Here is a 144,179-nt window from a genome sequence, read left to right as displayed (position 1 = left end):
CAGCCGTATTTTACGGGCTGAGAAAATCACAGCATGCTGCGCTTGTCAGCGTATTGCGCAAAACATCCGCCAATGAAAGTCTATGGGAGCGAGAAAAACACGGATTACACACGGACCATCAGTGTGACTTGCGAGAAATACGCAGCAGTGTTCTATAGAAAAGCCGATAACTCAGCCAGGTGTACAGTAAAATCACACTGACAGGTCAGAATAGAATAAATGTCTACACATAGTATAGGTAGGTGTGTGAGTGTGTAATATATATCTCTATCAGTGAGACATATCTATATTTCATACAGCGCTAGATAGCTTAAAAGCCGGTAATTCAATTGCCGTCTTTTGCTATCTCCTTATCAAACCCGACATGATGAGACATGGTTACATACAGTAAACCATCTCATATCCCTTTTTCTTTTTTTTTACATATTCCTCACTACTATTGTTAGAAGTGTCTGTGTGCAAAATTTGGTGGCTGTTAAAATAAAGGGTTAACTCACGGAAAAAACTGGCGTGGGCTCCCGCGCAATTTTCTCCGCCAGAGTGGTAAAGCCAGTGACTGTGGGCAGATATTAATAGCCTAGAGAGGGATCATGGTTATTGCCCCCCCCCCCCTAAAAACATCTGCCCCCAGACACCCCAGAAAAGCACATCTGGAAGATTCGCCTATTCCGGCACTTAGCCTCTCTTCCCATTCCTGTGTAGCGGTGGGATATGGGGTAATAAAGGGTTAATGTCACCTTGCTATTGTAAGGTGACATTAAGCCTGGTTAATAATTGAGAGATGTCAATTAATCTAATAGTAGTAAAGGGTTAATAATACACACATTATGAATAAATTATTTTAATTAAATACACACATGGGGTTTTAAAATATTGTACGCTCAATCCACCTGAAGACCCTCGTTCTGTAAAAAAAATAAAAAAGCAATATCCCATACCTCTCTGGCATAGTCATGTCCCACACTGTAAATCCATCTGAAGGGGTTAAATACATTTACAACCATGAGCCTGCTAATGCAGCTGTTGCTCCTGGTTGTAAAAACTGGGGAATGAATGGAATGCAGGGGAACGTAGCATTGTTGCGGTGATGCGCCCCCTGGTGGCATAAACTCGTATGAACTCTAAAGTGGGAAAATATTCAGAAAAATTCCCACGCTAGAGTTAACATGAGGTTCTGCCACCAGGGGGCGCATCACCGCAAGACTACTGTAACGTGCCTCACACGTGCACAGGGAAAACAGTGTACACTGTCCTCTGTGTGCACGGACGGCCGCCGGGGAAGCAGCCCCTACTGTCAGCGCTGTTCCCCTGCGTGTGGTGCTGAACGCAGCTGTAAACTACTGGGGAATTAATGAAAAGCACCGAGCACAGACTCAGTGACGTCACCGCTAGTTACTGAGCCTGCGCCCGCAGCGTCTTGTTCCCCAGGAGTTTACAGCCAGGGGCAGTCACATTAGCACCACTCCCGGTTGTAAACTGTACATTCCCCTAGATATGGATTACTGCGTGGGACTGACTGCACACCAGACAGCTATGGGTATATTGTTGGTTTATTATTTTGACTTTTTTTTTTTTATACAGGAGATCAGGGGCTTCACTTGGAATGGCAGACTAATAAAGATGGGAAACTTTGTGTGTATGATTTCATTAAAACACGTTATTCTTACTGTGTGGTGTTTTATTAACTCTTTAAAGGGAACCTGTCACCCCGTTTTTTGAGATTGAGCTATAAATACTGTTAAATAGGGCCTGCGCTGTGTGTTCCTATAGTGTATGTAGTGTACCCCGATTCCCCATGTATGCTGAGAAATAACTTACCAAAGTCGCCGTTTTCGCCTGTCAATCAGGCTGGTCAGGTCGGGAGGGCGTGGTGACATCGCTGGTTCTTCCTCAGCTTTACGTTGGTGGCGTAGTGGCGTAGTGGTGAACAAGCAGCGCGCGATCTGCGCTGTCATCCCTTTCGTCGGTGGGGGCGGCCATCTTCCTGGGGCCGCGCGTGCGCAGATCGAGTGCTCTGCTGCACGGGGCTTCAGGAAAATGGCCGCGAGATGCCGCGCGTGCGCATTAGAGATCGCGGCGGCCATTTTCCCAAAGCCGAGTTTGCATCTTGGCTTTGGGAAAATGGCCGCCGCGATCTCTAATGCGCATGCGCGGCATCCCGCGGCCATTTTCCTGAAGCCCCGTGCAGCAGAGCACTCGATCTGCGCACGCGCGGCCCCAGGAAGATGGCCGCCCCCACCGACGAAAGGGATGACAGCGCAGATCGCGCGCTGCTTGTTCACCACTACGCCACCAACGTAAAGCTGAGGAAGAACCAGCGATGTCACCACGCCCTCCCGACCTGACCAGCCTGATTGACAGGCGAAAACGGCGACTTTGGTAAGTTATTTCTCAGCATACATGGGGAATCGGGGTACACTACATATACTATAGGAACACACAGCGCAGGCCCTATTTAACAGTATTTATAGCTCAATCTCAAAAAACGGGGTGACAGGTTCCCTTTAACAACTATAGGATTAGCAATGGAGAGGTCTCTTATTGACGCCTCTCTATTACTAAGCTGGGCTTAATGTCACCTTGCAATAGGAAGGTGACATTAACCTCTCATTACCCCACTTGCCACCTCTACAGGGCAAGTGGGAAGAACTAGGCAAACCTCCAGAATTGGCGCATCTTTTTCTGGGCAGCTGCGGGCTGCTGTTTTTAAGCTGGGGGGCCTTACCAGACTGAGAATAGCAGCCCACCCCAGTGAGTTTTGCTGGGTTGATTGAAAAACGGGGGACCCCACGTCAGGTTTTTCTTTCATTCATTCTCCCATGCTCATGCTGCTGCCGGCAGAGCAGGGGAGAACGACAGCTGCGCACAACACCACTCGCAGGGGAACAGCACTTACTGGAGCACTGATTCCCCGGCGGCCGTCCGTGTGATACTGATGCGGCACACGGTTGCCACACGTGTCCTGCACAAGGTATACACACGGACACGGATATCTCCTGTACGGGGTTTTCCAGTACTGGAAATATCAGGATGTGTGTAACCAGCCTAAGATCTAGCCTGCTCATCTTCCTCTGCTTACTGTGTCTGAATGCAACGGACTCCTGAGGATGAACTGACAAGCAAGAAAATCACTGATAAAACACAACTGGTGCTCCGTGCTGGAAAAAGTCTCCGCTCTATGTTCACACTTTGCAGATTCCACTGCGGATCTTTCCGCAGCAGAATTCCAAAATCCGCAGTGAAAACCCGTCGCGGTTTTTACTGCGGATTTATCGCGGTTTTTACTGCGGTTTCTTCTGCGGATTTTCATCTGCAGTTTTCTATTGGAGCAGGTGAAAATCCGCAGAAAAGAAGTGACATGCTGCAGAATGTAATCCGCAGCGTTTCCGCGCGTTTTTTTCCGCAGCATGTGCACAGCGTTTTTTGTTTCCCATAGATTTACATTGTAATGTAAACTCATGGGAAACTGCTGCAGATCCGCAGCGGTCAAATCCGCTGCGGATCCGCAGCAAAATCCGCAAAGTGTGAATATAGCCTAAGTCCATTTGTCCTTTAGTAAGCAGCCATATCCTCACACTCCTCCCCCACTTTTTTTTAGTACGGACACGAATGTAAAGAATGTCGCCTTCATGAGAACAAAATTTTGCATCATCCAGTTTCCTCAAGGCATATTCTATGTCGTTCTTGCGAATAAACTCCACAGTTCCCATTCCACCCTGCTGTACATCGGCATAGCATACAGGACACGTCTCCTTCCTGAACGGTATGATGGCTGCGTGCTCAATGGTGATTAGTACATCCTACTAGTGGATGTACCAAACTAATGGAGGTGCACAATTTCCTTCCACCATCTTGGCACTTTTACTCCTCATTTGATGTTAATCAGCCTAGAAGCTTCTAAAGTCGCAACATCATTCACTGAAATTTTCAAAGTTATTTAAAAGGTTTTTATTATAGGCCTTAGCTCTAATAGGCAAGACTTTGCTTATTCTACTCGGCGCCTGCTTAGAGCTGTCACTCATCGTTCCTGCTGACACTTCAGCTGCTTCACATCGACAGAGCAGCTCTCTTTCCTCCGCTCTGCTGTGTCGATGGGGCGTGACAACATCATGATCATTGACAGCCAGTTTACTGCAGGCAGGAAGCCGACTGTCAATCAGCATGACGTCAGGTCTCCGGGTGGAGCAGTCTGTGACCACTTGGTGCCAGCAGAGATCAGTGCTGGGCACAACAGGCACATAGGAGGCAAGTAAAAAGAAATACCTTTAATGGTACAGTCACTTCGGGGTGGGAGTGGGGTGAAATCTTCTGGCCACTGGGATTCGGAGAGTGAATTATACATAATGTGGTTGGGTTCTGGACATTTGTCATGTCGTGGATGAATTACCGTATATACTCGTGTATAAGCTAAGTTTTTCAGCACTTTTTTTTTTTTTTTTGCTAAAAAAGACCCCTCTCGGCTTATACACGAGTCACAGTCCCACTTAAGCTACGTTCACACTAGCGTTGTGCGCCGCTGCGTCGGCGACGCGACGCACAACGCACCAAAAAACGCGTGCAAACGCACGCAAAAACGCTGCGTTTTTCGACGCGTGCGTCGTTTTTTGACGAAAATCGGACGCAAGAAAAATGCAACTTGTTGCGTTTTCTTGGTCCGACGCTAGCGTCAAAAAAGACGCACGTGTCGGAAAACGCAACAAGCAAAAACGCATGCGTCCCCCATGTTAAACATAGGGGCGCATGACGCGTGCGTCGCCGCTGCGTCGCCCGACGCTAGCGCGACGCACACTAGCCGGACGCTAGTGTGAACGTAGCCTTACCTGTTCTCTGATGTAGTGCGGAGGTCCCCGGATCGGCAAACTCCCCTGCAGCCTCGGTAAGTAATCCGGTGGCTGCTGACAGGGCCGGCGTTGGCACCAGGACAAATGCCGCGGTCCTGAGCTGGTGGGGACACCATAGCGCTATGAAGGCCAGGTGCCAGTGCTGCCACTTACTCAGGCCCCTGGCACTTGTGATATTCACCTGTCCCCGTTCCACCGCCGCACTGTGTCGTCTGGCTGTGATACTCAGGTCAGAGGTCACGATGACATGAGTAGTGTGCTCCCTCTGCCTGAACAGTCACTGCAGAGCCAGTGACAAGAGGCGAGTATGTCTTTTTTTTTTTTTTTTTTAATTGCAACAGCAGCAATATACCATATATGATCAGCATAAAATGCATTATACACTGTGTGCAGAATTATTGGGCAAGTTGTATTTTGATCACATGATACTTTTTATACATGTTGTCCTACTCCAAGCTGTTCAGGCTGAGAGCCAACTACCAATTCAGTAAATCTGGTGATGGCATCTCTGTAATGAGCGGTGTTGTCTAATGACATCAGAACCCTATAGAAGGTGCTTAATTATTAGCAACTTCCTTTCCTTTGGCAAAATGGGTCAGAAGAGAGATTTGACAAGGTCTGAAAAGTCCAGCTGTCTTGCAGAGGGATGCCGAGCGTGCGCAGATGGAGATCTCGGCGGCCATTTTCCTGAAGCCCCGGGAAGCCGAGAAGTACCATCTGCGCACGCGCGGCCTCACAAAGATGGCCGCGCCCACCGATAAACCGTGGAATAGCGCAGATCGCGCTCTTTTCCTTCACCTGCGCACTGGATTTGCCTGTTGGGCATGCGCACACCACTACGCCACCAATGGAGATCTGGGGGAGAAACAGCGCTGTCACCACACCCATATGACCAGACCAGCGTGAGTGACAGCCCAAAACGGCAACTTTACAAAGGTATTTCGGCAGCATAGGTGGGGAATAAAGGCTCCAAAATACACTAATGTAAAGCACAGCTCTGCCCCTATTTAGCGCTATTTTTATTTCATCTTGAAAAAACGGGGTGACAGGTTCCCTTTAACCCCTTCAAGTAGCGGCCCTTTTTCTTTTTTTCGTTTTTCACTCCCCTCCTTTCCAGAGCCATAACTGTTTTATTTTCCCGTCAATAGGGCCATGTGAGGGCTTATTTTTTGCAGGACAAGTTGTACTTTTGAACAACACCATTGGTTTTACCATGTCTTTTACTAGAAAACGGGAAAAAAATTCCAAGTGCGGTGAAATTGCAAAAAAAGTGCAATCCCACACTTTGTATTTTGCTAGGTTCACTAAATGATAAAACTGACCTGCCATTATGATTCTCCAGGTCATTACAAGTTCATAGACACCAAACATGTCCAGTTTATTTGTTATCCAAGTGGTGAAAGAAAATTCCAAACTTTGCTTAAAAAAAAAAAGTGCTATTTTCCGATACCCGTAGCGTCTCCATTTTTCGTGATCTGGGGTCGGGTGAGGGCTTATTTTTTGCGTGCCGAGCTGATGTTTTTAATGATACCATTTTTGTGCAGATACGTTCTTTTGATCGCCCGTTATTGCATTTTAATGCAATGTCGCGGCGACCAAAAAAAACCTAATTCTGGCGTTTCGGATTTTTTTCTTGCTACGCCGTTTAGCGATCAGGTTAATGCTTTTTTTAAATTGATAGATCAGGCGATTCTGAACGCAGCGATACCAAATATGTGTATGTTTGATTTTTTTTTTATTGTTTTATTTAGGATGGGGCGAAAGGGGGGTGATTTAAACTTTGATTTTTTTCATATTTTTAAAAACTTTTTTTTTTTTTTACTTTTGCCATGCTTCAATAGCCTCCATGGGAGGCTAGAAGCTGGCATAGCCTGATCGGCTCTGCTACATAGCAGCGATCATCAGATCGCTGCTATGTAGCAGAAATGCAGGTGTGCTGTGAGCACCGACCACAGGGGGGCGCTCACAGCAGGCCTGCATCAGTAACCATAGAGGTCTCAAGGACCTCTATGGTTACCTTCCTAATGCATCGCCGACCCCCGATCATGTGACGGGCATCGCCGACCCCCGATCATGTGACGGGCATCGCCGACCCCCAATCATGTGACGGGCATCGCCGACCGCCGATCATGTGACGGGCATCGCCGACCCCCGATCATGTGACGGGCATCGCCGACCCCCGATCATGTGACGGGCATCGCCGACCCCCGATCATGTGACGGGCATCGCCGACCCCCGATCATGTGACGGGCATCGCCGACCCCCGATCATGTGACGGGCATCGCTGACCCCCGATCATGTGACGAGGGTCGGCGATGACGTCATTTCCGGCTGCCCGGCCGGATGCGGTAGTTAAATGCCGCTGTCTGTGTTTGACAGCGGCATTTAACAGGTTAATAGCGGCGGGTGAATAGCGATTTCACCCGCCGCTATTGCGCGCACATGTCAGCTGTACAAAACAGCTGACATGTCGCGACTTTGATGCGGGCTCACCGCCGGATCCCACATCAAAGGGGGATTCACGGCATGCGCAGTAGATGTACGGCGCATGTCGTGAAAGGGTTAAGCTTTGATATCTATGAGTCTTTTGGGTTGATTGAGAACATAGTTGTTGATCAATAATAAAAATAATAATATATATATAATAAAAATAATCCTCTAAAATACACCTTGCCTAATAATTCTGCACGCAGTGTATGAGCATCTTATGGGGCAATCATCAACTTTATGGAGTATTATATGGGTTGTAATTTGTATGGAGCCATCATCAACTTTATGGGGTGTATTCTGTATGTAGCATCTTATGGGGCCCATGTCTCAATTAATTTTATTTTTTTGGTATCTTTTTATTTTTTAAATTTACGAGTAGCTGCTGCATTTCCCAACCTAGGCTTATACTCGAGTCATTAAGTTTTCACAGTTTTTTGTGGTAAAATTAGGGGCCTCTGCTTATACTCGAGTATATACCGTAGATATTGGAAACATGGAGTCTGTGGAGGGAAACACCAGCGTGAGCTACTTCATCCGTGAAGGTAACGTGCACCATGTTGAGGTTCATAGAGAGTATCACATACGATGCTGGGGTCGGTCGTCTGCCTTAAGGCCCCTCAGTGAGGAGCAGGAGATGGCTAAGGTTAATTTCACATTAGCATTTCAGTCTACAGCGTGGTGGGCATCCGCATACAACGCATGTCCCTGCATACACAATGTTAAAGATAGGTACGCAGGACTCGTGCAGAAGTAGGCGGAGCTTAATGAAAAGTCTGCAGCACCATGCTGAGGACTGAAACGCTAATGTGAACCCGGCCTAAGAATGTAATGATCTCTGCATAGTCCCATCATTTCACATATCTGTACAGGAGCACTGTGCGCACTCTGCATGCATCGGGGAGTACTATTTACACAAGGCATTTACTGGGCGACACTCCACGATGCAGTGTTCTGTGTGGATGTAGAGAAAGCACTGTAGCAGCCGAGTAATGGTCGTCACCCTCCGGGGTCATTACGTGTTTAAAGGGTACCTGTCACCCCCCCCTGGCGTTTTTAACTAAAAGAGCCACCATGTGCAGCCCTAATGCTGCATTCTGTGACGGTGGCTTTTATTTGGGGTTCCTTGAAACGCTGAAATATTCATTTTTTCTAATTTACCCGCCATAGTCTGTCCGAGGGGGGTATGTCTTTTCCCCCAGGACACAAACGCCTCCCAGCCATCACTCAGGGCCTCCGTGTGCCGGGCGCCGCTTCCACTTCCTTCATTAACGTCCCTGCGCTGTAAGTTCCCATCATGCGATGGGAGTCGAAGGGCAGCGTAAACTAGGCATGCCTGAAAAAAAAAAAAACTTACAGCGCAGGCGCCGGGGATGTAAATGAGTGCAGAGGAGGCAGCGCCCAGAGGAAATAAGTGATGGCTGGGAGGCGTTTGCATCCACGGGGAAAAGGTGTGCCCCCTGGACAGACTACAGGCAAGGTGGGCTAATTATAAAAACGAGTATTTCTGAGTTGGAAGGGACCCCAAATAAGAGCCACCTTGACAGAATGCAGCATTAGTGCTGCACAAGGTGGCTCTTTTATTTAAAAATGCCGGGCGGGGGCGACAGGTTCCCTTTAAAAAATCCTTTTGAGGTGCTGAGTAGTCTCCCCAAAGATTGGGTGGTTGTGCCATCAGCAGTGGTCTCCTCACCAGCAGTGATGTCTTTAAATAACATTATAAGATTGGCAGTGAGGGGCCCAGACCCTGGACACAATGCGGACCACAACTGACCCTGTTAGGTGCTGTAATTGATCACCCAGGGGGGCTCTTGGGCCCCCACGTCCAGCAGCCTATGTGGACTCACTGCTGGCATATGCACAGCTTCTGCACTCATCTCACCCTCTGTTATCGCCCTAAACTCCAAAACCTGTCAATGCTCAGTCTTGGAATCCAGGTCAGTGGTAAAGAGCTTAGGGCCGGAGCTCCTTACAGGAGGACCTCACTCACCTCAAAGCTCTTAAGGAGTTTAAATTCTCAGTTAACCCTCAGCTGGCTGTGCTACGACTTCTGCAGAACATTACACTGACTGAAGGCAGAGATCTAGAGGGGTTCTGCCACACGGTCTCACACACAAGCCCCTAATGAGGAGGCCAACCTGAGGCTTCTGTGCAGCAGGATGGCCCCGGAGCTGCTGGGCTCAGGGCTAGTGATGCTCCACATGTAACGTAGAACTCGCCTCACCCACAACCCGGCGTAACACGACCATCACTGCAGTGTGCTGAGACCTGTGTAACATGCAGGTGATATTAGAGCAGTGTGGGGATACAGCTGTGCTCAGAAGTTTACATACCCCGGCAGAATTTTTGCTTTCTTGGCCTTTTTTTCAAAGAATATGAATAACACCAAAACTTCTCCTTCACTCATGGTCTGTGGTTGGGTGAAGCCATTTATTGTCAGACTACTGTGTTTTCTCTCTTTAAATCATAATGACAACCCAAAACATCCAAGTGACCCTGATCAAAAGTTCACATACCCCATGTCTTAATACTGTGTATTGCCCCCTCTAACATCAATGATAGCCTGAAGTCTTTTGTGGTGGTTGTGGACGAGGTTGTTTTCAGATGGTAAAGCTGCCCGCTGTTCTTTGCAAAAAGCCTCCAGTTCCTGTAAATTCCTGGGCTGTCTGGCATGAACTGCGCGCTTGAGATCTCTCCAGAGTGGCTCAATGATATTGGGGTCAGGAGACTGAGATGGCCACTCCAGAACCTTCACTTTGTTCTGCTGTAGCCAATGACAAGTCGGCTTGGCCTTGTGTTTTGGATCGTTGTCTTGTTGGAATTTCCAAGTACATCCCATGCGCAGCTTCCGGGCTGATGAGTGCAAATTTGCCTCCAGTATTTGCTGATAACATGCTGCATTCATCTTTCCTTCAACTCTGACCAAGTTTCCTGTGACTTTGTAGCTCTCACATCCTCAAAACATCAGTGATCCACCTCTGTGCTTTACAGTAGGAATGGTGTTCCTTTCATCATAGGCTTTGTTGACCTCTCTACAAATGTAATGTTTATTGACTGTGGCCAAAAAGTCCAATATTGCTCTCATCACTCCAAATTACCTTGTTCCAGAAGTTTTGAGGCTTGTCTCTGCGCTGTTTTTTGTATTGTAGGCGAGATACCATATTTTTCGCTTTGTAAGACGCTCCGGATTATAAGACACACCCCAAATTTTGAGGAAAAAAAATAGGAAATTTTTTAAAATAAATTGGTGGTGCTTCTTATAATCCATGCGTCTTATTGCTTCCCGGGGGTGGTGGCTGCGATGAAGACCAAGATCTCGAGAGATGAGATCTCAACGATGAAATTTCAACTCCCGAGTTCTTGGCGCTGAGAACTCTATCTGCGCATGCGCTGCCTCCCTGCGGCCATTTTCCCGAAGTCCGTTGCACAGGAAAGCATAGATGAACTGCCGGGGGGCTCTGGTCTTTCACAAAATATCGGCAGAGCCCCCCGCAGCACCGGAGACGCAAGCACTACCATGGGTGGTGGCGGACACTCCCTCATCCCAGCCTGCAACGGTACCGGTAAGCGGTATATCCGCTTTGTAAGATGCACCCCTATTTCCCCTTCAAATTTGGGTAAAATAAAGTGCGTCTTACAAAGCAAAAAATACGATACTTTGTGGCATTTGTGCAGTAATGGCTTTCTTCTGGTGATTTGACCATGCAGCCCATTTTTCTTCAAGTGCCTCCTTATTGTTCATCTTGAAACAGCCACATCGCTAGTTTTCAGAGAGTCCTGTATTTCATCTGACGTTATTTGTGGGGTTTTCTTTGCATCCTGAACAATTTTCCTGGCAGTTGTGGATGACATTTTTGTTGGTCTACCCGATCGTGGTTTTGTTTTTACAGAGCCCCGGATTTTCCATTTGATAATCACAGTTTGAATGCTGCTGACTGGCATTATCAACTCCTTGGATATCTTTTTGTATCCCTTTCCTGTTTTATACATTTCAGCTACCTTTTTCCATAGATCCGTTGACAGTTCTTTTGCTTTCCCCATAACTCACAATGCAGAAACATCAGTGGCTGGATGAAAGATGCAAGAGTCTGTCTGGATCCCAGAAACTCACTCAGCTTTTATGCACACACTGATTACAAGCAAATAAGTCACAGGTGAGGATGTTACCTTTAGCAGCCATTCACACCCATTTGTGTCAACTTCTGTGCATGTTATCAGGCCAAAATCACCAGGGTATGTGAACTTTACATCAGGGTCATTATGATTTAAAAAGAGAAAACACAGTAGTTTGACAAAAAATGGCGGCAAAAATTCTGTCGGGGTATGTAAACTTTTGAGCACAACTGTACGTCTGCAGCGCGGTGAGATATAAACAGTGTGGGGATACACGTGTGGTCAAAATTGTTGGTCCCCCTTGTTTAATGACAGAAAAACCCACAATGGTCACAGAAATAACTTGAATCTGACAAAAGTAATAATAAATATAAGATCTATGAAAATGAACAGATGAAAGTCAGACATTGCTTTCAGCCATGATTCCACAGAATTTACAAAAAATAAAACTGATGAAATCGGCCTGGACAGAAATGATGGGACCCCTGAAAATGTGATAAGAGGGACATGTTACATCGCGGTGTGTCCACTAACTATCATCACAGGTGTCTACAATCCTGGAGTCAGTGCGTGGCCGGTATATAGGGTTACAGATATCACCGTGCTGTGTGGTGACATGTTAGATCGCGGTGTGTCCCGTCATCACAGGGGTCTACAATCCTGGAGTCAGTGCGTGGCCGGTATATAGGGTTACAGATATCACCGTGCTGTGTGGTGACATGTTAGATCGCGGTGTGTCCCCTCATCACAGGGGTCTACAATCCTGGAGTCAGTGCGTGGCCGGTATATAGGGCTACAGATATCACTGTGCTGTGTGGTGACATGTTAGATCGCGGTGTGTCCCCTCATCACAGGGGTCTACAATCCTGGAGTCAGTGCGTGGCCGGTATATAGGGTTACAGATATCACTGTGCTGTGTGGTGACATGTTAGATCACGGTGTGTCCACTCATCACAGGGGTCTACAATCCTGGAGTCAGTGCGTGGCCGGTATATAGGACTACAGATATCACTGTGCTGTGTGGTGACATGTTAGATCGCGGTGTGTCACTCATCACAGGGGTCTACAATCCTGGAGTCAGTGAGGGGCCGGTATATAGGGCTACAGATATCACTGTGCTGTGTGGTGACATGTTAGATCGCGGTGTGTCCCCTCATCACAGGGGTCTACAATCCTGGAGTCAGTGAGGGGCCGGTATATAGGGCTACAGATATCACTGTGCTGTGTGGTGACATGTTAGATCACGGTGTGTCCACTCATCACAGGGGTCTACAATCCTGGAGTCAGTGCGTGGCCGGTATATAGGGCTACAGATATCACTGTGCTGTGTGGTGACATGTTAGATCGCGGTGTGTCCCCTCATCACAGGGGTCTACAATCCTGGAGTCAGTGCGTGGCCGGTATATAGGGCTACAGATATCACTGTGCTGTGTGGTGACATGTTAGATCGCGGTGTGTCCCCTCATCACAGGGGTCTACAATCCTGGAGTCAGTGCGTGGCCGGTATATAGGGTTACAGATATCACCGTGCTGTGTGGTGACATGTTAGATCGCGGTGTGTCCCGTCATCACAGGGGTCTACAATCCTGGAGTCAGTGCGTGGCCGGTATATAGGGCTACAGATATCACTGTGCTGTGTGGTGACATGTTAGATCACGGTGTGTCCCCTCATCACAGGGGTCTACAATCCTGGAGTCAGTGCGTGGCCGGTATATAGGGCTACAGATATCACCGTGCTGTGTGGTGACATGTTAGATCGCGGTGTGTCCACTCATCACAGGTGTCTACAATCCTGGAGTCAGTGCGTGGCCGGTATATAGGGCTACAGATATCACTGTGCTGTGTGGTGACATGTTAGATCGCGGTGTGTCCACTCATCACAGGGGTCTACAATCCTGGAGTCAGTGTGTGGCCGGTATATAGGGCTACAGATATCACCGTGCTGTGTGGTGACATGTTAGATCGCGGTGTGTCCCCTCATCACAGGGGTCTACAATCCTGGAGTCAGTGCGTGGCCGGTATATAGGGCTACAGATATCACTGTGCTGTGTGGTGACATGGTTGTATCACACTCAATATGGACCAGACGAAGCAAAAGAGTTGTCTCAGGAGATTTGTAAGAACATAATAGACAAATATGTTACAGGTAAAGGTTATAAGACATCTCCAAGCAGCTTGATGTTCCTGTGACTACAGCTGCACATATTATCCAGAAATGTAAGATCCATGGACTGTAGCCGACCTCCCTGGACGTGGCCGCAGGAGGAACATTGATGACATCAAAGAGACGGATAATACGAATGGTAACAAAAGAGCCAGAAAAACTTCTACACAGAATAAAGGTGAACTTCAAGCTCAAGGAACATCAGCATCAGATTGCACCATCCGTCGTTGTATGAGCCAAAGTGGACTTCATGGGAGACGACCAAGGAGGACATCATTGTTGGAGAAAAAAAAATCATAAAAAAGACTGACTGGAATTTGCCAAACTACATGTTGAAAAGCCACAAAGCTTCTGGGAGAATGTCCTATGGACAGATGAGACAAAAGTGGAGCTTTTTAGCAAAACACATCAGCTTTATGTTCACAGATGGAAAAATGAAGCATATCAGGAAGAGAACACTGTCCCTACTGTGAAACATGGAGGAGGCTCTGTTATGTTCTGGGGCTGCTTTGCTCTGGCACAGGGGGTCTAGAATCTGTGCAGGGTACAATGAAATCTCAACACTATCAGGGGATTCTAGAGAGAAATGTGCTGCCCAGTGTCAGAAAGCTTGGTCTCAGGCACAGGTCATGGGTCTTGCAACAGGATAATGACCTAAAACACACAGCTAAAAACACCCAAGAATGGCTAAGAGAAAAACACTGGACTATTCTAAAGTGGCCTTCCATGAACCCTGACCTAAATCCTATTGAGCATCTTTGGAAATAGCTGAAACATTCCATCTGGAGAAGGCGACCTTCACACACGAGACAACTGGAGCAGTTTGCTCTTGAGGAGCGGCCAAAATACCTGTCGAGAGGAGCAGAAGTCTCATTGACAGGTACAGGAATCGTGTGATTGCCTCTAAGGTTGTGCAACAAAATATTAAATTACGGGTCCCATCATTTCTGTCCAGGCCGATTTCATGAGGTTTATTTATTATTTTTTTTATTCTGTGGAATCATGGCTGAAGGCAATGTCTGACTTTCATCTGTTCATTTTCATAGATCTTCTGTTTATTATTACTTTTGTCAGATTCAAGTTATTTCTGTGACCATTGTGGGTTCTTCTGTCATTAAACGAGGGGGACCAACAATTCTGCCACGAGCAGTGCGGTGAGATACAAAGTGCAGGGATACGTGTACAGTGCTTAGATACGTGCGCAGTGTGGTGAGATACAAAGTGCAGGGATACGTGTACAGTGCTTAGATACGTGCGCAGTGCGGTGAGATACAAAGTGCAGGGATACGTGTACAGTGCTTAGATACGTGCGCAGTGTGGTGAGATACAAAGTGCAGGGATACGTGTACAGTGCTTAGATACGTGCGCAGTGCGGTGAGATACAAAGTGCAGGGATACGTGTACAGTGCTTAGATACGTGCGCAGTGTGGTGAGATACAAAGTGCAGGGATACGTGTACAGTGCTTAGATACGTGCGCAGTGTGGTGAGATATAAACAGTGCGGTGAGATACAAAGTGCAGGGATACGTGTACAGTGCTTAGATACGTGCGCAGTGCGGTGAGATACAAAGTGCAGGGATACGTGTACAGTGCTTAGATACGTGCGCAGTGTGGTGAGATACAAAGTGCAGGGATACGTGTACAGTGCTTAGATACGTGCGCAGTGCGGTGAGATACAAAGTGCAGGGATACGTGTACAGTGCTGGGAGATACAAGTACAGTGCTGGGAGATGCTATAAACTGGAGATACAAGTACAGTGCTTAGATACGTGCGGAGATATGTGTACAGTGGGGAGATACATGCGCAGTGCGGTGAGATATAAACAGTGCGGCGATACAAGTACAGTGCTTAGATACGTGCGCAGGGTGGAGATACAAGTACAGTGCTTAGATACGTGCGGAGATATGTGTACAGTGGGGAGATACATGCGCAGTGCGGTGAGATATAAACAGTGCGGAGATACAAGTACAGTGCTTAGATGCGTGCGCAGGGTGGAGATATGTACAGTGCTGGGAGATACAAGTACAGTGCTTAGATACGTGCGGAGATACATGGGCACTGGACTACACATAGACCCGAGCACCTGTCACTGGCAGCTGACGGGCAGCACTGCATCACAGACTTTGGTCCCTTCCACATCTGAACACCCACCGTGTGTGTAGATGTTGCCCAGCTCGTTGTGCAGGTAGAAGAGGCTCCGCACACACTCCGCTCCGCTGGCCACAGGCCGGTAGCCCGTCAGTACAAACTTATTAAACTGCAGGTGAGGGGGAGATCCGGCCCAGTCCAGCAGCCGGGGGCCGCTCAGGAACGCCATCAGATCACAGCAGCACGCCGTCTGCTCATAGACTCCGAGAGAGGATCAGCTGCAGCGGGACATCTCCGGCCGTCAGGGCAGCAGGCTCCCCACACACAGCGTCTCTAGGGCAGGCTGCGGGGGTCTCTCTGGCCCATACAGTGGGGGTCTCTCTGGCCCATGCAGCAGGCAGTGAGGAGTCTGCTCAGATGCAGCAGGTGACACCTTCACATGAGGGAGGGTCCAGCGTCTAATCCCAGGCGTCAGGCTGGAGGCAGCGTCCACGGGGCGAACCGTCCTGACATTCGGCAGCCGCCTGTCACCTCCCCCGACCACCGAGCAGCAACCGGCTACGTTCTGACATCACAGGAATACACAGCTGCCACCAGGGAGGGCGGCCCCCCAACAGTCAGCCGGAACGTAGACCCTCTGCCCATGTCAGGAGGCACACCGCCACATCCTGCTGGCGGGGTCTGTCACCAACTCTCCAGGGGGGTCTCTCCCTGTCTATGTCGGTACGGGCCGGGGGTCTCTCCCCGATGATGCCAGGGGCCGGGGGTCTCTCCCCGATGATATCGGTAGGGGCCGGGGGTCTCTCCCCGATGATGCCAGGGGCCGGGGGTCTCTCCCCGATGATGTCGGTAGGGGCCGGGGGTCTCTCCCTGATGATATCGGTAGGGGCCGGGGGTCTCTCCCTGATGATGCCAGGGGCCGGGGGTCTCTCCCTGATGATGCCAGGGGCCGGGGGTCTCTCCCCGATGATATCGGTAGGGGACGGGGGTCTCTCCCAGGTGATGTCGGTAGGGGCCGGGGGTCTCTCCCTGATGATGTCGGTAGGGGCCGGGGGTCTCTCCCTGATGATGTCGGTAGGGGCCGGGGGTCTCTCCCCGATGATATCGGTAGGGGCCGGGGGTCTCTCCCTGTCTATGTCGGTACGGGCCGGGGGTCTCTCCCTGGTGATGTCGGTAGGGGCCGGGGGTCTCTCCCTGATGATGTCGGTAGGGGCCGGGGGTCTCTCCCTGTCTATGTCGGTACGGGCCGGGGGTCTCTCCCTGGTGATGTCGGTAGGGGCCGGGGGTCTCTCCCTGGTGATGTCGGTAGGGGCCGGGGGTCTCTCCCTGATGATGTCGGTAGGGGCCGGGGGTCTCTCCCTGATGATGTCGGTAGGGGCCGGGGGTCTCTCCCCGATGATATCGGTAGGGGCCGGGGGTCTCTCCCCGATGATATCGGTAGGGGCCGGGGGTCTCTCCCCGATGATATCGGTAGGGGCCGGGGGTCTCTCCCTGTCTATGTCGGTACGGGCCGGGGGTCTCTCCCTGTCTATGTCGGTACGGGCCGGGGGTCTCTCCCTGATGATGTCGGTAGGGGCCGGGGGTCTCTCCCTGATGATGTCGGTAGGGGCCGGGGGTCTGTCCCTGATGATGTCGGTAGGGGCCGGGGGTCTCTCCCTGATGATGTCGGTAGGGGCCGGGGGTCTCTCCCCGATGATATCGGTAGGGGCCGGGGGTCTCTCCCTGTCTATGTCGGTACGGGCCGGGGGTCTCTCCCTGATGATGTCGGTAGGGGCCGGGGGTCTCTCCCCGATGATATCGGTAGGGGCCGGGGGTCTCTCCCTGTCTATGTCGGTACGGGCCGGGGGTCTCTCCCTGATGATGTCGGTAGGGGCCGGGGGTCTCTCCCCGGTGATGTCGGTAGGGGCCGGGGGTCTCTCCCCGATGATGTCGGTAGGGGCCGGGGGTCTCTCCCCGGTGATGTCGGTACGGGCCGGGGGTCTCTCCCTGTCTATGTCGGTAGGGGCCGGGGGTCTCTCCCCGGTGATGTCGGTAGGGGCCGGGGGTCTCTCCCCGATGATGTCGGTACCGGCCAGGGGTCTCACCATCTGTCGGGGGTCTCCGTCAGGGTGATGGCTGCAGGCGCTGCGCCGCAGGATGTGACGGTGCCGGTGTCCGGCTTCCTCCCTCCGGCACCGGCTCCCGCTGACCTCGGCCGCTGCAGGCTCCGCCCCCCTCACCACATTGGCTGCTTCTCATTGATGCTTTCCCGCCCACTGCGCGCTCCGCACTGACACCGTTCTTCCACGCCACAGCTTGAATGAAGCGGTCTCTAGGCAACCAGAGACCACGCCTCTGAGGTGGAGCCAAACCGGGAGCTCTGAGGAAAGAAGCGCGGGCTGCGGGGCGGAGCTTAGTACAGATGAGGGAGGACGGGGCGGAGCTTAGTACAGATGAGGGAGGACGGGGCGGAGCTTAGTACAGATGAGGGAGGACGGGGCGGAGCTTAGTACAGATGAGGGAGGACGGGGCGGAGCTTAGTACAGATGAGGGAGGACGGGGCGGAGCTTAGTACAGATGAGGAGGACGGGGCGGAGCTTAGTACAGATGAGGGAGGACGGGTCGGGGGCTCGGTACAGAGGAGGGAGGACGGGTCGGGGCTCGGTACAGAGGAGGGAGGACGGGTCGGGGGCTCGGTACAGAGGAGGGAGGACGGGTCGGGGGCTCGGTACAGAGGAGGGAGGACGGGTCGGGGCTCGGTACAGATGAGGGAGGACGGGTCGGGGCTCGGTACAGAGGAGGGAGGACGGGTCGGGGGCTCGGTACAGAGGAGGGAGGACGGGTCGGGGGCTCGGTACAGAGGAGGGAGGACGGGTCGGGGGCTCGGTACAGAGGAGGGAGGACGGGTCGGGGGCTCGGTACAGAGGAGGGAGGACGGGGCGGAGCTTAGTACAGATGAGGGAGGACGGGGCGGGGGCTCGGTACAGATGAGGGAGGACGGGTCGGGGGCTCGGTACAGAGGAGGGAGGACGGGTCGGGGGCTCGGTACAGAGGAGGGAGGACGGGTCGGGGCTCGGTACAGAGGAGGGAGGACGGGTCGGGGGCTCGGTACAGAGGAGGGAGGACGGGTCGGGGGCTCGGTACAGAGGAGGGAGGACGGGTCGGGGCTCGGTACAGATGAGGGAGGACGGGTCGGGGGCTCGGTACAGAGGAGGGAGGACGGGTCGGGGGCTCGGTACAGAGGAGGGAGGACGGGTCGGGGCTCGGTACAGAGGAGGGAGGACGGGTCGGGGGCTCGGTACAGAGGAGGGAGGACGGGTCGGGGGCTCGGTACAGAGGAGGGAGGACGGGTCGGGGCTCGGTACAGATGAGGGAGGACGGGTCGGGGCTCGGTACAGAGGAGGGAGGACGGGTCGGGGGCTCGGTACAGAGGAGGGAGGACGGGTCGGGGGCTCGGTACAGAGGAGGGAGGACGGGTCGGGGGCTCGGTACAGAGGAGGGAGGACGGGGCGGGGCTCGGTACAGAGGAGGGAGGACGGGTCGGGGGCTCGGTACAGAGGAGGGAGGACGGGTCGGGGGCTCGGTACAGAGGAGGGAGGACGGGGCGGAGCTTAGTACAGAGGAGGGAGGACGGGGCGGAGCTTAGTACAGAGGAGGGAGGACGGGGCGGAGCTTAGTACAGAGGAGGGAGGACGGGGCGGAGCTTGGTACAGAGGAGGGAGGACGGGGCGGGGCTCGGTACAGAGGAGGGAGGACGGGTCGGGGCTCGGTACAGAGGAGGGAGGACGGGTCGGGGCTCGGTACAGAGGAGGGAGGACGGGTCGGGGCTCGGTACAGATGAGGGAGGACGGGTCGGGGCTCGGTACAGAGGAGGGAGGACTGGTCGGGGGCTCCGTACAGATGAGGGAGGACGGGTCGGGGCTCGGTACAGAGGAGGGAGGACGGGTCGGGGGCTCGGTACAGATGAGGGAGGACGGGGCGGAGCTTAGTACAGAGGAGGGAGGACGGGTCGGGGCTCGGTACAGAGGAGGGAGGACGGGTCGGGGCTCGGTACAGATGAGGAGGACGGGTCGGGGCTCGGTACAGATGAGGAGGACGGGTCGGGGCTCGGTACAGATGAGGGAGGACGGGTCGGGGGCCCGGTACAGAGGAGGGAGGACGGGTCGGGGCTCGGTACAGAGGAGGGAGGACGGGTCGGGGCTCGGTACAGAGGAGGGAGGACGGGTCGGAGGCTCGGTACAGAGGAGGGAGGACGGGGCCCGGTACAGAGGAGGGAGGACGGGTCGGGGCTCGGTACAGAGGAGGGAGGACGGGTCGGGGCTCGGTACAGAGGAGGGAGGACGGGTCGGGGGCTCGGTACAGAGGAGGGAGGACGGGTCGGGGCTCGGTACAGATGAGGGAGGACGGGTCGGGGGCTCGGTACAGAGGAGGGAGGACGGGGCCCGGTACAGATGAGGGAGGACGGGTCGGGGGCTCGGTACAGAGGAGGGAGGACGGGTCGGGGGCTCGGTACAGAGGAGGGAGGACGGGTCGGGGGCTCGGTACAGAGGAGGGAGGACGGGTCGGGGCTCGGTACAGAGGAGGGAGGACGGGTCGGGGCTCGGTACAGAGGAGGGAGGACGGGTCGGGGGCTCGGTACAGAGGAGGGAGGACGGGTCGGGGGCTCGGTACAGAGGAGGGAGGACGGGTCGGGGGCTCGGTACAGAGGAGGGAGGACGGGTCGGGGGCGCGGTACAGAGGAGGGAGGACGGGTCGGGGGCTCGGTACAGAGGAGGGAGGACGGGTCGGGGGCTCGGTACAGAGGAGGGAGGACGGGGCCCGGTACAGATGAGGGAGGACGGGTCGGGGGCTCGGTACAGAGGAGGGAGGACGGGGCCCGGTACAGATGAGGGAGGACGGGTCGGGGGCTCGGTACAGAGGAGGGAGAACGGGTCGGGGCTCGGTACAGATGAGGAGGACGGGTCGGGGCTCGGTACAGAGGAGGGAGGACGGGTCGGGGCTCGGTACAGATGAGGGAGGACGGGTCGGGGCTCGGTACAGATGAGGGAGGACGGGTCGGGGCTCGGTACAGAGGAGGGAGGACGGGTCGGGGGCTCGGTACAGATGAGGGAGGACGGGTCGGGGGCTCGGTACAGAGGAGGGAGGACGGGGCCCGGTACAGAGGAGGGAGGACGGGTCGGGGCTCGGTACAGAGGAGGGAGGACGGGTCGGGGCTCGGTACAGATGAGGGAGGACGGGTCGGGGGCCCGGTACAGAGGAGGGAGGACGGGTCGGGGCTCGGTACAGAGGAGGGAGGACGGGTCGGGGCTCGGTACAGAGGAGGGAGGACGGGGCCCGGTACAGATGAGGGAGGACGGGTCGGGGGCTCGGTACAGAGGAGGGAGGACGGGGCCCGGTACAGATGAGGGAGGACGGGTCGGGGGCTCGGTACAGAGGAGGGAGGACGGGTCGGGGCTCGGTACAGATGAGGGAGGACGGGTCGGGGGCTCGGTACAGAGGAGGGAGGACGGGTCGGGGGCACGGTACAGAGGAGGGAGGACGGGTCGGGGGCTCGGTACAGAGGAGGGAGGACGGGGCCCGGTACAGATGAGGGAGGACGGGTCGGGGGCTCGGTACAGAGGAGGGAGGACGGGGCCCGGTACAGAGGAGGGAGGACGGGTCGGGGGCGCGGTACAGATGAGGGAGGACGGGTCGGGGCTCGGTACAGAGGAGGGAGGACGGGTCGGGGGCTCGGTACAGATGAGGGAGGACGGGTCGGGGCTCGGTACAGAGGAGGGAGGACGGGTCGGGGGCTCGGTACAGATGAGGGAGGACGGGTCGGGGCTCGGTACAGAGGAGGGAGGACGGGTCGGGGCTCTGTACAGATGAGGGAGGACGGGTCGGGGCTCTGTACAGAGGAGGGAGGACGGGTCGGGGCTCGGTACAGAGGAGGGAGGACGGGTCGGGGCTCGGTACAGAGGAGGGAGGACGGGTCGGGGGCTCCGTACAGATGAGGGAGGACGGGTCGGGGCTCGGTACAGAGGAGGGAGGACGGGTCGGGGGCTCCGTACAGAGGAGGGAGGACGGGGCCCGGTACAGATGAGGGAGGACGGGTCGGGGGCTCAGTACAGAGGAGGGAGGACGGGTCGGGGCTCGGTACAGAGGAGGGAGGACGGGTCGGGGCTCGGTACAGAGGAGGGAGGACGGGTCGGGGCTCGGTACAGAGGAGGGAGGACGGGTCGGGGCTCGGTACAGAGGAGGGAGGACGGGTCGGGGCTCGGTACAGAGGAGGGAGGACGGGTCGGGGCTCGGTACAGAGAAGGGAGGACGGGTCGGGGCTCGGTACAGATGAGTGAGGACGGGTCGGGGGCTCGGTACAGAGGAGGGAGGACGCGTCGGGGATCGGTACAGAGGAGGGAGGACGGGTCGGGGCTCGGTACAGATGAGGGAGGACAGGTCGGGGCTCGGTACAGATGAGGGAGGACGGGTCGGGGCTCGGTACAGATGAGGGAGGACGGGTCGGGGGCTCGGTACAGAGGAGGGAGGACGGGTCGGGGATCGGTACAGATGAGGGAGGACGGGTCGGGGCTCGGTACAGAGGAGGGAGGACGGGTCGGGGGCTCGGTACAGAGGAGGGAGGACGGGTCGGGGGCGCGGTACAGAGGAGGGAGGACGGGTCGGGGCTCGGTACAGATGAGGGAGGACGGGTCGGGGGCTCGGTACAGATGAGGGAGGACGGGTCGGGGGCGCGGTACAGAGGAGGGAGGACGGGTCGGGGGCTCGGTACAGAGGAGGGAGGACGGGTCGGGGGCTCGGTACAGAGGAGGGAGGACGGGGCCCGGTACAGATGAGGGAGGACGGGTCGGGGGCTCGGTACAGAGGAGGGAGAACGGGGCCCGGTACAGATGAGGGAGGACGGGTCGGGGGCTCGGTACAGAGGAGGGAGGACGGGTCGGGGCTCGGTACAGATGAGGGAGGACGGGTCGGGGGCTCGGTACAGAGGAGGGAGGACGGGTCGGGGGCACGGTACAGAGGAGGGAGGACGGGTCGGGGGCTCGGTACAGAGGAGGGAGGACGGGGCCCGGTACAGATGAGGGAGGACGGGTCGGGGGCTCGGTACAGAGGAGGGAGGACGGGGCCCGGTACAGAGGAGGGAGGACGGGTCGGGGGCGCGGTACAGATGAGGGAGGACGGGTCGGGGCTCGGTACAGAGGAGGGAGGACGGGTCGGGGGCTCGGTACAGATGAGGGAGGACGGGTCGGGGCTCGGTACAGAGGAGGGAGGACGGTTCGGGGGCTCGGTACAGATGAGGGAGGACGGGTCGGGGCTCGGTACAGATGAGGGAGGACGGGTCGGGGCTCGGTACAGAGGAGGGAGGACGGGTCGGGGCTCTGTACAGATGAGGGAGGACGGGTCGGGGCTCGGTACAGAGGAGGGAGGACGGGTCGGGGCTCGGTACAGATGAGGGAGGACGGGTCGGGGGCTCCGTACAGATGAGGGAGGACGGGTCGGGGCTCGGTACAGATGAGGGAGGACGGGTCGGGGCTCGGTACAGAGGAGGGAGGACGGGTCGGGGCTCGGTACAGATGAGGGAGGACGGGTCGGGGCTCGGTACAGATGAGGGAGGACGGGTCGGGGCTCGGTACAGATGAGGGAGGACGGGTCGAGGGCTCGGTACAGATGAGGGAGGACGGGTCGGGGCTCGGTACAGATGATGGAGGACGGGTCGTGAGCTCTGTACAGATGAGGGAGGACGGGTCGGGGCTCGGTACAGAGGAGGGAGGACGGGTCGGGGGCTCGGTACAGATGAGGGAGGACGGGTCGGGGCTCGGTACAGAGGAGGGAGGACGGGTCGGGGCTCGGTACAGAGGAGGGAGGACGGGTCGGGGCTCGGTACAGAGGAGGGAGGACGGGTCGGGGCTCGGTACAGATGAGGGAGGACGGGTCGGGGCTCGGTACAGAGGAGGGAGGACGGGTCGGGGCTCGGTACAGAGGAGGGAGGACGGGTCGGGGCTCGGTACAGATGAGGGAGGACGGGTCGGGGGCTCGGTACAGAGGAGGGAGGACGCGTTGGGGATCGGTACAGAGGAGGGAGGACGGGTCGGGGCTCGGTACAGATGAGGGAGGACGGGTCGGGGCTCGGTACAGATGAGGGAGGACGGGTCGGGGCTCGGTACAGATGAGGGAGGACGGGTCGGGGCTCGGTACAGATGAGGGAGGACGGGTCGGGGCTCGGTACAGAGGAGGGAGGACGGGTCGGGGCTCGGTACAGATGAGGGAGGACGGGTCGGGGCTCGGTACAGATGAGGGAGGACGGGTCGGGGCTCGGTACAGAGGAGGGAGGACGGGTCGGGGCTCGGTACAGAGGAGGGAGGACGGGTCGGGGCTCGGTACAGAGGAGGGAGGACGGGTCGGGGGCTCGGTACAGATGAGAGAGGACGGGTCGGGGCTCCGTACAGATGAGGGAGGACGGGTCGGGGGCTCGGTACAGATGAGAGAGGACGGGTCGGGGGCTCGGTACAGATGAGGGAGGGCGGGTCGGGGCTCGGTACAGATGAGGGAGGACGGGTCGGGGGCTCGGTACAGATGAGAGAGGACGGGTCGGGGCTCGGTACAGAGGAGGGAGGACGGGTCGGGGCTCGGTACAGATGAGGGAGGACGGGTCGGGGGCTCGGTACAGAGGAGGGAGGACGGGTCGGGGCTCGGTACAGATGAGGGAGGACGGGTCGGGGCTCGGTACAGATGAGGGAGGACGGGTCGGGGCTCGGTACAGAGGAGGGAGGACGGGTCGGGGCTCGGTACAGAGGAGGGAGGACGGGTCGGGGCTCGGTACAGAGGAGGGAGGACGGGTCGGGGGCTCGGTACAGATGAGAGAGGACGGGTCGGGGCTCCGTACAGATGAGGGAGGACGGGTCGGGGGCTCGGTACAGATGAGAGAGGACGGGTCGGGGGCTCGGTACAGATGAGGGAGGGCGGGTCGGGGCTCGGTACAGATGAGGGAGGACGGGTCGGGGGCTCGGTACAGATGAGAGAGGACGGGTCGGGGCTCGGTACAGAGGAGGGAGGACGGGTCGGGGCTCGGTACAGATGAGGGAGGACGGGTCGGGGGCTCGGTACAGATGAGGGAGGACGGGTCGGGGCTCGGTACAGATGAGGGAGGACGGGTCGGGGGCTCGGTACAGATGAGGGAGGACGGGTCGGGGGCTCGGTACAGAGGAGGGAGGACGGGTCGGGGCTCGGTACAGAGGAGGGAGGACGAGTCGGGGCTCGGTACAGATGAGGGAGGACGGGTCGGGGCTCGGTACAGATGAGGGAGGACGGGTCGGGGCTCGGTACAGATGAGGGAGGACGGGTCGGGGGCTCGGTACAGATGAGGGAGGACGGGTCGGGGCTCGGTACAGATGATGGAGGACGGGTCGTGAGCTCTGTACAGATGAGGGAGGACGGGTCGGGGCTCGGTACAGAGGAGGGAGGACGGGTCGGGGGCTCGGTACAGATGAGGGAGGACGGGTCGGGGCTCGGTACAGATGAGAGAGGACGGGTCGGGGCTCGGTACAGAGGAGGGAGGACGGGTCGTGAGCTCGGTACAGAGGAGGGAGGACGGGTCGGGGCTCGGTACAGATGAGGGAGGACGGGTCGGGGCTCGGTACAGATGAGGGAGGACGGGTCGGGGCTCGGTACAGATGAGGGAGGACGGGTCGGGGCTCGGTACAGATGAGGGAGGACGGGTCGGGGCTCGGTACAGATGAGGGAGGACGGGTCGGGGCTCGGTACAGATGAGGGAGGACGGGTCGGGGGCTCGGTACAGATGAGGGAGGACGGGTCGGGGGCTCGGTACAGATGAGGGAGGACGGGTCAGGGGCTCGGTACAGATGAGGGAGGACGGGTCGGGGGTCGGTACAGAGGAGGGAGGACGGGTCGGGGCTCGGTACAGATGAGGAATGACGGGTCGGGGCTCTGTACAGATGAGGGAGGACGGGTCGGGGCTCGGTACAGATGAGGGAGGACGGGTCGGGGGCTCGGTACAGAGGAGGGAGGACGGGTCGGGGGCTCGGTACAGAGGAGGGAGGACGGGTCGGGGCTCGGTACAGATGAGGGAGGACGGGTCGGGGCTCGGTACAGATGAGGGAGGACGGGTCGGGGCTCGGTACAGATGGGGGAGGACGGGTCGGGGGCTCGGTACAGAGGAGGGAGGACGGGTCGGGGGCTCGGTACAGAGGAGGGAGGACGGGTCGGGGCTCGGTACAGATGAGGGAGGACGGGTCGGGGCTCGGTACAGAAGACGAAGGACGAGTCGGGGCTCGGTACAGATGAGGGAGGACGGGTCGTGAGCTCGTTACAGATGAGGGAGGACTGTTCGGGGGCTTGGTACAGATGATGGAGGACGGGTCGGGGCTCGGTACAGATGAGGGAGGATGGGTTGGGGCTCGGTACAGATGAGGGAGGTCGGGTCGGAGGTTTTTTGCTTGTTCACATATTGAACAGTGTGGTATCTCCGTCAGAAGCCTGATCTATCTGTGGTCTACAAATTGTGGCATTTCAGAACTCCGTTCACCTTTTTTTGCTGTGTCTTACCCTAGTTCAATAGACTACTTTGGGGTAAAAAATTTCAAACTACAGGCCACGTGTTGAACACTGTATCTCCGTCAAACGCCAGACCTATCTGTGTGCTACAAATTTGGGCATTTCAGGCCTCTATTCCACTCTTTGCTGTCTGTTACGGTCGATCTATTCAGTATTTTGGGGTAAAAAATACAGGCCACATATTGAGCATTGTGGTTTCTCTGTCAGACGCCAGATTTATCTGTGGGCAACAAATTTGGGCATTTCAGGCCTACATACCTTTTTTCTTGCATTGTTTTACCTTAGTTCTATACAGTATTGTCACGATAATGTATGAAATGAAATATGATTTTGTAGCTTTGCTTGTTAGCACCCGTGCTGTGGGCTTAAACCCCCCCTTCTCTCTGTGTTTCTGCTTGCTAAAATGTGTGTGTAGAAGAGGTTTTATTGCTTTTAGCTGCAAATTCCAGGTTCTGGGCAACTTTACTCATTCCCGCCAAAATAATTTTTACGACCGCTGTACCTGCAATAGACAATTGTACCAGCTAAAACTGGTCTGATATCTCTCTCAAGACATGCAGTTCTGTGTTCTGTTATAGTAAGATATTGGGCCACCAATTTGGGCTAGGAAAATAATAAGTGCATATTGCTAACTTCCATCAGTAGATCTGCCAAACACTCTAAGCGCGAGCCTCTAATCCCAACAGGTACAAAGTACAGATTTCTCCAAAACTGTGTGTGCCATCTAGCCCAAATTTGGTACCAATAGAAAGCCAATTGTAAAAGAAGATGAATGAGGGGTGTGCTGTGATTCTGACATGTTCTGGAGCGAAGATATGACAGTTATAAGAATTGGAGAAAACTGTACAGCTGAGGAGAGGGAGGGCGATGTTAAATCAACCCCTTTAGTGATGTCATCAGGCTGCAGGTATAAGTGACTCCACTTAACCCAGCCTTCAGTCTTACATGAGGAGCTCTTACTGCCAGCCCTGATGAACTGGGATATTTGGAGCTCCGCCCACTAGCCTGGTTTTGCCTGAAATGATCTGAGCACATGTAAATGTTAACTTCTCATTTAATCCGTTATTTTATAATTACCTGTGTACATACTTTCAAGTGTCTCTTATTGTAACATCCTTGTGATATTTTTATAAACACTGCCTAATCTTTCGGAGTAAACTATAAAACTAATAGTTTCATTGTTCTTGCTCTAAAACGTACCCTACGCCTTCTGAAGGGAATTACACTACTGTTTTGGGTTGGCTTCGGACCCGTTTAATCGAAGCTGGTGGTGGCATACCTTGTTCTGGGTATTTGGGAGTCATTGTAGCGACGGCGGCGTTGATAATTATTCCTGCCTGAGTGGGAGTAGTTATATCGCCCTCGCCGCAGCATGCCCAATAGCCAGTGCATAGCGGGCAGCCTTTCTGGCGACTAATTACCCCATGTGCAGTACCTAGTCTGACCTGAGGGTAAGGGGGGCGCCAGGGAGCTGCAAGTTCTCAAGCGGAACTGTACAGCAGGATATACATAAATCCCTGCAGTTCGTGTTATATTGCAGAGCAGTGGGATAACTAAAATATGCCCCTGCTGTAAACTGATATGCCAATAACCTTGTGTGTGTTTTCATCACATTGTAGCAGTGGAGGGATAACTAAGATAAGCCCCCTGCACATGTGATACCTGTCTGTTGGCCTAAAGTCACCCTGATCCGTGACGTAGGGGTGACAGTCACTGTGTGAATAGTGACAAATATTTTTCTGTTTTAGTTAAAATATGCATGCCACATATTGAACAGTGTGGTATCCCTGTCAAACGCCTCTATCTGTGAGCTAAAAATTGTGGGATTTGAGGGCTTCTTTGAACTGATTTTGCTGTGTCTTACCCTAATTATTAACATTTAAAAAAAATGCCTACAGTCCAGATAATTAAAACTGTGGTTGTTACGCACACTTGTCACATATAAGTTTGGTCCAAATTCAGCCATTTGTAGTGAACATTGAAAATATTTTAGTAGTCCATTTAAAATGGGTAAGGCACGTGGCAAGGGATGAGGAAGTGATGGTGCATGCATAGGCCAAGCTGAAATTGTGCAATAACAAACACCCACATCTTCTCGCTCAACTTTCCTGTCCCAATTACTAGGGGACCGCGGCAGCACACCACAATTGAACCCAGAGCAGTGTCAAAAGGTTGACTGGAAGGATTATCCGCTATCCAACCAACACTTTGCCACCACCACCACGTCTTCCACACGGTCAAGTCGCCATGAGTCTGGACCGCATATTACCCTGATCCTCCTTCCTCTCACTATGCTGAGTGCCCTGAGACAACTGATCCCACACTTGGACACTCCAAAGAGCTGTTCACTTTTCCATTTATAGATTCGGGACTCTCGGCCAGTCCACTTGAACTGGGACAAGAAGAGATCGCATGTAGCGATGCCCAAATATTTGAGCAGCCACTGTCACACGAAGGCGACGGTGGGAAAGTGTCTCAAGAGGTGGACGATGATGAGACACAATTGCCAGAAAGGAGGAGGACCAAGGTGCGGATGTGGAAGACGAAGTGGTGGATGATGTAGTAACTGACCCAACCTGGCAGGAGGACATGCAGAGTTACCTAAAAACACCAACATGATGGAAGTTGCCATTCCAACTTTTAGGTCTTCCCGAGTCTGGTTGTTTTTTAAAGACTGCCGATAACCCTAACAGGCCATTTGCACCACTTGCCTAGCCCTCATCAGCAGGGGTAACAAAAGTACCAGCCTGACCACCATCAGCATGATCAGGCACATGGTAGCAAATCACCCGACTTTGTGGGCCGAACTAAGCTAGTCTGCATAGGTGACAAACCGCACAATGCTGAAGAGTTGTGAACAGCTCTGAAAGAAGGCAGATCTGTGGCTGACACCGCTGAACCTACAGCCAGGCATGGTTTTGAGTGACAATGGCTGGAATCTGGTGGCAGCTCTGAGGCAAGCTCACACATGTACCTTGCCAGGCCCATATGCTTAACCTCGTCGTTCAACAGTTTTTCAAAAGCTGCCGGATCTGCTTGTGAAAGTATGCTGCCTGTGTGCCTATTTTAGAAAGTCAGCTACAGCAGGGGTCCCCAACTCCAGTCCTCAAGGCCCACCAACAGGTCATGTTTTCAGGATTTCCTTTGCATTGCACAAGTGATGCAATTATTACCTGGGCAAGACTAAGGAAATCCTGAAAACATGACATGTTGGTGGGCCTTGAGGACTGGAGTTGGGGACCCCTGAGCTACAGCTTCAGCCGCCCTTGCTGTGCTTCAGCTGCGTTTGCAGCTTCCGGCTCACCGACTGGTGCGTGATGTCCCCACACGTTGTAACTCTGCACTGCATATGTTTGTGAGCAGAAGAGGGCAGTTGTTGACTTCCAGCATCAACAAGGCCGTCGTTATTCAGTTCAGACTCCACACATAAGACCTCAGGAGTGGACATGGATGTCAGACATATGTACCATCCTACAAAACTTTGAGGACTCCACCAAGATGGTAAGCAGCGATGATGCCATAATTAGCATCACCATCCCGCTTCTCAGCATTCTGAAAAGCTCTGCTCACAATGAAAGAGGATGCATTGCAGGCAGAGCATGAGGACATGGAGCAAGGAACCATACAGGGTAATTACACACAGCCCAGCCTCATGTCGTCCCATCACGGATTTGTAGACAATGAGGAAGAGGAGGAAGAACAGGAGCTACTTTCATGCACTATAGATGGTACTACAACTGTCATACTGTCTCTTCAGTGTGGATGGCCTGAGGAGGAGGACAGCATGGTCAGTCGTCCTGTTGGTGAGGACACTGAAGTCTTGCCCGTTAAAGTCAGCCATGCATGCCAGACTGCTATGTTACACTGCCTTTCCCGTGACCCTCACATTATGAAAATTTTGGGTGACAGTCATTACTGGTTGGTGACACTTCTTGACCCTTGCTACAAGGAGAACTTTCAATCTCTTCTTCCAGAGGCTGACAGGTCTACTAAAATGTTGCAGGAGGGCCCTTGTGGAATTACTAAAAAATTCCCATCTGAGAATGCTGGCGGCAGACGTCATAGTTTGTTGGTCAACCAAGGAGTACAGTCGGGAGAGACACAACTCCAATCCAGCAGAGGCAGGGGGACACTGGCAAAGTTCTGGGAGTTTTCTCAGACCCTCCCATCACCTTGGCCCAGAGGCAAGGGGGACTGTCACAAGAAGTGCAATTTTTGGGAAGATGCTGAGGGAGTACCTTGCTGGCTGTACCAACGTCCTCCGTGATTCCTCTGTGCCTTTTAATTATTGGGTATTCAAGTTTGACACGTGGCAATAACTAGCTCTCTACGCCTTGGAGGTCCTGCCCTGCCGCTAGCGTTTTGTCAGAGCAGGTTTTAGTGCCACTGGTGGAATTATAACGGATAAGCGCATCCGCCTGTCAACTGAAAATTCTGACTCTTATAAAAATGAACAAGGTCTGGATTGGGCCAGACTTCTGTACATCACTGAAACATAACCTCCAATGCAGTGCCTTTTTTGAGGAAGTGTATTCCCATGCACCTCTTCACACCTACACATGGGTATATCCTTCCTATTTGGTGTTATGCTCATTATCATCCACCACCACTAGATCAATCTGTTCCGTGATGCTACAGCCACTCTATTTTTTTGCAAGGGTGTTTATAATGCCCGTAAATGGTTAAAAAAAAAAGTGTGCCCCCCAGGGTAAAATGTTTGTCAGCCCATACATTTAGTGTAGCCTGTATGGGCATTCCAAATATAGGAGACCCGCTCCTTTAAATTGGGAATACATTCATAGGAGGACATCCTCCACATCTCTTCAGACACAACCACTAGAACAGCAGGATGAACGTATTCCGTGACGCAACAGTCACTATTTTTTTGGCAAGGGTGTTTATGATGCCCGTAAAAAAAAATTTGAAAAAAAAGGGGAACCCCCATGGGGAAATGTTTGTCAGCACTTACACTTAGTGTATGGGCTTTCCTAGTATAGGAAACCTGCCCCCTTTATTAGGAAAAAAATTTTATGAGGACCTCATCCACATCTCTTTCAAGGGACATTGGAGTGCCTAATTTTTTGCAGGCCTTGCATTCACTGCATAGGCAAACATGGGAGACCCACTTCCTAATAATGGGAAAATTGTTTTCAGGAGGCCCACCTCTACATCTCTTCCAAGGCTTATTGTGGTGCGTGTAACTTTGGAACAGGGCAGGCCTTGAATTCAATGCATAAACAATCAGTTTGGCAGTACCAAATGAATAATGTGAACTTGGTTTTCCTGTGGCCATCCAGTATGTGGGCTCAAAGGCTTATTGGGGTGCGTGTTACTTTAGGGCAGGGCAGGCCTTGCATTCAATGCATAGGCAAACACTATGGGAGACCTACTTTCTTATAATGGGAGCATTTTTTCAGGAGGCCCTCCTGTACGTCTCGTGAAAGAGGTATTGGGGTTCCTCCTAATTTTTGGCAGCCCAGCCAATCACTGCATAGGCAATAACAGTATAGAAGACCCATTGTATAGTACTGGCCCTTTAAGAATATTAATGCCGCCTGATACCACTATAAAAATAGGCTTTGTGATTTTAAGAGTCGCTCCTTCGTACATGAAACAATATGTGTCTCCTTATGTGTCACACACCACATGGCCAGCTAGGGGTGTTACATGTTACAATGACATTTCCCAGTGAATGCATTTGCCTTGGTTGAAAGCCAAGTAAAAGTTGAAAAACGCATAAACGCTACGTGTGAACATAGCCCAAGTGGGGGAGGAATATTTTTAGGGGGTGGTCTTTATTTTGTCTTACATGCAAATTATTACACTGGAAAGCATGTTCCTTAACATTTCACAAGAAAATCCATTTTGGTTTTGTTTTTGTAGGTTTTAGTGTGCACCTGTAAAAATGGCGTAAGACTGACAGCATTGCTCAAAGCTATGACCTGGGAGTCAGAAATGCTTCCATGGGTCTTGCCCATGATGCTCCCATGTCATTTGAGCACTGTTCTCATCGATTTCTGACGTTTTAGACCCTAAAAGGACCCCCGGGAGATCGCGTCAAAAATGCTCGGGTCTCCCATAGACTTACATTGGGCTCGTTGCTCAGGTCGAGTACCCGAGTATTCCAATTTGCTCGACACGAGCAACGAGCACCCGAGCATTTTAGTGCTTGCCCATCACTAGGGAGGATGGGTCGGAGATCGGTACAGATGAGGGAGGGCAGGTCGGGGGCTCCGTACAGATGAGGGACGACGGGTCGGGGCCCTGTACAGATGAGGGAGAATGAGTCTGAGGCTCGGTACAGATGAGGAAGGATGGATCGACGGTTTGGTACTTATGAGGGAGGACGGGTCGGGGGCTTGAACCAATGAGGGAGGACGGGTCGGGGGCTCGATACAGATGAGAGGACGGGTTGCGGGCTCGGTACAGATGAGGGAGGATGGGTCGAGGCTCAGTACAGATGAGGGAGGACTCATATGGGTCGGGGGCTCGGTACAGATGAGGAAGCAAGTGAACGGGTCATAGTAACAGCAAGGCCGGAAAAAAAGCCATTTGTCCATCCAGTTCAGCCTATATTCCTTCAGAATAAATCCTTCTAAAGAACCTAATAACTGTAAGATACAATATTGTTACACTCCAGGAAGACATCCAGGCCTCCCTTGAACCCCTTGACTGAGTTCACCATCACCACCTCCTCAGGCAAGGAATTCCAGATTCTCACTGCCCTAACAGTAAAGAATCCTCTTCAATGTTGGTGGAAAAACCTCCAGATGCAGAGAATACCCCCTTGTGACCGTCACATTCCTTGGTATACACAGATCCTTGGAGAGATATTTGTATTGTCCCCTTATATACTTATACATGGTTATTAGATCACCCCTCCGTCGTTTTTTTTTCTAGACTAAATAATCCTAATTTTGCTAATCTCTTTGGGTATTGTAGTTCCCCCAATCCCTTTATTAATTTTGTTGACCTCCTTTGTACTCGCTCTAGTTCCATTATATCCTTCCTGAGCATCGGTGCGCAAAACTGTACACAGTACTCCATGTGCGGTCTAACCAGGGATTTGTACAGAGGCAGTATAATGCTCTCATCATGTGTATCCAGACCTCTTTTAATGCACCTCATGATCCTGTTTACCTTGGAAGCCGCTGCCTGGCACTGGCTGCTCCATTTAAGTTTATCATTAACTCCATGTCTGATTTACCCAATGGTTTCCCGTTCAGTGTGTAATGGTGATATTGATTCCTTCTTCCCATGTGTATAACCTTACATTTATCATTGTTAAACCTCATCTGCCACCTTTCAGCCCAAGTTTCCAACTTATCCAGATCCATCTGTAGCAGAATACTATCTTCTCTTGTATTAACTGCTTTACATAGTTTTGTATCATCTGCAAATATCGATATTTTACTGTGTGAACCTTCTACCAGATCATTAATGAATATGTTGAAGAGAACAGGTCCCAATACTGACCCCTGCGGTACCCCACTGGTCACAGCGACCCAGTTAGAGACTATACCATTTATAAGCACCCTCTGCTTTCTATCACTAAGCCAGTTACTAACCCATTTACACACATTTTCCCCCAGACCAAGCATTCTCATTTTGTGTACCAACCTCTTGTGCGGCACGGTATCAAACGCTTTGGAAAAATCGAGATCTACCACGTCCAATGACTCACCGTGGTCCAGCCTATAGCTTACCTCTTCATAAAAACTGATTAGATTGGTTTGACAGGAGCGATTTCTCATAAACCCATGCTGATATGGAGTTAAACAGTTATTCTCATTGAGATAATCCAGAATAACATCCCTCAGAAACCCTTCAAATATTTTACCAACAATAGAGGTTAGACTTACTGGCCTATAATTTCCAGGTTCACTTTTAGAGCCCTTTTTGAATATTGGCACCACATTTGCTATGCGCCAGTCCTGCGGAACAGACCCCGTCGCTATAGAGTCCCTAAAAATAAGAAATAATGGTTTATCTATTACATTACTTAGTTCTCTTAGTACTCGTGGGTGTATGCCATCCGGACCCGGAGATTTATCTATTTTAATCTTATTTAGCCGGTTTCGCACCTCTTCTTGGGTTAGATTGGTGACCCTTAATATAGGGTTTTCATTGTTTCTTGGGATTTCACCTAGCATTTCATTTTCCACCGTGAATACCGTGGAGAAGAAGGTGTTTAATATGTTAGCTTTTTCCTCGTCATCTACAACAATTCTTTCTTCACAATTTAAGGGGCCTACACTTTCATTTATGATTATTTTACTATTGATATTGTTGAAGAACAATTTGGGATTAGTTTTACTCTCCTTAGCAATGTGCTTCTCTGTTTCCTTTTTGGCAGCTTTAGTTAGTTTTTTAGATAAAGTATTTTTTTTGTCCCCATAGTTTTTTAGAGCTTCAATGGTGCCATCCTGCTTTAGTAGTGCAAATGCTTTCTTTTTACTGATAATTGCCACTCTAAGGGTATGTGCACACGTAGATGGAACCTCTGCGGATTTTTCTGCTCCGATTTTGAGAAATCCACAGGTAAAAAGCATTGTGATTTTGTGCGGATTTTGTGCGGATTCCACCTGCGGGTTCCTAAAATGGAGCAGGTGTAAATCGCTGCAGAATCCGCACAAAGAATGAACATGCTGCGGAATAAACAATGCAGCATCCTCCGCATTGTGTAGGGAACTTATGTCTGTGAGAGGGAGGAGAGATTCAGAGAGTGAATGTAGATCAAGGTATTTAAGATTTCTGCGAGCGTGAGCAAGTTTGTGGGGTGGGGATTGTAGACAAGGAGTGGAGAGGGGACAGAATGTGAGTAGATTGTGGTCAGAGAGAGGAAGAGGTGAGTTAGAGAGGTTAGATAGGGAGCAGAGGCGGGTGAAGATGAGGTCCAGCGTGTGACCATCTTTGTGAGTGGCTGCAGAAGACCATTGAGTGAGGCCGAAGGAGGAAGTGAGAGATAGAAGCTTAGTGGCAGCTGAGAGGGAAGTGTCAATGGGGATGCTGAAGTCGCCCATGATGATAGTGGGGATGTCCGCAGAAAGGAAATGAAGTAGCCAGGGGGTGAAATGGTCAAAGAAGGTGGTGGCTGGCCCTGGGGGGCAGTAAATTGCGCATCTACTCCCCCTCCAACTGGCTGTACAGAGTGAACCACAAAGGAAGGGAGGGTAACAGAGGGTGGCATTGGGATGTAGGTGAAGGAGCAGTTATCTGACAGGAGAAACCAACTCCTCCACCATGCTTGCTGCTGGGGCAGGGTGTGTGAGAAAGGTGGAAGCCACCGTAAGAGAGTGCAGCAGGGGAGGCTGTGTCAGAAGGGGTGAACCCGGTTTCGGTGATGGCGAGGAAGGAAAGTTTGTTAGTAATAAAAAGATCATGGATGTAGGAAAGATTGTTGCAGACAGAGCGAGCGTTCCACAGGGCTCCTGTTAGTGGGACTGGGGAAGTGGGGACCGGGCAAATGGGTATAAGGTTAGAGAGATTACGAAAAATAGAATTATTCTTACCGTTAATTCGGTTTCTAGGAACCTTCCACGACGGCATATGGAGGTTGTCTCTTTGCCCTAATGGGGAACAGGAAACACAGAGAGGATTAAAAGGACCTCCCACCTCCCACCTGCCAGTGACTTACAACTGAAACCATAGCACCGGTTTACCTTCTGAATCCCAGAACTAGTCCAGGAATATGTATCTGGTGGGAAATTAGTGCCGTCGTGGAAGGTTCCTAGAAACCGAATTAACGGTAAGAATAATTCTATTTTCTCTAGTCACCTTCCACGACGGCATATGGAGGAATACCAACTAATTTGGCACTAGGGAGGGACAACGGCCTGCAGAACTTTACGGCCGAAGACCAAGTCTTTATTGGACAATACATCTAATCTGTAATGTTTAGAGAAAGTATGAAGTGAAGACCACGTTGCTGCCCTGCAGATCTGCTCTGGGGATGCACCTGCTCTTTCTGCCCAGGAGACTGACGTAGATCTTGTTGAATGGGCCTTGATCCCTACTGGAGGTATTTTGTTTTGAGCAAGGTAGGCTTCCGTTATAGCCTTTTTGATCCATGTAGCAATGGTACTTTTAGCTACTTTTTTACCCTTATTTTGCCCAGAGGGATGGACAAAGAGGTTATGATCGATTCTGAAAGCACGGGTCTGATCTAAGTATTGCAGCACAATACGTCGGACGTCCAGAGTGTTGAATCTTCTTTCTTCCGAATTTGCAGGATTATGGCAAAAGGTTGGTAGAACAATCTCTTGGGAACGATGAAAATCAGAGACTACCTTCGGAAGAAAAGAAGGATCTAGACGAAGTACTATTGAGTCATCTCTCACTAGAAGATACGGCTCTCTTATAGATAAGGCTTGTAGTTCACCCACTCTTCTAGCCGAAGTTATGGCTACCAAAAACACAGTTTTATAGGCAAGATTTTGAAGAGAGCAGGAGGACAAAGGTTCAAAAGGCGGGCCTGTAAGACCTTGAAGCACCACATTAAGATCCCATGGGGGAACTATTATCTGTTTTCTAGGATTCATCCTAGTTGCTGATGTTAAGAATCTTTTGATCCAGCGATGACCTGCTAGATCTTGATCAAAAAAGGAGCTAAGTGCCGAGACCTGGACTTTGAGAGTACTGGGCCTAAGACCCATTTCTAAGCCTTTTTGTAAAAAATCTAAGATGTTAGGTATATTAGGCTTGAGAGGGTCTGGAAGGTTAGGTAAACAAAAAGACGAAAACTTTTTCCATATTTTGTTGTATATGGCGTTGGTTACTGGCTTTCTCGACTTTTGGAGAGTAGCTATGACGGGGTCCGATAGACCTTTTGCTTTCAACACGTGGGCTTCAGTAACCACGCTGCTAAGTTCCATTTCTGAGGGTCTGCGTGGAGAATAGGACCCTGAGAGAGGAGATTGTTCTTTTGAGGTAATATTACCGGTCCATCCACTTGTAGTTGGATGACCAAGTTGAACCAACTTCTCTTGGGCCAAAAAGGAGCTATCAAGATAGTCGGAGTCCCTTCTGATCGTATCTTCCTTAGAACCTTTGCCAGGATTGGGATTGGCGGAAATGCGTAGGCAAGCTGGAAGTGCCAATCTTGGACTAGGGCATCCAGACCTCTGGGATTGCCTCTTGGGTTCAAGGAAAAGAAGGTTTTGACTTTTGCGTTCTGGTGAGAGGCAAAGAGGTCGACCTCTGGAAGACCCCACTTTTGAACTAGCATATTGAACGTCTGAAGATCCAGGCTCCATTCGCCAGGATGAATGTCCTGGCGACTCAGGTAATCTGCTTGAATATTTGCAGTCCCTTTTAGGTGAATTGCCGTCAGGGACAGCAAGTGTTTTTCGTCCCAATAAAAAATTCGAGCGGAGATCTTTTTCAGACTGAGGATTTTTGTACTGCCCTGGTGCTTGATATGAGCCACCGTGGTCATATTGTCTGAATAGATCTGGACATGTTGACCAGAAATCTGACGGCTTGCTGCCAACAGGGCCTCTTCCACAGCTTTGAGTTCTCTGAAATTTGACGATTTGTTGCTGATTGACTGGTTCCAAAGACCTTGGTAAGGAACATGATTTATTATGGCTCCCCAGCCCCTCCTGCTGGCATCTGTCTTGATTGTGACTAGCGGAAGCTGAATCCAACTTACACCTTTCAGGAGGTTTGTGGAATTCATCCACCATGTTAAGGATGCTTTCACTCGACCGGGTGTGTGAATCCTTTTTATTAGAGTGCCAGGACGACCATCCCATCTGTCTAGAATGTGGGTTTGAAGAATTCTCGAGTGAGCTTGAGCCCAAGCCACTGATTGTATGCAGGCTGTCATGGAGCCTAAGAGAGACATTCCCTCCCGAAGAGTAGGAAATCTCGTCTCCTTGAATCTTCTGACTTTTGCTACTAATGGTAGCCTGTGATCGTCTGGGAGAAAGGACATCTGTTTTGCTGAGTCCAGAACCACACCCAAGAACTTTCTGGTTTTTGAGGGTTGAAGCTGTGATTTCTTCATATTTGGAATCCAACCCAGAGACTTCAATATCTCCAAGGTGGTTGACACATGGGACATCAGGGTCATCTCGGTGGGGGCTACTATCAGGAGATCGTCCAGGTAGGGCACTATGCAGACACCTTGACTCCGGATAAATGACACTGCTTCTGCCATGATTTTGGAGAATACTCTTGGTGCTGAGGAAATGCCAAAGGGAAGGACTCCAAACTGATAGTGCTCCACACGATGACTCCCCTGTATCGCAAACCTGAGGTATTTTCTGTGTCTCGGGTGGATAGGGATGTGAAAATATGCATCCTTTAGGTCGATGGTTGCCATAAAGGAGTGATGTCCTATCAGAGGAATTGCAGATCTTACAGACTCCATCTTGAACTTGCGATATTTCACATGTTGGTTTAGACCTTTTAGGTTTATAATAATTCTTACATCCCCTGAGGGTTTGGGTACTAAGAACAGCCGGGAATAATGTCCTTTTCCCTGTTCCAAAAGTGGAACTGGGGAGATCACATTTGATTTCATAAGATCCCTGAGACCTAACGTCAATAAACTGTGATCTCTTGAAGTCGGAAGGGTAGTAATTTTTAGACCCTGAGGGGGGGAAGAAATTAACTCTATTAATAGGCCCTCCTTGATGACATTGAGGACCCAGTGGGAACTGGTGATATTTTCCCACTGACCCACATATTTCGAGAGTCTCCCCCCTACCGGGTCGGAGTCATTGCTTGTCCTGTTGGGACTGTTGCTGCTGCTGCTGGGGGACAAAAATATTTTTCCCTCTACCTTTTGCGTAACTCCACCTGCCGGTTTTGCCTTTCCCTCTTTGAGGGGGCTGAGACTGTGGGGCACGAAAAAACCGTTTTCTCGGTTGTTTTTGCTCCGGGAGTGCCTTTTTCTTGTCAGTAGCCTTGTCAAGAATATCGTCTAAGGCCGGACTGAAAACATAATCTCCCTTAAAGGGTATAGCACACAACTTGGCCTTTGAGGTGATATCACCGCTCCATATTTTAAGCCAGAGGGCTCTTCTAGCAGAGTTGGAGAGTACGAGAGATCTGGCAGCCACTCTAACAGATTCTAGAGAAGCGTCAGCCAGAAACCCAGAGGCTCTATGCAGGATGGGAAGTGAATCTAATAATTCACCTCTCGGGGTACCCTGAGATATATGAGACTCTAATTTCTCCAACCAGCAGGAGAGGGCCCTGGCAACACAAGTGGAAGCGACATTGGCCTTAAGGATAGACGTAGAAGTTTCCCAAGATTTCTTTAGGAGACTTTCAATCTTTCTGTCCATAGGATCCTTTAATTGTGAAGAATCCTCAAAAGGGAGTGCTGTTCTTTTGGCGACTCTAGCCACCTGCACATCAACCTTTGGAATGTCCAATTTGATTACTTCACCCTCTAGAGGAAATCTATGCTTCATTTCTGCAGGGGTAGTGAGGCGTTTCTCAGGCTGTTCCCATTCCTGATTAATCATACTAACGATGTTAGCGTGCACCGGGAACCCCACTCTCTTCTCCGATCTGAGTCCGCCAAACATCTGATCCTGTACGGACTGTGGTTCATATTCCTCTTCTAGGCCCATAGTATTATGGACAGCAGATACTAGATCCTCAATGTAATCTGAGGAAAAGAGGTATTTCCTGACCTCAGCTTTAGGTGATACAGGATCTTCCCAGCCCACATAGTAACATAGTAACATAGTTAGTAAGGCCGAAAAAAGACATTTGTCCATCCAGTTCAGCCTATATTCCATCATAATAAATACCCAGATCTACGTCCTTCTACAGAACCTAATAATTGTATGATACAATATTGTTCTGCTCCAGGAAGACATCCAGACCTCTCTTGAACCCCTCGACTGAGTTCGCCATCACCACCTCCTCAGGCAAGCAATTCCAGATTCTCACTGCCCTAACAGTAAAGAATCCTCTTCTATGTTGGTGGAAAAACCTTCTCTCCTCCAGACGCAAAGAATGCCCCCTTGTGCCCGTCACCTTCCTTGGTATAAACAGATCCTCAGCGAGATATTTGTATTGTCCCCTTATATACTTATACATGGTTATTAGATCGCCCCTCAGTCGTCTTTTTTCTAGACTAAATAATCCTAATTTCGCTAATCTATCTGGGTATTGTAGTTCTCCCATCCCCTTTATTAATTTTGTTGCCCTCCTTTGTACTCTCTCTAGTTCCATTATATCCTTCCTGAGCACCGGTGCCCAAAACTGGACACAGTACTCCATGTGCGGTCTAACTAGGGATTTGTACAGAGGCAGTATAATGCTCTCATCATGTGTATCCAGACCTCTTTTAATGCACCCCATGATCCTGTTTGCCTTGGCAGCTGCTGCCTGGCACTGGCTGCTCCAGGTAAGTTTATCATTAACTAGGATCCCCAAGTCCTTCTCCCTGTCAGATTTACCCAGTGGTTTCCCGTTCAGTGTGTAATGGTGATATTGATTCCCTCTTCCCATGTGTATAACCTTACATTTATCATTGTTAAACCTCATCTGCCACCTTTCAGCCCAAGTTTCCAACTTATCCAGATCCATCTGTAGCAGAATACTATCTTCTCTTGTATTAACTGCTTTACATAGTTTTGTATCATCTGCAAATATCGATATTTTACTGTGTAAACCTTCTACCAGATCATTAATGAATATGTTGAAGAGAACAGGTCCCAATACCGACCCCTGCGGTACCCCACTGGTCACAGCGACCCAGTTAGAGACTATACCATTTATAACCACCCTCTGCTTTCTATCACTAAGCCAGTTACTAACCCATTTACACACATTTTCCCCCAGACCAAGCATTCTCATTTTGTGTACCAACCTCTTGTGCGGCACAGTATCAAACGCTTTGGAAAAATCGAGATATACCACGTCCAATGACTCACCGTGGTCCAGCCTATAGCTTACCTCTTCATAAAAACTGATTAGATTGGTTTGACAGGAGCGATTTCTCATAAACCCATGCTGATATGGAGTTAAACAGTTATTCTCATTGAGATAATCCAGAATAACATCCCTCAGAAACCCTTCAAATATTTTACCAACAATAGAGGTTAGACTTACTGGCCTATAATTTCCAGGTTCACTTTTAGAGCCCTTTTTGAATATTGGCACCACATTTGCTATGCGCCAGTCCTGCGGAACAGACCCTGTCGCTATAGAGTCACTAAAAATAAGAAATAATGGTTTATCTATTACATTACTTAGTTCTCTTAGTACTCGTGGGTGTATGCCATCCGGACCCGGAGATTTATCTATTTTAATCTGATTTAGCCGGTTTCGCACCTCTTCTTGGGTTAGATTGGTGACCCTTAATATAGGGTTTTCATTGTTTCTTGGGATTTCACCTAGCATTTCATTTTCCACCGTGAATACCGTGGAGAAGAAGGTGTTTAATATGTTAGCTTTTTCCTCGTCATCTACAACCATTCTTTCCTCACTATTTTTTAAGGGGCCTACATTTTCAGTTTTTATTCTTTTACCACAGATGAAGTATGGGAGAGGTCTGAATCAGAGTCCGATTCGACCACCTGAATTTTTCTCTTTTTAGCTGGGGAATGTGGTGGCGGAGGTGGAGGAGTAGTAAAAGCTGCTAACGAAGATTGCACCTCCTGTTTTACTAAGGAGCGAATTTCATCCAGCAGAGATGGTTGCTCAGCTTTTACAATCTTGTCAGTACATGGCTGGCAGAGTCTTTTGTCCCAGTTAAGAGGGAATTTAGTAGAACAGACTGGGCACTTCTTTTTAATAGCGGCTTTAGGGGCAGACTTCTCTCCCTGAAATGACAAGGGAGAGGGGAGTGAGGACATTAAACCCCCTATAGGTACTACCTCCCGGATCCTATCCCTGCAAAACACTTACTGTAGCAGGGGTAGCGCTGGGCTCCGCAGATGCAGGGCACAAGGAACCATCCATACTGGGAAAAATAGTCTTACCTCAGTGGTGGTTCAGCAGGGTTTAAGAACGCTGTCCGCACCTGCCTCCAGCAATCAACAGTTCCCCCTCCCCCTCCGGGATCCATGTGAGGGGACGCCATCAGTCCGACAAGCCGGCCGGCGAACCCGGAAGAAGCGGCCTCCAGGAGAACGAAGGACCGGAAGTGACGTGCGGGACCGCCGACGTCACATCCGGAACGCCGAGCCGGCAATGGAGGGGGAGAACGCCGAGCAGCTCATGGAGGAGCCCGGCGAGGGATCCCAGGCCTGCTTTGCCCTCGTGGGGGCGCGGGAAGGCCGGGAGGGGGTCCCTGAGGCACCTGCATAGCAGGACGACGGGAGCAGCAGGGGAGGAGGCGGAGCGCGACCATCAGCTGCCCGGCTACAACAGGCAGAGCCTGCACAAAGGTACCGCAGTCGCCGGCAACAACAGCACCTGGAGACCTCTCCCTGTCCCATGGGGAACAGGAAAGACACTGGCAGGTGGGAGGTGGGAGGTCCTTTTAAACCTCTCTGTTTCCTGTTCCCCATTAGGGCAAAGAGACAACCTCCATATGCCGTCGTGGAAGGTGACTAGAGAAATTTGTGATAGAGCGTGGATGGGAGGTAGAACTGACTGTGGGAATTTGGTGAGGAGGACCAGGATTTGGAGAGATATCACCAGCAGTGAGAAGGAGCAGAGAAAGTGTTAGCAGGTGGGAGCAGGAGAGGGTGTGAGGGGGCTGTCTGTGCTTTGAGACAGAGGATTGTATGTTGAGGAACAGTTCTGAGGAGGAGGTGAGATGGATGGGGAGGATTGAAGAGGAGATGAACAGTTCCTTACTAGGTGTAGGAATTAGGGGAGTTAGCAGAAAGTGAAGGATTATAGGGGTGAAAGTGAAAATAAACAAACATTGTTTACAGTGACTGTATCCAGTTACCTTCAGTTCCCTTCTGGTTCAATTCTGGTTTTAATTCTACATTAATCTTCACACTTCTAGGAATCACACTGTAGACTAAAGTCTTTGTATACTTATGCTATGCAAGTCTGCAAAGCCAGCACACTGCATACCATTGAATATGAAAGAATCATAAGTAAATTTTCACTGTTAATCCATGTTTATTTGTAATTGTAGAATACACATGACTCATCTCATTTATCTTTTTAATATTTTTGTAAATACTGCCTATCTTTTATGGAGTAAAATATATAATTTTACTAAGCTTGTCTCTTCTGTTCTATACAAACTGTGTGTCCTCTGAAATGAATTGCGCTACTGATTTGGGTTGGCTTCGGACCCATTTAATCGGAGCTGGTGACAGCATACCTTGTTCTGTGCGATTGGGAATCTTTGCAGCGACGGTGGCGTTGATAATTATTTTTCTCGCCTGTGTGGGAGTACTTATATAGCCCTCGCTGCAGTGTGCCCAATAGCCAGTAAATAGCAAGCAGCCTTTCTGGCAACTAATTACCCTAGGTGCAGTACCTAATATGACCTGAGGGTAAGGGGGCGCCAGAGAGCTGCAAGTTCCAAACCGGAAGTGGGATATAGATAAATCCCCTTCAGAAGGAACCAGGGGCAACCCAAACAACCCCGGTTCGTGACAAATTGGTGTGAGTAGTGGGGATGATAAAGGTATCCTCCCCAGGATCCCTGACAGTGTTGGCACAGTGTGAATCGTCTGAACAGACGCTAAGTCCTCCGGCCCTTTTCGGTTTTGTTTCTGTCACGGATCCTACCATGATGCCACCAATTTTTCACGTACCCACTTCTCAGCACACGACTTGGGGTTGTGATTGCAAGAGTTAATCTATCTCCCCTCTCAGTCCAGCATTCAACCTCTATCCTCTCCTGTAATGGAAGCATAAATCACACCGACCCAGGCCACACACACGCTCATACACGCTGCCACCACTCACCGAACACATGGGCGATGAGTCCTGGAAATATTACTACTACTTTCTGCCAATCGTAAGGCTCACACAGTTTAAGGCTATGAATTCTGTAGAACATACAAGGTTCAACTTGTTAAAGTTTTATGTTTTAATACAAAAAGGTACAATGCTTATAATATAAAAAAGGTATAAAAATATTGTAATAAAGAGTCATACAAATATGCAAAAGAGTAATAAAAATAAACAGAAGAAAACTTACAGAAACGTAACTTTGTAGTCTGCTTTCTGCTCCCTGAGGGTGGCATGAATATGGACTGGAACACATCAGCTCGGCTGCCCCCAAATATGTGAACACGATTCTATGTATACAGGCCTGATTTATAGAGTCACCCTGGAGGTCAGATTTCTAGAACAGCCTCTCAGGTTAATATTATAATTGCTTGTTTTTTTTTTTTCATTGGCCCATGGCCACTCCACTAATGAATATATTATTTCCTCTGAGATTCTTTGCCAAAAGTTTCTCACAGATAGATAGTGTCATGCTGTAATTGACATCTCTCTTCAAAAGAGCTAGAAGGTGTGAAATGTTTCCCCTTCATCCTGGTTCCCAGCCAGACCCCCTGGAGAGATTGGAGACAGTAGACTGCCTTTCCAAGATACATATGTTGTCACCTTTGTGAGACCTGCAAGTCTCAGGACAGATGTTAAACTACTGCTGGTTACACATATAAACCTATACATTTTTCACCTGTTTCCCTTTCTGGTGTCACACAGATGAGATGCCATGTATTAGAGTAGTGTCACTAGATACTTTATTTCATCAAATATTTTACAGATTGTGCTGTATGTTCAAAGGAACAATAGTACAACGCAAGGCAAACAGCAGTGGCATACCCCTCCATCACACAGATGGCAACAAACAGTGGAAGAAAAAGTAATGAAAAAGCAGGAGCCACTGACAACAGTGTGTGGGGTCCAGCACGCCACAAGAGTAACAGGGCAGTCATTGAAGGACAGAAAAGTGACCACAGCTCTGGAGGCTAACACATAACGTAACAGCAGAATAGTGATTGTAGCTCTTGAGGATAAGACATGATGTAACAGCAGAATAGTGACTGCAGCTCTGGAGGGGACTGATGTGATAATGCTGCATGTCAAATCCTCCAGAGAATGCTCGTCTACAGTCTACAGGGGAGAATTCATCTTCCATCTCTAGTTGTGGCCATGGAGGTCTATACGGATTGGCGCCCAGCCTTGATGATGGCGCTTTGTGTCCAGTCTTCTTACTCTGGAGCTGCACTGCAGTTACCCAGGCTCAACTTGAAGGACGTTCTTGGCCATTGCTCAGCGAGGTTCCTTCATTCACGATCCACATTTCATCCATGCAGTGACCACACACTGGATGTTCACCCGACATTGATGCTCGGAGAGGCCGATGTTCAGTCTTACAGCAGAGATTTCATGGATGACTGGTTCACACAGGTGAGGTCTCCGCTCTGCGTCGCCTTATGTCGGTAAAGCCAGGAGCAACGCTCGGAGCCCCATCCCAAAAGAGGAGCATGGCGGCCACAGGCCAGGTACCTGAGCAACAAGTAAAACAGAAGTCACCAGCCCAGAGAGTACACCGATGTCGTACACACCGGACAGGACCCCCGCCCCGCTGATGTAAATGCTGGACCGTCCACTCACTCCAATATCATACACGCCAGACCATCCTCCCACCATGGATAAGATACACATTGGATCATTTATTGAACCTGGAGACCATAAATGTCAGAGGACTCATCTACCCTGGAGATAACACACAATCACTCAGATTCCGGAGAACCAGATTCTTGCCCACTGCCGCTGTGTCAGGTGTATGACCACCGTTAGGACTAAGGTCAGGTTTGCATGGTGTTTTACCCTCACGTGAGTGGCTCCGTTGGGTCTTGCGTGAAGTCCTGGATTTCGAGATTCCGGCGTATGCTCTGATGGGGTCATTGACTGATACAGACAGGGCATGCTGCTCTGTCTGACGCCATAGTTGCATATTTGAGACCAATTCCTAGACGAAGGTGACTGCAGATACGCCCGAATCACGTTTTACAAGAATGTCAGACGTAAGCCCCAGGATGGAGCCACTGACGGTAGGGTAATACGCAGCGTGAACAGTCCACAGCAGATCTTTGGAGAAGTGAACTATCCTCCCATGTGCAGGTGGTGGGGGACCATAGTGTTACTGGAGAAGCTTAGCCATCATGGAGCCAAGAGAACAGCTCTATGGTAGAAGAAAAAAAAAAACGTTCTCCAGTATAGATGAGTAAAACTTCACATTTATTATGGTCTCATGAGACCATGACTAAGGCTATGTGCACACGTTGCAGATTGGCCGCTGCGGATTCGCCGCTGCGGATTCGCAGCAGTTTTCCATGCGGTTTACAGTATCATGTAAACCTATGGATAACCAAATCCGCAGTACCCATGCTGCGGAAAACACTGTGCAGAAACGCTGCGGTTTACTTTCCGCAGCATGTCAATTCTTTGTGCGGATTCGGCAGCGGTTTACACCTGCTCCTCAATAGGAATCCGCAGGTGTAAAACCAAAGGTGAAATCAGCACAAAAAAATGCAGGAAATCCGCAGGTATGATGCAGTGCCCTTTACCTGCGTATTTTTCAAAAACCGTGCGGGAAAATCCGCACACAAATCCGCAGCATGGGCACATAGCCTAAGCCTTTCTAAGTCGAAACGCGTTGGTCAAGCCCCCCTGGAAACTCTTTGGAGTGCCAACATGTCCTTACTTTAACAAATTTGGAATAAATGTGAAGTTTTACTTATCCACACTGGAGAACGTTTTTTTTTTCTTTTTCTGCTTCAAGAAAAGCCAAGGACCAAGGCTGCTCCGAGCATGGATTTCCTCCCCCATCCAGTGCCAGACACGCGGTGAGCTATTTTTCCCTCTCTACAACCGCTCTATGGTGATGAGGCTGGAGATTTAGCGGCTCAGCTACACCTGACAGCTATGCAGGTTTTCCACATTTTCCTGCACCGTTTTACTCAAGAACTGGTCACAGAAAGCCCACCACATGTGTACCCCAATACGTCACACAGGACACCCCACTAGTAACCTTACCTCCACATCACATATCCAACGACGAGGAGCAGAACTGCCACTCCAGCCACCATGAGCAGCCATCCTGAGGAAGGAGACATAGTGAGTACAACAGTAGAGGAGTAGTGCGAGCGGGAACATGAGCCTCACACAGGAATAAGCATCCACCAGACACCACTTATCTCTGGTGGGAACATGTCAGGTGAAAATCCGAAACGTACAGCCCTCTGCGCCCCAACATCTCACATTTTTGTCTCCCCATTAATCTCCATAGCTGGCGAACACTGTCATGCCGTCGGCTCTCTCCAGACCCGTACTATAGACACGAAGGTTCAGCCAACAGCTCTCTTCAGATCCGCATTATAGACACGAAGGCTCAGCCTTCAGCTCTCTCCAGATCCCTCATTATAGACATGAAGGCTCAGCCAACAGCTCTCTCCAGATCCCTCATTATAGACATGAAGGCTCAGCCTTCAGCTCTCTCCAGATCCCTCATTATAGACATGAAGGCTCAGCCATCAGCTCTCTCCACATCCCCCATTATAGACATGGAGGCTCAGCCAACAGCTCTCTCCACATCCCTCATTATAGACATGAAGGCTCAGCCAACAGCTCTCTCCACATCCCCCATTATAGACATGAAGGCTCAGCATCAGCTCTCTCCAGATCCCTCATTATAGACATGAAGGCTCAGCCAACAGCTCTCTCCACATCCCCCATTATAGACATGAAGGCTCAGCATCAGCTCTCTCCAGATCCCCCATTATAGACATGAAGGCTCAGCATCAGCTCTCTCCAGATCCCTCATTATAGACATGAAGGCTCAGCCATCAGCTCTCTCCAGATCCCTCATTATAGACATGAAGGCTCAGCCATCAGCTCTCTCCACATCCCTCATTATAGACATGAAGGCTCAGCCAACAGCTCTCTCCAGATCCCTCATTATAGACATGGAGGCTCAGCCAACAGCTCTCTCCACATCCCTCATTATAGACATGGAGGCTCAGCCAACAGCTCTCTCCAGATCACTCATTATAGACATGAAGGCTCAGCCAACAGCTCTCTCCACATCCCTCATTATAGACATGAAGGCTCAGCCAACAGCTCTCTCCAGATCCCCCATTATAGACATGGAGGCTCAGCCAACAGCTCTCTCCACATCCCTCATTATAGACATGGAGGCTCAGCCAACAGCTCTCTCCAGATCCCTCATTATAGACATGAAGGCTCAGCCAACAGCTCTCTCCAGATCCCTCATTATAGACATGAAGGCTCAGCATCAGCTCTCTCCAGATCCCTCATTATAGACATGAAGGCTCAGCCAACAGCTCTCTCCACATCCCTCATTATAGACATGAAGGCTCAGCATCAGCTCTCTCCAGATCCCTCATTATAGACATGAAGGCTCAGCCAACAGCTCTCTCCAGATCCCTCATTATAGACATGAAGGCTCAGCATCACCTCTCTCCAGATCCCTCATTATAGACATGAAGGCTCAGCCAACAGCTCTCTCCAGATCCCTCATTATAGACATGAAGGCTCAGCCAACAGCTCTCTCCAGATCCCTCATTATAGACATGAAGGCTCAGCCAACAGCTCTCTCCAGATCCCTCATTATAGACATGAAGGCTCAGCCAACAGCTCTCTCCACATCCCTCATTATAGACATGAAGGCTGAGCCAACAGCTCTCTCCAGATCCCTCATTATAGACATGAAGGCTCAGCATCAGCTCTCTCCAGATCCCTCATTATAGACATGGAGGCTCAGCCAACAGCTCTCTCCACATCCCTCATTATAGACATGAAGGCTCAGCCAACAGCTCTCTCCACATCCCTCATTATAGACATGAAGGCTGAGCTAACAGCTCTCTCCAGATCCCTCATTATAGACATGAAGGCTCAGCCAACAGCTCTCTCCAGATCCCTCATTATAGACATGGAGGCTCAGCCAACAGCTCTCTCCACATCCCTCATTATAGACATGAAGGCTCAGCCAACAGCTCTCTCCAGATCCCTCATTATAGACATGAAGGCTCAGCCAACAGCTCTCTCCAGATCCCTCATTATAGACATGAAGGCTCAGCCAACAGCTCTCTCCAGATCCCTCATTATAGACATGAAGGCTCAGCATCAGCTCTCTCCAGATCCCTCATTATAGACATGAAGGCTCAGCCAACAGCTCTCTCCAGATCCCTCATTATAGACATGAAGGCTCAGCCAACAGCTCTCTCCAGATCCCTCATTATAAACATGAAGGCTCAGCCAACAGCTCTCTCCACATCCCTCATTATAGACATGAAGGCTCAGCATCAGCTCTCTCCAGATCCCTCATTATAGACATGAAGGCTCCGCCAACAGCTCTCTCCAGATCCCTCATTATAGACATGAAGGCTCAGCATCAGCTCTCTCCAGATCCCCCATTATAGACATGAAGGCTCAGCCAACAGCTCTCTCCACATCCCTCATTATAGACATGAAGGCTCCGCATCAGCTCTCTCCACATCCCCCATTATAAACATGGAGGCTCAGCCAACAGCTCTCTCCAGATCCCTCATTATAGACATGAAGGCTCAGCCAACAGCTCTCTCCAGATCCCTCATTATAGACATGAAGGCTCAGCATCAGCTCTCTCCAGATCCCTCATTATAGACATGAAGGCTCAGCATCAGCTCTCTCCAGATCCCTCATTATAGACATGAAGGCTCCGCCAACAGCTCTCTCCAGATCGCTCATTATAGACATGAAGGCTCAGCATCAGCTCTCTCCAGATCCCCCATTATAGACATGAAGGCTCAGCCAACAGCTCTCTCCAGATCCCTCATTATAGACATGAAGGCACAGCCAACAGCTCTCTCCAGATCCCTCATTATAGACATGGAGGCTCAGCCAACAGCTCTCTCCAGATCCCTCATTATAGACATGAAGGCTCAGCATCAGCTCTCTCCACATCCCTCATTATAGACATGAAGGCTCAGCCAACAGCTCTCTCCAGATCCCTCATTATAGACATGAAGGCTCAGCATCAGCTCTCTCCAGATCCCTCATTATAGACATGAAGGCTCCGCCAACAGCTCTCTCCAGATCCCCCATTATAGACATGAAGGCTCAGCCAACAGCTCTCTCCACATCCCTCATTATAGACATGAAGGCTCAGCATCAGCTCTCTCCAGATCCCTCATTATAAACATGGAGGCTCAGCCAACAGCTCTCTCCAGATCCCCCATTATAGACATGAAGGCTCCGCATCAGCTCTCTCCACATCCCCCATTATAAACATGGAGACTCAGCCAACAGCTCTCTCCAGATCCCTCATTATAGACATGAAGGCTCAGCATCAGCTCTCTCCAGATCCCCCATTATAGACATGAAGGCTCCGCATCAGCTCTCTCCACATCCCCCATTATAAACATGGAGGCTCAGCCAACAGCTCTCTCCAGATCCCTCATTATAGACATGAAGGCTCAGCCAACAGCTCTCTCCAGATCCCTCATTATAGACATGAAGGCTCAGCATCAGCTCTCTCCAGATCCCTCATTATAGACATGAAGGCTCAGCATCAGCTCTCTCCAGATCCCTCATTATAGACATGAAGGCTCAGCCAACAGCTCTCTCCAGATCCCTCATTATAGACATGAAGGCTCAGCATCAGCTCTCTCCAGATCCCCCATTATAGACATGAAGGCTCAGCATCAGCTCTCTCCAGATCCCTCATTATAGACATGAAGGCTCAGCATCAGCTCTCTCCAGATCCCTCATTATAGACATGAAGGCTCCGCCAACAGCTCTCTCCAGATCGCTCATTATAGACATGAAGGCTCAGCATCAGCTCTCTCCAGATCCCCCATTATAGACATGAAGGCTCAGCCAACAGCTCTCTCCAGATCCCTCATTATAGACATGAAGGCACAGCCAACAGCTCTCTCCAGATCCCTCATTATAGACATGGAGGCTCAGCCAACAGCTCTCTCCAGATCCCTCATTATAGACATGAAGGCTCAGCATCAGCTCTCTCCACATCCCTCATTATAGACATGAAGGCTCCGCCAACAGCTCTCTCCAGATCCCCCATTATAGACATGAAGGCTCAGCCAACAGCTCTCTCCACATCCCTCATTATAGACATGAAGGCTCAGCATCAGCTCTCTCCAGATCCCTCATTATAGACATGGAGGCTCAGCCAACAGCTCTCTCCAGATCCCTCATTATAGACATGAAGGCTCAGCCAACAGCTCTCTCCACATCCCTCATTATAGACATGAAGGCTCAGCATCAGCTCTCTCCAGATCCCTCATTATAGACATGAAGGCTCCGCCAACAGCTCTCTCCAGATCCCTCATTATAGACATGAAGGCTCAGCATCAGCTCTCTCCAGATCCCCCATTATAGACATGAAGGCTCAGCCAAGAGCTCTCTCCAGATCCCTCATTATAGACATGAAGGCTCAGCCAACAGCTCTCTCCAGATCCCTCATTATAGACATGAAGGCTCAGCCAACAGCTCTCTCCAGATCCCTCATTATAGACATGAAGGCTCAGCATCAGCTCTCTCCAGATCCCTCATTATAGACATGAAGGCTCAGCCAACAGCTCTCTCCAGATCCCTCATTATAGACATGAAGGCTCAGCCAACAGCTCTCTCCAGATCCCTCATTATAGACATGAAGGCTCAGCCAACAGCTCTCTCCAGATCCCTCATTATAGACATGAAGGCTCAGCCAACAGCTCTCTCCACATCCCTCATTATAGACATGAAGGCTGAGCCAACAGCTCTCTCCAGATCCCTCATTATAGACATGAAGGCTCAGCATCAGCTCTCTCCAGATCCCTCATTATAGACATGGAGGCTCAGCCAACAGCTCTCTCCACATCCCTCATTATAGACATGAAGGCTCAGCCAACAGCTCTCTCCACATCCCTCATTATAGACATGAAGGCTGAGCCAACAGCTCTCTCCAGATCCCTCATTATAGACATGAAGGCTCAGCCAACAGCTCTCTCCAGATCCCTCATTATAGACATGGAGGCTCAGCCAACAGCTCTCTCCACATCCCTCATTATAGACATGAAGGCTCAGCCAACAGCTCTCTCCAGATCCCTCATTATAGACATGAAGGCTCAGCCAACAGCTCTCTCCAGATCCCTCATTATAGACATGAAGGCTCAGCCAACAGCTCTCTCCAGATCCCTCATTATAGACATGAAGGCTCAGCATCAGCTCTCTCCAGATCCCTCATTATAGACATGAAGGCTCAGCCAACAGCTCTCTCCAGATCCCTCATTATAGACATGAAGGCTCAGCCAACAGCTCTCTCCAGATCCCTCATTATAGACATGAAGGCTCAGCATCAGCTCTCTCCAGATCCCTCATTATAGACATGAAGGCCCAGCATCAGCTCTCTCCAGATCCCTCATTATAGACATGAAGGCTCAGCCAACAGCTCTCTCCACATCCCTCATTATAGACATGGAGGCTCAGCATCAGCTCCCTCCAGATCCCTCATTATAGACATGAAGGCTCAGCCAACAGCTCTCTCCAGATCCCTCATTATAGACATGAAGGCTCAGCCAACAGCTCTCTCCACATCCCTCATTATAGACATGAAGGCTCAGCATCAGCTCTCTCCAGATCCCTCATTATAGACATGAAGGCTCCGCCAACAGCTCTCTCCAGATCCCTCATTATAGACATGAAGGCTCAGCATCAGCTCTCTCCAGATCCCCCATTATAGACATGAAGGCTCAGCATCAGCTCTCTCCACATCCCCCATTATAAACATGGAGGCTCAGCCAACAGCTCTCTCCAGATCCCTCATTATAGACATGAAGGCTCAGCCAACAGCTCTCTCCAGATCCCTCATTATAGACATGAAGGCTCAGCATCAGCTCTCTCCAGATCCCTCATTATAGACATGAAGGCTCAGCATCAGCTCTCTCCAGATCCCTCATTATAGACATGAAGGCTCCGCCAACAGCTCTCTCCAGATCGCTCATTATAGACATGAAGGCTCAGCATCAGCTCTCTCCAGATCCCCCATTATAGACATGAAGGCTCAGCCAACAGCTCTCTCCAGATCCCTCATTATAGACATAAAGGCACAGCCAACAGCTCTCTCCAGATCCCTCATTATAGACATGGAGGCTCAGCCAACAGCTCTCTCCAGATCCCTCATTATAGATATGAAGGCTCAGCATCAGCTCTCTCCAGATCCCTCATTATAGACATGAAGGCTCAGCATCAGCTCTCTCCAGATCCCTCATTATAGACATGAAGGCTCCGCCAACAGCTCTCTCCAGATCCCCCATTATAGACATGAAGGCTCAGCATCAGCTCTCTCCACATCCCTCATTATAGACATGAAGGCTCAGCATCAGCTCTCTCCAGATCCCTCATTATAGACATGAAGGCTCAGCATCAGCTCTCTCCAGATCCCTCATTATAGACATGAAGGCTCCGCCAACAGCTCTCTCCAGATCCCCCATTATAAACATGAAGGCTCAGCCAACAGCTCTCTCCACATCCCTCATTATAGACATGAAGGCTCAGCATCAGCTCTCTCCAGATCCCTCATTATAGACATGAAGGCTCAGCATCAGCTCTCTCCAGATCCCTCATTATAGACATGGAGGCTCAGCATCAGCTCTCTCCAGATCCCTCATTATAGACATGGAGGCTCAGCCAACAGCTCTCTCCACATCCCTCATTATAGACATGAAGGCTCAGCATCAGCTCTCTCCAGATCCCTCATTATAGACATGGAGGCTCAGCCAACAGCTCTCTCCACATCCCTCATTATAGACATGAAGGCTCAGCATCAGCTCTCTCCACATCCCTCATTATAGACATGAAGGCTCAGCCAACAGCTCTCTCCAGATCCCTCATTATAGACATGAAGGCTCAGCATCAGCTCTCTCCAGATCCCTCATTATAAACATGGAGGCTCAGCCAACAGCTCTCTCCAGATCCCTCATTATAGACATGAAGGCTCAGCCAACAGCTCTCTCCACATCCCTCATTATAGACATGAAGGCTCAGCCAACAGCTCTCTCCAGATCCCTCATTATAGACATGAAGGCTCAGCATCAGCTCTCTCCAGATCCCCCATTATAGACATGAAGGCTCAGCCAAGAGCTCTCTCCAGATCCCTCATTATAGACATGAAGGCTCAGCCAACAGCTCTCTCCAGATCCCTCATTATAGACATGAAGGCTCAGCCAACAGCTCTCTCCAGATCCCCCATTATAGACATGGAGGCTCAGCCAACAGCTCTCTCCAGATCCCTCATTATAAACATGGAGGCTCAGCCAACAGCTCTCTCCACATCCCTCATTATAGACATGAAGGCTCAGCCAACAGCTCTCTCCAGATCCCCCATTATAGACATGAAGGCTCAGCCATCAGCTCTCTCCACATCCCCCATTATAGACATGAAGGCTCAGCATCAGCTCTCTCCACATCCCTCATTATAGACATGAAGGCTCAGCCAACAGCTCTCTCCAGATCCCTCATTATAGGCATGAAGGCTCAGCATCAGCTCTCTCCACATCCCTCATTATAGACATGAAGGCTCAGCCAACAGCTCTCTCCAGATCCCTCATTATAGGCATGAAGGCTCAGCATCAGCTCTCTCCAGATCCCTCATTATAGACATGAAGGCTCAGCCAACAGCTCTCTCCAGATCCCTCATTATAGACATGAAGGCTCAGCCAACAGCTCTCTCCACATCCCCCATTATAGACATGAAGGCTCAGCCAACAGCTCTCTCCAGATCCCCCATTATAGACATGGAGGCTCAGCCAACAGCTCTCTCCACATCCCCCATTATAGACATGGAGGCTCAGCCAACAGCTCTCTCCAGATCCCTCATTATAGACATGGAGGCTCAGCCAACAGCTCTCTCCAGATCCCTCATTATAGACATGAAGGCTCAGCATCAGCTCTCTCCACATCCCCCATTATAGACATGAAGGCTCAGCCAACAGCTCTCTCCAGATCCCTCATTATAGACATGGAGGCTCAGCCAACAGCTCTCTCCAGATCCCTCATTATAGACATGAAGGCTCAGCCAACAGCTCTCTCCAGATCCCTCATTATAGGCATGAAGGCTCAGCCATCAGCTCTCTCCAGATCCCTCATTATAGGCATGAAGGCTCAGCATCAGCTCTCTCCACATCCCTCATTATAGACATGAAGGCTCAGCCAACAGCTCTCTCCAGATCCCTCATTATAGGCATGAAGGCTCAGCCATCAGCTCTCTCCAGATTCCTCATTATAGACATGAAGGCTCAGCATCAGCTCTCTCCACATCCCTCATTATAGACATGAAGGCTCCGCCAACAGCTCTCTCCAGATCCCTCATTATAGACATGAAGGCTCAGCCAACAGCTCTCTCCAGATCCCTCATTATAGGCATGAAGGCTCAGCATCAGCTCTCTCCACATCCCTCATTATAGACATGAAGGCTCAGCCAACAGCTCTCTCCAGATCCCTCATTATAGGCATGAAGGCTCAGCATCAGCTCTCTCCAGATCCCTCATTATAGACATGAAGGCTCAGCCAACAGCTCTCTCCAGATCCCCCATTATAGGCATGAAGGCTCAGCCAACAGCTCTCTCCACATCCCCCATTATAGACATGGAGGCTCAGCCAACAGCTCTCTCCAGATCCCTCATTATAGACATGAAGGCTCAGCCAACAGCTCTCTCCAGATCCCCCATTATAGACATGAAGGCTCAGCCAACAGCTCTCTCCAGATCCCTCATTATAGACATGAAGGCTCAGCATCAGCTCTCTCCACATCCCTCATTATAGACATGGAGGCTCAGCCAACAGCTCTCTCCAGATCCCTCATTATAGACATGAAGGCTCAGCATCAGCTCTCTCCAGATCCCTCATTATAGGCATGAAGGCTCAGCATCAGCTCTCTCCAGATCCCCCATTATAGACATGAAGGCTCAGCCAACAGCTCTCTCCAGATCCCTCATTATAGACATGAAGGCTCAGCATCAGCTCTCTCCAGATCCCTCATTATAGGCATGAAGGCTCAGCATCAGCTCTCTCCAGATCCCTCATTATAGACATGAAGGCTCCGCCAACAGCTCTCTCCAGATCCCTCATTATAGACATGAAGGCTCAGCATCAGCTCTCTCCAGATCCCCCATTATAGACATGAAGGCTCAGCCAAGAGCTCTCTCCAGATCCCTCATTATAGACATGAAGGCTCAGCCAACAGCTCTCTCCAGATCCCTCATTATAGACATGAAGGCTCAGCCAACAGCTCTCTCCAGATCCCCCATTATAGACATGGAGGCTCAGCCAACAGCTCTCTCCAGATCCCTCATTATAAACATGGAGGCTCAGCCAACAGCTCTCTCCACATCCCTCATTATAGACATGAAGGCTCAGCATCAGCTCTCTCCACATCCCTCATTATAGACATGAAGGCTCAGCCAACAGCTCTCTCCAGATCCCTCATTATAGGCATGAAGGCTCAGCCATCAGCTCTCTCCAGATCCCTCATTATAGGCATGAAGGCTCAGCATCAGCTCTCTCCACATCCCTCATTATAGACATGAAGGCTCAGCCAACAGCTCTCTCCAGATCCCTCATTATAGGCATGAAGGCTCAGCCATCAGCTCTCTCCAGATTCCTCATTATAGACATGAAGGCTCAGCATCAGCTCTCTCCACATCCCTCATTATAGACATGAAGGCTCCGCCAACAGCTCTCTCCAGATCCCTCATTATAGACATGAAGGCTCAGCCAACAGCTCTCTCCAGATCCCTCATTATAGGCATGAAGGCTCAGCATCAGCTCTCTCCACATCCCTCATTATAGACATGAAGGCTCAGCCAACAGCTCTCTCCAGATCCCTCATTATAGGCATGAAGGCTCAGCATCAGCTCTCTCCAGATCCCTCATTATAGACATGAAGGCTCAGCCAACAGCTCTCTCCAGATCCCCCATTATAGGCATGAAGGCTCAGCCAACAGCTCTCTCCACATCCCCCATTATAGACATGGAGGCTCAGCCAACAGCTCTCTCCAGATCCCTCATTATAGACATGAAGGCTCAGCCAACAGCTCTCTCCAGATCCCCCATTATAGACATGAAGGCTCAGCCAACAGCTCTCTCCAGATCCCTCATTATAGACATGAAGGCTCAGCATCAGCTCTCTCCACATCCCTCATTATAGACATGGAGGCTCAGCCAACAGCTCTCTCCAGATCCCTCATTATAGACATGAAGGCTCAGCATCAGCTCTCTCCAGATCCCTCATTATAGGCATGAAGGCTCAGCATCAGCTCTCTCCAGATCCCCCATTATAGACATGAAGGCTCAGCCAACAGCTCTCTCCAGATCCCTCATTATAGACATGAAGGCTCAGCATCAGCTCTCTCCAGATCCCTCATTATAGGCATGAAGGCTCAGCATCAGCTCTCTCCAGATCCCTCATTATAGACATGAAGGCTCCGCCAACAGCTCTCTCCAGATCCCTCATTATAGACATGAAGGCTCAGCATCAGCTCTCTCCAGATCCCCCATTATAGACATGAAGGCTCAGCCAAGAGCTCTCTCCAGATCCCTCATTATAGACATGAAGGCTCAGCCAACAGCTCTCTCCAGATCCCTCATTATAGACATGAAGGCTCAGCCAACAGCTCTCTCCAGATCCCCCATTATAGACATGAAGGCTCAGCCATCAGCTCTCTCCACATCCCCCATTATAGACATGAAGGCTCAGCATCAGCTCTCTCCACATCCCTCATTATAGACATGAAGGCTCAGCCAAGAGCTCTCTCCAGATCCCTCATTATAGACATGAAGGCTCAGCCAACAGCTCTCTCCAGATCCCTCATTATAGACATGAAGGCTCAGCCATCAGCTCTCTCCAGATCCCCCATTATAGACATGAAGGCTCAGCCATCAGCTCTCTCCACATCCCTCATTATAGACATGAAGGCTCAGCCAACAGCTCTCTCCAGATCCCTCATTATAGGCATGAAGGCTCAGCATCAGCTCTCTCCACATCCCTCATTATAGACATGAAGGCTCAGCCAACAGCTCTCTCCAGATCCCTCATTATAGGCATGAAGGCTCAGCATCAGCTCTCTCCAGATCCCTCATTATAGACATGAAGGCTCAGCCAACAGCTCTCTCCAGATCCCTCATTATAGACATGAAGGCTCAGCCAACAGCTCTCTCCACATCCCCCATTATAGACATGAAGGCTCAGCCAACAGCTCTCTCCAGATCCCCCATTATAGACATGGAGGCTCAGCCAACAGCTCTCTCCACATCCCCCATTATAGACATGGAGGCTCAGCCAACAGCTCTCTCCAGATCCCTCATTATAGACATGAAGGCTCAGCATCAGCTCTCTCCACATCCCCCATTATAGACATGAAGGCTCAGCCAACAGCTCTCTCCAGATCCCTCATTATAGACATGGAGGCTCAGCCAACAGCTCTCTCCAGATCCCTCATTATAGACATGAAGGCTCAGCCAACAGCTCTCTCCAGATCCCTCATTATAGGCATGAAGGCTCAGCCATCAGCTCTCTCCAGATCCCTCATTATAGGCATGAAGGCTCAGCATCAGCTCTCTCCACATCCCTCATTATAGACATGAAGGCTCAGCCAACAGCTCTCTCCAGATCCCTCATTATAGGCATGAAGGCTCAGCCAACAGCTCTCTCCAGATCCCTCATTATAGACATGAAGGCTCAGCATCAGCTCTCTCCACATCCCCCATTATAGACATGAAGGCTCAGCCAACAGCTCTCTCCAGATCCCTCATTATAGACATGGAGGCTCAGCCAACAGCTCTCTCCAGATCCCTCATTATAGACATGAAGGCTCAGCCAACAGCTCTCTCCAGATCCCTCATTATAGGCATGAAGGCTCAGCCATCAGCTCTCTCCAGATCCCTCATTATAGGCATGAAGGCTCAGCATCAGCTCTCTCCACATCCCTCATTATAGACATGAAGGCTCAGCCAACAGCTCTCTCCAGATCCCTCATTATAGGCATGAAGGCTCAGCCATCAGCTCTCTCCAGATCCCTCATTATAGACATGAAGGCTCAGCATCAGCTCTCTCCACATCCCTCATTATAGACATGAAGGCTCCGCCAACAGCTCTCTCCACATCCCTCATTATAGACATGAAGGCTCAGCCAACAGCTCTCTCCAGATCCCTCATTATAGGCATGAAGGCTCAGCATCAGCTCTCTCCAGATCCCTCATTATAGACATGAAGGCTCAGCCAACAGCTCTCTCCAGATCCCTCATTATAGGCATGAAGGCTCAGCCAACAGCTCTCTCCAGATCCCCCATTATAGACATGAAGGCTCAGCCAACAGCTCTCTCCACATCCCTCATTATAGACATGAAGGCTCCGCCAACAGCTCTCTCCAGATCCCTCATTATAGGCATGAAGGCTCAGCCAACAGCTCTCTCCAGATCCCTCATTATAGACATGAAGGCTCAGCATCAGCTCTCTCCAGATCCCCCATTATAGACATGAAGGCTCAGCCAACAGCTCTCTCCAGATCCCTCATTATAGACATGAAGGCTCAGCCAACAGCTCTCTCCAGATCCCCCATTATAGACATGAAGGCTCAGCCAACAGCTCTCTCCAGATCCCCCATTATAGACATGAAGGCTCAGCATCAGCTCTCTCCAGATCCCCCATTATAGACATGAAGGCTCAGCCAACAGCTCTCTCCAGATCCCTCATTATAGACATGAAGGCTCAGCCAACAGCTCTCTCCAGATCCCCCATTATAGACATGAAGGCTCAGCCAACAGCTCTCTCCAGATCCCCCATTATAGACATGAAGGCTCAGCCAACAGCTCTCTCCAGATCCCCCATTATAGACATGAAGGCTCAGCCAACAGCTCTCTCCACATCCCTCATTATAGACATGAAGGCTCAGCCAACAGCTCTCTCCACATCCCTCATTATAGACATGAAGGCTCAGCCAACAGCTCTCTCCAGATCCCCCATTATAGACATGAAGGCTCAGCATCAGCTCTCTCCAGATCCCCCATTATAGACATGAAGGCTCAGCCAACAGCTCTCTCCAGATCCCCCATTATAGACATGGAGGCTCAGCATCAGCTCTCTCCAGATCCCCCATTATAGACATGGAGGCTCAGCATCAGCTCTCTCCAGATCCCCCATTATAGACATGGAGGCTCAGCATCAGCTCTCTCCAGATCCCCCATTATAGACATGAAGGCTCAGCATCAGCTCTCTCCAGATCCCCCATTATAGGCATGAAGGCTCAGCATCAGCTCTCTCCAGATCCCCCATTATAGACATGAAGGCTCAGCCAACAGCTCTCTCCAGATCCCTCATTATAGACATGGAGGCTCAGCCAACAGCTCTCTCCAGATCCCTCATTATAGACATGAAGGCTCAGCATCAGCTCTCTCCACATCCCTCATTATAGACATGAAGGCTCAGCCAACAGCTCTCTCCAGATCCCTCATTATAGACATGAAGGCTCAGCATCAGCTCTCTCCAGATCCCTCATTATAGACATGAAGGCTCAGCATCAGCTCTCTCCACATCCCTCATTATAGACATGAAGGCTCAGCCAACAGCTCTCTCCAGATCCCTCATTATAGACATGAAGGCTCAGCATCAGCTCTCTCCAGATCCCTCATTATAGACATGAAGGCTCAGCATCAGCTCTCTCCAGATCCCTCATTATAGACATGAAGGCTCAGCATCAGCTCTCTCCAGATCCCTCATTATAGACATGAAGGCTCAGCATCAGCTCTCTCCAGATCCCTCATTATAGACATGAAGGCTCAGCATCAGCTCTCTCCAGATCCCTCATTATAGGCATGAAGGCTCAGCATCAGCTCTCTCCACATCCCTCATTATAGACATGAAGGCTCCGCCAACAGCTCTCTCCAGATCCCTCATTATAGACATGAAGGCTCAGCCAACAGCTCTCTCCAGATCCCTCATTATAGACATGAAGGCTCAGCCAACAGCTCTCTCCAGATCCCTCATTATAGACATGAAGGCTCAGCATCAGCTCTCTCCAGATCCCCCATTATAGACATGAAGGCTCAGCATCAGCTCTCTCCAGATCCCCCATTATAGACATGAAGGCTCCGCCAACAGCTCTCTCCAGATCCCTCATTATAGACATGAAGGCTCAGCATCAGCTCTCTCCACATCCCTCATTATAGACATGAAGGCTCAGCCAACAGCTCTCTCCAGATCCCTCATTATAGACATGAAGGCTCAGCATCAGCTCTCTCCAGATCCCCCATTATAGACATGAAGGCTCAGCATCAGCTCTCTCCAGATCCCTCATTATAGGCATGAAGGCTCAGCATCAGCTCTCTCCACATCCCTCATTATAGACATGAAGGCTCAGCCAACAGCTCTCTCCAGATCCCTCATTATAGACATGAAGGCTCAGCCAACAGCTCTCTCCAGATCCCCCATTATAGACATGAAGGCTCAGCATCAGCTCTCTCCAGATCCCCCATTATAGGCATGAAGGCTCAGCATCAGCTCTCTCCACATCCCTCATTATAGACATGAAGGCTCAGCCATTAGCCCTCTCCAGACGCCCCACTATAGACATGGAGGTTCAGCTCGGCTGATGCACTGCTGACAGCTACATGGAGTTTCGCCAAACGTTCATGGGTTTATTAATGGGGAGAGGGGAGTTAAAAGCTTCCAAACAGATCAAGTTTTGAAATTCCAAATGTCCTCTCCTTTCCCACACATCTACTGAACCGCCGCACAACCAGCCCTACCCTCTCCTAGTGTACCCTCACCCATCCCCTGTAGACTGTGAGGCCTCGAGGGCAGGGTCCTCTCCTCCTGTATCCTCACCCATCCCCTGTAGACTGTGAGGCCTCGAGGGCAGGGTCCTCTCCTCCTGTATCCTCACCCATCCCTTGTAGATTCTGAGCCCTCGCGGGCAGGGTCCTCTCCTCCTGTATCCTCACCCATCCCTTGTAGACTGTGAGCCCTCGCGGGCAGGGTCCTCTCTCCTCCTGTATCCTCACCCATCCCTTGTAGATTGTGAGCCCTCGCGGGCAGGGTCCTCTCTCCTCCTGTATCCTCACCCATCCCTTGTAGATTGTGAGCCCTCGCGGCAGGGTCCTCTCTCCTCCTGTATCCTCACCCATCCCTTGTAGATTGTGAGCCCTCGCGGGCAGGGTACTCTCTCCTCCTGTATCCTCACCCATCCCTTGTAGACTGTGAGCCCTCGCGGGCAGGTCCTCTCTCCTCCTGTATTCTGACCCATCCCTTGTAGATTGTGAGCCCTCGCGGGCAGGGTACTCTCTCCTCCTGTATCCTCACCCATCCCTTGTAGACTGTGAGCCCTCGCGGGCAGGTCCTCTCTCCTCCTGTATTCTGACCCATCCCTTGTAGATTGTGAGCCCTCGCGGGCAGGGTCCTCTCTCCTACTGTATCCTCACCCATCCCTTGTAGATTGTGAGCCCTCGCGGGCAGGGTCCTCTCTCCTCCTGTATCCTCACCCATTCCTTGTAGATTGTGAGCCCTCGCGGGCAGGGTCTTCTCTCCTCCTGTATTCTCACCCATCCCTTGTAGATTGTGAGCCTTCGCGGGCAGGGTCCTCTCTCTTCCTGTATCCTCACCCATCCCTTGTAGATTGTGAGCCCTCGCGGGCAGGGTCTTCTCTCCTCCTGTATTCTCACCCATCCCTTGTAGATTGTGAGCCTTCGCGGGCAGGGTCCTCTCTCTTCCTGTATCCTCACCCATCCCTTGTAGATTGTGAGCCCTCGTGGGCAGGGTCCTCTCTCCTCCTGTATCCTCACCCATCCCTTGTAGATTGTGAGCCCTCGCGGCAGGGTCCTCTCTTCTCCTGTATTCTCACCCATCCCTTGTAGATTGTGAGCCCTCGCGGGCAGGGTCCTCTCTCCTCCTGTATTCTCACCCATCCCCTGCAGACTGTGAGCCCTTGCGGGCAGGGTCCTCCCTCCTTATGTACCCGTGTGCCTTGTGTTACTCATCTTTATTGTACTTGTCTATATTTGCCCCTTTTCACATGTAAATCGCCAAGGAATAAATGGCATTATAAAAATGTCTAATAATAATTTTATTATTAATAATCATTATTTGGAGACCCCCATTCATAGATACAGTCTGTCCTTCCTGCCAATATCGTCAGATGTGTCCGCCTGGGCTGTGTACGGGCGCCTCTAAGACCTAAGACCTCTGCAGGACTCTTGGCCACTCACCATTCTTGGAGTCATGGAGCTCACAGCTTTGTGCTGGATGGCCTTCATGCACCCTAGGGGAAGACGAGCTCTGCGAGTATGGAGCCTCAGATGATCCCGGGCTTCTCAGACCTAAAACTCAAGCACACAAATGCAGCGAGATCTCTACATGTGCCGCACATCCCCATCACTGACCAGCAAAACCAGCAGAGTACCCACCTCTGTACAGCAGCACATATCCCGGACCGCTGAGCTTACCATCGGACTGGAAGCTTATCTGGAGTTGGTCTGTCTGGAAAGTCACAATGTCTGGAGGGTCTTGTCCCCCTCGAATCCTTAAAAGAAGATTTCCACTGTCCCCGTCCTTCACCTCTAGAATGTCATTAGGATCAGGGACATTAAAGGACTGAAAGCGAATCTGTATAGCCGTAATGCCGGGGAGGACGAGATGCCACAGGCATGACTGCTCCGCGCTGTACTCATCTGGGAAATCTGGGGAGTACAGGACTCCAACTGCCGAGGATAAGTTTCCATGACAAGTCCCCACCCACACTGTAGAGAAGACAAAATGTGAGGACACCCAAAGAGCACTATAGCTCCCGAAGCCCACGCGCCACAGCTCCCGGAGCCCACCCCCGCTCAGCACCACAGCTCCTGGAGCCCACCCCCGCTCAGCACCACAGCTCCCGTAGCCCACCCCCGCTCAGCGCCACAGCTCCCGGAGCCCACCCCCGCTCAGCGCCACAGCTCCCGGAGCCCACCCCCGCTCAGCGCCACAGCTCCCGGAGCCCACCCCCGCTCAGCGCCACAGCTCCCGGAGCCCACCCCCGCTCAGCGCCACAGCTCCCGGAGCCCACCCCCGCTCAGCGCCACAGCTCCCGGAGCCCACCCCCGCTCAGCGCCACAGCTCCCGGAGCCCACCCCCGCTCAGCGCCACAGCTCCCGGAGCCCACCCAGCACTGCAGCTTCCTGAGAGACACAGCTCCTGGAGCTCACCCCCGCTCAGAGCCGCAACTCCCGGAGCCCACCCCCGCTCAGCACCACAGCTTCCTGAGCACCACAGCTCCCAAAGCCCAGCCGCCCAGTGCAGCAGCTTTCTGAGCACCATCTTCCGGAGCCCACCCACCCAGTGCAGCAGCTTTCTGAGTGCTAAAGCTCCCGAAGCCCAGTTGCCCGGAGCCTCAGTTTCCTGAGAACGCCCTCCCAGCTCCGCGAGCCCACCAGTACCCTGAACCCAGCACCTCCGCAGCCACAGCTCCTGGAGCCCACCAGTACCCTGAACCCAGCACCTCCGCAGCCACAGCTCCTGGAGCCCACCAGTACCCTGAACCCAGCACCTCCGCAGCCACAGCTCCGGGAGCCCACCAGTACCCTGAACCCAGCACCACAGCTCCGGGAGCCCACCAGTACCCTGAACCCAGCACCTCCGCAGCCACAGCTCCGGGAGCCCAGCAGTACCCTGAACCCAGCACCTCCGCAGCCACAGCTCCGGGAGCCCACCAGTACCCTGAACCCAGCAACTCCGCAGCCACAGCTCCGGGAGCCCACCAGTACTCTGAACCCAGCACCACAGCTCCGGGAGCCCACCAGTACCCTGAACCCAGCACCACAGCTCCGGGAGCCCACCAGTACCCTGAACCCAGCACCTCCGCAGCCACAGCTCCTGGAGCCCACCAGTACCCTGAACCTCCGCAGCCACAGCTCCGGGAGCCCACCAGTACCCTGAACCCAGCACCACAGCTCCGGGAGCCCACCAGTACCCTGAACCCAGCACCTCCGCAGCCACAGCTCCGGGAGCCCAGCAGTACCCTGAACCCAGCAACTCCGCAGCCACAGCTCCGGGAGCCCACCAGTACTCTGAACCCAGCACCACAGCTCCGGGAGCCCACCAGTACCCTGAACCCAGCACCACAGCTCCGGGAGCCCACCAGTACCCTGAACCCAGCACCTCCGCAGCCACAGCTCCTGGAGCCCACCAGTACCCTGAACCTCCGCAGCCACAGCTCCGGGAGCCCACCAGTACCCTGAACCCAGCACCACAGCTCCGGGAGCCCACCAGTACCCTGAACCCAGCAACTCCACAGCCACAGCTCCTGGAGCCCACCAGTACCCTGAACCCAGCACCTCCGCAGCCACAGCTCCTGGAGCCCACCAGTACCCTGAACCCAGCACCACAGCTCCTGGAGCCCACCAGTACCCTGAACCCAGCACCACAGCTCCGGGAGCCCACCAGTACCCTGAACCCAGCAACTCCACAGCCACAGCTCCTGGAGCCCACCAGTACCCTGAACCCAGCACCTCCGCAGCCACAGCTCCGGGAGCCCACCAGTACCCTAAACCCAGCACCTCCGCAGCCACAGCTCCGGGAGCCCACCAGTACCCTGAACCCAGCACCTCCGCAGCCACAGCTCCTGGAGCCCACCAGTACCCTAAACCCAGCACCTCCGCAGCCACAGCTCCTGGAGCCCACCAGTACCCTAAACCCAGCACCTCCGCAGCCACAGCTCCGGGAGCCCACCAGTACCCTGAACCCAGCTCCTCCGCAGCCACAGCTCCGGGAGCCCACCAGTACCCTAAACCCAGCACCTCCGCAGCCACAGCTCCTGGAGCCCACCAGTACCCTGAACCCAGCAACTCCGCAGCCACAGCTCCTGGAGCCCACCAGTACCCTGAACCCAGCACCTCCGCAGCCACAGCTCCGGGAGCCCAGCAGTACCCTAAACCCAGCACCTCCGCAGCCACAGCTCCTGGAGCCCACGAGTACCCTGAACCTCCGCAGCCACAGCTCCTAGAGCCCACCAGTACCCTGAACCCAGCACCTCCGCAGCCACAGCTCCGGGAGCCCAGCAGTACCCTAAACCCAGCACCTCCACAGCCACAGCTCCGGGAGCCCACCAGTACCCTGAACCAAGCACCTCCGCAGCCACAGCTTCTGGAGCCCACCAGTACCCTGAACCCAGCACCTCCACAGCCACAGCTCCGGGAGCCCACCAGTACCCTGAACCCAGCACCTCCGCAGCCACAGCTCCTGGAGCCCACCAGTACCCTGAACCCAGCAACACCGCAGCCACAGCTCTGGGAGCCCACCAGTACCCTGAACCCAGCACCTCCGCAGCCACAGCTCCGGGAGCCCACCAGTACCCTGAACCCAGCACCTCCGCAGCCACAGCTCCTGGAGCCCACCAGTACCCTGAACCCAGGACCTCCGCAGCCACAGCTCCAGGAGCCCACCAGTACCCTGAACCCAGCACCACAGCTCCGGGAGCCCACCAGTACCCTGAACCCAGCACCTCCGCAGCCACAGCTCCTGGAGCCCACCAGTACCCTGAACCCAGCACCTCCGCAGCCACAGCTCCTGGAGCCCACCAGTACCCTGAACCCAGCACCTCCGCAGCCACAGCTCCTGGAGCCCACCAGTACTCTGAACCCAGCACCTCCGCAACCACAGCTCCTGGAGCCCACCAGTACCCTGAACCCAGCACCTCTGCAGCCACAGCTCCTGGAGCCCACCAGTACCCTAAACCCAGCACCTCCACAGCCACAGCTCCGGGAGCCCACCAGTACCCTGAACCCAGCACCTCTGCAGCCACAGCTCCTGGAGCCCACCAGTACCCTAAACCCAGCACCTCCACAGCCACAGCTCCGGGAGCCCACCAGTACCCTGAACCCAGCACCTCCGCAGCCACAGCTCCTGGAGCCCACCAGTACCCTGAACCCAGCACCTCTGCAGCCACAGCTCCTGGAGCCCACCAGTACCCTGAACCCAGCACCTCCACAGCCACAGCTCCTGGAGCCCACCAGTACCCTGAACCCAGCACCTCCACAGCCCCTGGAGCCCACCAGTACCCTGAACCCAGCACCTCCACAGCCACAGCTCCGGGAGCCCACCAGTACCCTGAACCCAGCACCTCCACAGCCCCTGGAGCCCACCAGTACCCTGAACCCAGCACCTCCGCAGCCACAGCTCCGGGAGCCCACCAGTACCCTGAACCCAGGACCTCCGCAGCCACAGCTCCGGGAGCCCACCAGTACCCTGAACCCAGCACCTCCACAGCCACAGCTCCTGGAGCCCACCAGTACCCTGAACCCAGGACCTCCGCAGCCACAGCTCCTGGAGCCCACCAGTACCCTGAACCCAGGACCTCCGCAGCCACAGCTCCGGGAGCCCACCAGTACCCTGAACCCAGCACCTCCACAGCCACAGCTCCTGGAGCCCACCAGTACCCTGAACCCAGGACCTCCGCAGCCACAGCTCCTGGAGCCCACCAGTACCCTGAACCCAGCACCTCCACAGCCACAGCTCCGGGAGCCCACCAGTACCCTGAACCCAGGACCTCCGCAGCCACAGCTCCGGGAGCCCACCAGTACCCTGAACCCAGCACCTCCGCAGCCACAGCTCCTGGAGCCCACCAGTACCCTGAACCCAGCACCTCTGCAGCCACAGCTCCTGGAGCCCACCAGCACCCTGAACCCAGCACCTCCGCAGCCACAGCTCCGGGAGCCCACCAGTACCCTGAACCCAGCACCTCCACAGCCACAGCTCCTGGAGCCCACCAGTACCCTGAACCCAGCACCTCCGCAGCCACAGCTCCTGGAGCCCACCAGTACCCTGAACCCAGCACCTCCGCAGCCACAGCTCCTGGAGCCCACCAGTACCCTGAACCCAGCACCTCCGCAGCCACAAGCCACAGCTCCTGGAGCCCACCAGTACCCTGAACCCAGCACCTCCGCAGCCACAGCTCCTGGAGCCCACCAGTACCCTGAACCCAGCACCTCCGCAGCCACAAGCCACAGCTCCTGGAGCCCACCAGTACCCTGAACCTCCACAGCCACAGCTCCGGGAGCCCACCAGTACCCTGAACCCAGCACCTCCGCAGCCACAGCTCCGGGAGCCCGCCAGTACCCTGAACCCAGCACCACAGCTCCTGGAGCCCACCAGTACCCTGAACCCAGCACCTCCGCAGCCACAAGCCACAGCTCCTGGAGCCCACCAGTACCCTGAACCTCCGCAGCCACAGCTCCGGGAGCCCACCAGTACCCTGAACCCAGCACCTCCGCAGCCACAGCTCCTGGAGCCCACCAGTACCCTGAACCCAGCAACTCTGCAGCCACAGCTCCGGGAGCCCACCAGTACCCTGAACCCAGCACCTCCGCAGCCACAGCTCCTGGAGCCCACCAGTACCCTGAACCCAGCACCTCCGCCGCCACAGCTCCTGGAGCCCACCAGTACCCTGAACCCAGCACCTCCGCCGCCACAGCTCCTGGAGCCCACCAGTACCCTGAACCCAGCAACTTTGCAGCCACAGCTCCGGGAGCCCACCAGTACCCTGAACCCAGCACCTCCGCAGCCACAGCTCCTGGAGCCCACCAGTACCCTGAACCCAGCACCTCCGCCGCCACAGCTCCTGGAGCCCACCAGTACCCTGAACCCAGCACCTCCGCCGCCACAGCTCCTGGAGCCCACCAGTACCCTGAGCCCAGCACCTCCGCAGCCACAGCTCCTGGAGCCCACCAGTACCCTGAACCCAGCACCTCCACAGCTCCTGGAGCCCACCAGTACCCTGAACCCAGCACCTCCGCAGCCACAGCTACTGGAGCCCACCAGTACCCTGAACCCAGCACCTCCGCCGCCACAGCTCCTGGAGCCCACCAGTACCCTGAGCCCAGCACCTCCGCAGCCACAGCTCCTGGAGCCCACCAGTACCCTGAACCCAGCACCACAGCTCCTGGAGCCCACCAGTACCCTGAACCCAGCACCTCCGCAGCCACAGCTACTGGAGCCCACCAGTACCCTGAACCCAGCACCTCCGCCGCCACAGCTCCTGGAGCCCACCAGTACCCTGAACCCAGCACCTCCACAGCTCCTGGAGCCCACCAGTACCCTGAACCCAGCACCTCCACAGCCACAGCTCCTAGAGCCCACCAGTACCCTGAACCCAGCACCTCCACAGCTCCGGGAGCCCACCAGTACCCTGAGCCCAGCACCACAGCTTTACGAGCCCACCTCTTCGCACCGTACACACTCACCGCTGTACACGCTGAGCTTCCCATCACCACCGCAGAGTTCACTGGTTCTTCCAAAACAGACCTGGTCACATTGAGAACTGCCAGCCATTTCCAGAGCGGCCACCTCGGTCGAACTGCCACAAAAGCACGCGTAGCCGGCCTCCACCCCCGCGTACTGCCGGGAAAAGGGAGGTAGACAGGGCATTATGGGAAAGATGATGAGAAGTGAGGGGGACGGCGCATGTCAGGATGGGACTTTGCCTCGTGTCCTCTTCTCCGGCAGTACTGGATGCAGGTCTGTATCGTGAGTCTCCTTGAGGTTCCGTTCGCCCCACTGAGGGCAGGCGGAGATCCCCGATCCATAAAGCAGCCGACGTATCCGGGCACTGGAGCAAGAAAATGGCAATAAATCCCACTGACGCCCCAATATACAGAGGTGCAGCCACATATGAGCCGACATGGGAGCCAGGGGGTAACCATAGATTATGGGGAACCTACTGTGGCATGATGGGATGTCACAATACTTCCAGTATGCGCCGTCCTCAGTCTCAGACACGTAGCACCATGGCTGGACGTCAGAGTCAGGATTCCTGCAGAAATAGAAATAATTACGACTGGAGCATGTACACTCACCGGCAGGTGTGATGTCACTGGAAGGTGCGAGGTCACTGGAAGGTGCGAGGTCACTGGAAGGTGCGAGGTCACAGTCACCGGCAGGTGTGATGTCACTGGAAGGTGCGAGGTCACAGTCACCGGCAGGTGTGATGTCACTGGAAGGTGCGAGGTCACAGTCACCGGCAGGTGTGATGTCACTGGAAGGTGCGAGGTCACAGTCGCCGGCAGGTGTGATGTCACTGGAAGGTGCGAGGTCACAGTCACCGGCAGGTGTGATGTCACTGGAAGGTGTGAGGTCACAGTCGCCGGCAGGTGTGATGTCACTGGAAGGTGCGAGGTCACAGTCACCGGCAGGTGTGATGTCACTGGAAGGTGCGAGGTCACAGTCGCCGGCAGGTGTGATGTCACTGGAAGGTGCGAGGTCACAGTCACCGGCAGGTGTGATGTCACTGGAAGGTGTGAGGTCACAGTCGCCGGCAGGTGTGATGTCACTGGAAGGTGTGAGGTCACTGGAAGGTGCGAGGTCACAGTCACCGGCAGGTGTGATGTCACTGGAAGGTGTGAGGTCACACTCACCGGCAGGTGTGATGTCACTGGAAGGTGTGAGGTCACAGTCGCCGGCAGGTGTGATGTCACTGGAAGGTGTGAGGTCACTGGAAGGTGCGAGGTCACAGTCACCGGCAGGTGTGATGTCACTGGAAGGTGCGAGGTCACAGTCACCGGCAGGTGTGATGTCACTGGAAGATGTGAGGTCACAGTCACCGGCAGGTGTGATGTCACTGGAAGGTGTGAGGTCACTGGAAGGTGCGAGGTCACAGTCACCGGCAGGTGTGATGTCACTGGAAGGTGCGAGGTCACAGTCACCGGCAGGTGTGATGTCACTGGAAGGTGTGATGTCACTGGAAGGTGCGAGGTCACAGTCACCGGCAGGTGTGATGTCACTGGAAGGTGCGAGGTCACAGTCACCGGCAGGTGTGATGTCACTGGAAGGTGTAAGGTCACCGGAAGGTGCGAGGTCACTGGAAGGTGTAAGGTCACTGGAAGGTGCGAGGTCACTGGAAGGTGCGAGGTCACTGGAAGGTGTGAGGTCACAGTTGCCGGCAGGTGTGAGGTCACTGGAAGGTGTGAGGTCACAGTCGCTGGCAGGTGGGATGTCCGTGGACGGTGCAAGGTCACAGTCACTGGCAGGTGGGATGTCGCTGCACTGATGTCACATGGATTTCTAGGTCACTACTGTAGTTAAATGTCCTCTCTTCCCACAGACAGAACTTAATTCCTTTTTGTTGGAGACAAACTGGTGAACATACAGGGTTCTCAATAACAGATAAAGGACATAGGACTGAATTTAGTATTGTGACCGATAGTGATGCAGGGGGCTGCCCCGTGGTTTCTTAGTGATAGTGATGCAGGGGGCTGCCCCGTGGTTTCTTAGTGATAGTGATGCTGGGGGCTGCCCCGTGGTTTGTTAGCGATAGTGATGCAGGGGGCTGCCCCGTGGTTTGTTAGCGATAGTGATGCAGGGGGCTGCCCCGTGGTTTCTTAGTGATAGTGATGCTGGGGGCTGCCCCGTGGTTTCTTAGTGAGTGATGCAGGGGGCTGCCCCGTGGTTTGTTAGCGATAGTGATGCAGGGGGCTGCCCCGTGGTTTCTTAGGGGCAGTGATGTTGGGGGCTGCATCGGTTGTACCTGCAGTAGTTGTGGTCTCCGAGCCCCATCTCCCCGGATGGATCAGACTGCGCATTGTAGCGGTGATGGACGGTCTGGTTCCAGAACAGACAAGGAATCATCTCGGCTCCAGCGCGGCTCATCGACCCCCGGTAGTCTCTACCATTTACTGTAAAACACTCAGACAGCTCTGAAAGGAAAGGATCTAATAATAATCATCTTTTTTTTTTTATATAGCGCTAACATATTCCACAGCGCTTTACAGGTTGCACACATTATCATCTCTCACAATCTAAATTCCCCATCAGTATGTCTTTGGAATCAGACAAAGATCGAGCGCAGCAGTCACCAGACAGGACATTAGAGCGTCAGTAAGAGCGGCCACACTATAGAGCTCTGTACTGTAAGAGCGGTCACACTATAGAGCTCTGTACTGTAAGAGCGGTCACACTATAGAGCTCTGTACTGTAAGAGCGGTCACACTATAGAGCTGTGTACTGTAAGAACGGTCACACTATAGAGCTCTGTACTATAAGATCGGTCACACTATAGAGCTCTGTACTGTAAGAGCGGTCACACTATAGAGCTGTGTACTGTAAGAGCGGTCACACTATAGAGCTCTGTACTGTAAGAGCGGTCACACTATAGAGCTCTGTACTGTAAGAGCGGTCACACTATAGAGCTGTGTACTGTAAGAGCGGTCACACTATAGAGCTCTGTACTGTAAGAGCGGTCACACTATAGAGCTCTGTACTGTAAGAGCGGTCACACTATAGAGCTCTGTACTGTAAGAGCGGTCACACTATAGAGCTCTGTACTGTAAGAGCGGTCACACTATAGAGCTCTGTACTGTAAGAGCGGTCACACTATAGAGCTCTGTACTGTAAGAGCGGTCACACTATAGAGCTGTGTACTGTAAGAGGTCACACTATAGAGCTCTGTACTGTAAGAGGTCACACTATAGAGCTGTGTACTGTAAGAGCGGTCACACTATAGAGCTGTGTACTGTAAGAGCGGTCACACTATAGAGCTCTGTACTGTAAGAGCGGTCACACTATAGAGCTGTGTACTGTAAGAGCGGTCACACTATAGAGCTCTGTACTGTAAGAGCGGTCACACTATAGAGCTCTCTACTGTAAGAGCGGTCACACTATAGAGCTGTGTACTGTAAGAGCGGTCACACTATAGAGCTCTGTACTGTAAGAGCAGTCACACTATAGAGCTCTGTACTGTAAGAGCGGTCACACTATAGAGCTCTGTACTGTAAGAGCGGTCACACTATAGAGCTCTGTACTGTAAGAGCGGCCACACTATAGAGCTCTGTACTGTAAGAGCGGTCACACTATAGAGCTCTGTACTGTAAGAGCGGTCACACTATAGAGCTCTGTACTGTAAGAGCGGTCACACTATAGAGCTCTGTACTGTAAGAGCGGTCACACTATAGAGCTCTGTACTGTAAGAGCGGTCACACTATAGAGCTCTGTACTGTAAGAGAGGTCACACTATAGAGCTGTGTACTGTAAGAGCGGTCACACTATAGAGCTCTGTACTGTAAGAGCGGTCACACTATAGAGCTCTGTACTGTAAGAGCGGTCACACTATAGAGCTCTGTACTGTAAGAGAGGTCACACTATAGAGCTGTGTACTGTAAGAGCGGTCACACTATAGAGCTGTGTACTGTAAGAGCGGTCACACTATAGAGCTCTGTACTGTAAGAGCGGTCACACTATAGAGCTCTGTGCTGTAAGAGCGGTCACACTATAGAGCTCTGTACTGTAAGAGCGGTCACACTATAGAGCTCTGTACTGTAAGAGCGGTCACACTATAGAGCTGTGTACTGTAAGAGCGGTCACACTATAGAGCTCTGTACTGTAAGAGCGGTCACACTATAGAGCTCTGTACTGTAAGAGCGGTCACACTATAGAGCTCTGTACTGTAAGAGCGGTCACACTATAGAGCTGTGTACTGTAAGAGCGGTCACACTATAGAGCTCTGTACTGTAAGAGCGGTCACACTATAGAGCTCTGTACTGTAAGGGCGATCACACTATAGAGCTCTGTACTGTAAGAGCGGTCACACTATAGAGCTCTGTACTGTAAGAGCGGTCACACTATAGAGCTCTGTGCTGTAAGAGCGATCACACTATAGAGCTGTGTACTGTAAGAGCGGTCACACTATAGAGCTCTGTACTGTAAGAGCGGTCACACTATAGAGCTCTGTACTGTAAGAGCGGTCACACTATAGAGCTCTGTGCTGTAAGAGCGGTCACACTATAGAGCTCTGTGCTGTAAGAGCGGTCACACTATAGAGCTCTGTGCTGTAAGAGCGATCACACTATAGAGCTGTGTACTGTAAGAGAGGTCACACTATAGAGCTCTGTACTGTAAGAGCGGTCACACTATAGAGCTGTGTACTGTAAGAGAGGTCACACTATAGAGCTCTGTACTGTAAGAGCGGTCACACTATAGAGCTCTGTGCTGTAAGAGCGGTCACACTATAGAGCTCTGTACTGTAAGAGAGGTCACACTATAGAGCTGTGTACTGTAAGAGCGGTCACACTATAGAGCTCTGTGCTGTAAGAGCGGTCACACTATAGAGCTCTGTACTGTAAGAGAGGTCACACTATAGAGCTCTGTACTGTAAGAGCGGTCACACTATAGAGCTGTGTACTGTAAGAGCGGTCACACTATAGAGCTCTGTACTGTAAGAGCGGTCACACTATAGAGCTCTGTACTGTAAGAGCGGTCACACTATAGAGCTCTGTACTGTAAGAGAGGTCACACTATAGAGCTGTGTACTGTAAGAGCGGTCACACTATAGAGCTGTGTACTGTAAGAGCGGTCACACTATAGAGCTCTGTACTGTAAGAGCGGTCACACTATAGATGTCTGTACTGTAGGAGCGGTCACACTATAGAGCTGTGTACTGTAAGAGAGGTCACACTATAGAGCTGTGTACTGTAAGAGCGGTCACACTATAGAGCTGTGTACTGTAAGAGCGGTCACACTATAGAGCTCTGTACTGTAAGAGCGGTCACACTATAGATGTCTGTACTGTAGGAGCGGTCACACTATAGAGCTGTGTACTGTAAGAGCGGTCACACTATAGAGCTGTGTACTGTAAGAGCGGTCACACTATAGAGCTCTGTACTGTAAGAGCGGTCACACTATAGAGCTGTGTACTGTAAGAGCGGTCACACTATAGAGCTCTGTACTGTAAGAGCGGTCACACTATAGAGCTCTGTACTGTAAGAGAGGTCACACTATAGAGCTGTGTACTGTAAGAGCGGTCACACTATAGAGCTCTGTACTGTATGAGCGGTCACACTATAGAGCTGTGTACTGTAAGAGCGGTCACACTATAGAGCTCTATACTGTAAGAGCGGTCACACTATAGAGCTGTGTACTGTAAGAGCGGTCACACTATAGAGCTCTGTACTGTAAGAGCAGTCACACTATAGAGCTCTGTACTGTAAGAGCGGTCACACTATAGAGCTGTGTACTGTAATAGAGGTCACACTATAGAGCTGTGTACTGTAATAGAGGTCACACTATAGAACTCTGTACTGTAAGAGCGGTCACACTATAGAGCTCTGTACTGTAGGAGCGGTCACACTATAGAGCTGTGTACTGTAAGAGCGATCACACTATAGAGCTCTGTACTGTAAGAGCGGTCACACTATAGAGCTCTGTACTGTAAGAGCGGTCACATTATAGAGCTGTGTACTGTAAGAGCAGTCACACTATAGAGCTGTGTACTGTAAGAGCGGTCACACTATAGAGCTGTGTACTGTAAGAGCGGTCACACTATAGAGCTGTGTACTGTAAGAGCGGTCACTATAGAGCTCTGTACTGTAAGAGAGGTCACACTATAGAGCTCTGTACTGTAAGAGCGGTCACACTATAGAGCTCTATACTGTAAGAGCGGTCACACTATAGAGCTCTGTACTGTAAGAGCGGTCACACTATAGAGCTGTGTACTGTAAGAGCGGTCACACTATAGAGCTCTGTACTGTAGGAGCGGTCACACTATAGAGCTCTGTACTGTAAGAGCGGTCACACTATAGAGCTCTGTACTGTAAGAGCGGTCACACTATAGAGCTCTGTACTGTAAGAGCGGTCACACTATAGAGCGCTGTACTGTAAGAGCGGTCACACTATAGAGCTCTGTACTGTAAGAGCGGTCACACTATAGAGCTCTGTACTGTAAGAGCGGTCACACTATAGAGCTGTGTACTGTAAGAGCGGTCACACTATAGAGCGCAGTACTGTAAGAGCGGTCACACTATAGAGCTCTGTACTGTAAGAGCGGTCACACTATAGAGCTCTGTACTGTAAGAGCGGTCACACTATAGAGCTGTGTACTGTAAGAGCGGTCACACTATAGAGCTGTGTACTGTAAGAGCGGTCACACTATAGAGCTCTGTACTGTAAGAGCGGTCACACTATAGAGCTGTGTACTGTAAGAGAGGTCACACTATAGAGCTCTGTACTGTAAGAGCGGTCACACTATAGAGCTGTGTACTGTAAGAGCGGTCACACTATAGAGCTGTGTACTGTAAGAGCGGTCACACTATAGAGCTCTGTGCTGTAAGAGCGGTCACACTATAGAGCTCTGTGCTGTAAGAGCGGTCACACTATAGAGCTCTGTACTGTAAGAGCGGTCACACTATAGAGCTCTGTACTGTAAGAGCGGTCACACTATAGAGCTCTGTACTGTAAGAGCGGTCACACTATAGAGCTGTGTACTGTAAGAGCGGTCACACTATAGAGCTGTGTACTGTAAGAGCGGTCACACTATAGAGCTCTGTACTGTAAGAGCGGTCACACTATAGAGCTCTGTACTGTAAGAGCGGTCACACTATAGAGCTCTGTACTGTAAGAGCGGTCACACTATAGAGCTCTGTACTGTAAGGGCGATCACACTATAGAGCTGTGTACTGTAAGAGCGGTCACACTATAGAGCTCTGTACTGTATGAGCGGTCACACTATAGAGCTGTGTACTGTAAGAGCGGTCACACTATAGAGCTGTGTACTGTAAGAGCGGTCACACTATAGAGCTCTGTACTGTATGAGCGGTCACACTATAGAGCTGTGTACTGTAAGAGCGGTCACACTATAGAGCTCTGTACTGTAAGAGCGGTCACACTATAGAGCTCTGTACTGTAAGAGCGGTCACACTATAGAGATCTGTACTGTAAGAGCGGTCACACTATAGAGCTCTGTACTGTAAGAGCGGTCACACTATAGAGCTCTGTACAGTAAGAGAGGTCACACTATAGAGCTCTGTACTGTAAGAGAGGTCACACTATAGAGCTGTGTACTGTAAGAGCGGTCACACTATAGAGCTCTGTACTGTAAGAGCGGCCACACTATAGAGCTGTGTACTGTAAGAGCGGTCACACTATAGAGCTCTATACTCTAAGAGCGGTCACACTATAGAGCTGTGTACTGTAAGAGCGGTCACACTATAGAGCTCTGTACTGTAAGAGCGGTCACACTATAGAGCTCTGTACTGTAAGAGCGGTCACACTATAGAGCTCTGTACTGTAAGAGAGGTCACACTATAGAGCTGTGTACTGTAAGAGCGGTCACACTATAGAGCTCTGTACTGTATGAGCGGTCACACTATAGAGCTGTGTACTGTAAGAGCGGTCACACTATAGAGCTCTGTACTGTAAGAGCGGTCACACTATAGAGCTCTGCACTATAAGAGCGGTCACACTATAGAGCTCTGTACTGTAAGAGCGGTCACACTATAGAGCTCTGTACTGTAAGAGAGGTCACACTATAGAGCTCTGTACTGTAAGAGCGGTCACACTATAGAGCTCTGTACTGTAAGAGCGGTCACACTATAGAGCTGTGTACTGTAAGAGCGGTCACACTATAGAGCTGTGTACTGTAAGAGCGGTCACACTATAGAGCGCAGTACTGTAAGAGCGGTCACACTATAGAGCTCTGTACTGTAAGAGCGGTCACACTATAGAGCTCTGTACTGTAAGAGCGGTCACACTATAGAGCTGTGTACTGTAAGAGCGGTCACACTATAGAGCTGTGTACTGTAAGAGCGGTCACACTATAGAGCTCTGTACTGTAAGAGCGGTCACACTATAGAGCTGTGTACTGTAAGAGCGGTCACACTATAGAGCTGTGTACTGTAAGAGCGGTCACACTATAGAGCGCAGTACTGTAAGAGCGGTCACACTATAGAGCTCTGTACTGTAAGAGCGGTCACACTATAGAGCTCTGTACTGTAGGAGCGGTCACACTATAGAGCTCTACTGTAAGAGCGGTCACACTATAGAGCTGTGTACTGTAAGAGCGGTCACACTATAGAGCTCTGTACTGTAAGAGCGGTCACACTATAGAGCTCTGTACTGTAAGAGCGGTCACACTATAGAGCTCTGTACTGTAAGAGCGGTCACACTATAGAGCTCTGTACTGTAAGAGCGGTCACACTATAGAGCTCTGTACTGTAAGAGCGGTCACACTATAGAGCTCTGTACTGTAAGAGCGGTCACACTATAGAGCTCACACATTTCTGGGGTTCGGCCGCTGTTCATATTTCCAGGTGAGATTAGTGCCCCCATAACTGCAGAGTGACCTAAATAGACCCGAAACCCCAGCACAAATCCCACATGAAAGGGGTCCTGGCAGGAGCATCCACTGAAACATGTTGAGACCCCGAGGCAGAAACCAGATGTAGGCAGAGGACAAGGAGAGATTAGACAGATGAGTAACCCATTCATGACCGACGCTCCAAATCACACACCTGGAGTAGAAAGCTCCGACATAACAGGAACCACAAGTCCCAGCAGCCACACCAGCATCTTCCTCAATGTAGAGATGTCACAGAGATTAGGTCAGTATAGAGGAACATCCAGGAAGACCCTCAAACTGCTGAGACTGACCTGCGGTGTAGACCCCCAAGAATGTAGTATGAAGAGTGCCAACAAGAGGCTCACTGGTGAGACCCCCACGTGTGGAGGCTTGCTGTTAAGACCCCTTGTGCAGAAGCTCACTGGTGAGACCCCTCGCGCGGAGACTGCTCTCTTTGTGAGTCAGTGGCTCATGCAGGATCTCTTATACAGAGAGCAGCTGCTGCAGGCGACTCGTGTCTGTACCCGTCCTCTGCACCTGACGGAAGTTGTCTCACCGCTACCTGCAGGCGGGAGGTGTGCATCAGCGGGGGTCTCCAAATTGCACTACATCACTCCTATTACACTGCACAAACACATAAATACAAAGGAAAGTATGTGCCCCCCACATCCTCCTCCGGGGGCTTCTCTGTCCTCATCTACATCCATAGACATTAATATGGAGACAGTATGTGCCCCCCACATCCTCCTCCGGGGGCTTCACTGTCCTCATCTACATCCATAGACATTAATATGGAGAAAGTATGTGCCCCCCACATCCACCTCCGGGGGCTTCACTGTCCTCATCTACATCCATAGACATTAATATGGAGACAGTATGTGCCCCCCACATCCTCCTCCGGGGGCTTCTCTGTCCTCATCTACATCCATAGACATTAATATGGAGACAGTATGTGCCCCCCACATCCTCCTCCGGGGGCTTCTCTGTCCTCATCTACATCCATAGACATTAATATGGAGACAGTATGTGCCCCCCACATCCTCCTCCGGGGGCTTCTCTGCCCTCATCTACATCCATAGACATTAATATGGAGAAAGTATGTGCCCCCCACATCCTCCTCCGGGGGCTTCTCTGTCCTCATCTACATCCATAGACATTAATATGGAGAAAGTATGTGCCCCCCACATCCTCCTCCGGGGGCTTCACTGTCCTCATCTACATCCATAGACATTAATATGGAGACAGTATGTGCCCCCCACATCCTCCTCCGGGGGCTTCTCTGTCCTCATCTACATCCATAGACATTAATATGGAGAAAGTATGTGCCCCCCACATCCTCCTCCGGGGGCTTCTCTGTCCTCATCTACATCCATAGACATTAATATGGAGACAGTATGTGCCCCCCACATCCTCCTCCGGGGGCTTCACTGTCCTCATCTACATCCATAGACATTAATATGGAGACAGTATGTGCCCCCCACATCCTCCTCCGGGGGCTTCACTGTCCTCATCTACATCCATAGACATTAATATGGAGGAAGTATGTGCCCCCCACATCCTCCTCCGGGGGCTTCTCTGTCCTCATCTACATCTATAGACATTAATATGGAGACAGTATGTGCCCCCCACATCCACCTCCGGGGGCTTCACTGTCCTCATCTACATCTATAGACATTAATATGGAGACAGTATGTGCCCCCCACATCCACCTCCGGGGGCTTCTCTGTCCTCATCTACATCCATAGACATTAATATGGAGAAAGTATGTGCCCCCCACATCCACCTCCGGGGGCTTCTCTGTCCTCATCTACATCCATAGACATTAATATGGAGGAAGTATGTGCCCCCCACATCCTCCTCCGGGGGCTTCTCTGTCCTCATCTACATCCATAGACATTAATATGGAGACAGTATGTGCCCCCCACATCCTCCTCCGGGGGCTTCTCTGTCCTCATCTACATCCATAGACATTAATATGGAGACAGTATGTGCCCCCCACATCCTCCTCCGGGGGCTTCACTGTCCTCATCTACATCCATAGACATTAATATGGAGAAAGTATGTGCCCCCCACATCCACCTCCGGGGGCTTCACTGTCCTCATCTACATCCATAGACATTAATATGGAGACAGTATGTGCCCCCCACATCCTCCTCCGGGGGCTTCTCTGTCCTCATCTACATCCATAGACATTAATATGGAGACAGTATGTGCCCCCCACATCCTCCTCCGGGGGCTTCTCTGTCCTCATCTACATCCATAGACATTAATATGGAGACAGTATGTGCCCCCCACATCCTCCTCCGGGGGCTTCTCTGCCCTCATCTACATCCATAGACATTAATATGGAGAAAGTATGTGCCCCCCACATCCTCCTCCGGGGGCTTCTCTGTCCTCATCTACATCCATAGACATTAATATGGAGAAAGTATGTGCCCCCCACATCCTCCTCCGGGGGCTTCACTGTCCTCATCTACATCCATAGACATTAATATGGAGACAGTATGTGCCCCCCACATCCTCCTCCGGGGGCTTCTCTGTCCTCATCTACATCCATAGACATTAATATGGAGAAAGTATGTGCCCCCCACATCCTCCTCCGGGGGCTTCTCTGTCCTCATCTACATCCATAGACATTAATATGGAGACAGTATGTGCCCCCCACATCCTCCTCCGGGGGCTTCACTGTCCTCATCTACATCCATAGACATTAATATGGAGACAGTATGTGCCCCCCACATCCTCCTCCGGGGGCTTCACTGTCCTCATCTACATCCATAGACATTAATATGGAGGAAGTATGTGCCCCCCACATCCTCCTCCGGGGGCTTCTCTGTCCTCATCTACATCTATAGACATTAATATGGAGACAGTATGTGCCCCCCACATCCACCTCCGGGGGCTTCACTGTCCTCATCTACATCTATAGACATTAATATGGAGACAGTATGTGCCCCCCACATCCACCTCCGGGGGCTTCTCTGTCCTCATCTACATCCATAGACATTAATATGGAGAAAGTATGTGCCCCCCACATCCACCTCCGGGGGCTTCTCTGTCCTCATCTACATCCATAGACATTAATATGGAGGAAGTATGTGCCCCCCACATCCTCCTCCGGGGGCTTCTCTGTCCTCATCTACATCCATAGACATTAATATGGAGACAGTATGTGCCCCCCACATCCTCCTCCGGGGGCTTCACTGTCCTCATCTACATCCATAGACATTAATATGGAGAAAGTATATGCCCCCCACATCCTCCTCCGGGGGCTTCTCTGTCCTCATCTACATCCATAGACATTAATATGGAGACAGTATGTGCCCCCCACATCCACCTCCGGGGGCTTCTCTGTCCTCATCTACATCTATAGACATTAATATGGAGAAAGTATGTGCCCCCCACATCCTCCTCCGGGGGCTTCACTGTCCTCATCTACATCCATAGACATTAATATGGAGACAGTATGTGCCCCCCACATCCTCCTCCGGGGGCTTCTCTGTCCTCATCTACATCTATAGACATTAATATGGAGAAAGTATGTGCCCCCCACATCCTCCTCCGGGGGCTTCTCTGTCCTCATCTACATCCATAGACATTAATATGGAGACAGTATGTGCCCCCCACATCCACCTCCGGGGGCTTCTCTGTCCTCATCTACATCCATAGACATTAATATGGAGAAAGTATATGCCCCCCACATCCTCCTCCGGGGGCTTCACTGTCCTCATCTACATCCATAGACATTAATATGGAGACAGTATGTGCCCCCCACATCCTCCTCCGGGGGCTTCTCTGTCCTCATCTACATCTATAGACATTAATATGGAGAAAGTATGTGCCCCCCACATCCTCCTCCGGGGGCTTCTCTGTCCTCATCTACATCCATAGACATTAATATGGAGACAGTATGTGCCCCCCACATCCACCTCCGGGGGCTTCTCTGTCCTCATCTACATCCATAGACATTAATATGGAGAAAGTATGTGCCCCCCACATCCTCCTCCGGGGGCTTCTCTGTCCTCATCTACATCCATAGACATTAATATGGAGACAGTATGTGCCCCCCACATCCACCTCCGGGGGCTTCTCTGTCCTCATCTACATCCATAGACATTAATATGGAGAAAGTATATGCCCCCCACATCCTCCTCCGGGGGCTTCTCTGTCCTCATCTACATCCATAGACATTAATATGGAGAAAGTATGTGCCCCCCACATCCTCCTCCGGGGGCTTCACTGTCCTCATCTACATCTATAGACATTAATATGGAGAAAGTATGTGCCCCCCACATCCTCCTCCGGGGGCTTCTCTGTCCTCATCTACATCCATAGACATTAATATGGAGACAGTATGTGCCCCCCACATCCACCTCCGGGGGCTTCTCTGTCCTCATCTACATCCATAGACATTAATATGGAGAAAGTATGTGCCCCCCACATCCTCCTCCGGGGGCTTCTCTGTCCTCATCTACATCCATAGACATTAATATGGAGACAGTATGTGCCCCCCACATCCTCCTCCGGGGGCTTCTCTGTCCTCATCTACATCCATAGACACTAATATGGAGAAAGTATGTGCCCCCCACATCCACCTCCGGGGGCTTCACTGTCCTCATCTACATCCATAGACATTAATATGGAGATAGTATGTGCCCCCCACATCCTCCTCCGGGGGCTTCTCTGTCCTCATCTACATCCATAGACATTAATATGGAGACAGTATGTGCCCCCCACATCCACCTCCGGGGGCTTCTCTGTCCTCATCTACATCTATAGACATTAATATGGAGAAAGTATGTGCCCCCCACATCCTCCTCCGGGGGCTTCACTGTCCCCATCTACATCCATAGACATTAATATGGAGACAGTATGTGCCCCCCACATCCTCCTCCGGGGGCTTCTCTGTCCTCATCTACATCCATAGACATTAATATGGAGACAGTATGTGCCCCCCACATCCTCCTCCGGGGGCTTCACTGTCCTCATCTACATCCATAGACATTAATATGGAGAAAGTATGTGCCCCCCACATCCTCCTCCGGGGGCTTCTCTGTCCTCATCTACATCCATAGACATTAATATGGAGACAGTATGTGCCCCCCACATCCTCCTCCGGGGGCTTCACTGTCCTCATCTACATCCATAGACATTAATATGGAGAAAGTATGTGCCCCCCACATCCTCCTCCGGGGGCTTCACTGTCCTCATCTACATCCATAGACATTAATATGGAGAAAGTATGTGCCCCCCACATCCTCCTCCGGGGGCTTCACTGTCCTCATCTACATCCATAGACATTAATATGGAGAAAGTATGTGCCCCCCACATCCTCCTCCGGGGGCTTCACTGTCCTCATCTACATCCATAGACATTAATATGGAGACAGTATGTGCCCCCCACATCCACCTCCGGGGGCTTCACTGTCCTCATCTACATCCATAGACATTAATATGGAGAAAGTATGTGCCCCCCACATCCTCCTCCGGGGGCTTCTCTGTCCTCATCTACATCCATAGACATTAATATGGAGAAAGTATGTGCCCCCCACATCGTCCTCCGGGGGCTTCACTGTCCTCATCTACATCCATAGACATTAATATGGAGAAAGTATGTGCCCCCCACATCCACCTCCGGGGGCTTCACTGTCCCCATCTACATCCATAGACATTAATATGGAGACAGTATGTGCCCCCCACATCCTCCTCCGGGGGCTTCTCTGTCCTCATCTACATCCATAGACATTAATATGGAGACAGTATGTGCCCCCCATATCCACCTCCGGGGGCTTCTCTGTCCTCATCTACATCCATAGACATTAATATGGAGACAGTATGTGCCCCCCACATCCTCCTCCGGGGGCTTCTCTGTCCTCATCTACATTTATAGACATTAATATGGAGAAAGTATGTGCCCCCCACATCCTCCTCCGGGGGCTTCACTGTCCTCATCTACATCCATAGACATTAATATGGAGAAAGTATGTGCCCCCCACATCCTCCTCCGGGGGCTTCACTGTCCTCATCTACATCCATAGACATTAATATGGAGAAAGTATGTGCCCCCCACATCCTCCTCCGGGGGCTTCTCTGTCCTCATCTACATCCATAGACATTAATATGGAGAAAGTATGTGCCCCCCACATCCTCCTCCGGGGGCTTCACTGTCCTCATCTACATCAATAGACATTAATATGGAGACAGTATGTGCCCCCCACATCCACCTCCGGGGGCTTCTCTGTCCTCATCTACATCCATAGACATTAATATGGAGAAAGTATGTGCCCCCCACATGCACCTCCGGGGGCTTCTCTGTCCTCATCTACATCCATAGACATTAATATGGAGACAGTATGTGCCCCCCACATCCTCCTCCGGGGCTTCACTGTCCTCATCTACATCCATAGACATTAATATGGAGAAAGTATGTGCCCCCCACATCCTCCTCCGGGGGCTTCACTGTCCTCATCTACATCCATAGACATTAATATGGAGACAGTATGTGCCCCCCACATCCTCCTCCGGGGCTTCACTGTCCTCATCTACATCCATAGACATTAATATGGAGACAGTATGTGCCCCCCACATCCACCTCCGGGGGCTTCTCTGTCCTCATCTACATCCATAGACATTAATATGGAGAAAGTATGTGCCCCCCACATGCACCTCCGGGGGCTTCTCTGTCCTCATCTACATCCATAGACATTAATATGGAGAAAGTATGTGCCCCCCACATCGTCCTCCGGGGGCTTCACTGTCCCCATCTACATCCATAGACATTAATATGGAGACAGTATGTGCCCCCCACATCCTCCTCCGGGGGCTTCTCTGTCCTCATCTACATCCATAGACATTAATATGGAGACAGTATGTGCCCCCCACATCCTCCTCCGGGGGCTTCACTGTCCTCATCTACATCCATAGACATTAATATGGAGACAGTATGTGCCCCCCACATCCTCCTCCGGGGGCTTCTCTGTCCTCATCTACATCCATAGACATTAATATGGAGAAAGTATGTGCCCCCCACATCCTCCTCCGGGGGCTTCACTGTCCTCATCTACATCCATAGACATTAATATGGAGAAAGTATGTGCCCCCCACATCGTCCTCCGGGGGCTTCTCTGTCCTCATCTACATCCATAGACATTAATATGGAGAAAGTATGTGCCCCCCACATCGTCCTCCGGGGGCTTCACTGTCCTCATCTACATCCATAGACATTAATATGGAGAAAGTATGTGCCCCCCACATCCACCTCCGGGGGCTTCACTGTCCCCATCTACATCCATAGACATTAATATGGAGACAGTATGTGCCCCCCACATCCTCCTCCGGGGGCTTCTCTGTCCTCATCTACATCCATAGACATTAATATGGAGACAGTATGTGCCCCCCATATCCACCTCCGGGGGCTTCTCTGTCCTCATCTACATCCATAGACATTAATATGGAGACAGTATGTGCCCCCCACATCCTCCTCCGGGGGCTTCTCTGTCCTCATCTACATCTATAGACATTAATATGGAGAAAGTATGTGCCCCCCACATCCTCCTCCGGGGGCTTCACTGTCCTCATCTACATCCATAGACATTAATATGGAGAAAGTATGTGCCCCCCACATCCTCCTCCGGGGGCTTCACTGTCCTCATCTACATCCATAGACATTAATATGGAGAAAGTATGTGCCCCCCACATCCTCCTCCGGGGGCTTCTCTGTCCTCATCTACATCCATAGACATTAATATGGAGAAAGTATGTGCCCCCCACATCCTCCTCCGGGGGCTTCACTGTCCTCATCTACATCAATAGACATTAATATGGAGACAGTATGTGCCCCCCACATCCACCTCCGGGGGCTTCTCTGTCCTCATCTACATCCATAGACATTAATATGGAGAAAGTATGTGCCCCCCACATGCACCTCCGGGGGCTTCTCTGTCCTCATCTACATCCATAGACATTAATATGGAGACAGTATGTGCCCCCCACATCCTCCTCCGGGGGCTTCACTGTCCTCATCTACATCCATAGACATTAATATGGAGACAGTATGTGCCCCCCACATCCTCCTCCGGGGGCTTCTCTGTCCTCATCTACATCCATAGACATTAATATGGAGGAAGTATGTGCCCCCCACATCCACCTCCGGGGGCTTCTCTGTCCTCATCTACATCCATAGACATTAATATGGAGAAAGTATGTGCCCCCCACATCCTCCTCCGGGGCTTCACTGTCCTCATCTACATCCATAGACATTAATATGGAGACAGTATGTGCCCCCCACATCCTCCTCCGGGGGCTTCACTGTCCTCATCTACATCCATAGACACTAATATGGAGAAACCATTCCTTTTGTGTCCAAACCGACAATGACACAGCATTGACATACATGATCCATTAAGGAGAAACCCTACGTCAAGCAGTATTGTCCGAGGTGCCGCGGATTCGGTTATGATCTCGGCAGTGCACATCCTAAGAGTTGATAACTGGGCTTATGATCTTCTCAGCTGAGAGGGTCCCTGAACTAATCAGTCTCCCAAGACATTCGTCTCCTTTGAGGGATTCCCGATGTCGATCTGATAGGGTCCAGTCTAAATCACAAAATTCCTTATGTCGCCTCCAGATCATGTGTCACGCTACTAATTGGCAATGACGTCTTGGTAATTCCTTGGCCTCGGTTCTCCCTCCTGTACTAATTCCCAACGATCTCCAGGACGGTCAAGAATAGGAAGACGGAGGGAGTGCCCATCATTTTCATCGCCTCTGAAGGCCCTGGTACACAGAAGTAATCAATGTCCTCACAGGCACTCTGTAGAAACTCCCGGAACTTCCAGACCTTCTCTCGCAGGGTGCTCCATTCCACCAGAATTCTGTCGCTGCATTTAACGGCATGGATGTTGAGGCCGCGGTTCTCGAATGAGCCATTTCCTCCAATCGAGTTGTTTAGTCGATGTTCTGAGCTAGGACGTCTTCCCATTCTCAAATTTCCCACTACTAATAGAAAGTCTTTTTCCGCTGGTGCGTAACTAGTCAGACCTCACCAATGGTCTTCCATCTGCTTTCCATTTTGTCCTTCCTACATTTGGGCCTGGAGTCTGGCCTGTCATTCAGTTGTTTCAAGAGGCAGCTGTCAGCCCTTTCTATCCATTTTCCAAAGATTATAGTTAGTGATGAGCGAATATACTCGTTACTCGAGCATGCTCGGGGGTCCTCCGAGTATTTTTTAGTGCTCGGAGATTTAGTTTTTCTTGTCGCAGCTGAATGATTTACATCTGTTAGGCAGCTTGATTACACGTGGGGATTCCCTAGCAACCAGGCAACCCCCAAATGTACTTATGTTGGCTATCAGATGTAAATCATTCAGCTGCGGCAAGAAAAACTAAATCTCCAAGCACTAAAAAAATACTCGGAGGACCCCCGAGCACGCTCAAGAAATCTCAAGTAACGAGTATATTCGCTCAGCACTAATTATAGCGTCTCGCCTGCCGATCAACACACAGCGAGGGCAGGGCCAGAGCCAACCACCGAGCTATGGTAAGAAGCAGACCACAGCACAAAGGGAACCAAAATGGTGGTGGCCACAGAGCTTCCATCCTCCTCACAAAAGCCAAACAGGAAAGCAATGATCAGCTAACACGGCATCCGACAGAAGACATAGCCAAAGCCAAGAAGAGCACCACCTGCCCCAATGTGACAAGCGTCATTATGGGGGCTATCAGGTCTGTGGTGGGGCCTGGCGGTGCACGGAACCCCCTATTCTCCTGGAGACCACTATCGTGGCATGGGCTCAGCCTGGGCACCTCCGGCATTGCACAGCTTTTCGGTCACGTAGGACTTTTCTGGGTAACACAGGGAGGATGTGACAAAGTTTTCTTAGATGCTGCTATGAACGCTGTGATATTCTGGCCACGGCCACAGGTCCTGTGATCCTATAGGACAAAGACTCCATCACATGGATCATACCATTCAGTATGGATCATACCACAACAGTGTGGGGTGAGAACACATACAGTCACTAACCCAATCATCTGAAACAGGGGTCTCAGAGAACGCTGCCCACACTTAGCGCCTACCCATCTCAGTGCCGTCATATCACATCGACATGCCACAAGCGTCAGTTTGTGCTACTCACAGGATCGTCTGACACATTGTTTCAACCCCTCATCCATGAGAGGACTAGGTCAGGTGGTTTTGGTAAAGTGATTGAGGACAGCAAACAAGGATTACACAATGTTTGGAGGTCACCATAAGTATAATCTGTACACGTGTAGTTTATCAACAGGTGGCGTTGTTTATTTCATCATCACAGACAATAGACTGTGCGGTCAGACCTCCCAACGACGAGTTATCAGTGGGAGGAGCTGAGGACAGGTAGGCGACACGTCTACTCCTCGCCAGAGCTGGCCTCGTCCCCCCGACACGTCTACTCCTCGCCAGAGCTGGCCTCGTCCCCCCGACACGTCTACTCCTCGCCAGAGCTGGCCTCGTCCCCCCGACACGTCTACTCCTCGCCAGAGCTGGCCTCGTCCCCCCAACACGTCTACTCCTCGCCAGAGCTGGCCTCGTCCCCCCGACACGTCTACTCCTCGCCAGAGCTGGCCTCGTCCCCCCGACACGTCTACTCCTCGCCAGAGCTGGCCTCGTCCCCCGACACGTCTAGTCCTCGCCAGAGCTGGCCTCGTCCCCCGACACGGCTAGTCCTCGCCAGAGCTGGCCTCGTCCCCCGACACGTCTAGTCCTCGCCAGAGCTGGCCTCGTCCCCCGACACGGCTAGTCCTCGCCAGAGCTGGATTCGTCCCCTGACAGGTCTGCCACTGGGAACCTTAAAATGGCCGCGACTCCTGTCAGCTGGTTCAGTTCTGGTAAGAGAAAAGTGTCCCAGAAACCAATCCATTGTGGCATAAGCTACTGCTGCCACCACTGGTCATGTCCCCCGCTGGTCCCAACCACTGAAGGCCACTTACGTTCTCCGGAGACGTGTAAACTGGAGAAAATTCTGAGAGAAAATGGAGAGAGGTGAGTCAATCTGTGAAAGGCAAGAGGGCAGGAGACACAGTTGCTTGCTGTTCTTACCTCACCGCTCCTCCGTTCTCCCTCACACCGTCAACAAGTCTTACATAACGGCTGCGAGTCGCCACGTCCTGATGTCTGTGGAAGAACTGCAGAGTTAGAATGGGACAGACACAGTGGCAGGGGGCGAGAGGGGCGCCGCAGAGGACAGACAGCGCGAGGGGGGCGCCGCAGAGGACAGACAGCGCAAGGGGGGAGAGGGGCGCCGCAGAGGACAGACAGCGCGAGGGGGGCGCCGCAGAGGACAGACACAGCGGCAGGGGGCGAGAGGGGCGCCGCAGAGGACAGACAGCGCGAGGGGGCGCCGCAGAGGACAGACAGCGCGAGGGGGGAGAGGGGCGCCGCAGAGGACAGGCAGCGCTAGGGGGGCGCCGCAGAGGACAGACAGCACAAGGGGGGGGAGAAGGGTTGCCGCAGAGGACAGACAGCGCGAGGGGGGAGAGGGGCGCCGCAGAGTCCTGGGTACCTGAAGAGCTCGTCAGTCACCAGCAGGGTGTCGATGGCCAGCGCCTCATTCGCTCGCTCCACGTGTTTAATCCTAGAAGACATAACATGGCAGGATTATCTGCAGTGAGGATGGTGGGAGTAGTATTAGAGGGGCAGCGGCTTGTTATTGGTGTTCTCTGCAGGGCAGGCTGGGTGCCCCCTGTACCCAGTGCCAGGGAGGAAGGTGTGGCACCAATGATGAGGATATGCAGGTGCTGATACCCTGGGGGGATGCAGAAATCTCTGTCGTGACCCGACCTGCACGGCTGAGATAAGGGCTTCTGGCAAAGACAGCAGGAGACGGGCGAGGCAGGAGGCGCAGGGGACTCACCCGTAAAACGCCCGCTCCGGCTCATTTTGCAGCATCTTGTAGAAATCTCCCAGAGCTTTTATTTCACTGGCCGCCTGTAATGGGCAAAGGGGCAGTAGTCAGAGACCCCCGAGAGGAGTAGTCAGTGACGGCAGTATGCAAGGCCGGGGACACACTCACCTTGGTGTCTGCCAGGCGGGCGGTAACGACCGGGTCACACAGAACCTCTGCAATAACAACACAGTCAGTCACCAGGGGAGGGGGCGCTCCGCTAACTACAGAGCGGGCCGGGGGTACCCACAGCAGTAAAGATGAGTGGTACAGCACTGCTCGGAGTGCCACGAGCCCCCCGCGTACCTGTCAGCGAGCGCTTGTGTCCGAACGAGCCCCCCGCACACCTGTCAGCGAGCGCTTGTGTCCGGATGAGCCCCCCGCACACCTGTCAGTGAGTGCTTGTGTCCGGACGAGCCCCCCGCACACCTGTCAGCGAGCGCTTGTGTCCGGACGAGCTGTGCACCTGGAGGAATTTCCCGCGATTTTCCAGAATTGTCTTTAAATCCTGTTTCACGGCTCGAAGGAAAAGAAACTCACAGAACTGTTCACGGACGAATCCAGGAGACGCCACGAGGACGACCTTCACCACTACGGAGAGATGGTCAGAGAGGAGGCGGAGCGCGGGGCAGAGAGGAGGCGGAGCGCGGGGCAGAGAGGAGGCGGAGCGCGGGGCAGAGAGGAGGCGGAGCGCGGGGCAGAGAGGAGGCGGAGCGCGGGGCAGAGAGGAGGCGGAGCGCGGGGCAGAGAGGAGGCGGAGCGCGGGGCAGAGAGGAGGCGCGACACATGGAGCTGCAGAAAAAAAAAACCCAAACACTCACCCTCAAAGTTGATGTGACGGATGATTCCCTGCATGACTTGTTCATAGAACTTCTCCAGAGCCTGAGAAGGAAGAAAGGACTGAGAGGGGAGGAAGCAGGGCGAACCGGGAGCAGAGCGAGCCGCAGACGGCCGGGGGAGGGGAGCAGAGCGAGCCGCAGACGGCCGGGAGGTAGGGGGTATCAGAGGTAGCCGACAACTGGGAGGTGACACACAGACAGTCGTGAGGAAGGGTGGAGATGAACCTTCTCGTGTTGCGAGCAGTTTCCGCGCCTCTTTCGTGGAATGCTGGTCTCAATCTTGGCGCGGAGCAGCGTCATACTAGAAGTGACCAGACAGATGTGTGCGAGACCGTCCTGCATGATGACTGCGGCCACATCGGCATTAAACGCAGGGTCACAGGCCTGCTCTGTGGGGAGAAGGCGGTGGTCACTAGTGTACAGGGTCAGGGGAACGGCCCTCGCCCCCTCTCACCCCTCGCCCCCTCTCACCTATCCTCTCCAGCACGATGCTGTCCCACTGCTTCTTGGCCAGGGTGAACTTGCGGTTTGGCTCCAGCTCGATGGTGTGATAGGCTCCCATCTAGGTACACAGGTGAGAATGAGGCCCCGGGCCCCACAGACAGGGCCACACACACAGGGTCACCTCCTACCTTCACATACTGGTTCTCCTGGATGTTGATGCCCTTCACCCGCAGCTGGCACGCCTGGGAGTCAAAGTCGATGTTCTGCACACAGATGGTGAGGGTGGTCCGCACACGGTTGCTGCCCACACTGCCCGTCGAGGACTCTGTTGTCACCTTCCTGTAAAAGAGAAGAGATCTTACAAGGTCACAGCGGCCATTGCTACAGCACTCCCGAAAAACTGCCAATCAAAATAGGGAGCACCCCAAAGTGCGTGCCCGCCACAGACGCCCCCAAGTCAGAGGGTTGGCGCGCCCGCCACAGACGCCCCCAAGTCAGAGGGTCGGCGCGCCCGCCACAGACGCCCCCAAGTCAGAGGGTCGGCGCTCCCGCTACAGATGCCCCCAAGTCAGAGGGTCGGCGCGCCCGCCAGAGACGCACCCAAGTCAGAGGATCGGCACGCCCGCCACAGACGACCCCAAGTCAGAGGGTCGGCACGCCCGCCACAGACGCCCCCAAGTCAGAGGGTCGGCTCGCCCGCCACAGACGCCCCCAAGTCAGAGGGTCGGCACGCCCGCCAGAGACGCCCCCAAGTCAGAGGGTCGGCACGCCCGCCAGAGACGCCCCCAAGTCAGAGGGTCGGCACGCCCGCCAGAGACGCCCCCAAGTCAGAGGGTCGGCACGCCTGCCAGAGACGCCCCCAAGTCAGAGGGTCGGCACGCCCGCCAGAGACGCCCCCAAGTCAGAGGGTCGGCACGCCCGCCAGAGACGCCCCCAAGTCAGAGGGTCGGCACGCCCGACAGAGACGCCCCCAAGTCAGAGGGTCGGCACGCCCCCCACAGACGCCCCCCACAGACGCCCCCAAATCAGAGGGTCGGCATGCCCACGACAGACGCCCCCAAGTCAGAGAGTCGGCATGCCCACCACAGACGCCCCCAAGTCAGAGGGTCGGCACGCCCGCCAGAGACGGCCCCAAGTCAGAGGGTCGGCTTTTCCCCATGTCTTAGGGTCCACGCGACACCAAGATTGAAGTGTGGCAAAACCAGACTGTCCTCACCTGATAGTGGACGCCCGCAGACTGTCACCCGCCTGCAGCAGGTTGTACGTGTGCCACATGTCCTCCGCCTCCTCTGGGACCAGGGTCACCTGACTGATGAGAGGGAAGTCAGAGGAGCCGCACTGCCCCACCGCACACAAAGGAGGAGAGGAGAGGAGCCGCACTGCCCCACCGCACACACAGAAGAGGAGCCGCACTGCCCCACCGCACACACAGAAGAGGAGCCGCACTGCCCCACCGCACACACAGGAAAAGAGGAGCCGCACTGCCCCACCGCACACACAGGAGAAGAGGAGCCGCACTGCCCCACCGCACACACAGAAGAGGAGCCGCACTGCCCCACCGCACACACAGAAGAGGAGCCGCACTGCCCCACCGCACACACAGAAGAGGAGCCGCACTGCCCCACCGCACACACAGGAAAAGAGGAGACGCACTGCCCCACCGCACACACAGGAGAAGAGGAGCCGCACTGCCCCACCGCACACACAGAAGAGGAGCCGCACTGCCCCACCGCACACACAGAAGAGGAGCCGCACTGCCCCACCGCACACAGGAGAAGAGGAGCCGCACTGCCCCACCGCACACACAGGAAAAGAGGAGACGCACTGCCCCACCGCACACACAGGAGAAGAGGAGCCGCACTGCCCCACCGCACACACAGGAGAGGAGCCGCACTGCCCCACCTGTTATGGCTGGCAATCAGGCAACACAGCGTGCAGTAATCAGCGCACATACAGAGATCTGGCAAAAACCCAAAACAATAGGACGAGCTCTGAGACGTGGAATCTCTGTAGACTGCAGTACCTGAACTGTCCTCACACAACTGGAAGCAGCAGTGGATTGCGCCTATCACTACCTATGCAACTCGGCACTGCCTGAGGAGCTGACTAGCCTGAAGATAGAAATACAAGCCTGACTTACCTCAGAGAAATACCCCAAAGGAATAGGCAGCCCCCACATATAATGACTGTTAGCAAGATGAAAAGACAAACGTAGGAATGAAATAGATTCAGCAAAGTGAGGCCCGATATTCTAGACAGAGCGAGGATAGCAAAGAGAACTATGCAGTCTACAAAAAACCCTAAAACGAAAACCACGCAAAGGGGCAAAAAAGACCCACCGTGCCGAACTAACAGCACGGCGGTGCACCCCTTTGCTTCTCAGAGCTTCCAGCAAAAGATAATAACAAGCTGGACAGAAAAAACAGAAAACAAACTAGAAGCACTTATCTAGCAGAGCAGCAGGCCCAAGGAAAGATGCAGTAGCTCAGATCCAACACTGGAACATTGACAAGGAGCAAGGAAGACAGACTCAGGTGGAGCTAAATAGCAAGGCAGCCAACGAGCTCACCAAAACACCTGAGGGAGGACGCCCAGAGACTGCAATACCACTTGTGACCACAGAATTCACAACAGTACCCCCCCCTTGAGGAGGGGTCACCGAACCCTCACCAGAACCCCCAGGCCGACCAGGATGAGCCACATGAAAGGCACGAACAAGATCTGGGGCATGGACATCAGAGGCAAAAACCCAGGAATTATCTTCCTGAGCATAACCCTTCCATTTGACCAGATACTGGAGTTTCCGTCTAGAGACACGAGAATCCAAAATCTTCTCCACAATATACTCCAATTCCCCCTCCACCAAAACAGGGGCAGGAGGCTCCACAGATGGAACCATAGGTGCCACGTATCTCCTCAACAACGACCTATGGAATACATTATGTATGGAAAAGGAGTCTGGGAGGGTCAGACGAAAAGACACCGGATTGAGAATCTCAGAAATCCTATACGGACCAATAAAACGAGGTTTAAATTTAGGAGAGGAAACCTTCATAGGTATATGACGAGAAGATAACCAAACCAGATCCCCAACACGAAGTCGGGGTCCCACACGGCGTCTGCGATTAGCGAAAAGCTGAGCCTTCTCCTGGGACAAGGTCAAATTGTCCACTACCTGAGTCCAGATCTGCTGCAACCTGTCCACCACATAATCCACACCAGGACAGTCCGAAGACTCAACCTGTCCTGAAGAGAAACGAGGATGGAACCCAGAATTGCAGAAAAATGGAGAGACCAAGGTAGCCGAGCTGGCCCGATTATTAAGGGCGAACTCAGCCAACGGCAAAAATGACACCCAATCATCCTGGTCAGCGGAAACAAAACATCTCAGATATGTTTCCAAGGTCTGATTGGTTCGTTCGGTCTGGCCATTAGTCTGAGGATGGAAGGCCGAGGAAAAAGATAGGTCAATGCCCATCCTACCACAAAAGGCTCGCCAGAACCTTGAGACAAACTGGGAACCTCTGTCAGAAACAATATTCTCAGGAATGCCATGCAAACGAACCACATGCTGGAAGAACAAAGGCACCAAATCAGAGGAGGAAGGCAATTTAACCAAGGGCACCAGATGGACCATTTTAGAAAAGCGATCACAGACCACCCAAATGACAGACATCTTTTGAGAAACGGGAAGGTCAGAAATGAAATCCATCGAAATATGTGTCCAAGGCCTCTTCGGGACCGGCAAGGGCAAAAGCAACCCACTGGCACGTGAACAGCAGGGCTTAGCCCTAGCACAAATTCCACAGGACTGCACAAAAGCACGCACATCCCGCGACAGAGACGGCCACCAAAAGGATCTAGCAACCAACTCCCTGGTACCAAAGATTCCTGGATGACCGGCCAGCACCGAACAATGAAGTTCAGAGATAACTTTACTAGTCCACCTATCAGGGACGAACAGTTTCTCGGCCGGACAACGATCAGGTTTATTAGCCTGAAATCTCTGCAACACTCTCCGCAAATCAGGGGAGATGGCAGACACAATGACTCCTTCCTTGAGGATACTCGCCGGCTCAGATAACCCCGGAGAGTCGGGCACAAAACTCCTAGACAGAGCATCCGCCTTCACATTTTTAGAGCCCGGAAGGTATGAAATCACAAAATCAAAACGAGCAAAAAATAACGACCAACGGGCCTGTCTAGGATTCAAGCGCTTGGCAGACTCAAGATAAGTAAGGTTCTTATGATCAGTCAAAACCACCACGCGATGCTTAGCACCCTCAAGCCAATGACGCCACTCCTCGAATGCCCACTTCATGGCCAGCAACTCTCGGTTGCCCACATCATAATTACGCTCAGCAGCAGAAAATTTCCTGGAAAAGAAAGCACATGGTTTGAACACTGAGCAACCAGAACCTCTCTGTGACAAAACCGCCCCTGCACCAATCTCAGAAGCATCAACCTCGACCTGGAACGGAAGAGAAACATCAGGTTGACACAACACAGGGGCACAGCAAAAACGATGCTTCAACTCCTGAAAAGCTTCCACGGCAGCAGAAGACCAATTAACCAAATCAGCACCCTTCTTGGTCAAATCGGTCAATGGTCTGGCAATGCTAGAAAAATTACAGATGAAGCGACGATAAAAATTAGCAAAGCCCAGGAATTTCTGCAAACTTTTTAGAGATGTCGGCTGAGTCCAATCCTGGATGGCCTGAACCTTAACCGGATCCATCTCGATAGTAGAAGGGGAAAAGATGAACCCCAAAAATGAAACTTTCTGCACACCGAAGAGACACTTTGATCCCTTCACAAACAAGGAATTAGCACGCAGTACCTGGAAAACCATTCTGACTTGCTTTACATGAGACTCCCAATCATCTGAGAAGATCAAAATGTCATCCAAGTAAACAATCAAGAATTTATCCAGATACTCACGAAAAATGTCATGCATAAAAGACTGAAAAACAGATGGAGCATTGGCAAGTCCGAACGGCATCACCAGATACTCAAAATGACCCTCGGGCGTATTAAATGCCGTTTTCCATTCATCTCCCTGCCTGATTCTCACCAGATTATACGCACCACGAAGATCAATCTTAGTAAACCAACTAGCCCCCTTAATCCGAGCAAACAAGTCAGAAATCAATGGCAAGGGATACTGAAACTTAACAGTGATCTTATTAAGAAGGCGGTAATCAATACACGGTCTTAGCGAACCATCCTTCTTGGCTACAAAAAAGAACCCTGCTCCCAATGGTGACGACGATGGGCGAATATGTCCCTTCTCCAGGGACTCCTTCACATAACTGCGCATAGCGGTGTGTTCAGGTACGGACAAATTAAATAAACGACCCTTAGGGAATTTACTACCAGGAATCAAATCGATAGCACAATCACAATTCCTATGCGGAGGAAGGGCATCAGACTTGGACTCTTCAAATACATCCTGAAAGTCCGACAAGAACTCTGGGATGTCAGAAGGAATGGATGACGAAATAGACAAAAATGGAACATCACCATGTACTCCCTGACAACCCCAGCTGGTTACCGACATAGAGTTCCAATCCAATACTGGATTATGGGTTTGTAGCCATGGCAACCCCAACACGACCACATCATGCAAATTATGCAGTACCAAAAAGCGAATAACTTCCTGATGTGCAGGAGCCATGCACATGGTCAGCTGGGCCCAGTACTGAGGCTTATTCTTGGCCAAAGGTGTAGCATCAATTCCTCTCAACGGAATAGGACACCGCAAAGGCTCCAAGAAAAATCCACAACGTTTAGCATAATCCAAATCCATCAGATTCAGGGCAGCGCCTGAATCCACAAACGCCATGACAGAATATGATGACAAAGAGCACATTAAGGTAATGGACAAAAGGAATTTGGACTGTACAGTACCAATAACGGCAGAGCTATCGAACCGCCTAGTGCGTTTAGGACAATTAGAAATAGCATGAGTAGAATCACCACAATAGAAACACAGTCTGTTCAGACGTCTGTGTTCGTGCCGTTCTACTTTAGTCATAGTCCTGTTGCACTGCATAGGCTCAGGCTTACTCTCAGACAATACCGCCAGATGGTGCACAGATTTACGCTCGCGCAAGCGACGACCGATCTGAATGGCCAAGGACATAGACTCATTCAAACCAGCAGGCATAGGAAATCCCACCATTACATCCTTAAGAGCTTCAGAGAGACCCTTTCTGAACAAAGCCGCTAGTGCAGATTCATTCCACAGAGTGAGTACTGACCATTTTCTAAATTTCTGACAATATAGTTCTACATCATCCTGACCCTGGCATAAAGCCAGCAGATTTTTCTCAGCTTGATCCACTGAATTAGGCTCATCGTAAAGCAATCCCAGCGCCTGGAAAAATGCATCAATATTACTCAATGCAGAATCTCCTGGTGCAAGAGAAAACGCCCAGTCCTGTGGGTCGCCGCGCAAAAAAGAAATAATAATCAAAACCTGTTGAATAGGATTACCAGAAGAATGAGGTTTCAAGGCCAAAAATAGCTTACAATTATTTCTGAAGCTCAGGAACTTAGTTCTGTCACCAAAAAACAAATCAGGAATCGGAATTCTTGGTTCTAGCATCGATTTCTGATCAATAGTATCTTGAATCTTTTGTACATTTACAACGAGATTATCCATTGAGGAGCACAGAGCCTGAATATCCATGTCCACAGCTGTGTCCTGAAGCACTCTAATGTCTAGGGGAAAAAAAAGACTGAAGACAGAGCTAAGAAAAAAAAATAATGTCAGGATTTCTTTTTTCCCTCTATTGGAAATCATTGAATTGGCTCCTTGTACTGTTATGGCTGGCAATCAGGCAACACAGCGTGCAGTAATCAGCGCACATACAGAGATCTGGCAATAACCAAAAACAATAGGACGAGCTCTGAGACGTGGAATCTCTGTAGACTGCAGTACCTGATCTATCCTCACACAACTATAAGCAGCAGTGGATTGCGCCTAACAACTACCTATGCAACTCGGCACTGCCTGAGGAGCTGACTAGCCTGAAGATAGAAATACAAGCCTGACTTACCTCAGAGAAATACCCCAAAGGAATAGGCAGCCCCCACATATAATGACTGTTAGCAAGATGAAAAGACAAACGTAGGAATGAAATAGATTCAGCAAAGTGAGGCCCGATATTCTAGACAGAGCGAGGATAGCAAAGAGAACTATGCAGTCTACAAAAAACCCTAAAACGAAAACCACGCAAAGGGGCAAAAAAGACCCACCGTGCCGAACTAACAGCACGGCGGTGCACCCCTTTGCTTCTCAGAGCTTCCAGCAAAAGATAATAACAAGCTGGACAGAAAAAACAGAAAACAAACTAGAAGCACTTATCTAGCAGAGCAGCAGGCCCAAGGAAAGATGCAGTAGCTCAGATCCAACACTGGAACATTGACAAGGAGCAAGGAAGACAGACTCAGGTGGAGCTAAATAGCAAGGCAGCCAACGAGCTCACCAAAACACCTGAGGGAGGACGCCCAGAGACTGCAATACCACTTGTGACCACAGAATTCACAACACCCACCGCACACACAGGAGAAGAGGAGCCGCACTGCCCCACCGCACACACAGGAGAAGAGGAGCCGCACTGCCCCACCGCACACACAGGAGAAGAGGAGCCGCACTGCCCCACCGCACACACAGGAGAAGAGGAGTCGCACTGCCCCACCGCACACACAGGAGAAGAGGAGCCGCACTGCCCCACCGCACACACAGGAGAAGAGGAGCCGCACTGCCCCACCGCACACACAGGAGAAGAGGAGCCGCACTGCCCCACCGCACACACAGGAGAAGAGGAGCCGCACTGCCCCACCGCACACACAGGAGAGGAGCCGCACTGCCCCACCGCACACACAGGAGAAGAGGAGCCGCACTGCCCCACCACACACACACACACACACAGGAGAAGAGGAGCCGCACTGCCCCACCGCACACACAGGAGAAGAGGAGCCGCACTGCCCCACCGCACACACACACACAGGAGAAGAGGAGCCGCACTGCCCCACCGCACACACACACACAGGAGAAGAGGAGCCGCACTGCCCCACCGCACACACACACAGGAGAAGAGGAGCCGCACTGCCCCACCGCACACACACACAGGAGAAGAGGAGCCGCACTGCCCCACCGCACACACAGGAGAAGAGGAGCCGCACTGCCCCACCACACACACACACACACAGGAGAAGAGGAGCCGCACTGCCCCACCGCACACACAGGAGAAGACGAGCCGCACTGCCCCACCGCACACACACACACAGGAGAAGAGGAGCCGCACTGCCCCACCGCACACACACACACAGGAGAAGAGGAGCCGCACTGCCCCACCGCACACACAGGAGAAGAGGAGCCGCACTGCCCCACCGCACACACAGGAGAAGAGGAGCCGCACTGCCCCACCGCACACACAGGAGAAGAGGAGCCGCACTGCCCCACCGCACACACAGAAGAGGAGCCACACTGCCCCACCGCACACACAGGAGAAGAGGAGCCGCACTGCCCCACCGCACACAGGAGAAGAGGAGCCGCACTGCCCCACCGCACACACAGGAGAAGAGGAGCCGCACTGCCGCACCGCACACACAGGAGAAGAGGAGCCGCACTGCCCCACCGCACACACAGGAGGAGAGGAGCCGCACTGCCCCACCGCACACACAGGAGAAGAGGAGCCGCACTGCCCCACCGCACACACAGGAGAAGAGGAGCCGCACTGCCCCACCGCACACACAGGAGAAGAGGAGCCGCACTGCGCCACCGCACACACAGGAGAAGAGGAGCCGCACTGCCCCACCGCACACACAGGAGAGGAGCCGCACTGCCCCACCGCACACACAGGAGAAGAGGAGCCGCACTGCCCCACCGCACACACAGGAGAAGAGGAGCCGCACTGCCCCACCGCACACACAGGAGAAGAGGAGCCGCACTGCCCCACCGCACACACAGGAGAAGAGGAGTCGCACTGCTCCACCGCACACACAGGAGAAGAGGAGCCGCACTGCCCCACCGCACACACAGGAGAAGAGGAGCCGCACTGCCCCACCGCACACACAGGAGAAGAGGAGCCGCACTGCCCCACCGCACACACAGGAGAAGAGGAGCCGCACTGCCCCACCGCACACACAGGAGGAGAGGAGCCGCACTGCCCCACCGCACACACAGGAGGAGAGGAGCCGCACTGCCCCACCGCACACACAGGAGAAGAGGAGCCGCACTGCCCCACCGCACACACAGGAGGAGAGGAGCCGCACTGCCCCACCGCACACACAGGAGAAGAGGAGCCGCACTGCCCCACCGCACACACAGGAGGAGAGGAGCCGCACTGCCCCACCGCACACACAGGAGAAGAGGAGCCGCACTGCCCCACCGCACACACAGGAGAAGAGGAGCCGCACTGCCCCACCGCACACACAGGAGAAGAGGAGCCGCACTGTCCCACCGCACACACAGGAGAAGAGGAGCCGCACTGCCCCACCGCACACACACACACAGGAGAAGAGGAGCCGCACTGCCCCACCGCACACACAGGAGAGGAGCCGCACTGCCCCACCGCACACACAGGAGAAGAGGAGCCGCACTGCCCCACCGCACACACAGGAGGAGAGGAGCCGCACTGCCCCACCGCACACACAGGAGAAGAGGAGCCGCACTGCCCCACCGCACACACACACACAGGAGAAGAGGAGCCGCACTGCCCCACCGCACACACAGGAGAGGAGCCGCACTGCCCCACCGCACACACAGGAGAAGAGGAGCCGCACTGCCCCACCGCACACACAGGAGGAGAGGAGCCGCACTGCCCCACCGCACACACAGGAGAAGAGGAGCCGCACTGCCCCACCGCGCACACACACACAGGAGAAGAGGAGCCGCACTGCCCCACCGCACACACAGGAGAGGAGCCGCACTGCCCCACCGCACACACAGGAGAAGAGGAGCCGCACTGCCCCACCGCACACACAGGAGGAGAGGAGCCGCACTGCCCCACCGCACACACAGGAGGAGAGGAGCCGCACTGCCCCACCGCACACACACACACAGGAGAAGAGGAGCCGCACTGCCCCACCGCACACACAGGAGAGGAGCCGCACTGCCCCACCGCACACACAGGAGAAGAGGAGCCGCACTGCCCCACCGCACACACAGGAGGAGAGGAGCCGCACTGCCCCACCGCACACACAGGAGAAGAGGAGCCGCACTGCCCCACCGCACACACAGGAGAAGAGGAGCCGCACTGCCCCACCGCACACACAGGAGAAGAGGAGCCGCACTGCCCCACCGCACACACAGGAGGAGAGGAGCCGCACTGCCCCACCGCACACAAAGGAGAAGAGGAGCCGCACTGCCCCACCGCACACACAGGAAAAGAGGAGCCGCACTGCCCCACCGCACACACAGGAGAAGAGAAGAGCAGCACTGCCCCACCGCACACACAGGAAAAGAGGAGCCGCACTGCCCCACCGCACACACAGGAAAAGAGGAGCCGCACTGCCCCACCGCACACACAGGAGAAGAGGAGCCGCACTGCCCCACCGCACACACAGGAGAAGAGGAGCCGCACTGCCCCACCGCACACACAGGAGAAGAGGAGCCGCACTGCCGCACCGCACACACAGGAGAAGAGGAGCCGCACTGCCCCACCGCACACACAGGAGAAGAGAAGAGGAGCCGCACTGCCCCGCCGCACACACAGGAGAAGAGGAGCCGCACTGCCCCACCGCACACACAGGAGAAGAGGAGCCGCACTGCCCCGCCGCACACACAGGAGAAGAGGAGCCGCACTGCCCCACCGCGCACACAGGAGGAGAGGAGCCGCACTGCCCCACCGCACACACAGGAGAAGAGGAGCCGCACTGCCCCACCGCACACACAGGAGAAGAGGAGCCGCACTGCCCCACCGCACACACAGGAGAGGAGCCGCACTGCCCAACCGCACACACAGGAGAAGAGGAGCCGCACTGCCCCACCGCACACACAGGAGGAGAGGAGCCGCACTGCCCCACCGCACACACAGGAGAAGAGGAGCCGCACTGCCCCACCGCACACACAGGAGGAGAGGAGCCGCACTGCCCCACCGCACACACAGGAGGAGAGGAGCCGCACTGCCCCACCGCACACACAGGAGGAAACGAGCCGCACTGCCCCACCGCACACACAGGAGAAGAGGAGCCGCACTGTCCCACCGCACACACAGGAGAAGAGGAGCCGCACTGCCCCACCGCACACACAGGAGAAGAGGAGCCGCACTGCCCCACCGCACACACAGGAGGAGAGGAGCCGCACTGCTCCACCGCACACACAGGAGAAGAGGAGCCGCACTGCCCCACCGCACACACAGGAGGAAAGGAGCCGCACTGCCCCACGCACACACAGGAGAAGAGGAGCCGCACTGCCCCACCGCACACACAGGAGAAGAGGAGCCGCACTGCCCCACCGCACACACAGGAGGAGAGGAGCAGCACTGCCCCACCGCACACACAGGAGGAGAGGAGCCGCACTGCCCCACCGCACACACAGGAGAAGAGGAGCCGCACTGCCCCACCGCACACACAGGAGAAGAGGAGCCGCACTGCCCCACCGCACACACAGGAGAGGAGCCGCACTGCCCCACCGCACACACAAGAGATGAGGAGCCGCACTGCCCCACCGCACACACAGGAGGAGAGGAGCCGCACTGCCCCACCGCACACACAGGAGAAGAGGAGCCGCACTGCCGCACCGCACACACAGGAGAAGAGGAGCCGCACTGCCCCACCGCACACAAAGGAGAAGAGGAGCCGCACTGCCCCACCGCACACACAGGAGAAGAGGAGCCGCACTGCCCCACCGCACACAGGAGAAGAGGAGCCGCACTGCCCCACCGCACACACAGGAGAAGAGGAGCCGCACTGCCCCACCGCACACACAGGAGAAGAGGAGCCGCACTGCCGCACCGCACACACAGGAGAAGAGGAGCCGCACTGCCCCACCGCACACACAGGAGAAGAGGAGCCGCACTGCCCCACCGCACACACAGGAGAAGAGGAGCCGCACTGCCCCACCGCACACACAGGAGAAGAGGAGCCGCACTGCCCAACCGCACACACAGGAGAAGAGGAGCCGCACTGCCCCAGCGCACACACAGGAGGAGAGGAGCCGCACTGCCCCACCGCACACACAGGAGAAGAGGAGCCGCACTGCCCCGCCGCACACACAGGAGGAGAGGAGCCGCACTGCCCCACCGCACACACAGGAGAAGAGGAGCCGCACTGCCGCACCGCACACACAGGAGAAGAGGAGCCGCACTGCCCCACCGCACACACAGGAGGAGAGGAGCCGCACTGCCCCGCCGCACACACAGGAGAAGAGGAGCCGCACTGCCCCAGCGCACACACAGGAGGAGAGGAGCCGCACTGCCCCACCGCACACACAGGAGAAGAGGAGCCGCACTGCCCCACCGCACACACAGGAGGAGAGAAGCCGCACTGCCCCACCGCACACACAGGAGAAGAGGAGCCGCACTGCCCCACCGCGCACACACACACAGGAGAAGAGGAGCCGCACAGCCCCACCGCACACACAGGAGAGGAGCCGCACTGCCCCACCGCACACACAGGAGAAGAGGAGCCGCACTGCCCCACCGCACACACAGGAGGAGAGGAGCCGCACTGCCCCACCGCACACACAGGAGGAGAGGAGCCGCACTGCCCCACCGCACACACAGGAGGAGAGGAGCCGCACTGCCCCACCGCACACACAGGAGAAGAGGAGCCGCACTGCCCCACCGCACACACAGGAGAAGAGGAGCCGCACTGCCCCACCGCACACACAGGAGAAGAGGAGCCGCACTGCCCCACCGCACACACAGGAGGAGAGGAGCCGCACTGCCCCACCGCACACAAAGGAGAAGAGGAGCCGCACTGCCCCACCGCACACACAGGAAAAGAGGAGCCGCACTGCCCCACCGCACACACAGGAGAAGAGGAGCCGCACTGCCCCACCGCACACACAGGAGAAGAGGAGCCGCACTGCCCCACCGCACACACAGGAGAAGAGGAGCCGCACTGCCGCACCGCACACACAGGAGAAGAGGAGCCGCACTGCCCCACCGCACACACAGGAGAAGAGAAGAGGAGCCGCACTGCCCCGCCGCACACACAGGAGAAGAGGAGCCGCACTGCCCCACCGCACACACAGGAGAAGAGGAGCCGCACTGCCCCGCCGCACACACAGGAGAAGAGGAGCCGCACTGCCCCACCGCGCACACAGGAGGAGAGGAGCCGCACTGCCCCACCGCACACACAGGAGAAGAGGAGCCGCACTGCCCCACCGCACACACAGGAGAAGAGGAGCCGCACTGCCCCACCGCACACACAGGAGAGGAGCCGCACTGCCCAACCGCACACACAGGAGAAGAGGAGCCGCACTGCCCCACCGCACACACAGGAGGAGAGGAGCCGCACTGCCCCACCGCACACACAGGAGAAGAGGAGCCGCACTGCCCCACCGCACACACAGGAGGAGAGGAGCCGCACTGCCCCACCGCACACACAGGAGGAGAGGAGCCGCACTGCCCCACCGCACACACAGGAGGAAACGAGCCGCACTGCCCCACCGCACACACAGGAGAAGAGGAGCCGCACTGCCCCACCGCACACACAGGAGAAGAGGAGCCGCACTGCCCCACCGCACACACAGGAGAAGAGGAGCCGCACTGCCCCACCGCACACACAGGAGGAGAGGAGCCGCACTGCCCCACCGCACACACAGGAGAAGAGGAGCCGCACTGCCCCACCGCACACACAGGAGGAAAGGAGCCGCACTGCCCCACGCACACACAGGAGAAGAGGAGCCGCACTGCCCCACCGCACACACAGGAGAAGAGGAGCCGCACTGCCCCACCGCACACACAGGAGGAGAGGAGCCGCACTGCCCCACCGCACACACAGGAGGAGAGGAGCCGCACTGCCCCACCGCACACACAGGAGAAGAGGAGCCGCACTGCCCCACCGCACACACAGGAGAAGAGGAGCCGCACTGCCCCACCGCACACACAGGAGAGGAGCCGCACTGCCCCACCGCACACACAAGAGATGAGGAGCCGCACTGCCCCACCGCACACACAGGAGGAGAGGAGCCGCACTGCCCCACCGCACACACAGGAGAAGAGGAGCCGCACTGCCGCACCGCACACACAGGAGAAGAGGAGCCGCACTGCCCCACCGCACACAAAGGAGAAGAGGAGCCGCACTGCCCCACCGCACACACAGGAGAAGAGGAGCCGCACTGCCCCACCGCACACAGGAGAAGAGGAGCCGCACTGCCCCACCGCACACACAGGAGAAGAGGAGCCGCACTGCCCCACCGCACACACAGGAGAAGAGGAGCCGCACTGCCGCACCGCACACACAGGAGAAGAGGAGCCGCACTGCCCCACCGCACACACAGGAGAAGAGGAGCCGCACTGCCCCACCGCACACACAGGAGAAGAGGAGCCGCACTGCCCCACCGCACACACAGGAGAAGAGGAGCCGCACTGCCCAACCGCACACACAGGAGAAGAGGAGCCGCACTGCCCCAGCGCACACACAGGAGGAGAGGAGCCGCACTGCCCCACCGCACACACAGGAGAAGAGGAGCCGCACTGCCCCGCCGCACACACAGGAGGAGAGGAGCCGCACTGCCCCACCGCACACACAGGAGAAGAGGAGCCGCACTGCCGCACCGCACACACAGGAGAAGAGGAGCCGCACTGCCCCACCGCACACACAGGAGGAGAGGAGCCGCACTGCCCCGCCGCACACACAGGAGAAGAGGAGCCGCACTGCCCCAGCGCACACACAGGAGGAGAGGAGCCGCACTGCCCCACCGCACACACAGGACAAGAGGAGCCGCACTGCCCCACCGCACACACAGGAGAAGAGGAGCCGCACTGCCCCACCGCACACACAGGAGAAGAGGAGCCGCACTGCCCCACCGCACACACAGGAGGAGAGGAGCCGCACTGCCGCACCGCACACACAGAAGAGCCGCACTGCCCCACCGCACACACAGGAGAAGAGGAGCCGCACTGCCCCACCGCACACACAGGAGAAGAGGAGCCGCACTGCCCCACCGCACACACAGGAGAAGAGGAGCCGCACTGCCCCACCGCACACACAGGAGAAGAGGAGCCGCACTGCCCCACCGCACACACAGGAGAAGAGGAGCCGCACTGCCCCACCGCACACACACAGGAGGAGAGGAGCCGCACTGCCCCACCGCACACACAGGAGAAGAGGAGCCGCACTGCCCCACCACACACACAGGAGGAGAGGAGCCGCACTGCCCCACCGCACACACAGGAGGAGAGGAGCCGCACTGCCCCACCGCACACACAGGAGAAGAGGAGCCGCACTGCCCCACCGCACACACAGGAGAAGAGGAGCCGCACTGCCCCACCGCACACACAGGAGAAGAGGAGCCGCACTGCCCCAGCGCACACACAGGAGAAGAGGAGCCGCACTGCCCCAGCGCACACACATGAGAAGAGGAGCCGCACTGCCCCAGCGCACACACAGGAGAAGAGGAGCCGCACTGCCCCACCGCACACACAGGAGGAGAGGAGCCGCACTGCCCCGCCGCACACACAGGAGAAGAGGAGCCGCACTGCCCCAGCGCACACACAGGAGGAGAGGAGCCGCACTGCCCCACCGCACACACAGGACAAGAGGAGCCGCACTGCCCCACCGCACACACAGGAGAAGAGGAGCCGCACTGCCCCACCGCACACACAGGAGAAGAGGAGCCGCACTGCCCCACCGCACACACAGGAGGAGAGGAGCCGCACTGCCGCACCGCACACACAGAAGAGCCGCACTGCCCCACCGCACACACAGGAGAAGAGGAGCCGCACTGCCCCACCGCACACACAGGAGAAGAGGAGCCGCACTGCCCCACCGCACACACAGTAGAAGAGGAGCCGCACTGCCCCACCGCACACACAGGAGAAGAGGAGCCGCACTGCCCCACCGCACACACAGGAGAAGAGGAGCCGCACTGCCCCACCGCACACACACAGGAGGAGAGGAGCCGCACTGCCCCACCGCACACACAGGAGAAGAGGAGCCGCACTGCCCCACCACACACACAGGAGGAGAGGAGCCGCACTGCCCCACCGCACACACAGGAGGAGAGGAGCCGCACTGCCCCACCGCACACACAGGAGAAGAGGAGCCGCACTGCCCCACCGCACACACAGGAGAAGAGGAGCCGCACTGCCCCACCGCACACACAGGAGAAGAGGAGCCGCACTGCCCCACCGCACACACAGGAGAAGAGGAGCCGCACTGCCCCAGCGCACACACAGGAGAAGAGGAGCCGCACTGCCCCAGCGCACACACAGGAGAAGAGGAGCCGCACTGCCCCACCGCACACACAGGAGGAAAGGAGCCGCACTGCCCCACCGCACACACAGGAGGAGAGGAGCCGCACTGCCCCACCGCACACACAGGAGAAGAGGAGCCGCACTGCCCCACCGCACACACAGAAGAGGAGCCGCACTGCCGCACCGCACACACAGGAGAAGAGGAGCCGCACTGCCCCACCGCACACACAGGAGAAGAGGAGCCGCACTGCCCCACCGCACACACAGAAGAGGAGCCGCACTGCCCCAGCGCACACACAGGAGGAGAGGAGCCGCACTGCCCCACCGCACACACAGGAGGAGAGGAGCCGCACTGCCCCACCGCACACACAGGAGAAGAGGAGCCGCACTGCCCCACCGCACACACAGGAGAAGAGGAGCCGCACTGCCCCACCGCACACACAGGAGAAGAGGAGCCGCACTGCCCCACCGCACACAGGAGGAGAGGAGCCGCACTGCCCCACCGCACACACAGGAGAAGAGGAGCCGCACTGCCCCAGCGCACACACAGGAGAAGAGGAGCCGCACTGCCCCAGCGCACACACAGGAGAAGAGGAGCCGCACTGCCCCACCGCACACACAGGAGGAAAGGAGCCGCACTGCCCCACCGCACACACAGGAGAAGAGGAGCCGCACTGCCCCACCACACACACAGGAGGAGAGGAGCCGCACTGCCCCACCGCACACACAGGAGGAGAGGAGCCGCACTGCCCCACCGCACACACAGGAGAAGAGGAGCCGCACTGCCCCACCGCACACACAGGAGAAGAGGAGCCGCACTGCCCCACCGCACACACAGGAGAAGAGGAGCCGCACTGCCCCAGCGCACACACAGGAGAAGAGGAGCCGCACTGCCCCAGCGCACACACAGGAGAAGAGGAGCCGCACTGCCCCAGCGCACACACAGGAGAAGAGGAGCCGCACTGCCCCACCGCACACACAGGAGGAAAGGAGCCGCACTGCCCCACCGCACACACAGGAGGAGAGGAGCCGCACTGCCCCACCGCACACACAGGAGAAGAGGAGCCGCACTGCCCCACCGCACACACAGAAGAGGAGCCGCACTGCCGCACCGCACACACAGGAGAAGAGGAGCCGCACTGCCCCACCGCACACACAGGAGAAGAGGAGCCGCACTGCCCCACCGCACACACAGGAGAAGAGGAGCCGCACTGCCCCAGCGCACACACAGGAGGAGAGGAGCCGCACTGCCCCACCGCACACACAGGAGAAGAGGAGCCGCACTGCCCCGCCGCACACACAGGAGAGGAGCCGCACTGCCCCACCACACACACAGGAGAAGAGGAGCCGCACTGCCCCACCGCACACACAGGAGGAGAGGAGCCGCACTGCCCCACCGCACACACAGGAGAAGAGGAGCCGCACTGCCCCACCGCACACACAGGAGAAGAGGAGCCGCACTGCCCCACCGCACACACAGGAGAAGAGGAGCCGCACTGCCCCACCGCACACACAGGAGAAGAGGAGCCGCACTGCCCCACCGCACACACACACACAGGAGAAGAGGAGCCGCACTGCCCCACCGCACACACAGGAGAAGAGGAGCCGCACTGCCCCACCGCACACACAGGAGAAGAGGAGCCGCACTGCCCCGCCGCACACACAGGAGAAGAGGAGCCGCACTGCCCCACCGCACACACAGGAGAAGAGGAGCCGCACTGCCGCACCGCACACACACAGGAGGAGAGGAGCCGCACTGCCCCGACGCACACACAGGGGAAGAGGAGCCGCACTGCCCCACCGCACACACAGGAGAAGAGGAGCCGCACTGCCGCACCGCACACACAGGAGAAGAGGAGCCGCACTGCCGCACCACACACACAGGAGAAGAGGAGCCGCACTGCCCCACCGCACACACAGGAGAAGAGGAGCCGCACTGCCCCACCGCACACACAGGAGAAGAGGAGCCGCACTGCCCCACCGCACACACAGGAGAAGAGGAGCCGCACTGCCCCACCGCACACACAGGAGAAGAGGAGCCGCACTGCCCCACCGCACACACAGGAGAAGAGGAGCCGCACTGCCCCACCGCACACACAGGAGAAGAGGAGCCGCACTGCCCCACCGCACACACACACACAGGAGAAGAGGAGCCGCACTGCCCCACCGCACACACAGGAGGAGAGGAGCCGCACTGCCCCACCGCACACACAGGAGAAGAGGAGCCGCACTGCCCCACCGCACACACAGGAGAAGAGGAGCCGCACTGCCCCACCGCACACACAGGAGAAGAGGAGCCGCACTGCCCCACCGCACACACAGGAGGAGAGGAGCCGCACTGCCCCGACGCACACACAGGGGAAGAGGAGCCGCACTGCCCCACCGCACACACACACACACAGGAGAAGAGGAGCCGCACTGCCCCGACGCACACACAGGAGAAGAGGAGCCGCACTGCCCCACCGCACACACAGGAGAAGAGGAGCCGCACTGCCCCACCGCACACACAGGAGAAGAGGAGCCGCACTGCCCCGACGCACACACAGGAGAAGAGAAGAGGAGCCGCACTGCCCCGCCGCACACACAGGAGAAGAGGAGCCGCACTGCCCCACCGCACACACAGGAGAAGAGAAGAGGAGCCGCACTGCCCCACCGCACACACAGGAGAAGAGGAGCCGCACTGCCCCACCGCACACACAGGAGAAGAGAAGAGGAGCCGCACTGCCCCGCCGCACACACAGGAGAAGAGGAGCCGCACTGCCCCGACGCACACACAGGGGAAGAGGAGCCGCACTGCCCCACCGCACACACACACACACAGGAGAAGAGGAGCCGCACTGCCCCACCGCACACACAGGAGAAGAGGAGCCGCACTGCCCCACCGCACACGTACCCAGCATTGTCTTTCTCGATGTCTTTGCTGACGAGCTTCATATCGGTCTTAGCAGCAGATGTTCGCCACGGAGAGCGGAAGTTACATATCCTCCATCTTACTATACCGGAAGTCACATATTCTCCATGTAACTGAAGTCATAGATCCGCCATCTTTCTATGCCAGAAGTCACAGATGAATTAGTTAAGGCGGAGCTATTGTGATGTGGGGCGGAGCTCTTGTGATGTGTTGCGGGGCGGAGCTAATATGATGCGGGGCGGAGCTAATGTGTTGCGGGGCGGAGTCCGCGATATTTCTGTGGCGCTATAGGATAATTAGTGACGATGATTAATCACTGAGGTGACTGAGCGCTGCGGGCTGGTCCCGGGCTGGCGGCGGCTGGACGCGCGGTAACCGGCGGCCGGTGTGTGCGGAGAAGGAGAGAAGAAAAGAAAACGTCACGACCGACCGAGGGAGAGCGGTCCGACCTCAGACCGCTGCCGCCGATCAGGGACGTCCTACAGCGGAGCGCGGCCAAAGCCTGAGGACCCGGGAGACAACGGCGGGAAAAGCTCCGAGTGTCCGTGTGTCACTGTGTGTGTGTGTGTGTCACTGTGTGTGTGTGTGTGTGTCACTGTGTGTGTGTGTGTGTGTGTGTCGCACACTGTGTGTGTGTGTGTGTCACTGTGTGTGTGTGTGTGTGTCACTGTGTGTGTGTGTGTCACTGTGTGTGTGTGTGTGTCACTGTGTGTGTGTGTCACTGTGTGTGTGTGTGTGTCACTGTGTGTGTGTGTCACTGTGTGTGTGTGTCACTGTGTGTGTGTGTGTGTCACTGTGTGTGTGTGTGTGTCACTGTGTGTGTGTGTCACTGTGTGTGTGTGTGTGTCACTGTGTGTGTGTGTCACTGTGTGTGTGTGTCACTGTGTGTGTGTGTCACTGTGTGTGTGTGTCACTGTGTGTGTGTGTGTGTCACTGTGTGTGTGTGTGTCACTGTGTGTGTGTGTCACTGTGTGTGTGTGTGTGTCACTGTGTGTGTGTGTGTGTGTCACTGTGTGTGTCACTGTGTGTGTCACTGTGTGTGTGTGTGTCACTGTGTGTGTGTGTCACTGTGTGTGTGTGTGTGTGTCACTGTGTGTGTGTGTGTGTCACTGTGTGTGTCACTGTGTGTGTGTGTGTCACTGTGTGTGTGTGTGTGTCACTGTGTGTGTGTGTGTGTCACTGTGTGTGTGTGTCACTGTGTGTGTGTGTGTGTCACTGTGTGTGTGTGTCACTGTGTGTGTGTGTCACTGTGTGTGTGTGTCACTGTGTGTGTGTGTCACTGTGTGTGTGTGTCACTGTGTGTGTGTGTCACTGTGTGTGTGTGTGTGTCACTGTGTGTGTCACTGTGTGTGTGTCACTGTGTGTGTGTGTGTGTCACTGTGTGTGTGTGTGTGTCACTGTGTGTGTGTGTGTCACTGTGTGTGTGTGTCACTGTGTGTGTGTGTCACTGTGTGTGTGTGTGTGTCACTGTGTGTGTGTGTCACTGTGTGTGTGTGTGTGTCACTGTGTGTGTGTGTCACTGTGTGTGTGTGTCACTGTGTGTGTGTGTGTCACTGTGTGTGTGTGTGTGTCACTGTGTGTGTGTGTGTCGCACACTGTGTGTGTGTCGCACACTGTGTGTGTGTGTGTCGCACACTGTGTGTGTGTGTGTCGCACACTGTGTGTGTGTGTGTCGCACACTGTGTGTGTGTGTGTGTCGCACACTGTGTGTGTGTGTGTCGCACACTGTGTGTGTGTGTCGCACACTGTGTGTGTGTGTCGCACACTGTGTGTGTGTGTCGCACACTGTGTGTGTGTGTGTCGCACACTGTGTGTGTGTGTGTCGCACACTGTGTGTGTGTGTGTGTGTCGCACACTGTGTGTGTGTGTGTGTGTCGCACACTGTGTGTGTGTGTGTCGCACACTGTGTGTGTGTGTGTGTGTCGCACACTGTGTGTGTGTGTGTCGCACACTGTGTGTGTGTGTGTCGCACACTGTGTGTGTGTGTGTCGCACACTGTGTGTGTGTGTGTCGCACACTGTGTGTGTGTGTGTCGCACACTGTGTGTGTGTGTGTGTCGCACACTGTGTGTGTGTGTGTGTGTCGCACACTGTGTGTGTGTGTGTGTCCGACTGCATGGCCTCTTCCTATGTTTAATATATTATAGGGGTGTAATCATATTTCTGTATTCAAGAACTTAGGTTCAAAAATATGTGGGGTCAGGATAATTTTCTGTATATTAGGTTTTGGACTCGTTTTGGGCTCCAATTGTTGGATCATGTTCCATCATCTCATCACATATTTTTAACCCTCGTCTTTAACCCCACCTATTTTTGTATTATGGAGTGGGAAGAGGAGGGGGAGTGAACAGGCGAATTCCTGATATGTGCACCCAAGAGAGTCACTATGGTACTTATAATTTCCATCAACCATTTATATATATATATATGCTTATCATCTTTTTTGTTTATTATTTTACTCAACAGTATTTTGATATAACTCTGGTATACACGATGGATGTAGGTGCAACCGTATATCATATATAAGAACTATGAATAATCTATAAGGTGTTTCATCTCCATGCTAGTATGCTGGTATTTAGATCTTTTATCCACCACTTGGGTATGTGTCTCCAGCGCCTCCTGCCATCCATAATAACAACTTTGGTTACAAGTTTCGTGATAGTTTCATATTACGATGGGGACTTAAATGCATTATTGGTTATAGTTATTAGTAAAGTACTGTGACATTTTGGTGCCTGTGTGTTATGTGGCCAAAACTACTCCATGAGGTGATCTCCATACTCTTGTTTATGTTATTGTTATTTCTATTTTTATATTTATTACTTTTCCAAAACGATTGGTGGTAAATATATACTCTATTTGGGGAGATACCTCCCACGTATTCGTGTGCCTTTTTCCACCTCTGATGGCTGCTGTAGTGCCTCTTTCATGCTTTGCACCAATTGGTTTGCTATGTGGTGCCTGGGCATGCGCATCTTGTGCGTTCATGGCCATTCTGATGCTCCTTGAGCTTCTTATGGGCATGTACGCATTAGCGCGTTTTTGTGGTCCTTTCAGGACCACTACATCTCCCAGTGTCTATATTATTTGTCCGGACATGCGCATTCGCGCATTAGTGGCTATCTCTACACTCCCCGAAGCATTGGGACGCTACAGGTCCGGGCATGCGCATTTGCGCGCTAGCGGCCATCTTTGCACTCCTGACATGCGCATTTGTGCGCTGGCGGCCATCTTTATACTCCCGGAAATATCGATATGCGGCACCGCTTCCGGTGCTGCGAACATTATGTTTCCACGCCAAGCGCCATGCCGTTGCCCCGCAGCTGATAGGGATAGTTTCATTAGGGTAAGTGTGTGTATATATATGGAGCTGCCGGCCGCACACATCACACCTGCTCCTGACGAAGCCACTCCTAGTGGCGATACGCGTGGGGCTTCAGCCCCCTGGACCTCTGTTTTCATTTGGTATCTGGTCATGCTCTACCGGCATTCTCTGCACTGGGATGGTAGTATAGCGCCCCCCTTTTTGTGGGCTCTATACAGGTAGTTCCGGTCCTATTAGGTTTTGGGACAGTTTTGGCAGTGTGTGTCTGTGCTTGTTGGGGTTATGCACACCTCAGGAGGTCCAGATAAGCTCTGACCTCTAGATTTACATGTGGGGGTATGTGTATGCATAATGTTCCTCCCACTATAGACACTGTGCACTTGCTCTTTACTTTTGCCTAATCTGTTCTTATCCGCTCGCAAGGGATACATGTGTTATCATCATTATTATTGGTATACTCTTACATCTATATATTGGTAACTTATTGTCAGGCCATTTCATACTGGCTAGCCTTGAATCTGTACCCGAATATGTACCTGTTTAGAACAGAACATTTGGTTCATATATTACGTCTATTTCCATATTGAATATTTATGTATATCATAATACCTGACACTGTTTGACTTATACCTACTATTGTGTGCTGCGAGCTGGACCAGGAGTAAATATATATATAATTCCTGCCATTATTCCCATTTTTCATGCATACGCTTTGAATTATGTTACCATCTGTATATATGTGCATGTAGAGCAGCTGTGTCTGCCACTGACCTTGTCATCTGTAAGTGCATATTGTTATACATGTCCAGGGGGGGGTTCCTTATAGGAATCCTTGATGACCTATTCTCTGTTTTAAATGTTTTTAATTGTAGTGGTTTGTTTTGTGTGTTGGTCGATACAATAAAATATTCAAGTTTATTTTTATATATCTTTATTATTGTTTGATGGTTCCCCTTTATGTATAGCATGACATCTTTTTCTCGGCCTTTGTAATGTCGCACACTGTGTGTGTGTGTCGCACACTGTGTGTGTGTGTCGCACACTGTGTGTGTGTGTCGCACACTGTGTGTGTGTGTGTCGCACACTGTGTGTGTGTGTGTGTGTCGCACACTGTGTGTGTGTGTGTGTGTCGCACACTGTGTGTGTGTGTGTCGCACACTGTGTGTGTGTGTGTGTGTCGCACACTGTGTGTGTGTGTGTCGCACACTGTGTGTGTGTGTGTGTGTCGCACACTGTGTGTGTGTGTGTCGCACACTGTGTGTGTGTGTGTCGCACACTGTGTGTGTGTGTGTCGCACACTGTGTGTGTGTGTGTGTGTGTCGCACACTGTGTGTGTGTGTGTCGCACACTGTGTGTGTGTGTGTCGCACACTGTGTGTGTGTGTGTCGCACACTGTGTGTGTGTGTGTCGCACACTGTGTGTGTGTGTGTCGCACACTGTGTGTGTGTGTGTCGCACACTGTGTGTGTGTGTGTCGCACACTGTGTGTGTGTGTGTCGCACACTGTGTGTGTGTGTGTCGCACACTGTGTGTGTGTGTGTCGCACACTGTGTGTGTGTGTGTCGCACACTGTGTGTGTGTGTGTCGCACACTGTGTGTGTGTGTGTCGCACACTGTGTGTGTGTGTGTCGCACACTGTGTGTGTGTGTGTGTCGCACACTGTGTGTGTGTGTGTGTCGCACACTGTGTGTGTGTGTGTGTCGCACACTGTGTGTGTGTGTGTGTCGCACACTGTGTGTGTGTGTGTGTCGCACACTGTGTGTGTGTGTGTGTCGCACACTGTGTGTGTGTGTGTGTCGCACACTGTGTGTGTGTGTGTGTCGCACACTGTGTGTCGCACACTGTGTGTGTGTGTGTGTGTCGCACTGTGTGTGCGCTCCGTTACTGCTGCTATTAACCCTGTGTGTCCCCAAATATTTACTATTGATGCTGCCAATGTGTGTCGCACTGTGTGTGTCGCACTGTGTGTGTCGCACTGTGTGTGTCGCACTGTGTGTGTCGCACTGTGTGTGTCGCACTGTGTGTGTCGCACTGTGTGTGTGTGTCGCACTGTGTGTGTGTGTCGCACTGTGTGTGTCGCACTGTGTGTGTGTGTCGCACTGTGTGTGTCGCACTGTGTGTGTGTGTCGCACTGTGTGTGTCGCACTGTGTGTGTGTGTCGCACTGTGTGTGTCGCACTGTGTGTGTGTGTCGCGCACTATGTGTGTGTCGCACTGTGTGTGTGTGTCGCGCACTGTGTGTGTGTGTCGCGCACTGTGTGTGTGTGTGTCGCACTGTGTGTGCGCTCCGTTACCGCTGCTATTAACCCTGTGTGTCCCCAACTATTTACTATTGATGCTGCCAATGCAGTATCAATAGTAAAAATATGTCATGTTAATAATAATAAAAATAAAAACCTGCTATACTCACCCCTTTCCCGCTTCTCGCCATGCTCTCGGGACCGCTCCATTGCAAGCGGCAGCTTCCGGTCCCAGGGCTGGTGTGCGACAAGGACCTGGCGTGACGTCACGGTCATGTGACCGCAACGTCATCATAGGTCCTGCTCACACCAGCCCTGGGATCGGAAGCTGCCGCTTGCAATGGAGCGGTCCCGGGAGCATGGCGAGAAGTGGGAAAGGCGGCGGAGGGTGAGTATAGCAGGACTTCAACGGGCCTTCGGAAGGTGAGTATATGTTTTGTTTTTTTAAAGTCTCTACTACGTGGCTCTGTGCTGGCCAATATACTATGTGGACATGCATATTCTAGAATACCTGATGCGTTAGAATCGGGCCACCATCTAGTGGATACCTAATTATCCAGAAGCCTTCTGGGCAGGTGCACAAATGGCGCCAACACCACTGTGCTTTTTGGGATATCCTCCAGCCCTGCAGGCTCAACGCCACACGGTAACCCCTCTTTTTGAGTAGATGGGACATATACACAATCTGTGATATCCTCTGTTCGGATTACTGGCCCTATGCTTGTCACGATATGGTATGAAATATCATATAAGTAGCTTCTCTTGCTCAAGGCTGTGGGCTAACAAGCACCCCCCCCTTCCCTTTCACTCAACCAAGAGCTGCTTTGCCAATGTACTGGGGGGAGTTTTATGGCCGAAAGGTATTTACGACCAGGCTCAAATCTTCTTCTAGCAGAGAACTGTTTAGAAGTGTCTAGAAGTTTCCAGAAATCCATGGAAGTTCTTTGTTTAGTTTTTGTAAGATATTATGCAAATCGTTTACGGTAAGAACACGAAAATATATATTCTTATTCTCCGTCGGTGGACCTACCCATCCCTCGAAACACGGGCTTCTAACTCCGTCTGGTAAAGAAGTAGGGATTTCTCTGTAAATATGTATCCCAGATAGGACATATTTGATCTCATTAGAATGCTCACGTTAATCTGAGATGAATGCTGGGTTTGTTATGACTATGACATGTTTTGTAGCGGAGTTACTGAAATTAGATATAGATTAGGATAAAATGAGTTAACTGAAGAGGTAGGAGGGACGAGGTGATCCAACCCCTTTCTGGGATGTCACAGGCTGAAGCTATAACTGTCTGCCACGATCCCCAGCTCAGTCTTCTTCTTCCTTGCTGCTTCTTCTGGAAAGCCCTGAGCACGTCCAATGAGCTGGGACGTATGGTTGCCTGCCTTGCAATGAACTGAGAACATGTGAGTGTTATCGTTTCTCATTTAATCCCTGTTTATTTTATAATTACCCTTGTACATATTTGCAATTGTCTCATTTGTAACATCTTTATAAAATATTTTTGATAAAGCCCTGCCTAATTTTTATGGGATATAATATTTAATATTAGTTCATTCTACATGCTCTAAACGTACCCTGTCTCTTGAAGGGAAATACGCTACTGTGTTGGGTTAGCTTCGTACCCGTTTAATCGAAGCTGGTGGCAGCGGCCGTGTGCAGACGTTTGGGTTATGTTGTAGCGACTGCGGTGTTGATGATTATTGTTCCTGCCTGAGTAGGAGTAGTTTATCGCGTCGCTGCAGCGTGCCCAATAGCCAGTACATAGCAGGCAGCCTGTCTGGCGACCAATTACCCAGGGTGCAGTACCTAATCTGACCTGAGAGTAAGGGGGGCGCTAGAGAGCTGCAAGTTTTAAGTGGAACTGTAAGCGGGATATACATAAATCCCTGCAGTTCGTGGTATACTGAAAAGCAGTGGGATACCTAGAATAAGCCCCTGCTGTAACCTAAGAGGTCAATAGCCTTGTGTGTGTTTTTTTTCATCACGTTGTGGAGTGGAGGGATAACAAAGATAATCCCCCTGCACATGTGATAGCCATCTGTTGGCCTAAAGTCACCTCGACCCGTGACGTAGGGGTGACGGTCACGGTGTGAATCGTGACAAATTGGTGGCAGCGGTGGGATATTACAGCATTAGTGATTTGGTTTGAGCAATCATTCCTTTCACTAAAAACTTGCAGAAAGTTCTTGCGAGGACTCGGCGCAAATAAATTTGGAGAAGGAACTCAGTGTTTTTTAGTCTTGAGACAATTGCGTACTGTTAATTATCCCTTCCCTTTCTCTTTGTTTTTCTATCCTATCTTTTATTTGGCAACCATGGCTGCGAAAGGAGAAGCCTGGTACGCACAGCAGAAGAGGGACACTCTGGGATATGCACGTACCATGGCCTGAACTCCCAGGGCAAGACCAAGACTCAAATGGTCGCTGAACTGGTGCAATGGGAAGCCTCTCTAGACCACTCCCAGAGGCCAGCACCAGCGAACGTGGTGCTGCAGCAGATGTCCAACCACTCAATGCCGGCCCTATTAGCAATCAGGGCGAAGTGGACCCCCACCTGCTGGCGGCCTTGGAAGAACTCCCCACTGATGACCATGAGGGACGCCTACAGCTGATTCAGCAGTATCGGCAGGAGGCCCGAGCGAGAGGCTGAGAGAGCCGAGCGCCAAGCCCAGCGAGCACATGAACTGGAGATGCTCCGACAGGGGGGATGCCCTCCACCGCCCAGAGACGTGAGCCCAGCAGCGCTCAGATACCTAAGCCCCGGCCCGATCACTTTCCTGTTATGGAGAAGAACGGGGACTTGGACACGTTTCTGCGGGCCTTTGAGAAAGCCTGCAGACAGTACCGGCTGCCTACAGATGGATGGGCAGGATACATGACACCAGGGCTGAGAGGCAAAGCTCTGGAGGCGTTTGCTGCCCTCCCTCAAGAACAAGATAGTGACTATGAGGCCATCAAGCAGGCTCTGATAGCCAAGTACCAGCTTATGCCCGAGGTGTACCGTAGAAAGTTCCGGACCCTCCAACGTGGCCCACACGACAGTTACAGTGATGTGGTGCATGGACTGGGGACCCACTTTGACCAGTGGACCCAAGGACTGTCAGTGACCACCTTTGCACAGCTGCGAGACCTGATGATCAAAGACCAGTTCTTTCATCTTTGCCCAGCTGAGGTGCGACAGTTCGTGATGGACAGAGAACCCAAAGACGTGACGAAAGCAGCGCAGATTGCCGATGCCTATGAGGCCAACCGTAGAGCGGAAGTGCGGAAGCCAGTCACCACCAGCTGGAGAGGGGGTAAGCCTGCAACCAACGCCAGTATCCCTGCCAGCCAACACACCAGAGGTCCTGGCCCCGTGGCCAACAGCACCAGACCTACCAACGAACCTCGCAAGTGTTACACCTACAATCAGACTGGTCATCTCAGTCCCTCCTGCCCAACCAAGCAGAAGAACCCCCAAGCCAAGGCCCCAGGGCCTAATGCAGCAGTTCTTTTAGTGGGTGGTGTGGTTGGGAGGGTGTGTGACAACGTACAGCACGTCACTGTGGGAGGCCATGTTTCTACAGGCCTCAAGGACACCGGGGCTGAACAAACCCTCATCCAACCCGAACTGGCGGCCCCTGAAGAAATCATTCCAGGGAAAACCCTAACTGTCACTGGGATTGGGGGCATCAGCTGTCCCTTACCGATGGCCCGGGTTTTTATTGATTGGGGTGCCGGGAGCGGGGTGAAGGAAGTGGGGCTGTCTGATAATTTGCCCACTGATGTTTTGTTGGGGACTGATTTGGGGAGGATGGTTGCATACTACGTTCCTGACACCCCTCCCCAATCTACTAATGAGGGTAACGTTAACCCTGATGATGATGGGAAATCGCATGTGTTACCTGACCATGCTTTATCTTGTAATGATGCATCTATTAACCATTTTTTTCCTAGGATTGATGGTGAAAATGTACCTGTGCAACCTGAACCTAATAATGATTTTTCTGTGAAGGTTAATGTGTCCATAGGTACAGGCGTGCCCAGCCACGTCGCTCTGCGGAGTGAGACGGCTGAGGAACCCCTAACAGGGGCAAGTGTCAGTGCTACAGGAAATGGGGAGATGCATGGGAACGTGAGGAAGGTGATGCCATGAAAGTGACCAGTGCCACCGAGGAAGGTAACTGGCCCATAAGTAGCACTGCCCCTGGAGTGTTGGGGGTGGATGGGGAGGTAGAGCCCATAGCAGCGCCGGCTGATGGGTCTGTAGAAACCCACGGGGAGACAGCCTACGTAGCTGCTGTCACCCGCAGTCAGAGTGCCCAGAACGCAGATAACTGTCAGCCTTCCGGACCCTCCTCAGTCATCACTGTGACTGAACCAGAGGTGGACCCAGAGCAGGTCCAAGAGGGTTCCCGTGGGGAAGGGACCCTGACATTGCTTCTGGCTTCCCCTAGCCAGGAGTTTCAGGCTGCTCTGCACACAGATGCAAGCCTAGAGAGTTAGAGGCAACTCGCCGAGACGCCCACCTCCGAGACTGATAAGGAGAGGGTGTTCTGGGAACGAGGAAGGTTATACTGGGTGACAGTACCCGGAGAATCACAAAAGGAGTGGTTGAGGGAAAGACAGCTGGTCGTTCCGCAGCAATTCCGGGGCGAGTTGTTGCGGATTGCCCATGAGATCCCGCTAGCTGGACACTTGGGGATCAGCAAAACTAAGGCCCAGCTGTCTCAACACTTCTATTGGCCTAAGATGGGGACAGATGTGTCAAACTACTGCCGCTCCTGTGTCACCTGTCAAAGAGTGGGGAAGGCGGGGCCTGCTCTTAAGGCTCCCCTGATCCCGTTGCCAGTGATAGAAGAGCCTTTCCAGAGGATCGCGGTGGACATTGTGGGCCCGCTGGCCGTCCCCAGCAGCTCTGGAAAGCAATACATCCTTACTGTGGTAGACTATGCTACCCGGTACCCAGAGGCAGTAGCTCTGTCGTCCACTAGGGCAGATAAGGTGGCGGATGCCCTGTTGGCTATCTTTTCACATGTAGGATTTCCCAGGGAAATGCTTACTGATCAAGGGACCCAATTTATGTCTCGCCTAATGGAGGCTCTCTGTAAGAGAATGCAGGTGAAGCACCTGGTATCGAGTGCGTATCACCCACAGACCAATGGCTTGTGTGAACGCTTCAATGGTACCCTCAAACATGCTACGCATGCTGGTTGAGACACAAGGGCGCGACTGGGAGCGGTACCTCCCACACCTGTTCGCTTACAGAGAGGTTCCGCAGGCCTCGACGGGGTTCTCCCCCTTCGAGCTCCTGTACGGCAGGCGAGTCCGGGGACCCCTTGGGTTGGTAAGAGAATCCTGGGAAGAGGGGCCGAACCCTTCTGAAGTGTTCATAGTGGAGTATGTCATGCGCTTCCGTGACAAGATGCAGACCTTGACGCAGTTGGTGCATGACAACATGATGCAGGCTCAGGCTGACCAGAAGCACTGGTACGACCAGAACGCCCGGGAGTGGACCTACCACGTGGGTCAAAAGGTGCGGGTGCTGGTCCCCGTACCAACGGATAAGCTTCAGGCAGCCTGGGAGGGCCCGTACGTCGTCCACCAACAGCTCAACCCGGTCACCTACGTGGTCACGCTTGACCACGCTCTGGGTAGGCGAAAGGCCTTTCACGTCAACATGATGAAGGCTCATCACGAACGTGAACCTATCGTCCTACCGGTCTGCAGCTTGCCCGAAGATGGTGATGAAGACACCCTCCTGGACATGCTGGCCCAAGCCAAGGCCAATGGGTCCATCGAGGACCTGGAGGTAAGCGCCTCGTTAACTGAACCCCAGCGGTTGCAGTTGCAAACCACACTGGAACCCTTCCGGGCTGTGTTCTCCGACCTGGGAGGACTCAGCAGTCCACGAGGTGGACACCGGGAATCAGGCCCCCTACGGCGAACACCCTATCGAATCTCTGACCAGGTGCAGCAGATTATGCGCCAAGAGATCGATGAGATGTTACAGCCGGGGGTGATTCGACGGTCAAAGAGCACGTGGGCCTCACCTGTAGTTCTCGTGCCAAAGAGAGACCGGACCACCCGGTTCTGCGTGGACTACAGGGGGCTCAACGCCTTCACAGCCTCTGACGTGCACCCAATGCTGCGCATCGAGCTGCTGGATAAGTTAGCTGGCGCAGATTACCTAACAATAATGGATCTGAGTCGAGGATACTGGCAGACTCCCCTGAGCCCCGAGGCGCAGGAGAAGTCCGCCTTTATCACACCCTTTGGACTGTACGAGTCCACGGTCATGCCCTTCGGCATGAAGAATGCCCCTGCCACTTTCCAGCGGATGGTCAACCTCCTGCTTCAGGGACTGGAGAAGTACGCCGTGGCGTACTTGGATGACATTGCCATCTTCAGTTCCTCCTGGGAGGAACACCTGCAGCATCTCGAGGAGGTGCTCAGGCGAATTCACCAAGCAGGACTGACTATCAAGCCGGGAAAGTGCCAGATGGGCATGGGGGAGGTTCACTACCTGGGGCACCGGGTAGGCCGGAACACCCTGAAGCCAGAGCACGATCGTGAACTGGCCCACTCCCGTGACCAAGAAACAGGTGATGTCCTTCTTGGGCACTGCAGGGTACTATAGGCGCTTCGTACAGCACTATAGTAGCCTGGCAAAACCTTTGACGGACGTCACCAGGAAGAAACTACCCCACATTGTCAACTGGACAGATGGCTGTGAGGGGGCCTTCTAGGCGTTGAAAACTGCACTGCAACGCCCCTGTGTTGAAAGCAGTCGACCGTTCTTGGTGCAGACCGACGCCAGCGAGTTTGGCCTTGGTGCTGTACTCAGCCAGGCTGACTCTGAGGACCAAGAGCACCCCGTGTTATACCTGAGCTGGAAACTTTTGCCTAGGGAAGTGGCCTACTCCACCATCGAGAAGGAGTGCCTGGCCATAGTCTGGGCCCTGCAGCGTTTGCAGCCCTACTTGTACGGTCGCCCCTTCACTGTGGTGACCGACCACAACCCTCTGCGCTGGCTAAACGCCATGTGTGGAACCAACGGCAGGTTGCGACGCTGGAGCCTTGCCCTTCAGCAGTTTGACTTCACCATTGAACACAAAACGGGCAAAGAGCATGGGAATGCAGATGGACTGTCCCGCCAGGGTGAACCTACTGAGGTGCCCATGGAGGCATACCGTGGGGTTCTGCCTCCCTAGCGCACACCAAAAGGGGGAGGTGTCACGATATGGTATGAAATATATAAGTAGCTTCTCTTGCTCAAGGCTGTGGGCTAACAAGCCCTCCCCCCCCCCTTCCCTTTCACTCAGCCAAGAGCTGCTTTGCCAATGTACTGGGGGGAGTTTTATGGCCGAAAGGTATTTACGACTAGACTCAAATCTTCCTCTAGCAGAGAACTGTTTAGAAGTGTCTAGAAGTTTCCAGAAATCCATGGAAGTTCTTTGTTTAGTTTTTGTAAGATATTATGCAAATCGTTTACGGTAAGAACTGTCATGATCCCAATGGCAGGGGATCACTAAAGGACAAGCACAGATACAAACAAGCTCTAGGGCGATGGAACCTGAGCTGACCGCGACCCTGAACCTAACACACAAATAAAAGTAGCCGGGGAACGTGCCTACAATGATCCTAGACGTCTCGCTCCAGCCGAAGATCTAACTTCCCCTATTAGGAGAAACACAGACCTCTCTTGCCTCCAGAGAAATCCCCCACAGAAATAGCAGCCCCCCACATATAATGACGGTGAAATGAGAGGAAAGCACATACGCAGTATGAAAACAGTTTCAGCAAAATGAGGCCCGCTAAAGCTAGATAGCAGAGGATACAAAAGTGAACTGCGCGGTCAGCGAAAAACCCTTCGAAAAACCATCCTGAAATTACTTGAAATCATGGTACATGAGGAGCAATTTCAGCCCACTAGAGCAACCAGCAGCAAGAAGCACATATCTGCAGGCTGGACTAAAAACCAAATAAAGCAAAACACCAAAACAGGAAAATCCAAACTTAGCTTGACCAGAAGGTTCTAGGAGCAGGGAGCAGAGGTAACAAGACACACTGGATACATTGATAACCGGCGAGGAAATGCCAGCAAAGCCAGGTTAAATAGGAAACTCCCATATGCTGATGGAACAGGTGGAACCCAGAAACCCAGGAAAGACAAGTCACCCAGTACCATCAGTAACCACCAGAGGGAGCCCAAAAACAACTCACAACAGTACCCCCCCCTTGAGGAGGGGTCACCGAACCCTCACGAGAACCACCAGGGCGACCAGGATGATCCCTATGAAAAGCGCGAACCAAATCATCAGCATGAACATCCGAGGCAACCACCCAAGAATTATCCTCCTGACCATAACCCTTCCACTTGACCAAATACTGGAGTTTCCGTCTGGAAACACGAGAATCCAAGATCTTCTCCACAACATACTCCAATTCTCCCTCCACCAGCACCGGAGCAGGAGGCTCAAGCGAAGGAACAACAGGTACCTCATACTTCCGCAACAACGACCGATGGAACACATTATGAATAGCAAACGATGCCGGGAGATCCAAACGAAACGACACAGGGTTAAGAATTTCCAAGATCCTATAGGGACCGATGAACCGAGGCTTGAACTTAGGAGAAGAGACCTTCATAGGAACAAAACGAGAAGACAACCACACCAAGTCACCAACAAGAAGTCGAGGACCCATGCGGCGACGGCGATTAGCAAACTGCTGAGCCTTCTCCTGGGACAACTTCAAATTGTCCACCACATGACTCCAAATCCGATGCAACCTATCCACCACCATGTCCACTCCAGGACAATCAGAAGGTTCCACCTGACCAGAGGAAAAACGAGGATGAAACCCCGAATTACAAAAGAAAGGAGAAACCAAGGTAGCAGAACTAGCCCGATTATTAAGGGCAAACTCGGCCAGCGGCAAAAAGGTAACCCAGTCATCCTGTTCAGCAGAAACAAAACACCTTAAATAAGTTTCCAAGGTCTGATTAGTTCGTTCAGTCTGGCCATTCGTCTGAGGATGGAATGCAGACGAAAAGGACAAATCAATGCCCATCTTAGCACAGAACGTCCGCCAAAATCTAGACACAAACTGGGATCCCCTGTCAGAAACGATGTTCTCAGGAATCCCATGCAAACGAACCACATTCTGAAAAAACAGAGGGACCAACTCAGAGGAGGAAGGCAACTTAGGCAAGGGTACCAGATGAACCATTTTAGAAAAGCGATCACACACAACCCAGATGACGGACATTTTTTGAGAGACAGGGAGATCCGAAATAAAGTCCATGGAAATGTGCGTCCAAGGCCTCTTCGGGATAGGCAAAGGTGACAACAATCCACTGGCCCGAGAACAGCAAGGCTTAGCCCGAGCACAAACCTCACAAGACTGCACAAAAGAACGCACATCCCTCGACAAGGAAGGCCACCAAAAAGACCTGGCCACCAAGTCTCTAGTACCAAATATTCCAGGATGACCTGCCAACGCAGAAGAATGGACCTCGGAGATGACTCTACTGGTCCAATTATCCGGAACAAACAGTCTCTCAGGCGGACAACGATCAGGTTTACCCGCCTGAAACTCCTGCAAAGCACGTCGCAAGTCTGGGGAGACAGCAGACAAAATCACCCCATCCCTAAGGATACCAGAGGGCTCAGAATTTCCAAGGGAGTCAGGCACAAAACTCCTAGAAAGAGCATCCGCCTTCACATTCTTTGAACCTGGCAGGTATGAAACCACAAAATTGAAACGAGAGAAAAACAGTGACCAACGAGCCTGTCTAGGATTCAGACGCCTGGCAGACTCAAGGTAAATCAAATTTTTGTGATCAGTCAAGACCACCACACGATGTCTAGCACCCTCTAGCCAATGACGCCACTCCTCAAATGCCCACTTCATGGCCAAAAGTTCCCGATTACCAACATCATAATTCCGCTCAGCCGGCGAAAACTTTCTAGAAAAAAACGCGCATGGCTTCATCACTGAGCCATCGGAGCTTCTCTGTGACAAAACCGCCCCCGCTCCAATCTCGGAAGCATCAACCTCAACCTGAAAAGGGAGCGAAACATCTGGCTGACGCAACACAGGAGCAGAAGAAAACCGGCGCTTAAGTTCCTGAAAGGCCTCCACAGCCGCAGGAGACCAATTAGCAACATCAGCACCCTTCTTAGTCAAATCCGTCAAAGGCTTAACAACACTAGAAAAACTAGTTATAAAACGACGATAGAAATTAGCAAAGCCCAAGAACTTCTGTAGACTCTTAAGAGATGTAGGCTGCGTCCAGTCACAAATAGCCTGAACCTTGACGGGATCCATCTCAATAGTAGAAGGGGAAAAAATATACCCCAAGAAAGAAATCTTCTGGACTCCAAAGAGACACTTTGAGCCTTTTACAAACAAGGAATTGGCAAACAGGACCTGAAACACCTTCCTGACCTGCTGAACATGAGACTCCCAGTCATCAGAAAAAACCAAAATATCATCCAAATACACAATCATAAATTTATCCAGATATTCACGGAAAATATCGTGCATAAAGGACTGGAAGACTGAAGGAGCATTAGAAAGTCCAAAAGGCATTACCAAATACTCAAAATGGCCCTCAGGCGTATTAAATGCGGTTTTCCACTCATCACCTTGCTTTATTCGTATAAGATTATACGCACCCCGAAGATCAATCTTAGTGAACCATCTAGCCCCCTTAATGCGAGCAAACAAATCAGTCAACAATGGCAAAGGATACTGATATTTTACGGTAATCTTATTCAAAAGACGATAATCTATACAAGGCCTCAAGGAACCATCTTTTTTGGCCACGAAAAAAAAACCTGCTCCCAAAGGGGACAAAGATGGACGGATATGTCCCTTTTCCAAGGACTCCTTAACATAATCCCGCATAGCAGTATGCTCTGGCACTGACAGATTGAACAAACGACCTTTAGGAAATTTACTGCCTGGAATTAAATTTATAGCACAATCGCAATCCCTGTGAGGAGGAAGCGAACTGAGCTTAGGCTCCTCAAAAACATCCCGATAGTCAGACAAAAACACAGGAATCTCAGAAGGAGTAGATGAAGCGATAGAAATCGGAGGTGCATCATCATGAACCCCCTGACAACCCCAGCTTAACACAGACATTGATTTCCAGTCAAGGACTGGATTATGAGTTTGTAACCATGGCAGACCAAGTACTAGAACATCATGCAAATTATACAGTACCAGGAAGCGAATCACCTCCTGATGAACGGGAGTCATACGCATGGTCACTTGTGTCCAGTACTGAGGTTTATTCATAGCCAACGGTGTAGAGTCAATTCCCTTCAAAGGAATAGGGACTTCCAGAGGCTCCAGACTAAACCCACAGCGATTGGCAAATGACCAATCCATAAGACTCAGGGCAGCGCCTGAATCCACATAGGCATCGACGGAAATGGATGATAATGAACAAATCAGAGTCACAGACAGAATGAACTTAGACTGTAAAGTACTAATGGCAACAGACTTATCAACCTTTTTTGTGCGTTTAGAGCATGCTGATATAACATGAGCTGAATCACCACAATAAAAGCACAACCCTTTTTTCCGCCTATACTTTTGCCGTTCACTTCTGGACTGAATTCTATCACATTGCATTATCTCAGGTGACGGTTCAGACGACACCGCCAAATGATGCACAGGTTTGCGCTCCCGTAAACGCCGATCAATCTGAACAGCCATAGTCATAGACTCATTCAGACCAGCAGGCGCAGGGAACCCCACCATAACATCTTTAATGGCCTCAGAAAGGCCATCTCTAAACTTTGCAGCCAGAGCGCACTCATTCCACTGAGTAAGCACCGACGACTTCCGAAATTTTTGACAATAAATTTCTGCTTCATCTTGCCCCTGAGAAAGGGCCAACAAAGCTTTTTCAGCCTGAATCTCTTGGTTAGGTTCCTCATAGAGCAAACCCAATGCCAGAAAAAACGCATCCGCATTAAGCAACGCAGGGTCCCCTGGTGCCAATGCAAATGCCCAATCCTGAGGGTCACCCCGCAGGAAAGATATAATTATCTTGACTTGCTGAGCAGGGTCTCCAGAGGAGCGAGATTTCAAAGAAAGAAACAACTTGCAATTGTTCCTAAAATTCAGAAAACGAGATCTATCTCCAGAAAAAAACTCTGGGACAGGAATTCTAGGTTCAGACATAGGAGCATGTACAACACAATCCTGTATATTTTGAACCTTAGTGGCAAGATTATTCAGGCTGGAAGCCAAACTCTGGACGTCCATGATAAACAGCTGGGATCAGAGCCATTCAAAGATTAAGAGGAGGAGGAAGTAGCCAGGCTGCAATAAGGCTAGGCAGCAAACTCTGAGGGAAAGAGAAAGAAGAAAAAAAAAAAAAAAAACTTCCTCAGACTACTTATCCTCCTACTTCAGCCAATACAATTAACACTTTGTGGGCCGGTTATACTGTCATGATCCCAATGGCAGGGGATCACTAAAGGACAAGCACAGATACAAACAAGCTCTAGGGCGATGGAACCTGAGCTGACCGCGACCCTGAACCTAACACACAAATAAAAGTAGCCGGGGAACGTGCCTACGATGATCCTAGACGTCTCGCTCCAGCCGAAGATCTAACTTCCCCTATTAGGAGAAACACAGACCTCTCTTGCCTCCAGAGAAATCCCCCACAGAAATAGCAGCCCCCCACATATAATGACGGTGAAATGAGAGGAAAGCACATACGCAGTATGAAAACAGTTTCAGCAAAATGAGGCCCGCTAAAGCTAGATAGCAGAGGATACAAAAGTGAACTGCGCGGTCAGCGAAAAACCCTTCGAAAAACCATCCTGAAATTACTTGAACTCATGTGCCAACTCATGGTACATGAGGAGCAATTTCAGCCCACTAGAGCAACCAGCAGCAAGAAGCACATATCTGCAGGCTGGACTAAAAACCAAATAAAGCAAAACACCAAAACAGGAAAATCCAAACTTAGCTTGACCAGAAGGTTCTAGGAGCAGGGAGCAGAGGTAACAAGACACACTGGATACATTGATAACCGGCGAGGAAATGCCAGCAAAGCCAGGTTAAATAGGAAACTCCCATATGCTGATGGAACAGGTGGAACCCAGAAACCCAGGAAAGACAAGTCACCCAGTACCATCAGTAACCACCAGAGGGAGCCCAAAAACAGAACTCACAACAAAGAACACGAAAATATATATTCTTATTCTCCCTCGGTGGACCTACCCATCCCTCGAAACACGGGCTTCTAACTCCGTCTGGTAAAGAAGTAGGGATTTCTCTGTAAATATGTATCCCAGATAGGACATATTTGATCTCATTAGAATGCTCACGTTAATCCGAGATGAATGCTGGGTTTGTTATGACTATGACATGTTTTGTAGCGGAGTTACTGAAATTAGATATAGATTAGGATAAAATGAGTTAACTGAAGAGGTAGGAGGGACGAGGTGATCCAACCCCTTTCTGGGATGTCACAGGCTGAAGCTATAACTGTCTGCCACGATCCCCAGCTCAGTCTTCTTCCTTGCTTGCTGCTTCTTCTGGAAAGCCCTGTGCACGTCCAATGAGCTGGGACGTATGGTTGCCTGCCTTGCAATGAACTGAGAACATGTGAGTGTTATCGTTTCTCATTTAATCCCTGTTTATTTTATAATTACCCTTGTACATATTTGCAATTGTCTCATTTGTAACATCTTTATAAAATATTTTTTATAAAGCACTGCCTAATTTTTATGGGATATAATATTTAATATTAGTTCATTCTCCATGCTCTAAACGTACCCTGTCTCTTGAAGGGAAATACGCTACTGTGTTGGGTTAGCTTCGTACCCGTTTAATCGAAGCTGGTGGCAGCGACCGTGTGCAGACGTTTGGGTTATGTTGTAGCGACTGCGGTGTTGATGATTATTGTTCCTGCCTGAGTGGGAGTAGTTTATCGCGTCGCTGCAGCGTGCCCAATAGCCAGTACATAGCAGGCAGCCTGTCTGGCGACCAATTACCCAGGGTGCAGTACCTAATCTGACCTGAGAGTAAGGGGGGCGCCAGAGAGCTGCAAGTTTTAAGTGGAACTGTAAGCGGGATATTCATAAATCCCTGCAGTTCGTGGTATACTGAAAAGCAGTGGGATACCTAGAATAAGCCCCTGCTGTAACCTAAGAGGTCAATAGCCTTGTGTGTGTTTTTTTTCATCACGTTGTGGAGTGGAGGGATAACAAAGATAATCCCCCTGCACATGTGATAGCCATCTGTTGGCCTAAAGTCACCCCGACCCGTGATGTAGGGGTGACGGTCACGGTGTGAATCGTGACAAATTGGTGGCAGCGGTCAGGGATTCCTGACAATGCTCCTATTCAGGGCTATGGTTTGGGCCAGCCTCCTCATTGATTACCCTCGAGCGACATAACAAACACATATATGAATCACTACAGCGGCACCGGGTGGCCGAAACGTTACAAGATGCCTTATTAGAATACCACATGGAGATTGTCGCCTCGTTTTCATCACCATTTTTTCAATAAAATTTTCATATAAGCAGCTTTTTCTGAATTGGATGAGTGCAGTGATTTTTCTATTTCATGTGTGTCACTGTGTACTGTGTGTGTGTGTGTGTCACTGTATACTGTGTGTGCATGCGTCAGTATGCGTCACTTTGTGGCTGCCGTCACACTAGCAGTATTTGGTCAGTATTTTACATCAGTATTTGTAGCCAAAACCAGGAGTGGAACAAATAGAGGAAAAGTATAACAGAAACATATGCACCACTTCTGCATTTATCACCCACTCCTGGTTTTGGCTGAGAAATACTGATGTAAAATACTGACCAAATACTGCTAGTGTGACGGCAGCCTGTACCACCTACCAGAATGGAAAGCAAAATAGAAATGACAATGTTTCTGAGATAGAGGTGTAATGATGGACGCCCTGTCCCCTGCGGACTCTTCCAGCTGGACAGGGATCTACAGCAAGTTTTTTTTGGTAGAATATTCAACTCAAAACGCACTTCAGCTACGCACTGCCCCACCACACACACAGAAGAGGAGCTGCACTGCCCCACCGCACACACAGAAGAGGAGCCGTACTGCCCCACCGCACACAGAAGAGGAGCCGCACTGCCCCACCGCACACACAGGGGAAGAGGAGCCGCACTGCCCCACCGCACACACAGGAGAGGAGCCGCACTGCCCCACCACACACACAGAAGAGGAGCCGTACAACCCCACCGCACACAGAAGAGGAGCCGCACTGCCCCACCGCACACACAGGGAAAGAGGAGCCGCACTGCCCCACCGCACACACAGAAGAGGAGCCGCACTGTCCCACCGCACACACAGAAGAGGAGCCGTACTGCCCCACCGCACACAGAAGAGCCACACTCCCCCACCGCACACACAGGGGAAGAGGAGCCGCACTGCCCCACCGCACACACAGGAGAGGAGCCGCACTGCCTGACCGCACACACAAAAGAGCCGCACTGCCCCACCGCACACACAGAAGAGGAGCCGCACTGCCCCACCGCACACACAGAAGAGGAGCCGCACTGCCCCACCGCACACACAGGGGAAGAGGAGTCGCATTGCCCCACCGCACACACAGAAGAGCCGCACTGCCCCACCGCACACACAGAAGAGGAGCCGCACTGCCCCACCGCACACACAGGAGAAGAGGAGCCGCACTGCCCCACCATACAGGAGAAGAGGAGCCGCACTGCCCCACCGCACACACAGAACAGGAGCCACAGTGCCCCACCACACACACAAGAGGAGCCACACTGCCCCACCGCACACAGGAGAAGAGGAGCCGCACTGCCCCACAGCACACGGAAGAGGAGCCGCACTGCCCCACCGCACACAGGAGAGGAGCCGCACTGCCCCACTGCGCGCACACAGAACAGGAGCCACAGTGCCCACCACACACACAAGAGGAGCCGCACTGCCCCAACGCACTCACAGAAGAGGAGCCGCACTGCCCCACCGCACACACAGAAGAGGAGCTGCAGTGCCCCACCGCACACAGGAGAAGAGGAGCTGCACTGCCCCACCGCACACAGAAGAGGAGCCGCACTGCCCCACCGCACACACAGAAGAGGAGCCGCACTGCCCCACCACACACACAGGAGAGGAGCTGCACTGCCCCACCACACACACAGGAGGAGAGGAGCTGCACTGCCCCACCACACAGAAGAGCCGCACTGCCCCACCGCACACACAGAAGAGGAGCCGCAGTGCCCCACTGCACACACAGGAGGAGAGGAGGCGCACTGCCCCACCGTGCACAGAAGAGGAACCGCACTGCCCCACCGCACACACAGAAGAGGAACCGCACTGCCCCACCGCACACACAGAAGAGGAGCCACACTGCCCCATCGCACACACAAGAGGAGCTGCACTGCCCCACCGCACACACAGAAGAGAAGCTGCACTGCCCCACCGCACAGATAAGGAGCCGCAGTGCCCCACCGCACACACAGGAGGAGAGGAGCCACACACACAGGAGAAAGCCGCACTGCCCCACTTCACACACAGTAGGAGAGGAGCCGCACTGCCCCACCGCACACACACACAAGTGAAGAGGAGCTGCACTGCCCCACTGCACACACAGGAGAGGAGCAGCATTGCCCCACCGCACACACAGGAGGAGAGGAGCCGCACTGCCCCACCGCACACAGGAGAGGAGCCGCACTGCCCCACTGCACACACAAGAGGAGCCGCACTGCCCCACTGCACACACAGAAGAGGAGCCGCACTGCCCCAGCGCACACACAGGAGGAGAGGAGCCGCACTGCCCCACCGCACACACAGGAGAGGAGCAGCATTGCCCTGCCGCACTGCCTTGTCATCATAGATCCCCATTCTACCCAGCAGAAAGAAACTGCTGACTGTCATCCACCTACAAAGCTATTCCCAGGGATCCTACCCCTCCATCAGGGACAAGGTCCAGCAGACTCATCTCTGACCTAGTGAAAAATTATTCACCAAAATGCCCACTCCTACCGAACCAACTCCACACTGTTCCTCTCATTTCCTACATTCTACCCAAGATCCACAAATCACTATTCAGTCCACCTGGCCGTCCCATCATGGACTCCATCTTGTCCCCTCTCTAGATATAGCTGGAAAAGATACACCCCTTATCAAATGCACAAAATCCTTACTGGATATAGGACATAAATAACCTATACTCTACAACACACGACATGGGCTTGGAAGCCGCCTCTCATTTATTCTATGCTTCCAACATGAACAATTCAATCCATCTCTCCCTGGATCTTCTATCTATTATTCTACGTAAAAACTCATTCTTATTTGGTGACACATACTATCTGCAAACATGCGGGACCGCTATGGGGTCTAACAGAACCCCGGCCTATGCGAATGCATACATGAACCTCTTTGAGGAACAACATGTGTACCCAAAGACTCTGAGCAGTTTTCCAACTCCTGGCTAAGATACATTGACGGCATCTTTTGCATATGGATCGTCACACTAGATTCACTAAATTCCTTCATTATTACACTCAGTTCAGTCAGACCAGCACTTAAATTCACCCTAATCACAACCCTAACCAGATTTCATTTTTGGACGCCTTGGTGATTAATGGCCCTGAAGGCCACCTTTCCACATATTGCAATAATCTACTACACTTCACCAACTGTCACCCTAGGCCCACGAAAAACAGTTTGCCCAGATCTCAATTCCAAGGGGTTTCCAGGATTGTGTCAGAGAAAGAAACCACCGTCCCAAACTACCTAAACAAGAGTGAAGAATTCTGAGCACACTGCCCCTACGCACTCAAGACAAAAATCCCGAACATATACCCTTTGTTGTCCACACTCGACATCACTTTATGCCTAAAATTGATAGGCTCATACATAAACATGGAGAACTCTTACACCATGATACCCGTCTATTGAGGCATTCGAGTCCCCAGCCCTCGCGCCCCAGGAGACCCAGAAACATCAAGGACCATCAAGCAGACCTAGCCAGCAGTTTTTAGGGAGTAGGAGAGTGGGCACTTTCCTTTGGGTTGTGCGGCTCCTACATCCCAGGACAGGCCATTCATTCCCTATTAATTCCGAGCATCATCATTTTTTTCCCCCGTCAATATGGCCATGTGAGGGCTTGTTTTTTGCGGGACGAGTTGTACTTTTGAATGTCAGCATTGGTTTTACGTGTACTAGAAAATTGGAAAAAAATTCCAGGTACGGTGAAATTGCAAAAAAAAGTGCAATCCCACACTTGTTTTTTGTTTGGCTTTTTTGCTAGGTTCATTAAATGCTAAATCTGAGCTGATATTCTGATTCTACGGGTCATTACGAGTTCATAGACACCAAACATGACTAGGTTCTTATTTATCAAAGTGGTGAAAAAAATTACAAACTTTGCTAAAAAACAAAAAAAGAATTGCGCAATTTTCCGATACCCGCAGCGTCTCCATTTATTCGTGATCTCGGGTCGGGTTTGGACTTTTACTTTTCCCATCAATCGTCTCCATGGGAGGCAGGAAGCTCCAGAACTCGACGCCTCTGCTACATAGGAGCGATGCTCTGCAGAAGAATTCCAGGCTTGTTACAAGCGCTGACCACAGGGTGGCGCTCACAGCAATCCGGCATCAGCAACCTCTAGTTGTCATACCAACTCACCAACGACCCTGCGCACCTGACAGATACACAGTGATATATCCTGCAGAGTATTACACCACTGACCTCTGCAGAGCATCGCTCCCCCACCTCCTGACAGATACACAGTGATATATCCTGCAGAGTATTACACCACTGACCTCTCTGCAGAGCATCGCTCCCCCACCTCCTGACAGATACACAGTGATATATCCTGCAGAGTATTACACCACTGACCTCTCTGCAGAGCATCGCTCCTCCTCCTCCTGACAGATACATAGCGATATATCCTGCAGATTATTACACCACTGACCTCTCTGCAGAGCATCGCTCCTCCACCTCCTGACAGATACACAGTGATATATCCTGCAGAGTATTACACCACTGACCTCTCTGCAGAGCATCGCTCCTCCTCCTCCTGACAGATACATAGTGATATATCCTGCAGATTATTACACCACTGACCTCTCTGCAGAGCATCGCTCCCCCACCTCCTGACAGATACACAGTGATATATCCTGCAGAGTATTACACCACTGACCTCTCTGCAGAGCATCGCTCCTCCTCCTCCTGACAGATACATAGCGATATATCCTGCAGATTATTACACCACTGACCTCTCTGCAGAGCATCGCTCCTCCACCTCCTGACAGATACACAGTGATATATCCTGCAGAGTATTACACCACTGACCTCTCTGCAGAGCATCGCTCCTCCACCTCCTGACAGATACACAGTGATATATCCTGCAGACTATTACACCACTGACCTCTCTGCAGAGCATCGCTCCTCCACCTCCTGACAGATACACAGTGATATATCCTGCAGATTATTACACCACTGACCTCTCTGCAGAGCATCGCTCCTCCACCTCCTGACAGATACACAGTGATATATCCTGCAGAGTATTACACCACTGACCTCTCTGCAGAGCATCGCTCCTCCTCCTCCTGACAGATACATAGCGATATATCCTGCAGATTATTACACCACTGACCTCTCTGCAGAGCATCGCTCCTCCACCTCCTGACAGATACATAGTGATATATCCTGCAGATTATTACACCACTGACCTCTCTGCAGGGCATCGCTCCTCAACCTCCTGACAGATACACAGTGATATATCCTGCAGATTATTACACCACTGACCTCTCTGCAGAACATCGCTCCTCCACCTCCTGACAGATACATAGTGATATATCCTGCAGATTATTACACCACTGACCTCTCTGCAGGGCATCGCTCCTCCACCTCCTGACAGATACACAGTGATATATCCTGCAGATTATTACACCACTGACCTCTCTGCAGAGCATCGCTCATCCACCTCCTGACAGATACACAGTGATATATCCTGCAGAGTATTACACCACTGACCTCTCTGCAGAGCATCGCTCCCCCACCTCCTGACAGATACACAGTGATATATCCTGCAGATTATTACACCACTGACCTCTCTGCAGAGCATCGCTCCCCCACCTCCTGACAGATACACAGTGATATATCCTGCAGATTATTACACCACTGACCTCTCTGCAGAGCATCGCTCCCCCACCTCCTGACAGATACATAGTGATATATCCTGCAGATTATTACACCACTGACCTCTCTGCAGAGCATCGCTCCTCCACCTCCTGACAGATACATAGTGATATATCCTGCAGATTATTACCCCACTGACCTCTCTGCAGAGCATCGCTCCTCCACCTCCTGACAGATACACAGTGATATATCCTGCAGAGTATTACACCACTGACCTCTCTGCAGAGCATCGCTCCTCCACCTCCTGACAGATACACAGTGATATATCCTGCAGATTATTACACCACTGACCTCTCTGCAGAGCATCGCTCCCCCACCTCCTGACAGATACACAGTGATATATCCTGCAGATTATTACACCACTGACCTCTCTGTAGAGCATCGCTCCCCCACCTCCTGACAGATACACAGTGATATATCCTGCAGATTATTACACCTCTGACCTCTCTGCAGAGCATCGCTCCTCCACCTCCTGACAGATACATAGTGATATATCCTGCAGATTATTACACCACTGACCTCTCTGCAGAGCATCGCTCCTCCACCTCCTGACAGATACACAGTGATATATCCTGCAGATTATTACACCACTGACCTCTATGCAGAGCATCGCTCCTCCACCTCCTGACAGATACATAGTGATATATCCTGCAGATTATTACACCACTGACCTCTCTGCAGAGCATCGCTCCTCCACCTCCTGACAGATACATAGTGATATATCCTGCAGATTATTACACCACTGACCTCTCTCAGAGCATCGCTCCTCCACCTCCTGACAGATACACAGTGATATATCCTGCAGATTATTACACCACTGACCTCTCTGCAGAGCATCGCTCCTCCACCTCCTGACAGATACAGAGTGATATCCTGCAGATTATTACACCACTGACCTCCCTGCAGAGCATCGCTCCTCCACCTCCTGACATATACATAGTGATACATCCTGCAGATTATTACACCACTGACCTCTCTGCAGAGCATCGCTCCCCCACCTCCTGACTGATATAGGGATATATAGCTGCAGATTATTACACCACTGACCTCTCTGCAGAGCATCGCTCCCCCACCTCCTGACTGATACACAGTGATATATCCTGCAGATTATTACACCACTGACCTCTCTGCAGAGCATCGCTCCTCCACCTCCTGACAGATACACAGTGATATATCCTGCAGAGTATTACACCACTGGTCTCTCTGCAGAGCATCGCTCCTCCACCTCCTGACAGATACACAGTGATATATCCTGCAGATTATTACACCACTGACCTCTCTGCAGAGCATCGCTCCTCCACCTCCTGACATATACATAGTGATACATCCTGCAGATTATTACACCACTGACCTCTCTGCAGAGCATCGCTCCCCCACCTCCTGACTGATATAGGGATATATAGCTGCAGATTATTACACCACTGACCTCTCTGCAGAGCATCGCTCCTCCACCTCCTGACAGATACACAGTGATATATCCTGCAGAGTATTACACCACTGACCTCTCTGCAGAGCATCGCTCCCCCACCTCCTGACTGATACACAGTGATATATCCTGCAGATTATTACACCACTGACCTCTCTGCAGAGCATCGCTCCTCCACCTCCTGACAGATACACAGTGATATATCCTGCAGAGTATTACACCACTGGTCTCTCTGCAGAGCATCGCTCCTCCACCTCCTGACAGATACACAGTGATATATCCTGCAGATTATTACACCACTGACCTCTCTGCAGAGCATCGCTCCTCCTCCTCCTGACAGATACACAGTGATATATCCTGCAGATTATTACACCACTGACCTCTCTGCAGAGCATCGCTCCTCCACCTCCTGACAGATACACAGTGATATATCCTGCAGAGTATTACACCACTGGTCTCTCTGCAGAGCATCGCTCCTCCACCTCCTGACAGATACACAGTGATATATCCTGCAGATTATTACACCACTGACCTCTCTGCAGAGCATCGCTCCTCCTCCTCCTGACAGATACACAGTGATATATCCTGCAGATTATTACACCACTGACCTCTCTGCAGAGCATCGCTCCTCCACCTCCTGACAGATACACAGTGATATATCCTGCAGATTATTACACCACTGACCTCTCTGCAGAGCATCGCTCCTCCACCTCCTGACAGATATAGGGATATATCCTGCAGAGTATTACACCACTGACCTCTCTGCAGAGCATCGCTCCTCCACCTCCTGACAGATACACAGTGATATATCCTGCAGAGTATTACACCACTGGTCTCTCTGCAGAGCATCGCTCCTCCACCTCCTGACAGATACACAGTGATATATCCTGCAGATTATTACACCACTGACCTCTCTGCAGAGCATCGCTCCTCCTCCTCCTGACAGATACACAGTGATATATCCTGCAGATTATTACACCACTGACCTCTCTGCAGAGCATCGCTCCTCCACCTCCTGACAGATACACAGTGATATATCCTGCAGATTATTACACCACTGACCTCTCTGCAGAGCATCGCTCCTCCACCTCCTGACAGATATAGGGATATATCCTGCAGAGTATTACACCACTGACCTCTCTGCAGAGCATCGCTCCTCCACCTCCTCAGATACATAGTGATATATCCTGCAGATTATTACACCACTGACCTCTGCAGAGCATCGCTCTTCCACCTCCTGACAGATACACAGTGATATATCCTGCAGATTATTACACCACTGACCTCTCTGCAGAGCATCGCTCCTCCACCTCCTGACAGATAGTGATATATCCTGCAGATTATTACACCACTGACCTCTCTGCAGAGCACCGCTCCTCCACCTCCTCAGATACATAGTGATATATCCTGCAGATTATTACACCACTGACCTCTGCAGAGCATCGCTCTTCCACCTCCTGACAGATACACAGTGATATATCCTGCAGATTATTACACCACTGACCTCTCTGCAGAGCATCGCTCCTCCACCTCCTGACAGATACACAGTGATATATCCTGCAGATTATTACACCACTGACCTCTCTGCAGAGCATCGCTCCTCCACCTCCTGACAGATACATAGTGATATATCCTGCAGATTATTACACCACTGACCTCTCTGCAGAGCATCGCTCCTCCACCTCCTGACAGATACACAGTGATATATCCTGCAGATTATTACACCACTGACCTCTCTGCAGAGCATCGCTCCTCCACCTCCTGACAGATACACAGTGATATATCCTGCAGATTATTACACCGCTGACCTCTCTGCAGAGCATCGCTCCTCCACCTCCTGACAGATACATAGTGATATATCCTGCAGATTATTACACCGCTGACCTCTCTGCAGAGCATCGCTCCTCCACCTCCTGACAGATACAGAGTGATATATCCTGCAGATTATTACACCACTGACCTCTCTGCAGAGCATCGCTCCTCCTCCTCCTGACAGATACAGAGTGATATATCCTGCAGATTATTACACCACTGACCTCTCTGCAGAGCATCGCTCCTCCACCTCCTGACAGATAGTGATATATCCTGCAGATTATTACACCACTGACCTCTCTGCAGAGCATCGCTCCTCCACCTCCTGACAGATACAGTGATATATCCTGCAGATTATTACACCGCTGACCTCTCTGCAGAGCATCGCTCCTCCACCTGACAGATACACAGTGATATATCCTGCAGATTATTACACCACTGACCTCTCTGCAGAGCATCGCTCCTCCACCTCCTGACAGATACATAGTGATATATCCTGCAGATTATTACACCACTGACCTCTCTGCAGAGCATCGCTCCTCCACCTCCTGACAGATACATAGTGATATATCCTGCAGATTATTACACCACTGACCTCTCTGCAGAGCATCGCTCCTCCACCTCCTGACAGATACATAGTGATATATCCTGCAGATTATTACACCACTGACCTCTCTGCAGAGCATCGCTCCTCCACCTCCTGACAGATACATAGTGATATATCCTGCAGATTATTACACCACTGACCTCTCTGCAGAGCATCGCTCCTCCACCTCCTGACAGATACATAGTGATATATCCTGCAGATTATTACACCACTGACCTCTCTGCAGAGCATCGCTCCTCCACCTCCTGACAGATACATAGTGATATATCCTGCAGATTATTACACCACTGTCCTCTCTGCAGAGCATCGCTCCTCCACCTCCTGACAGATACATAGTGATATATCCTGCAGATTATTACACCACTGACCTCTCTGCAGAGCATCGCTCCTCCACCTCCTTACAGATTCATAGCGATATATCCTGCAGATTATTACACCACTGACCTCTCTGCAGAGCATCGCTCCTCTACATCCTGACAGATACATAATGATATATCCTGCAGATCATTACACCACTGACCTCTCTGCAGAGCATCGCTCCTCCACCTCCTGACAGATACATAGTGATATATCCTGCAGATTATTACACCACTGACCTCTCTGCAGAGCATCGCTCCTCCACCTCCTTACAGATACATAGCGATATATCCTGCAGATTATTACACCACTGTCCTCTCTGCAGAGCATCGCTCCTCCACCTCCTGACAGATACATAGTGATCTATCCTGCAGATTATTACACCACTGACCTCTCTGCAGAGCATCGCTCCTCCACCTCCTGACAGATACATAGCGATATATCCTGCAGATTATTACACCACTGACCTCTCTGCAGAGCATCGCTCCTCTACATCCTGACAGATACATAATGATATATCCTGCAGATCATTACACCACTGACCTCTCTGCAGAGCATCGCTCCTCCACCTCCTGACAGATACATAGTGATATATCCTGCAGATTATTACACCACTGACCTCTCTGCAGAGCATCGCTCCTCCACCTCCTTACAGATACATAGCGATATATCCTGCAGATTATTACACCACTGACCTCTCTGCAGAGCATCGCTCCTCCACCTCCTTACAGATACATAGCGATATATCCTGCAGATTATTACACCTCTGACCTCTCTGCAGAGCATCGCTCCTCCACCTCCTGACAGATAGAGTGATATATCCTGCAGATTATTACACCACTGACCTCTCTGCAGAGCATCGCTCCTCCACCTCCTGACAGATAGAGTGATATATCCTGCAGATTATTACACCACTGACCTCTCTGCAGAGCATCGCTCCTCCACCTCCTTACAGATACATAGCGATATATCCTGCAGATTATTACACCACTGACCTCTCTGCAGAGCATCGCTCCTCCACCTCCTGACAGATACATAGTGATATATCCTGCAGATTATTACACCACTGACCTCTCTGCAGAGCATCGCTCCTCCACCTCCTGACAGATACATAGTGATATATCCTGCAGATTATTACACCACTGACCTCTCTGCAGAGCATCGCTCCTCCACCTCCTGACAGATACATAGTGATATATCCTGCAGATTATTACACCACTGACCTCTCTGCAGAGCATCGCTCCTCCACCTCCTGACAGATAGTGATATATCCTGCAGATTATTACACCACTGACCTCTCTGCAGAGCATCGCTCCTCCACCTCCTGACAGATACATAGCGATATATCCTGCAGATTATTACACCACTGACCTCTCTGCAGAACATCGCTCCTCCACCTCCTGACAGATACATAGCGATATATCCTGCAGATTATTACACCACTGACCTCTCTGCAGAGCATCGCTCCTCCACCTCCTTACAGATACATAGCGATATATCCTGCAGATTATTACACCACTGACCTCTCTGCAGAGCATCGCTCCTCCACCTGACAGATACACAGTGATATATCCTGCAGATTATTACACCACTGACCTCTCTGCAGAGCATCGCTCCTCCACCTCCTGACAGATACACAGTGATATATCCTGCAGATTATTACACCACTGTCCTCTCTGCAGAGCATCGCTCCTCCACCTCCTGACAGATACATAGTGATATATCCTGCAGATTATTACACCACTGACCTCTCTGCAGAGCATCGCTCCTCCACCTCCTGACAGATAGTGATATATCCTGCAGATTATTACACCACTGACCTCTCTGCAGAGCATCGCTCCTCCACCTCCTGACAGATACAGTGATATATTCTGCAGATTATTACACCACTGACCTCTCTGCAGAGCATCGCTGCTCCACCTCCTGACAGATACATAGTGATATATCCTGCAGATTATTACACCACTGTCCTCTCTGCAGAGCATCGCTCCTCCACCTCCTGACAGATACATAGTGATATATCCTGCAGATTATTACACCACTGACCTCTCTGCAGAGCATCGCTCCTCCACCTCCTGACAGATACATAGTGATATATCCTGCAGATTATTACACCACTGACCTCTCTGCAGAGCATCGCTCCTCCACCTCCTGTCAGATACATAGTGGTATATCCTGCAGATTATTACACCACTGACCTCTCTGCAGAGCATCGCTCCTCCACCTCCTGACAGATACATAGTGATATATCCTGCAGATTATTACACCACTGACCTCTCTGCAGAGCATCGCTCCTCCACCTCCTGACAGATACATAGTGATATATCCTGCAGATTATTACACCACTGACCTCTCTGCAGAGCATCGCTCCTCCACCTCCTGACAGATACACAGTGATATATCCTGCAGATTATTACACCACTGACCTCTCTGCAGAGCATCGCTCCTCCACCTCCTGACAGATACATAGTGATATATCCTGCAGATTATTACACCACTGACCTCTCTGCAGAGCATCGCTCCTCCACCTCCTGACAGATACATAGTGATAGATCCTGCAGATTATTACACCACTGACCTCTCTGCAGAGCATCGCTCCTCCACCTCCTGACAGATACAGTGATATATCCTGCAGATTATTACACCACTGACCTCTCTGCAGAGCATCGCTCCTCCACCTCCTGACAGATACACAGTGATATATCCTGCAGATTATTACACCACTGACCTCTCTGCAGAGCATCGCTCCTCCACCTCCTTACAGATATATAGCGATATATCCTGCAGATTATTACACCACTGACCTTCCTGCAGAGCATCGCTCCTCCACCTCCTGACAGATACATAGCGATATATCCTGCAGATTATTACACCACTGACCTCTCTGCAGAGCATCGCTCCTCCACCTCCTGACAGATACATAGTGATAGATCCTGCAGATTATTACACCACTGACCTCTCTGCAGAGCATCGCTCCTCCACCTCCTGACAGATACAGTGATATATCCTGCAGATTATTACACCACTGACCTCTCTGCAGAGCATCGCTCCTCCACCTCCTGACAGATACACAGTGATATATCCTGCAGATTATTACACCACTGACCTCTCTGCAGAGCATCGCTCCTCCACCTCCTGACAGATACACAGTGATAGATCCTGCAGATTATTACACCACTGACCTTCCTGCAGAGCATCGCTCCTCCACCTCCTGACAGATACACAGTGATATATCCTGCAGATTATTACACCACTGACCTCTGCAGAGCATCGCTCCTCCACCTCCTGACAGATACATAGCGATATATCCTGCAGATTATTACACCACTGACCTCTCTGCAGAGCATCGCTCCTCCACCTCCTGACAGATCCATAGTGATATATCCTGCAGATTATTACACCACTGACCCCTCTGCAGAGCATCGCTCCTCCACCTCCTGACAGATACATAGCGATATATCCTGCAGATT

The 144,179-nt window shown here is 52.6% G+C and overlaps 4 protein-coding genes across 7 annotated transcripts in view; all 4 read right to left on the bottom strand.

Moving 5' to 3' along the window:
• PAQR4 (progestin and adipoQ receptor family member 4) overlaps window positions 1–16,313 on the bottom strand; it is an 18,060-nt gene extending 1,747 nt beyond the window's left edge. The window contains exon 1 of the mRNA XM_069735214.1: window positions 15,758–16,313. Coding sequence (XP_069591315.1) covers window positions 15,758–15,923 — 166 coding nt within the window. The 5' untranslated portion in view covers window positions 15,924–16,313. The remainder of the gene's footprint in view (window positions 1–15,757) is intronic.
• On the bottom strand, window positions 16,312–17,781 carry LOC138646245 (splicing factor 3A subunit 2-like). Its single transcript, XM_069735712.1, has one exon. The coding sequence runs from the start codon at window positions 17,779–17,781 to the stop codon at window positions 16,312–16,314; it is 1,470 nt and encodes a 489-aa protein (XP_069591813.1).
• Window positions 17,782–44,184: 26,403 nt separating this feature from the next.
• Window positions 44,185–78,742, bottom strand: KREMEN2 (kringle containing transmembrane protein 2). Of its 4 annotated transcripts, none has more exons than XM_069735199.1 (9): window positions 78,437–78,742; window positions 71,686–71,854; window positions 69,884–69,975; window positions 69,647–69,771; window positions 69,407–69,560; window positions 63,599–63,931; window positions 63,401–63,517; window positions 47,180–47,243; window positions 44,185–45,646 (listed from the first exon to the last, which is right to left on the bottom strand). In XM_069735199.1, exons 1-9 carry the CDS (start codon window positions 78,492–78,494, stop codon window positions 45,511–45,513), a joined length of 1,248 nt encoding a protein of 415 aa, XP_069591300.1. In that variant the 5' UTR covers window positions 78,495–78,742; the 3' UTR covers window positions 44,185–45,510. The 4 variants fall into 4 exon arrangements, with proteins under 4 accessions (XP_069591300.1, XP_069591301.1, XP_069591302.1 ...); XM_069735200.1 differs by having other exon boundaries at window positions 63,401–63,511; window positions 78,437–78,741; XM_069735201.1 differs by having other exon boundaries at window positions 78,576–78,738.
• A 9,792-nt stretch (window positions 78,743–88,534) lies between these two features.
• PELO (pelota mRNA surveillance and ribosome rescue factor) lies at window positions 88,535–110,895 on the bottom strand. Its single transcript, XM_069735198.1, has 13 exons — window positions 110,739–110,895; window positions 92,683–92,775; window positions 91,655–91,805; window positions 91,494–91,584; window positions 91,248–91,411; window positions 91,005–91,065; window positions 90,613–90,774; window positions 90,313–90,359; window positions 90,154–90,227; window positions 89,803–89,874; window positions 89,340–89,414; window positions 89,231–89,262; window positions 88,535–89,125 (listed from the first exon to the last, which is right to left on the bottom strand). The coding sequence occupies exons 1-13, from the start codon at window positions 110,777–110,779 to the stop codon at window positions 89,037–89,039; spliced, it is 1,152 nt and encodes a 383-aa protein (XP_069591299.1). The 5' UTR covers window positions 110,780–110,895; the 3' UTR covers window positions 88,535–89,036.
• Between the last annotated feature and the right edge of the window lie 33,284 nt (window positions 110,896–144,179).

Source organism: Ranitomeya imitator, chromosome 7 (assembly GCF_032444005.1).
Source record: "Ranitomeya imitator isolate aRanImi1 chromosome 7, aRanImi1.pri, whole genome shotgun sequence".
In the NCBI taxonomy this organism is placed as follows: domain Eukaryota; kingdom Metazoa; phylum Chordata; class Amphibia; order Anura; family Dendrobatidae; genus Ranitomeya; species Ranitomeya imitator.
This window is presented reverse-complemented; position numbering and strand designations above follow the sequence as displayed.

Bases quoted from the DNA above. Each gene is read 5' to 3' on its own strand.
- LOC138646245 (XM_069735712.1), bottom strand. From the start codon at position 17,781: ATGGTGAGACCCCTGGCCGGTACCGACATCATCGGGGAGAGACCCCCG.
- KREMEN2 (XM_069735199.1), bottom strand. From the start codon at position 78,494: ATGCTGGTGTGGCTGCTGGGACTTGTGGTTCCTGTTATGTCGGAGCTT. The intron at 63,932-69,406 runs GTGAGTGTGTAC...TCTTCTCTACAG, and splicing joins GAAGCTCAGCGTGTACAGCG to TGTGGGTGGGGACTTGTCAT. The intron at 45,647-47,179 runs GTAAGGTTACTA...CTTGTTGCTCAG, and splicing joins GTTGGATATGTGATGTGGAG to GTACCTGGCCTGTGGCCGCC.
- PELO (XM_069735198.1), bottom strand. From the start codon at position 110,779: ATGAAGCTCGTCAGCAAAGACATCGAGAAAGACAATGCTGG. The intron at 90,775-91,004 runs GTGAGTGTTTGG...ATCTCTCCGTAG, and splicing joins CCGTCACATCAACTTTGAGG to TGGTGAAGGTCGTCCTCGTG. The intron at 90,228-90,312 runs GTGAGTGTGTCC...TGCCCATTACAG, and splicing joins CCCGCCTGGCAGACACCAAG to GCGGCCAGTGAAATAAAAGC.